The sequence below is a fragment of the Saimiri boliviensis genome, chromosome 16 (genome assembly GCF_048565385.1).
Source record: "Saimiri boliviensis isolate mSaiBol1 chromosome 16, mSaiBol1.pri, whole genome shotgun sequence".
Lineage (NCBI taxonomy): Eukaryota > Metazoa > Chordata > Mammalia > Primates > Cebidae > Saimiri > Saimiri boliviensis.
The window spans coordinates 3,407,373-3,530,000 of record NC_133464.1 but is presented as its reverse complement, the minus strand read 5'-3'; the positions used below and the strand labels follow the sequence as shown (position 1 = coordinate 3,530,000).

The following is a 122,628-nucleotide window of genomic DNA, read 5'->3' as shown; positions in this document are numbered from 1 at the left end:
AACCTCCACCTCCTGGGTTCAAGTGATTCTCTTGCCTCAGCCTCCCAAGTATCTGGGACTACAGGCACGTGCCAACATGCCTGCCTAGTTTTTTTGTATTTTAAATAAAATACAAAAAAAAATGTTTTTTGCATTTTAAGTATTTTAAGTAAAGATGGGGTTTCACCACGTGAGCCAGGATGGTCTCAATCCTGGCTAATTTTAAATTTTTTTGTAGGGACAGGTTGTCACTATTTGCCCAGGCTCATCTAGAACTCCTGGCCTCAGGTGATTCTCCCGCCTCAGCCTCCCAAAATGCTGATTACAGACATGAACCACTGTGCCTGGCCTATAAACTTTCATCAAAAATAAATAGGAGAAAGTCTTCAGGATCTATGTCTAGGCAAAGAGTTCAGAGGTTTTACATCAAAATCATAATCAATACAAAATTATTAAATTGAACTTTATCAGAACTAAAACTTTTTGCTCTGTGAAACACCCTGTTGAACGAAAAGATAAGCTGTATAGTGGGAGAAATATTTACCAACCACATAGCTGGCAACTAACTAGTGTTTAGAATATATGAAGAACTCTCAGAATTCTACAGTTAAAAAAGACGACACAACCAATTAGATGATGGGCAAAAAACCATGACCATATATTTCACCAAAGAGGATATATGGGTGACAAATACGTGAAAGAATATTCAACACCACTAGCCATTAGGGAGATGCAAATTAAACCACATGAGATATTACTACGTATCTACCAACCAGAATTGCTAAAATTAAAAGTGACAGTACCAAACGCTGATGAGGAGTTTGAGAAACTGGATCTCTCATAAATGTTTGGCAGGAATGTAAAATGGTGCAACCACTTTAAAAAACAGTTTGAGGCTGGGTGTGGTGGCTCTTACCTATAATCCTAGCACTTTGGGAAGCCAAAGCAGGTGGATCACTTGAGGTCGGCAGTTTGAGACCAACCGACCAACATGGAGAAACCCCATCTCTACTAAAAATACAAAATCAGCCAGGCATGGTGGCAGGCACTTGTAATCCCAGCTACTTGGGAGCTGAAGCAGGAGAATTGCTTGAACCCAGAAGGTGGAGGTTGCAGTGAACCAAGATTGCACCACACTCCATCTCAAAAAACAAAAAACAAAAAACAAAAAACAAAAACAAAAAAAAACAGCTTGGCAGTTTCTTAAAAATGAAACCAAAAACTGAATATGCAATCAGCACAGGGCCAGCCAGTGCACTCCTGGGCATGATTCTAGAGCACTGAAGACATGTCCACATGATAACCACACACACATGCTCACATTAGCTTTACGCATGCTAGCCCAGCGCCAGAGGTAACACAGATGTTCTTAAAGGACTGAGTGGTTAAACAAACTCTGACCCATCCACACCATGGAATACTGCTCCACAGGGAAAGGAATCAAACTGTTGACACAGGCAGCAACCCAGATGAACTTCCAGAGAATTATACTGAACTGGGGGGGAGATACAGCAATTCCAAAGGTTACATACTGTAGATTCCATTTCTATAACATTCTGGATATGGCATGGCAAAATTATAGCAATGGAAAATAGATCCGTGGTTGCCAGGGGTTTAGGAGGGGTTGGGGTGAAAGGGAAGTGAGTATGGCTATAAAAGGTCAATATCAGGGATCCTTGTAGGGATGGAAAGGTTGTAAATGTGACCTGTAACAATGTCAGCATTCTGGTTGCCATCTGGTAATGTAGTTTGGAAGATGTTATCATTGGGGGAAATTGGGTGAAAAGCATTTAAACTGTTTCTGTATTATTTCTTTTGACTGCGTGTGATTCTACAATAATCTCTAATAGTTTTAGAAAAACAGTCATGGTGAGAAGCAAAGAGAATGATGTATGTAAATTCCTCAGCACAATGCCTGGCAGGTAGGAGGGACTTTCGTGCTGTAACTGGAAAAGTCCTGGGCAAGCCAGGACATCTGGTCACCCCACAGGGCAGGTCCAGAATTCACTCACTCAGTGTCACCAAGGACTCAGGTTTTCCACCTTCTGTCCTTGCCCTCCTTGGAATGCCAGCTCATGTTCAAGTCGGATGCCCTCAGGGTTACGGGGCAGCTTGCTCATTTCCAGGCATCATGTGCACAGTGATTCACATCTCTCTGACCTCTCTCTAAGAGCAAAGAAACCATTCCTGGAGGCTTCCCCTCCTCACAGCTTAGTGGCTACGGTTGCTTCACTCATGCATAAAAAACCTCTCATTCATAAAAATCAGCAAGTGAAATGGGGCCACAACACTGAGGCTGGGTCCGTCTGGATTAACCTCCAGACCTGGGGGCAGAACCAGCCTGCGTCAAGTGGCAGAATTGCATCTATGCCAGCCTGTACGAAGGTTTTGGGTAGCCCCCAGAGCTGTTCTTTCCTCCTTTCTCAGGACTCCACTCCTAACATGTGTGGCTCTGGGCACCTGAGCTGTGTTTCCTGGACTGGCCAGATCTAAGCAGGTCAACGCCAGGAACTCTGCTTGTTCATGGGTTTATCCTCAGCATCTTGCAGGGGCCCTGTGCACGTAAGGCATGGATACATATTTGTTGAAATGAATTCAATAGCCTTCATCATATTGATTCTGCTGCTCAAATGTCTAATTAAATCTGTGCCCATTACCATATCATGATGGTCCCGACTAGAAACTTCGTTAGGCACCAAGTCAGCTACCTAGAGTGTCTCTTATTTCCAGACACAGAGCTGCACATTTTTCTTGCTCTGCTGAGCACTCCTAAATTTGATTTGTTCATTTGGCATTTTGAGGTGAAGATAAGACAGTGTTATTGTTTACTCTTTGTGCTTTACTTTAAAATGTTTCTTTGTTGGCTAGGTGTGGTGGTTCATGCCTGTTATCACAGCACTTTGGGAGGCCAAGGCAGGATTGCTTGAGGCCAGGAGTTCAAGACCAGTCTGGTAACATAATGAGACCCTATCTCTACAAAAAAAATAAAATAGCTAGGCGTGGTGGGGTGCCCTCTGTGGTCCCCTACAGAGGCTGCAGTGAGCCGAGATCACACCACTGTACTCCAACCTGGGTGACACAGTGAGATCCCATTTCCAAAAATAAAATAAAATAAAATAAAAATATTTGTTACCCATCTAAACCTGTCTGAATTTCTGTACTCTTATTTATATTTTGTTTTTATTTTTATTTATTTATTTATTTATTTATTTATTTATTTATTTATTTATTTTTAAAGACCAGGCCTCATTCTATCACCCAGGCTAGAGTGCAATCACTGCAGCTTCCAACTCCTGGGTCCAGGCAATCCTACAATTCCAGCCTCTGGAGTAGCTGGGACTAAGGCACATGCCACCATACTTAGCTAACTTGTAAAAAAAAATTTTAGTGATGGGATCTTGTTATATTGCCCAGGCTGGTCTCTAAATCCTGGCCTCAAGCAATCCTCCTGCCTTGGCCTCCCAAAGTGCTGGGATTATAGGCATGAGCCATCATGTTCGGTTTATTCATGTTTCTAACTGCCCTCCCATCTTCTAGAGGGAAGTTGATACAACTTTGATATTTGAATTTTTACTTAATAATTCATGTGACATACTGCATATGAAAACAATCTTCCTCCCTAAAGTCACTTTTTCTCCCTACGAAAGTTTATGCCAAATACCGTTTTGAATGTAATACTTCCACATCTCTTAAGCAGAACCCAATCTGACTTCTCTCTCTTTCTTTCCTTGCCTCTGAGTCAACTGTGAGAAATGATTCTGACGCACAAAACTGATATATCTATAAACTAAATGGCAGGTCTAGCCTGCCCCCTCGCCCCCGAAGGTGACTCCTGGGGTTTGCACACTTTCTGAATTGGACTTGAATTCCTTGATGTCATCTTCAGAGCCTCCTGTGGCTTTGCCCCACATGTGCTTCAGACCCATGCAAATCGAGTCCTGGATTTCCTGGCTGTTTTTACTCTAACACAGAATATAACTGTGCATGTTAGACATAAGCCCTTAACAGTGCCCAGTGATATTACTTCTGTCAAGAAAAAGAGTAACAAAACAATGGAGAATCAGCCATCCCAGGCCCAGCACGGTGGCTCACGCCAGTAATCCCAGCACTTTGGGAGGTCAAGGCGGGCAGATCACCTAAGGTCAGGAGTTTGAGACCAGGCTGGCCAACATGGCAAAACCCCATCTCTACTAAAAAATTCAAAAATTAGCTGGGCGTGGTGGCACGTGCCTGTAATCTCAGCTACTCCGGAGGCTGAGACAGGGGAATTGCTTGAACCCGGGAGGTGGAAGTTTCAGTGAGCCGAGATTGCGCCACTGCACTCCAGCCTGGGCGACAGAGCGAAATTCCATCTTAAAAAAAATCCCAAAAGGTCTATGTTGCTTTCATCAGTAAGATAGAATTCCATAATTCTTTATTGGTTTAAATTTTATCAGAAGTTCTGCTTGAAGGATCAGACCTAAATCCAAACCACCTGATAATGACAGTTCTGGGCTAAATTGCAGAACCGAACGTCATCTGAAGGAACTTAAGTTGGGGATATTTCTCTACACAGCCATCCTAGAGACAGTAGAGGGCACTACAGGAAAATATTAAACCAAAAAGTAACCGTCCCAGCAGGAAACTTAACTTGGCGTATTGGTAATACAACGCACGGTAAAATTTCTCATGCTCACGGCTATGCGAGTGCTTTCTGTTTAAGTTCTTAAGTGTTCCGGAGCTCTGCTATTCAATATGGCAGACACCAACCGCGTATGGTATTTCAATTTAAATTCAAGAAAATTTAATAAAATTTAAAATTCAGCTTTTCCGTTGTGCCAGCCACATTTCTCATGCTTAATAGATACATGGCTAGTGGCTACCGTGTGGGACAGTGAGGGCATAGAACATTTCCGTCACCAGAGAAAGTTCTAGTAGGCAGCACTGCTGAAGTCTCAGTTTCCATTATATATTACAATGGAAGGGGATTAGAATATACTTCCCCAAGATATGCCACCTTGGCATAAAGATTATTTTGAACTGGAAGGCAACTGAGAAAAAGTAGACACAGGAAAGGCTCTCAGCCTCCCCTCCCTGCCTAAAAGTAGGGCATACATTTCTGTCATGAGGGTGTCCCAATCTCTGTCACATCAGGAAGGGAACAACAGCATTATCACTGACGATGGAGATGGCCCAGGATGTGTCTGTGTAAACTAACTCCACTAAATACGCCTTCCCTGCTCTGAGTTTTCCTCATTTGGTCACCTTTCCACAGTTGACCACCTCTAGAAGCCAAACCCTTTTTCCTTTGTCTTGTCATGTCTCCACAATGTACAGCCCTTTGTTCAAAGGGCAAAGAACCCCAGCACCCATGTGTTTTTTGTTTGTGTGTTTGCTTTTTGTTTTTAGACAGAGTCTTGCTCTGTCACCCAGGCTGGAGTGCAGTGGCACGATCTTGGCTCACTGCAACCTCTACTTCCAGGGTTCAAGCGATTCTCCTGCCTCAGCCTCCCCAGTAGCTGGGATTACAGGTGCGCACCACCACACCTGGCTGATTTTTGTATTTTTAGCAGAGATGGGGTTTCACCATGTTGGCCAGGCTGATCTCGAACTCCTGACCTCAGGTGATCTGCCTGCCTTGGCTTCCTAAAGTGCTGGGATTACAGGCATGAGCCACCACACCCAGTTCCTAGCCCCATGCTTAACTGCTCCTATGGGTCTTCATTTCTTTCCTGTGAAGTCCTCCATGCACACACAAAATTAAAACATGAAAATACTAACACAAAGGCCAGGCGTGGAGTTTGAGAACAGCCTCAGCAACATGGTGAAACCCAGTCTCCACTAAAAGAACAAAAATTAGCCAGGCATGGTGGCTGGGGCCTGTGGTGCTGGGGTTACAGGCATGAGACACTTGGAAGGCTGAGGGGGGAAGATCAGCTGGGCCTGGGAGGTGGAGGTTGCAGTGAGCCATGTTCGAGCCATTGCAGTCTAGCCTGGGTGACAGAGCAAGACCACATCTCAAAAAAAAAAAAAAAAAAAAAAAGCAAGACCTCATCTCAAAAAAAAAAAAAAGCTACAACCAAATAAAGGTTAAATATAAGCAAATAAATTACTATACCAAACATATGTCTCTAGAGCTGAGAGAAGCATTACAGTTTATTTACTCCAAATATTTCACTTTTTGATGATTAAAAAAAAACAACTCTGTGAACCAAAAAGTTTAAGTGACTCTCTTCAATTCTTAAAGCTGAAGAACCGAAACTTTAAATCCAAACTCAACCTGGCACTTCTTCCTTTGGGTTGTGATTCCATTAGTGGTTTTTATTGAAAATGTGGGACTTCTAAATTCTCTGAGATTGGAGCTCTGCAGAAGAGCCTATCACTTCATGTAGTGTGGCTGATAAGTGACATAGAGGTGCATGCACAGACGCTCGCACGTGCACACACAGCGGGGTTTCGCTCCCTCTCAGTCTGACTTCCTAAACTGCACGGGGATCAGAAAGGTGAACTCCATGCTCTCAGATCCTCTGGCTCAGTGTGGCTTGTTCTGGTGAATGCAGGGAGAATGGATGGGGAAAAAACAGATGGAGAAATACGTGTCTCCATCCAAATGTGAATTAGATGTAGGAGAAAATGAATAATACCCCGACAGCACCACATGCACGTGTGAGGAACCTGGGAAGGATTATGGTCGTCTGAGATGCTGAGAACGAGCTTGCTCCCGAGGCACACCACACTCACAGGTAAAGCTGCGGTGGAAGTGAAATCGCAGGGGCAGCTCCGTGCTCCGCCAGGGCCCTGCCTGCGTCTCCCTCACCACCCCTGAGGGTGCTGCTGCTGCTGCAAGGAACAGCTGAGAGAGAAGGCTGAGAAGAGAAGCGTGCCAGCCACGGTCATGCAGATCAGTAACTGCATCAACATTTTCGTTCATCATTTGTGCTTTTGAAAAAGATGCCGAATCATGGTAATCACTTCGGAAATCAATGACTTAATTTTTACAGCTAACAACACGTACCTTTGTGCTTCTGCCTTTCAAAAGAGCTCCAGGGGAACTAAGTCTACCCGAGCCTGACCGGCTTTTCCCTGAGTCTGTCAGATAAACTCTGCCTGATCCTGGAAATAAATTTTATTTTTCCCCCTGGCCGTATCTCTTAACCATATTCCTCTTCATCTTAAAGCTGAAAATAGTGGGTAAGGTGTCAAAACAAAGACCCCATCTCCCAGTTTCCACCAAGAGGAAGAGCAGCACCTCTCAGCAACGTAATCAAATTAATAAGAATGCAATTATTTGCCAGTGTTACGTTAATTCCAGTCCCTTCGCTCTTACTCAATGTTTGGGTTCTTTTTTCAGTGATTCCCCTTAATTCTGAAAAATGACAGTCACGGTTCTAGAGACAGAGAGTGAAATGGCGGGCTCCAGGGACTGGGGGAGGAAGAACCAGGGAGTCAAGGCACAGAGTTTCTGATTAAAATCATGAAAAAGTTCTAGAAGAAGATGGTGGTGGCGGCTGCACAACAGTGTGAATGCACTTACTGCCACTGAAATATACGCTTAAAAATGACTAAAATGCTAACATTTATGTTATATATATTTTACCACAATAATAAAATCATAATCTTTAAAAACCGGGCTGATGCAGTGGCGCCTCCCTGTAATCCTAGCACTTTGGGAAGCCAAGGTAGGAGGATTGCTTGAGGCCAAAAGTTCAAGACCAACCCAGACAACATAGCAAGACCCTGTCTCTAAATTTAAAAAAAAAAAAAAACAAACTGCACTAAAGAGACTGAAAGGCTATTTTGCACAGGAAATGTGCTCAAAAAATGCGTAAGTTTCACCAAAAGAAATTGAGCAGGGTCCGGGTGCCTTCCCCGCCAGGCCCTGAGAACCAGGTGGGGCAGATCTGGTTTGCAGCTCTCCGCCCGGTGGGCAGACACCTACCAGCGTGAGTGCTCCGTGGTTCTGCTGACTCAAGCTGCAGGCACACATTTCTCCAGGTTTGTGCTTGCCTAAAACTATGAGAAATCCGGAGATTATGGGCCTGCAAATATAAACACATAAGAGGTGTCGCACGCGACGGCGGATGGTGGCCTGGCAGAGACGTGGAAAGGGAAAACACAGAGAAATTCTGTACAGAACCAACACTCAGCCCAGGCTTGTCTAGCCCCAGGCTTGCAGGCCACATGTGGCCCAGGAGGGCTTTGAATGGGGCCCAACACAAATTCATAAACTTTCTTAAAACATCATGACTTTTTGAGCTCGTCAGCTATCGTTTGTATTAATGTATTTTATGTGTGGTCCAAGACAATTCATCTTCCAATGGGGACCCCAGAAGTGAAAAGATCGGACACCCCTGGCTTAGACAAAAGGAGCAAAGCAAGGCCAGAAAGAGGTCTGTTCAGGGTCTCCCTTCCTGAGCAGGCTCCTGGCATGCCACGTCTCACCATAAACTCAGTCACAGAGATCAATTTTGGGAACTTGGACTGAAACATTTCTGAGGAGGGCATCTTCCCACAGGCCATGGGAACGTACTGAGAGAAACTGCTGAGCACCACAGGAAATGTGAGCAGGGTCCCCAGAGGGGCCAGGGTGTTAGGGCCAGTGTGTTTAGGAACTTTGAGAAGGTGGCCTTAGGCCAGGTGTACACAGCACAGCTCGGGGAGACTGGGCTGGGATTAGGAGAAGCTTCTGGAGACAAAGCTGGACTTCCATCATGAACCCACGGACCTCACCACCAGCTACCCACTCCCTGCGATCGGAAGATACTAGTTCGTTTAGCTTTTAATTTTGTGCTATGCCTGGTCATGCATGTCCTCTCCTATCTATGATCGAATGGCTAATCTTTAGTCTGTGACCTCTGCTTGGATGTAGCAAGATGTGGGCGCTCTCTGCTTTCTTGTTTGTTTGTTTGAGACACAGTCTCACTCTGTCACCCAGGTTGGAATGCAGCAGCACAATCTCAGCTCACTGCAGCCTCTGCCTCCCAGGCTCAGGCGATTCTCCTGTCTCAGCCTCCTGAGTAGCTGGGACTACAGGGTCCTGCCACGAAGCCTTGCTAATTTTTGTATTTTTAGTAGATACGGGTTTTCACCGTGTTGGCCAGGCTGGTCTCAAACTCCTGACCTCAGGTGATCTGCCCACGTAGACCTCCCGAAGTGCAGGGATTACAGGCGTGGGCCACCACACCCAGCCTTCTGCCTTTTTATTCCTTTCTACCCTTGGTGGCTGTATTGAAGAGGCTTCTCCAGAAAAACAGAACCAATAGTGTGTGTGTGTGCGCACACAGGTGTGTGTGTGTGTGTGTGTGTGTGTGTGTGTGTGTGTGTGTGTGTTTGTAGAGAAAGGTTTATTTTAAGGAATTGGCTCATGCAATCATCAGGCTGGCAAGCACACAGTCTCTGTAGGGCAGGGGCCAGGCTAGGGAGCAGGGAGCCTGAAGCAGTCTACAGTCAGAGCTCCCTGCTTCTCGGGGAAGGTGGTTCTTTCTTCTTAAGACCTTCAGCAGATTGGATGAGGCCCACCCCATTGTGAAGGATAATCTGCTTTACTCAAAGTCAACTGATTTAAATGTTAATCTCATCTTTAAAATGCCTTCACAGCAATTTTCATATGTGTCTGACCAAATATCTGGGTGCTGTGTCCCAGACAAATTGACATATAGGATTAACCATTACAGCAGGTAACCAGCCACCCCAGGGCTTTTACCCTCCTGTGTCCTTCAGCCTAGCAATAGCTGGCTTTGCAAAGGGGAAGAACGCTCCCCCACCCAGGAATCAGTGCACTTTGAGAGAAGAGCAAGATTTTTAAAATACAGCTTCAGAAACAGTGGCTGTGAAATCGCAGTGAGTACAGGTCCCTCCCTGTTGCTTTGTTACTTTGGGTTTGTTTTGTTTTTACTTCAAAATCAAACTTGAAGCTGGGAGTGGTGACTCATGCCTGAAATCCCAGCACTTTGGGAGGCTGAGGCAGGAGGATCCTCTGAGGCCAGGAGTTTGAGACCAGCCTGGGCAACATAGCAAGACCCCTGTCTCTACAAAAAACAGTTAAGTTAAAAATGAACCAGGTATGGTGGTGCAGGCCTGCAGTTCCAGCTACTCCGGAGGCTGAGGCAGAAGGATTGCCTGAGCACAGGAGTTCAAGGCTGCGAGCTAGGATCACACCACTGTACTCGAGCCTAGGAGACAGAGTGAGATCCTATTTCTAAAAAATTTTTTGAAAAAACCAAACTTGCATAAATAGCTACTGTAAAAACTAGCCCCGAGCCAAGCCGCAGTGGGTATCAGCATGCCCAGAATGCCTGCCTCCTCAGGTGTGTTTCCGGAGTTGAGCGAGGTGTGAAATTCCTGGGTTCTCCAGGTCACCAGGCTCATAGAGGTGTCCTGTCTACTCTCCAAATCACCCTCACCAAAGGTTCAGCACCTTCGACAAGAACTCGCCTCTCTGGAAGCAGCCTCTTCACTAGGCAGACTCGCTGGAAGGTGGAAATCCTGAGCCGTTTGTAGATGTTAGCATTTTAGAGATACAACTGTTCCACGATTTTAGAGAAATGTTTTCCAAGACCCATGTCCCTCTCTGCAGCTCTGGCTTAAATGGTAAGAAAGACGTAAAATGTGTTAAGCCTGGAGTCCCAGTCTCTTGTCTGAAGTTTCAGCCTGTTGGCATTCCAGTGGCTGTTTTTGCCCTGCAACAAGAAAATTAAATAGAAAATTCTAAAGCTCTCTATTTCTCTCTCTTCTTCTCTGCCTGCTTTGAATCTGCTCTTGTTAGGCTGCTCATGTTGAGATAAATCTTACCGTCTCAAGGTTACTTGTAGTTTGTTCTGGCTAAAATGTAAACCTTAGAAACTCACTTGAAACTGAAAGGAAAATATCTTGGGCCCCCGGAAGCACTAAGCTAAAGGTAAAAGTCAGGCTGGGAACTGCTTAGATCAAACCTGCCTCCCATTCTCTTCAAAGTTACCCCTCTGCTCAGTGAGATAAATGCTTATCTGATTGCCTCCTTTGGAGAGGCGAACCAGAAACTCAAAAGAATGCGACCACTTGTCTCTTACCTACCTGTGACCTGGAAGATCCTGCCCGATTCAAGTTGCCTTGCCTTTCCAGTCCCAACCAATGTCTCATGAGTCCCCAAAATGTATAAAAGCACACTGCGCTCTGACCACCTTGGGCACATGTCAGGACCTCCTGAGGCTGTGCCATGGGAGCACTTCCTCAACCTTGGCAAAATAAACTTTCTAAATTAACTAAGATCTGTCTCAAATTTGCAGGGTTCACAAAACTGAAGGAAATGGTAAGAAAACTAAAAAAAAACGCTTTTTAAAAACCAAACTTCCATAAAGATTACCCAAAATTTTGGTCCACAGCTCTCCTTGGATTATTGATTGGTTGTCTGGGTCATTTTCAGTTAAAGAAAGTTTAGGATATGAGAAAATATATCTCTAAAATTGTGGAATGGGCTGGACACGGTAGCTCATGCCTGTAATTCCAGCACTTTGGGAAGCTGAGGCACGTGGATCACCTGAGGTCAGGAGTTGGCGACCAGCCTGGCCAATTGGTGAAACCCTCTCTGTACTAAACATACCAAAAAAAAAAAAAAAAAAAATTACCCGAGCATGGTGGTAAGTACCTGAAATAAGGGAAAAAGGAACCAGTAAGTAGGGAAGAGAAAGATGTAATGAAAAGTATGGATATGGGCCAGGCACCGTGGCTCAAGCCTGTAGTCCCAGCGCTTTGGGAGACTGAGGTGAGCAAATCGCCTGAGGAATTTGAGACCAGCCTGAGCAACATGGTGAAACCCCGTCTCTACAAAAAATACCAAAATTAGCAGGGCTTGGTGGTACATGCCTGTAGTCCCAGCTACTTGGGAGGCTAAGGCAGGAGGATTGCACCGCCATTAGGAAGTGGAGGTCATGCTGAGCTGAGATTACACCACTGCACTTCAGCCTGGGCAACAGAGTGAGACTCTGTCTTGAAAAAAAAAAAAGTTATGGTTATGAAGATGGATTTTTGATAAGCAAGATTATAAAGAAAAGAGAATAATTTTGTATGAAAAAGGATCTTGGGCCAGTTGCGATGGCTCACGCCTGTAATCCCTTGTCAGCACTCTGGAATGCCAAGGTGGGAGGATCACTTCAGCTCCAGAGTTTGAGACCAGCCTGACCAACACAGTGAAACCCACTATTTTAGTCTCCACTAAAAATACAAAAATTTGTCAGGTGCGGTGGCAGGCATCTGTAATCCCAGCTACTCAGGACCCTGACTGAGGCAAGAAAATCGCTTTAACCCTGGGGGTGGAGGTTGCAGTGAGCTGAGATGGCACCATTGCGCTCCAGCCTGGGTGACAGAGCAAGACTCCATCTCAAAAAAAAAAAAAAAAGAAAAGAAAGAAAGAAAGGAAATAAAAGAAAAAAAAAAAGGATCTCATATTGGTGCAAAAGTAATTGCAGTTTTGGACTATAAATTTTAAATCATTATAACTAGGCTCAAACACATCTTTATTAATCAAAATAGGAAATGTTACAATCAATACATTTTTGCCAATGAGAAATACTCTGTTTGTTTATTCCTGGAGCATATAAATCCGTGCTTCAGGATTCCACAAACTCTTGGAAAGCATTTTCTGCATCCTGCTAGTTGTGGAAGCATTTTCCCTGCAAAAGGTTGTCGAGATGCTTGAAGTGGTGGTTGGTGAGAGGTCAGGTGAATATGGCGGATGAGGCAAAACTTGGTAGCCCAATTTGTTCCGCGTCTGGAGTGTTGGCTGTGTGACGTGTGGTCGGGTGCTGTCCTGGAGAAGACCTGGGCCCTTCCTGTTGACCAGTGCCGGCTGCAGGCGTTGCAGTTTTCAGTGCATCTCATCGACTTGCTGAGCGTACTTCTCAGGAGTGATGGTTTCTCGGAGATTCAGAAAGCTGTAGCGGGTCAGACCGGCAGCAGACCACCAAACAGCGACCGTGATGTTTTTTTGGTGCAAGTTTGGCTTTGGGAAGTGCTTTGGAGCCTCTTCCTGGTCCCACCACTGAGCTGGTCCAACCACTATAACATTTTGTTGTATAAGATCCACTCTTCATGGCACATCACAGTCAGATCAAGAAGGCGTTCATTGTTATGTAGAATAACAGAAGACGACACTTGAAAATGACAATTTTTAAACAATTTTTGCTCAGCTCATAAGGCACCCACTTGACCTTTTTCCACCTTTTCAGTTTGCTTCAAATGCCGATCGACTGTAGAATGGTCGATGTTGAGTTCTTCAGCAGCCCCTCGTGAAGTTGTGAGAGGATCGGCTTCCATGGTTGCTCTCCGCTGGTCGTCGTCAGCTTCTGATGGCCGGCCACTACGCTCCTTATCCTCCAGGCTCTCGTCTCCTCTGCAGAACTTGTTGACCCACCACTGCATTGCACATTCATTAGCAGTCCCTGGGCCAGTGCGTTGATGATGTTGCAGGTTTTCTCTGATGCTTTACAACCCATTTTGCACTCCAATAAGAAAATCGCTCAAATTGCCTTTTTGTCTAACATTATTTTCATCATCTAAGAACATGCAAAATCAACCAGCAAGTAATAAGTCATTAGCCAAAAAAAGTGAAAAATGTGCATTAAAATGATGTGTAACATGACCACATTTATTTAAGAATATATTCCAATATCAAACAGCAAATTTCAACAATGCAAAAACCACAATTACTTTTGCACCCACCTAATATTTACAAAAGAGGAAAGTTTAGGGCAAGTGAGAAAGTCTAAGCGTTGCCTGAATGCCTTGGCTCACACCCGTAATCCCAGCACTTGGGGAGTCTGAGGCAGGAGGATTGCCTGAGTCATTTTGTAGATAGTCTGTGTAAGTTGTCATAAGGTTTCTGAAGGGGAATTTATGAAAGAAATTTTTTATGTGATTAAGTTGTTTATAATTAAAAGGAAATTGGCCAGGTATGGTGGCTCACACCTGCAATCACAGCACTTTGGGAGGCTGAGGTGGGCAGATCATCTGAAGTCAGGAGTTCAAGACCAGGCTGACCAAAATGGTGAGACCCTGTCTCTACTAAAAATACAAAAATTAGCTTGGTATTGTGGCTCATGCCTATAATCCCAGCTATTTGGGAGGCTGAGGCAGGAGAATCGCTTGAACCTGGGAGGTGGAGGTTGCAGTGAGCCAAGATTGTACCACTGCACTCCAGCTTGGGCAACAGAGCCAGACTCTGTCTTAGAAAAGAAATTTAAAAACTTTTAAAGGAGTTTTAAAAAAAGAAAAATTATTTATAATAGTACTGTATGTTAAAACAAAGCTTCCTTAAAAGTATCGATTTACTCTCAATAAAATTGGCTTAACTTTTGCTTTTCATAATAATTCTATAATCTGTTTTGCCTTTTCTCTCTCGAGAAGGCCTGAGATGGTAACTCCTTCAGCTTTTTTGTCAGATCTTATAACTTTTTTTTCTCTGATTTTAATTTTACTGTTATGGCCTAAGGCTGAAATGTTTCATCTTGAAGATCAAAACAGAAAGTATTGTTTTCCTCCAGTATAACTTCATTCTGTACTCTGGCTTTTTTTTTTTTTCCAATATGTCTAAATTTTCAATGTAATCAAGAAACTTCTCATGCTTTTCCTAAGAGTCATGTATTCTCCCAGTATATTCATAACCTTCAACACGCTCATCCTGCGTCTGATTAAATTCCAGTACTTTTTCATTGAACTTGACTTTCATGTTATCTAAGTGAGCTTCCCATAAAAATAGGTCACTGCAGATTTTTCTTTGCTTTTTTTTTTTGGAAACTGGCTTAAAAGACAAGATTTTATAATTTCAATGCTGTCTTTATTAGGCTTTTTATTACAAAAAAAACTGAAATATAAAAGGGTCAAAGTTTTTACATCCATATTAACTCTGTATTTCCTTTAAAGTCTTTTTATTTTTTTGAGATGAAGTCTCACCCTGTCACCCAGGCTGGAGTGCAATGGCACAACCTTGGCTCACTGCAACCTCCGCCTCCTGGGTTCAAGAGATTCTCCTGCGTCAGTCTTCCGAGTGGCTGGGACTACAGGCACATGACACTACGCCTGGCTAATTTTTGTATTTTTAGTAGAGATGGGGTTTTACCATGTTGGTCAGGCTGGTCTCGAACTCCTGACCTTGTGAGCCAACTGCCTTGGCTTCCCAAAGTGCTGGGACTACAGGTATGAGCCACTGTGCTCAGGCTGTTAACTAATTTTTGTGCTGTTAAGTTGCAGGGTCTTGACTCCTGGGTACACATATCACATCTAAAGAAGGCACTGACTTCTACCAGTAACTGACACCAAACTCAAGTTGACCAAAGCCTCGTCCTAAGACCCAGGCAAAGGTGACACTCAAAGTAAACTGCTTTTATAAAACACAGGGACGGGCCTGTATTCAAAAGCATTAAGGTTCATTTAATAATTCTGCCTTTATTTGAAATAATGTAATTTATTCTATGCCTTGCTACTAAATAATCTAAAGATTTAACTCCTTTTCTGTCATTCTCAAAACTAGGCAGGGCTTATGATCTTTTCGTTTAAAATGTTGTTAATTCCTGTATTTTGTTTTACCTCCAGAATTTGAACTATACAATCCCTCCAGGCCCAGCATGAGATTGTAAGGGCCAAATTTTGAGGAATATAAATTCAGATCTTCCAAATTAAGGATGGGCACAGAGAAGCCTCAGCAGCTTAATAAAATGCTTGTGTTTTATATAGCTAATTGCTATGAACCAGATTACAGTAGCTCAATGCACAGAATTTATAAATAAGTCAATTTTGTAATCTTGGCTTTTGGCTTTTGGCTCTTATGTTGCTTAAAAGAGCTTTTAAGGTTAATGAGTGCCTGCTCACTTTCATTCCATTTGGCCTAGAATATTTAATTGGCTGTAAGTCTTTTGACTCTAAGTCCCTTGGCCACAGGGGACCTACTGAGGGAATCCTGAGGAAGAGCCACTACGCATTCCATGCCTGTTTGATTTGACAACTATCTAAATGGGAAGGGAGCAACCTGAGCCTCCGGCCTACCGTGCGCACAAGCATAACAGTCACTTTTATTTAAAGTGTGAACGGAATATTTAATCCATTCTAACTAGGCATTTGCATCCATATTTCAATGGCTATGGTTTGCCTTAGATCCTCTATTTCTATCAATGAGACTTTGGTTTTGTCATTGTGTCTAAGAGGAGTGACTGATAAAGAGGTGGAAGGAGCAATACAGTACATTTCTAACATTTCTTTAGGATCCTTTCTTGAAATGTCAGCTCCAAACCTTAAGTTTGATAAGAAACATTTACAAAGGCAGGGAATGAGGGCCCACACCTGGAATCCCAGCACTTTGGGAAGCCACAGTGGGTGGATCACCTGAGGTCAGGAGTTTGAGAACAGCCTGGCCAACATGGTGAAACCCCGTCTCTACTAAAAATACAAAAATTAGCCAGTCGTGGTGGCACACACCTGTAGTTCCAGCTACTTGGGAGGCTGATGAGGAGGACTGCTTGAACCTGGGAGGCCAGGGTTGCAGTGACCCGAGATCATGCCACTGCATTCCAGCCTGGGTGACAGAGTGAGACTCCATCTCAAAAAAAAAAAAAAAAGTGGTCCTCTTTGACTGCTCCCCCAAAGGAGATTCAGGGCTCTCTTAGCATCAGTGTGCTGGTATAATTCCCATGGCAGGATCCATCCTAAGCCTTCTGAGGTAGCCACAGAACCGCAGAGAGGACCCACTCACTCTGTCCAGCAGTAGGACTTGTCACCCTTCATACAAACACCACCACATTCACACACACATTTAACCTTTCAGAATTTGACCACCAAGGAAGTACTTTGTCACCCCTTTGTAACGTTTCCTACCTTGGCTCATGCACGAGATTGCCTGGTCGAGGCCCCTGGTCACCACAGTTTGGAATCTCTTTCCCCTGCATTGCTGAGAATCCAGGTTTATTCCTCACACCAGGTAGGTCCCAGCTCTCTACCCTCAAGGCTGCTGCAAAGAGATGCGGGGGGTAGGGGGGCGCCTCCTCACAAGAGAGGACTGGAGACCACTCCAGAGGGGAATGGCAATATCCGACAAGCCCCCAAACTGTTATATGTGAATTTTTGGTGCTGCAAAAGAAGTAGCACTGTAATATAAATTAAATTTTCTCAGCAAGGCAACTTTACTTTCTGCAGAAAGGGTGCTCCCGTTAGCCATCTTGCCATGAGAGGACACTGAACAAAGGAGGCAGGCCATTTATATCTAATGCATCTGCCCTACTGCTCTGTCCTGATTCCATTGGCTGGAACTGGACTTCACAGTCTAGGTTGCCCCCGGTTGGCTAAAAACTTACAACTTTTCTAAAGAGGTAAAGGCAGAGGAGAACAAAGGAAAAGAGGAAATAACTTAAGGAACGCTTAGAGAAGCAGTAACACTTCCAAATAAGAAAGGGAAAAAAGCTATGACCTAAGACTTGCCTGGGCTTGCCCAGGAATGTCAGGACAAATATCTAGATTAAAGCATAAGAACTAAGAACATAGGATACACTTACTTCCTTATTATGACTAACAGCTACTTTCAGATTTTTAGCAAAGGCTTTAAAGTAAAATAACCTTTGAAGAGACTATTATTTATTCATAATGAACTAGGAGGAAAGCTTTGAAGAGGAACTTTTTAATTATTCTTATTTCCTACAGTGAGACTCTGTCTAAAAAAAAAAAAAAAAAAAGAAAAAAGAAAGAAACATTTACAATCTATTTTCTCTGAAGCCTGCTACTTGGCTTCAGAGGCTTTACCTGCACAATCCCTTATCTTAATCCAGACACTTCTATTGATTCCATGTCTTTAAGTAAACTTTCAACCAACTGCCAATCAGAAAATATTCGAATCCACCTGTGTATTACTGGAAGCCCCTCTCTGAGTTGTCCTGCTTTTCTGGACTGAACCAATGTACTTCTTACATGTACTGATTGATGTCTTCTGTATCCCTGCCATGTATAAGACCACGCTGTAGCCCGACCACCTTGGGCACATGTTCTCAGATCTCCTGGGGCTATGTTACAGGCCATGATCACTCATCTTTGGCTTAGAATAAATCTCAAATATTTTAGGGTTTGATTCTTTTCGTTGACATGCAGCAGACTACTGCCATCATACAGGCTACTAAACAGAAAAACCCTAGACACATTTAAATTTTAAATGAGTGTATTCAAACAAAACAAAGCAGATTCCCAAAAGGGGCAACCCTCCAAACCAGAGCAGGTCAGAGAACTCAGCAACATGATCTGACAGCACCTATAGGAAGCAGAAGTGTGTTACAGAGACAGCTGATTTGATTAGAGCTTCATTGCTTAACTGGTTACGTAGTCCCCTGCCATTAACTAAAGCTCAGTACTGGGGTTAAACTCCTTATTGGTTTGGTCCGGTAGGTGTAGTTCAGGGTTTGACTCTGTTATCAGAAAGTGGTTGCAGACCCCAAGAGAGTTATTGGATCTTGTGCAAGAAAGTATTCTGGGCAAGTCCAAAAAGTGAAAGCAAATTTATTAAGAAAGTAAGGGAATAAAAGAGTGGCTACTCCATAGGCAGAGCAGTGGCACTGGCTGACTGAGTATATTTATAGTTATCTCTTGATTACAGGCTAAATAAGGAGAGGATTATTCATGAGTTTTCCAGGAAAGGGGTTGCCAATTCCTGGAATGGAGGGTTCTTCCCCTTTTCAGACCATAGAAAGTAATTTCCTGACATTGCTATGGCATTTGTAAACTGTCAGGGCGCTGGTGGGAGTGTCTTTCAGTATGCTAATACATGGTATTCAGCAAATAATGAGCAGTCAGGACTTTTGTGGCCCTCTTGGTTTTGGTGGGCTTTGGGCCGGTTTCTTTGCTGTGTCGTTTTATCACTGGGGGTTCTGTGACCTGTATCATGTGCCCATTGCCTATCTTATCCTGTAACTAAGAATGCCTAACCTCCTAGGAATGCAGCCCAGTAAGTCTCACCGTCATTTTACCCAGCCCCTATTCAAGATGCAATCGCTCTAGTTCAAAGGCCTCTGACATGTTGAGCCATCCTCCCACCTCAGCCTCCCAAGGAGCCAGGACTACAGGGGCCCACCACCATCCCCTGATAATTTTTCAAACATTTTTTGGTAAAGAAGAGGGGTTCTCCTTATGTTATGTTGCCCAGGCTGGTCTCGAACTCGGGGTCAAATGATCCTCCCATCTTGGACTCCCACAGTGCTGGGATCACGCGCGAGCCACCGCGCCTGGCCCACGAGTTTCCTTTAGCACCATGAGGGTGGCTTCAAACAGGGTGGCAGTGGAGGTGAGAGGCCTCAGCCACAAGAGGAGCGCGGGTGGGAGAGAGCGGCCAGGACGCCTTCCAGGGGGTTGGGCCTCAACGCGGGAGTGAGGGAGCTGCCAGGACCGGAGACGGTGGAAGGCGGCCGGGCCTCGGTGTGCCGGTTTGGGGTTCAGGGCAGAGGTCGCGCCTGGAGCAGAAAGGCACTTGATTGCTACACTGAGGGCACGTAGGGGGCCTCGCCACTCCACCTGCCGGCTGAATCATTTTTTTTTTTTCTTTTTTTTTAAGACGGGGTTTCACCATGTTGGTCAGGCTGGTCTTGAACTCCCGACCTCAGGTGATCCGCCCGCTTTGGCCTCCAAAGTGCTTGAATTACAAGCATGAGCCACCACGCCCGGCCCGGCAAAATCATTTTCTGTGACGACGCATGCCTAAAAAAGGGCCGATAAGCACAAACCAGACCCTAAAGCTGACATCTTCAGCGCTCCAACCTGCCTTCCAGCCGAGCTCTCGTAGGCCAGAGCTGGGGCCAGGCCGGGTTGGGCGTCGCGGTTGTCAATCATCTAGGACGGGGTGTGACTGCGCGAGTTGGGATCCGACTTCCGGCAGCGGCGCGGGAGCGGTCGGGAAACCGGAAGCGGCTTCCCTTGCCGGTGTTTCCGGTGGTGGCGCGGGGGCCGCCGGGAATCCGGAATGAGTTCTCGCTGTGGGGCGTTCCGGACTTGCAGGCGAGGTAAGGTCGACGGCGTCCGGCCCGGGGATGGTCACACGAGCCGAGGCCGGGGCTGCGGCTGCCGGCGCGGCTCTGGCCGCTTTGCTCTCGGCCGCACTCGCGCTGTATGGGCCGCCGCTGGACGCAGGTACCCGACCGCTGACCGCCCCTGCTGGCTCGCCAAGGGAAGGCGGCGCCGAGGGTCAGCCCACGCGCGGGGCTGAGTAGGGAGAAGCCGGGGGCCTCCTGGGAGCCGGCTGGGCGCTGCTCGTGGTGACGGGAGCCCCGCGCGGGGAGACAGGGTGGCGCTGGGGCTGGAGCCACCCGCTGTCGTGGCGACCCGGGGGCGGGCGTGAGCGGCGGAGCCCGGGCGGTGGCCGAGGAGCAGGATGCCGAGGGCCGGTGGGAGGACCCTGGGGCGCCGTGGGGCGGCGATCGAGTCCAACTGCTCTGGCCCCGCTCCCAGTCTGGGAACGATGCTCGCCATCTCCTGGCTTGCTGTGGTCTTGCTATTTCGCCACACGCTATTTGGGAAAACAGTATCTTGTGGCCTGGCTTGTCCATTGCTAACCACGGCTGGAGACGGGGACCTCCTGGGGCCCTGGGAGGCGGCGGACGTGCTGGCGAGCTGACGGGTTAGCGGGCTGCGCGAATACAGGAGGCAGGGCCGCGTCCGCATCCCCAGCTGGAAGCTCCAGTGCCACTAGGCAAGTGACAGACGACCCTGCACGTCCTTGGACAATAGAGGCCGGATACTGCGACGCCTGGACCTCAGAGAAGGACTCGACCAGCCAGGCCTCCTCCTTCGCCCGCCCCGGGCCACGGTGTGTGTGTGTGTGTGTGTGTGTGTGTGCGCGCGCAGGAGGTCCCTTGGGGAGGGCGGCTCACCTGAGCCATCCCCAGAACCCCAGAACCCGGAGCGCTGGCCAGATGCCCCCTAGGGCGCTGCCCTGGTCTTGGCTGCTCCTCGGACTCTGAGACGCCTTTTCAAATAGAACGGATGATGTAGGAAGAATTTAAGCAGGAGCTGAGCTAGTGCTTGGAGCCGCATCTCTTCATAGGGTTTTTCCCTTTCTGTTTGCCTTGTGGATATTGGTGTCTCTGACATCTTTTATACAGGAAGTACTTCTTGTATGGTGACTCCTCATTTCTCATAAGGAGAGATTGCTGCATCCACCTTGTTATAGAAGATAAATAGAAGCTTAGAGAAAGTGACTTAGCCAGGATTCTTCAGCCAGTAAGTGGCTGAAATAGTTAAATGGTATTTGTTGATGTAGTCGTTAGGCACATTTTACCTTGTGTATATGTTGGGTATCCTCAGAGAGTTTCTGGCTTTTTGTTCTCATCACACTGGCTCTGAATCATTGAGTGACTCTGAGAGGGTCCTCCACACTGCCCCTCAGTCACACCAGCAGGGAGTCTTCTTAACACCACTTGATTTACAGATTTATTTGTAGCTGTTTACCTTAAATTCACACACCATGATTAATAGCAAGATTTTTCATTGTACTTGGTTGAGGAATCATTATCAGACTGATTTCCTAAACTTTTACCAAAAGCCAGTTAGAGTTGTATATTACTGACTTCTCACCCAGGCTTTAGGGTATATTTCAGTTAACTTAGGGATTCTTGCTCTAAATCACTTATAATTTACATTAACTTAAAGTACTTTTATTTTTTTAAGTAGAATTTTCCAGTACTAAAGGCACTTTTAGTGCAAAGCAGCAGTGATAGTCTTCCCCAGACAGCTTCTTTAAAACAAAAGCCAGATTTGACCTGTTCTTCCAGACTCAGAATTGTCCTGAGAAAAGTTCCTGAGTAGGATAAAATCTTAAGTCACCTCTTGGCAAGGCCTTTTTGTCCTTCAGAACTTTAATGTTTACCTGTGCATGTTTCTGTGGGTGAGTTCCAATAGTGATGGCAGTAAGCCAGCAGGAACTTGCTTCACTGCCAGATGCTGGCAAGTTTAGTTGACCTCTTTGGCCCTTTTGCCAGCAGAAGCTGTTTACTTAGGTGAATGCTGGTGTGCAGCCTGGATTTTACTTTGTGTTAACACAATTCTAGTTAAGGGAAAATGTGGTACTTCTTATTTTGCCTTATGATGGGAGCATTTTACACCAACTATGTGCCCACAAAAAGAAAAACAAAAACCTGGCAGCACTTTGGTAAAATAGTGTCTTGTGGCCTGGCTTGTCCGTTGCTAACCACAGCATCTGCACGGGTCTCTCTCTGGGCCCCGGTTTCCTTACCTGTAAAAGAAAGAGAAACTGGCTGTTAGTGAGGAGAGTGAATCAAGATGTTTTTACTTCATCAAACATTTATCAAGTGTTGTGTTCTGTGCCAGGCTGTGTTCAAGGTAATCGAGGTGAGTCCCACATGGAAGCAGTCAGTGCTGCAGTGTGTGTCCTGGTGCCACATTTCATGCAGGCAGACAGTAGTAGGGTGGTGATTCACTAGTCCAGGCAGACCTTCTTTTGTCCCGGTCAGTCCCTGCCATGTAGGTTATCTGTGTGTTTGAAAGGTTTCAGAACCCCTGCCCATGATGCTACTCTAAGGGCTGGTCAAAAGTCAAGTCTGTTTGGCTTTTGTTTTAAAGAAGCTGTCTGGGAAAGACTATCACTGCTGCTTTGCGCTGAAAGTGCCTTTAGTACTGGAAAATTCTACTTAAAAAAAATAAAAGTACTTTAAGTTAACATAAATTATAACTGATTTAGAGCAATAATACTTAACTTTTGGTATCACTTTTAATTTTTTAAATTATGTAGCAAAAGCTACTATCAATTATGTTATGATTTAAAAATAATTTTAAGCTAGCTTACATTTGAGAGCCACCTTTGTCATGTGTAAATCTTTAAGTATTCAGTTTCTGGATGATGCTTCTTGTCCTCCAGGGTTCTTAGACCAGCCCTTAGAGTAGCATCATGGTCTGGGAACTGGGACTCTCACGAAGTCTTAAGATGTCACAGCAGAGGCTGGGTGCGGTGACTCACGCCTGTAATCCCAGCACTTTGGGAGGCCGAGGCGGGTGGATCACGAGGTCAAGAGACCGAGACCGTCCTGGTCAACATGGTGAAACCCCGTCTCTACTAAAAATACAAAAAAATTAGCTGGGCATGGTGGCGCGTGCCTGTAATCCCAGCTACTCAGGAGGCTGAGGCAGGAGAATTGCCTGAACCCAGGAGGCGGAGGTTGCAGTGAGCCGAGATCGCGCCATTGCACTCCAGCCTGGGTAACAAGAGCGAAACTCCGTCTCAAAAAAAAAAAAAAAAAACATTGTCACAGCAGAACTGGAGGAGGAGGAGACTTGCTTTGGTGTGTTGATCAAGTTGCTGTGAGGGTAATTTGCACATTTGGGCTCCAAAACACTAACCTCCTATATAAGATAAAAGAATAGCTCAAAATAGGATTTCCCCCATGTTTTCTTTCTAGGCATCATAAAGATCGCTATGTGAATATAGTGTGTTTTTACACAATCAGAATCGATATTTTTGGCTTGTGGTAAATGGGACTTGAATGCTTAATCTACTGTAGATAAATCTGCCTTAGAAAGTGGCCCAAATTTTTATATTGTATTTGACGTTTAAGTCCCCTGATACCTTACCATTTTAATAAAGCTTACCTTGAAGTGGAGGAAAAATTATGTGTGTTCTTGTCGTTATTTGAACAACAACAAAAATCATTATTTGCTGTAAAACCTGTAGGCTTTAAGCGTATCCATTCTTGGACTAGCACATCTCCTCTTTCTCAGCCAAAAAGATCAAAAAGGTGCTATCCCAGTACCCATCTGCCAAAGCAGTGGGAGGATTTCCAGCGAAGTGTGACACAGAAAGGAAATTTTTCAGCTCAGGGACAGATGCAGAGAAAACAAGCACTTGGAAAGCAGAGCCCCCTGGGAGCTGCGGTGCTGCACCTGTGGTCCCTGAGGCTGCCGTGCCCTCCCCTCCTGGGTGTTGGGTGACATTGGTTGCACAGGGACCGAGGTGTTCCCTGCACCTCAAAGATGCTCCACCTCGACTCGTGGGTGCAGCTTAATTTTGTGTCAGATCCTTTCTGATAACATGTGGGTTATTTCAACTGTGAGGCAAAGTGCAAATGGGGAGTTACATGTCAGTTCATGATATTTGCCCTTTTTGATATAAACATTAAATATTTCATACTTTGCCTATTGTACTTTTTTAGACTTAAATCTGAAATTTAAAATATAGATGTTTATAAGCTGTGCATCTTAAATATTGGGAGAAAGCAGCTTTCTGGAAAATGTACAGTATTATCTGGTGGAACCATTTTATTCCTTTTCTTAGTGTGAGAAATACACATTTATCAAGTATTACCATTTAGGAGTTGTTTTCATCAGGCGGGGTACATTGATATAAATGTTAATTTTTAGCATTCATAAGTTGAAGTCTGACTAAATTTTTTCCCTGTGATTTCATAAGTGACAATTTATATGACCTGAAATACGATTTAATTTGAAGTACTGGCATATGTAAAGGTGCTAGAACTACATGCATGCATCTCTACCAGTGGTTCTCAACCCAGGTTCATTTTGCCCCCTCCCCCCGAAAGGACATTTGGGAGTGTCCAGAGATAATTTTAGTTGTCACAAGGAGGTGTGTTTGCATGCACTGCTGACTAGCTAGAGGCCAGGGTTGCTGCTTAGCGTCCTTCTGTGCGTAGAACAGCTCCCAAGGCAAAGACAGCGTCTGATCCATACCGGTAAATGTCTTTTTTTTATTGTTTTTTTGGGGAGTCAGAGCCTCTCTGTGTCACCCAGGCTGGAGAGCAGTGACGTAACCTCAGCTCACTGCAACCTCCACCTCCCAGGTTCAAACACTTCTCCTGCCTCAGCCTACCGAGTACCTGTGATTGCAGGTGTGCACCAGCACACCCAGCTAATTTTTATATTTTTAGTAGAGATGGGGTTTCACCATGTTGGCCAGGCTGATCTTGAACTCCTGACATCAAGTGATCCACTCGCTTCAGCCTCCCAAAGTGCTGGGATTACAGGTGTGAGCCACGACGCCTGGGCCAATAACTGCCTTTTCTAGACAAATGTATTGTTTTAAAAGCATAATTTAGCCCACGTGGGGGGATTTCAAGGATGGGCGCATAATCATTCCATTTTGACACTTGATGATACATATTGCCCCTCATTTTCCTTCCTTTGTGGTCAGACATTATTGCAAGTACTTTTCTTGATAGATTTTTGCTCCTATTGCCCAGGCTGGAGTGCAGTAGTGGTGTGATCTCAGCTAACTGCACCCTCCACCTCCTGGGTTCAAGAGATTCTCCTGCCTCAGCCTTCCAGGTAGCTGGGATTACAGGCGCCCGCCACCACACCTAGCTAATTTTTTGTATTTTTAGTAGAGACAGGGTTTCGCCGTGTTGGTTTTGCTGATCTCAAACTCCTGACCTCAGGTGGCCCACCCACTTCAGCCTCCCTGAGTGCTGGGATTACAGGTGTGAGCCACCATGCCTGTGAGTAGTTCCTAAAGTCATTAGTCACATAACTTGCATAGCAATCCACTGGAGAAATGATAGGTTAAATTTTATTACCTGTGAGTTTTGCAACATTGTCTTGTTTTTTAATTTTTTTAATTAAAAAAAAATTTTTTTTTTTATTTAGAGACGGGGTGTTGATAAGTTGCTCAGGCTGGAGTGCAGTGGCTATTCACAGGCGCGATCCCACTACTGATCAGCACGGGAGTTTTGACCTGCTCCGTTTCTGACCTGGGCCGGTTCACCCCTCCTTAGGTAACCTGGAGGTCTCCCGCTCCCGGGAGGTCACCATATTGATGCCGAACTTAATGCGGACACCCGATCGGCATAGCGCACTACAGCCCAGAACTCCTGGCTCAAGCGATCCTCCCGCCTCAGCCTCCTGAGTAGCTGGGACTGCAGGCACGTGCCACCGCGTCCGGCAACATTGTCTTGTTTTAAAGAAAGAAGTATGTTTGTGAAAATCTTTTATGCTTGTTAAAAGAACAATTTTACATGGAAGAGTTTTTGCTGGTGTGATTTTTTTTTTTTTTTTTTTTTTTTTTTTTTGGTAGTAGGAGCTTTAATAAAGTGCTTCTGCTAATACCCCTAACGTGAGACCTACAGTTTCATCCATCTTGAGTTCCTGTTTAAGGCCAAGAGCTTAAACTATTGCCCACTGAGAAAATAATACCAAGTGGTGATTTGACATATTGACTCTTAATTTCTTTTTTTCTTTTTTGTTTTTTGAGATGGAGTTTCATTCTTGTTGCCCAGACTGGAGTACAATGGTACCATCTTGGCTCACTGCAACCTCTGCCTCCCAAGTTCAAGTGATTCTCCTGCCTCAGCCTCCTGAGTAGCTGGGGTTACAGGCACATGCCACTATGCCTGGCTTATTTTTGTATTTTTAGTAGAGATGGGGTTTCACCATATTGGCCAGGCTGATCTCAAACTCCTTACCTCAGGTGATCCACCGACCTTGGCCTCATTTCTGGTTTTTTTTTTTTTTTTAAATGCCTACTTTTAGACAGAAAAGATAGGGAAATTAAACTGATAGAGGATATTTGTGCCTGTTGGGACATGCACATTCTAAAGCACTTTATGTTTTATTTAGTGACAAACAATAAAAACCATATTTTCTCTAGACTTTTTATGCTGAATGTTTAAGTTCATATCTCAAAGGCTGACTTGGAAGTCCATTCAGTTATAGTACTGATTATAATTAATTCTTAAGTAATATAAGGCATTATCTCAACCACTTCCACTAAGAGTTACTGAAATGCTAGGTTGGAAACAGCTTTTTGAAGCCATCTCTAGCATCTATAACATAAGAAACCAGCTTGGTATTAGGGATTTTTTAAAAATGTGGCTAAGTACTTTGGATAAAGGGATGGTAAGCAGTAAACCCGAAACTTTTTAAGGAACCCACAATGACCCTTATGTGACTGGTAAATTTGGGTTTTATTTTTATAATTTTTAGACTTAAAAAGCAACTGTCTGTTGTTCTCGGGGGGTTCTGATACTGCGTTGGTCAGCGATGTTACCATGTCAGGTTATGTTACAGTTTGAAACAAGTGCATGCCAAGGGCTTTCATAGCTGTGTAGATTGTTAATCAGCATTCACGACACTGTCATTTCATCTAATTGTAGCAGCTCTGATTGCTGACACAAGCTCATCAAAGGGTACTCAGAGGAAGAGCATTTATGGTGTTCCGTAAATGTGCATGGTAGAAAGACTGCAGTCTTGGAATTTAGGGTGCAGGATGGGCATACGGGAAGTTGAGTGACGAGGGGAGGAGAGAGAGCAGAGTGGCTGTGGCAGCCTGTGCCTCTGGGGCCTGGCTCCATATCCAGGTGGAAGTAGGGCTGCCAACTGTGGCTCATGACAGACCCCAGCTGCAGGTAGCGCAGCAAGCCGCGTTGTGTCTCTTCTTGGCCCATAGTTGACAGTGATTCTGTGCCGGGTCTCATCGTGTGTTGGTCTGGAAGAAGGTGAAAAGGTTTGCGATCGACGGGAATTCACAGGCTCTTTTCATCTTGGGGGTCTCAGCGTCTGCTCTATCAGCTAAGTCAGTCTACTCATAAAGAAAATTCCTTCAAAACTTTTGTTGAGTGAAAAGTAAAGCTGTAAGAGTTAAAAGACAAAGCTCTTTTGCCATGAAACGCTCAGTCAGCTTTGGGCTTCAGTCAGTGGCACCTGTGACACATCTAGCTTTTTTCTCTGCTGCAGAGATAATTGGAAGGATAAAAATATTGATTGCCTTGTTTGAAAAAATATTGTTTATATTTGCAGGAGAGTGTATACTTTATTATCCATTGAGCTCTGTAGAACATACTAGCATTTCTCTCATAGCTGAGCTGTTTTAAATATTAAGGTAAAATATACAACGCAGGAAGTTCTTCAAGAAAGGCCAATTATAGTGTAGCTGTTTAGAGATAATTCAAGATGGTGAAATTACTTTAAATGCCACTTAGAACCCAGTTTAAGATGTGTGCCATATTTAGAATGCCGTTTCTAGGTTATTTAAGTAACATCCAGTTGCATGTTGGAATACAGTTGGGAGTAATATGAATCTGTCAGACTTCTGAGCATCCCAGTGGATTACAGGTGGGAGCTTGCTTTCCAGTATGTGAGGATAGAAAAGACCTAATAATCCTAAAGGGAAACTGAAATGAAGTAAGATAGTTTATTAAGTAATAATGCATTTTTTATTTGATAAAACTTTCTGGAAAATTAAATGGTCTTCCAAAATTTCTGATACATTTCAAAAGAAATAACATGCGTTGTACTGGTGGGGCGGCTCATGCCTATAATCCCAGCACTTTGGGAGGCTGAGGTGGGCAGATCACTTGAGGTCAGGAGTTGGAGACCAGCCTGGTCAACATGGTAAAACCCTGTCCTACTAAGAATACAAAGATTAGCAGGGTAGGGTGGTGGGTACCTGTAGTCCCAGCTGCTTGGGAGGCTGGGGCAGGAGAATCACTTGAACCCAGGATGCAGAGGTTGTGGTGAGCAGTGATCATGCCACTGCACCCTGGGTTGGGTGACAGAGCTAGACTCCATCTCAAATAAATAGATCGATAGCATGTGTTACTACATGTGTTAATTACATGTGTTAAGGCCTGGCATGGTGGTTCATGCCTGTAATCTCAGCACTTTGAGAGGCTGAGGCAGGCAGATCACTTGAGGTTAGGAGTTTGAGACCAGCCTGGCTAACATGGTGAAACCCCCGTCTCTACTAAAAATGCAAGAATTAGCTAGGTGTGGTGATGGATGCCTATAATCCCAGCTACTCAGGAGGCTGAGGCAGGAGAATCGCCTGAACCTGGGGGGTGAAGGTTGCAGTGAGCTGAGATCACGCCACTGCCCTCCAGCAAAATGCAGTGGTGACAGAGCCAGACTTCATCTCAAAAAAAAAAAAATTACTTGTGTTACTGTAATTTTGAACATATTTGCTTACATTCATATTAACTTTGGAGGGGGTTTTGGCTAATAGGCTATTTTTAAGTGTTCTTTATGGGTAATAATGATACCTGTTTACCTTTCTGAACTATTCATTTTTCTTGTTTTTCAGTTTTAGAAAGAGCGTTTTCGCTATATAAAGCACATTCGATAAAGGATATGGAAAATACCTTGCAGCTGGTGAGAAATATTATACCTCCTCTGTCTTCCACAAAGCACAAAGGGCAAGATGGACGAATAGGCGTAGTTGGCGGCTGTCAGGAGTAAGTAGCAGATGCGCAGTGTTGGTACTTAACAAGTCAGTTGCTGTCTGCCTGGCTGGCTGCCAGCTTGCCTGCCTGTCATTCATGCTGTCTAGTTTGACCTCGGTAATCATTTCCAAAGGCAGTCTCATAGGACACTGTATTTTTCAGTGATCCGCTTTTTGATTAGGAAGCAATTCCAAGGAGCCCTGACTGAATTGTTCACTGGTGTGTGTCAGTGTTAGGTTTTGCTTATAGTGGGGAATGGAGCCTATTGTTAACTGTTTCTGCTTTTCTGTATTTAACTAGACTTCATCCACGGCATGTTTTTTGTGTTTAGGATAGAAACACTCAGCAACCTCTTGGTTTACTATGTCAAGTTAGAGATGTTACCGAAATTCACTTATGAAATGTGGCAATCCCTAGCTTGCCTCTGTTCTGTTTTGCTGCCGTGTTTGGTACGGAACTGTTTAGAAGTTGTCCTTGGGTGTGAAGGATACCTTCTGTCTCTGATGGAAAGTCTGCCGTGACTCCTGTTTCTGTTTCTGCTTGCTTTCTGTTTGCATGTCTGTGGTCTCTCTCTTTGCCCATCCCTCCATTTTTAGCTGTTGATCGTGTCATCAGGTGTGTTAGAGGTGTTACTGGATTAGGCACGTGTGCATTTTACATACTGGGGATGCTGCTGAATTGTCCCCCATTGCATTAGTGGTGCTGCCTCCCAGGAGCACCTGTTCCCTGCGCCCCTTGGAGGACAACCTTTGCTAGTCAAGTCGACAAACTTTCTTGTTGTTTTAATGCATTTCTCTTATTGATGAGGCTCATTTTCACATGATGTAAGCATGTGTGTATGTATGTTGCCTGTTCTGTCCTTTGTTTTGCCTTTATAACTTTCTGGTGACACCGCTTTGCAGGAGAAGGCCATGTAAGATGGTGATGTATCAGCATTTGACAGGTCTGTTTTTCTTGGTCTAGCAAAACATCTCACTGCTTGGAATGGACATAACGATTGCATTTGCCCATTTCATGCCAGGATAAGGCTCTTCCTTTTTGTACCTGAAGTGCCCTTAGACCTAGAGTGCCAGAGATGCCAGAACAGTGAGATAAAAGCAGCTGGGTGGTGTGTGCCATTTCTTGTGTGTCCCAAGTGGCCCGCATCTGGCCTCTACTGACTGTGACTCTTGGAGGATGAGGTCTTCCTGTTCCCGGACCCTGTCCATGCCTGACTGCTTCGAACATGTGATTGTATCTTTCTTCTCTCCGGGCAGAAGCCTGCAATCAGCTCCTTACCTTGAACATTCGCATTGCAGAGACCACAGGCACTACAGCCGGAGATTCACTCTCCTTAAGTGCATGAAGGTTTTATGTAAAAAAATCGACATTTCTAGTGTAATTGGCTCATGTTCATTGAACATTTACGAGGATCTTGTAGGTGTTGGGTTTGTGAATATGTGCTTCATGTCTCTGTTGTGTATGGATAAATCACATCTGTGATATTTGTCTGTTTTTTATTGTTAACCTATTTCTTGATCAAGGTGTGCTTATCTTATTCTCAGAAGAATATTTAGACTCTATCTTCTTTTTAGGTACACTGGAGCCCCATATTTTGCAGCAATCTCAGCTCTCAAAGTGGTATGTTTACTTAAAAGTTCTTTATGGGGATTTTTCTGGTAAAGATTTTGATAATTTAAATATGATTAAAGCAAATGTTTTCTGATAGAAATCTAAATAACATCTTAGGGTAATCATGGGTCATGGAAACACCTTCAAGTCTATCCTGACATCCTGTGCAGTAATAAGATCACTTCAATGAAGCCCATTTATGGTGATTTGTATTGTACTCACCAGAGTGAACCTGGGATGCCTTTGTAGGTCCCAGCTGAAGCACGGATCCTGCAGTTTCCCACGCATTGAGCTAGTGCTAGCGGCCGGCCTTTTCCTGTGACCCTTCCTCCTGGAGGGTGACCAGGCCGAGCTGGGCTTTGCTGGTGTGTGCGGCTCTGCCCCTGCTTCTGTGGTGGTGGCAGAAGTCTACCTTTCTTTCCTGGCATTGTGTGCCCCGGCCCTTTGCTAAGCCACCTGGCTGGGTATAACTCAGTGACTAGTCCATTTCTTGCACGTCACCAGGCCCGAATAATGAGCACTGGATGCCCGTGTCTGGCAGGTGGGCAGCGATGCTGGGGCCCTCTGGGGCCTGTGGATATCGGGTCCCTGAGCCCTCCTCTTGTGCTCCTTCCGCAGGGCGCGGATTTGTCCCATGTGTTCTGCGCCAGCGCGGCCGCGCCTGTGATTAAGGCGTACAGCCCGGAGCTGATCGTCCACCCCGTTCTGTGAGTTGCTCTGCACCAGCTTCTCCTGAGCTCTCTTTCCCTCCTGCGTCACTTGGGAGTTTTGCTGGCACCGAGAGCGTCTGACGGATATTCCGTCCTCGGAGTTTGTCAGCAGGTGCTGTAGAGGAAGTAGGGAAATGAAGGAGCGCATTCTTCTGTGGTCAGAATAAGACAAACACGGCGGGGTGAGAGGTGGTGGGGGGACTTGGGCCTGTGGGAAATGGCTGGCCCCAGGTCTAGAGGCAGTGGGGCCCTGTGGGCTGTGTGTGACAGGTTTGCAGAAGGCAGAAGCAAGGGGCCTCTGAACAGTAACAAGACCCTTCCCGTACTCAGCAGGTATGTCTGGTGCCAGGTCCTAGTCTTCGTTCTGTGGGTCAGCATCGAACTGGGAGGCAAACACCTGCCCTGTGGGACGCCCCCAGGCAGCCGTGCTGTAGAGCTTGCTGTGTGGACGTGTTCTCTCTGCCATCCACGGCTGTGGCCACTGAGTGCTTGAAATGTAGCTAGGGGCCACACGAGTGGAGCTTCTGCTCTTGTTTAATTTTAATCAGGTGTGTGCGTGCTGGCACCGGCTGGATCGGGCTGTGCCGCTCTGGAGACGGACAAAGGAGAGCAGCACATCAGCTGGTGAAGGAGGCACAGAGAGCAGCAGCAGGGAGGGGGTTGCGTGAGAGCTGCAGCAGGGAGGGGGTTGCGTGAGAGCTGCAGCAGGGAGGGGGCAGTGAGAGGAGCGGTTGGGGCAGCTTGGGTAGAGCCTGGCCTTTCCACACCAGGGAGGAGCGGGCGCAGAGCTCCAGGTGGGGCGCTGTGATGTGTCGGAGTGACCAGGAGGTGCAGGGCTGGGCTGCACAGGGTGTGGGGCTGCTGTTAGGGCTGTGGCTCTGGCACTGGCTGAGCAGGGCAGAGCTGGTGTGGGTCAGAAAGGCTCCTGGGTGGCTGTTGGGCTGAGTCCCTGGGGCCGGGGTGGAACGGTGGTAAGGACTCATGGGAGGGAAGGGTGCAGTCAGATGGTGAGACGGCTGGAGTCTGGGTATGTTTGGAAAGTTTGGGGGCGGGATTTGCTGACATTGGATTGGAAAAGGCAAGGGGCACAGACGCCACCAAGAGTTTTGGTCTGAGCGAGTTGTCACTCCGTGTGGTGGAGAAACTGGTGTGGGATTGGGTGGGATGAAGATGAGGCGTTGGATGTGGGGCGCAGTTTGGCTGCTGGTTAGACATCCAGGGGACGTGGCTAGTAGACATCGACAGTGGGGACATGGACTTGGCTGTGAGTCATGCACATGTGGATGGCGCTTAAAGCTGGAAGATGAGGGAGTAAGAGGCGCTGGGGCTCTGCAGTCAGATGCCGGGAGCCTGGGCTGGGGAGGAGGCAGACAGCAGCAGGGGCTTCCAGGAGTCAGCAAAGCCGCTGTTTCCAGACAGTTCTAGAGGGCCTGTGTGTGCCACTCGGGGTCGTTTGAGATGAGGCCTGAGAACAGATGGTTCATCTCACAGTGTAGGGTCCTTGGTGACCCTGACAAGGGAGCTTGTCGGGGAGGAAAGGGGACAGAAGCCTTAACAGCGGCTCTAGGAGAGGACACAGCGAACAGGAGGGAGGTGCGGGAAAGCAAAGCCCTGTCTCCTCCTGAGTGCGACGCTGCAGCAGCAACAGTGCACCTCCGGGGCCTGCTCTGCCAGGACACGGACTGTGCTTTACAGCCACACACGGGTGGATGGAAACAAACTGGTTAACTTTAGAGGGCAGATGATTTTGAAAATAGCCATAACTTTTCTCCTGACTTGTCCTAAAAGCTGAAAGCTAGGCATCTAAATCCGGGCATTAAAAAATAGATCAAGGAGAGGCAGTGGCCAAATGCAGTGTGGGGCCTGGTTTGGGTCCTGGAACGGGAAAAGGACGTCAAGAGGAAACGGGAGGTTCGAACAAGGCTGCGCTTGAGTGAATAGTATTGACCCAGTGTGAACGTAGTTGCGCTGAGCCAGAATGTGGATGTGTGGGGTGCTGACCTCGCGAGCCTGGGCAGAGGGTACCTGGAACCTTCTGTACTGGTGAAATAACCCAAACGACAGAAATTATTTACCAGTCATGTCATTACTATTTGTAAATTGTTTTTTCAAAATAAAATGTAAACTAATACATGAAAGTAAATAAATGCGAAACGTTAGGTAACCCCCCTGCCCTTCCTTTCCCTGTTTAGCGACAGCCCCGGTGCTGTTCATGAGGTGGAGAAGTGGCTTCCCCGGCTGCATGCCCTTGTCGTGGGACCTGGCTTGGGTAGAGATGATGCACTTCTTGACAGTGTCAAGGTAACGTGTAACTCTCTCACTTCCCTCACGACGGGCTTGGCCCTTAGTATGGTGAGGGTGGAACAGAGGCATTTCTCTGCATTTCGTGGTGTTCTGTGTGCCTCTTCGTGGCGTGAGTGCAATAAGATTTGAGGGCCAGAGGAGAAACTGAGTGCTGAGGTGGTGAGGAACAGTGCTGAAGTCCGCTTCCCTCCACCCGACTGTTTCTCATGGAGCAGCTGCAGGTGTGTGTGGAGTTGCTGAGATGTTTTATGTTTGATGTGAGGAGAGGGCAAGCAGAACTCAAGAGCTGACAGAGGCTTGGGGTCAGGCCTGTGTGTATATCCATGTACCCACTTCTTGCTGGGGGACCCTGGGGTTCCCTCAGCTTCCTAGGCAGCTGTTCCCACACAGCCCCGGCATCATGCTCTGCTGACATCAGGCTGTGTGGTGACACGGGCCTGCCTGTCCACACCCACACGCATGCACATGGACACTCATTCATGCTGGTTTTTCATTCTTAACGTTCATCTTATGCCCACCTGAATCCAAAAAGACGGAAATTGTTTATTCTGATGACTTTGTCTGCTGTAAGTAAGTACCACCTGGGATCATGGGCAGTAAAAAGATGGGGATGGCTGCTAGTTTTGTGTTCTCTGCGTCCTCTGATGCTTGCTGGGCTCCTGTGTGTCCCTGCTGGGGTTGTGCTCCTGGGGCGTTGCATCCCAGGGACTGCCCTCTGAGACCCTTTCTCGAGTTCCTGGGGACCCCTGTCAGAGCTCCTGGGGAAGACACAGTGCCAGACGGCCTGGTGCCACAGTGTGTTCACATGTGCAAGGCGCGGTGACTGCAGGTGGATCAGAGGCTGGACATTAAGTGAGGGACTCTGCTGGAAGCCCTTAGAAGGTGCCTGGCCATACTGTGTTCCCAGACCAGCAGTCACCCTGAAAATGTCAGCCATTTGCATGGCACTCTGTTGAGTGCTTAGTTAACAGAGGTGTTTCTACGGCTGCGGGGGCTTGAAGATGGTGAGCGACGGGGCCAGCAGTGCAGGGTGAGTCACCTGAGGGGCAGGCAGGTGCAGGCCAACACCGTACACACCAGGGCAAGCAGCATGGAGTTAGCATGGGAGCCCATCTTTGAGCTTTAAGGTCTTACCCGCCCACCGAGAAGCAGGAGGTCGCCATGCTTAGGAGCAATAGAACCCTCTGTCATCCCGAGGCTTTCTGGGGGTCCCATCTGCAAGCGCTGGGTCTGCTGGCACATCTGCTGCTTCCTGTCCAGCTCTGCGTCCTAGTCGTGTGGATGAATTAAAGGTGAACAAGCCAGAGTTCTCTGCTCTTTAGGTTCTTGTCTTTGTGAATTTAAGTTCATAAGTTAAAAATTGGTATCTTCAAAAACCACTTTGCAGCGTGGAAATGTGAAAGGTGGGAAGTGAGGGTGTGCCTTGCTGCCCTTGCAGCCCAGACTTGGGACCTCGCATTTTGGTTCCCGTACGCGCTCGCTGTGGTCTTGAGAGTCCTCAGGCCATCGAGCACGGGCTGCCTCCTAGGCAGCTTCCAGCTTGTGCCTGGCGCAGAGCAGAGGCTTCCTGCTTCATTGACATTCCTGAATGAGGTCATCATCCGGTGTAGGCCTGAAAACAACCCGATTAGGTAGATTTCTATTCATATCCTCATTCTTCTGATGACAACTTGAGTCCCGGCAAGGATTCAAGATGCCCAAGGGGTCTCATAGCAAGGAAATGGTAGACGTGGTTTTTTTCTTTTTCGAGACGGAGTTTCGCTCTTGTTACCCAGGCTGGGGTGCAATGGCGTGATCTCGGCTCACCGCAACCTCCACCTCCTGGGTTCAAGCAATTCTCCTGCCTCAACCTCCCGAGTAGCTGGGACTACAGGTATGCGCCACCATGCCCAGCTAATTTTTGTATTTTTAGTAGAGACGGGGTTTCACCATGTTGACCAGGATGGTCTCGATCTCTTGACCTCGTGATCCACCCGCCTCGGCCTCCCAAAGTGCTGGGATTACAGGCGTGAGCCACCACGCCCGGCCTGAGGTGGTTTTTTAAAAACTCTATTTAGATGATATATCTACCATACACTTCACCATTTAAAGTGAACTACTCAGTGGCTTCAGGTATATTCACAGATGTGCAGCCATCACCGTGATCAGCCTTAGAACATGTTTACTGCCTCAAGAAGCCCATCCCGTTAGCATCTGCTCCCTGTCTCCCCAGTCTCCAGTAGCCACTCAGCTAGTATACTCTGTCTCAATGGATTCGCGTGTTCAGGACATTTCACATTAATGGAATTACACTATATGTGCTATTTAGTGACTCGTTTTGTTCATGCTGCTTTTTTTTTTTTTTTCCATGAGGCATTTTATTTGTAAATATATGCATTACACCCCTGGAAAAAGAATCCCAGGATTTTCCCTCCTGTGTGTTTTCGTCTTGCTTCTTCATGGTCCATGATGCCAGCTGAGGTTGTCAATACAATGAAACCAAACTGGCGGGACGGAAGCAGATTATTCTGCCATTTTTCTAGATCTTTGAGTTGCACATCAAATCTGGGGCTGATCACACCACACTTGATTAGCCTGCCTGTGACCTTCACAACAATTTTCCCAGCTCTGTGATCGTCGATGATTTCAAATTCGCCAACGTAACCATGCCTCATCATCACAGTGAGAAACTGGACAATGACTTTGGAGCATGGCCTAATAAGCACCTGGCGTTTGCCTCTCTTTTTGGCATTGTTGATGCTCTTGAGAGCATCAGCCAGGATGCGCACCATTGTGGTGGCACGGAAAGATGGTGGAAAGAGGCTTTTTTTTTTTTTTTTTTTAAGACAGGGTCTTGCTTTGTTGCCAGCCTGGAGTGTAGTGACATGATCTCAACTCACTGTAACCTCCTCCTCAGCCTCTGGAGTAGCTGGGACTACAGGTATGTGCCACCATGCTGGGCTAATTTTTTTTTTTTTTTTTTTTTTTGGCATTTTAGTAGAGATGGGGTTTCACCATGTTGGTCAGAATGGTCTTGAACTCCTGACTTCATGATCTGCCCGCCTCGGCATCCCAGAGTGCTGGGATTACAGGTGTGAGCCACCATGCCTGGCCAACTCTGCCTAATCTTATATTAGTTATTATATGTTGTAGCATGTATCAGCACTTCATTCCTTTTTATATCTAATATTTCCTTGTAGGGATATACCACCTTTGGTTTATCTGTTCCCTAATTTATGGAAAATTGTTTTGTTTCCACTTTTTATGTGGATGTGTTTTCACTCCTCTTGGGTGTCAGTGTTTCAACTTCTGAGGCACTGCCACCGTTTCCCATAGCAGCTGCGCTATTTTTATTACAGGAACCACAATGCGAGGTCCCAAGTCTGAGCTGCATTTCCATGCTGCAGAGTGGTTTTTGAAGATCCCCCCAGCAGTGTGCCAGGTCTCTGATTCTTGACATCATCCCCAGCACTATTGTTACTGTCCTCGTCTACTTAGTAGCCACCCTAGTGGGCGTGGAGTGGCCTCATTGTGGTTTGGTTTGCATTTTCCTGGCAGCTGGTGCTGTTGAGCATCTTTCTTTGCATTTGCTCACGGGCTGTTTGGGTACTTTATTTTTTGAGACAGATTCTCGCTCTCGCTTAGTTGCAGTGGCATGATCACGGCTCACTGCAAACTCCACCTTCTGGGTTCAAGTGATTCCCTTGCCTCAGCCTCCCAAGTAGCTTGGACTACAGGCGCCCACCATCACACCCAGCTAATTTTTGTTATTTTTGGTAGAGTTGGGGTTTCACCAGGTTGGCCAGGCTGGTCTTGAACTCCTGACCTCAGGGGATCACCCGCCTCAACCTCCCAAAGTGCTGGGACTACAGGCGTGAGCCACCATGCCTGGCCTGTTTGGGTACCTTCTTTGGAGGTATCTGTTCATGCCCTTTCCCCATTTTGAAAATCGTTTGCCTCTTTATTACTGACTTTTAGGAGTTCTTCACATACTTTCTTATCAGAGGCATGATTTGCAGCTGTCCTCTCATTCTGTAGATTGTCTTTTTACCTCCTTGATGGTTTTGTTTACAGCACAAATTTTAAATTTTGAAGTCCAAGTTAGCTATTTCTTTTGTTCCTTGTGCTACTGGTTTCTTAACTAAGAAGCTGTTGCCTAACCCAAGTTTACACCTACATTTTCTTTTAAGAGCCGTGCCATTTCCGCTCTTGTGTTTAGCTGTGTGCCCGTGTGAGCTGGTGTGTGTGTGGCGGAAGGCAGGCGTCAGTGTCATTCTTTTGCTTGTGGGGTCCGAATGCAGCACCATGTGCTGGAGAGACGACTCTTTCCTCCTGACTTGTCTTTCATCCTCCTTGAGAATCCATTGACCCTAAACGTGAGGCTTCTTCTGGACTCTTGTTTCTGTTCTGTTATCTGTACAGCTTTCCTTCTGCAACTACCCAGTCCTGATTGCTGTGGCTGGGTAGGAAGCCTTGATGGCGGAAAGCCTAAGTCCTCCAGATTTGTCCTTTTCAAGGTCAGTATGGCTCTCCTGGGTCCCATGCAGTCCAGTTTTGGATCAGCTTGCTGCTGATTTGCAGAATAGGCAGCTGGGATTTTGGTAGGGATGGTGTTAACTGAAAATCAGCTTGGGGGAGTGTCTGACATCATCTGGCTTTGAACCCAAGTTCTCTGAATCGAGAGCGAGAGCGCGGGCTCCTGACCAGTGCACCTGCCTCACTGTGCTCTTCTCACAGCTCATTATCAGTGTGTCCTGGGGACTTTTTCATGCTAGGATATGCAGATAGTCCTCATTGTTTGTAACAGTGACATCAGAATTTACTATGGATATGCTACAGTGTATTTAACTAGTTCATTTACTGTTTCCAGCTTCTTTTGTGTTACATCGGTGCTGTCCTGAATCTGTGTATTTTGTCCACTCTTTTGGGTATTTTCTAAGATAAATTTTTAGAGGTTCCATTGCTGAGTTAGAGAGTAAGGACGTTTAAATTTTTGAGAGATGCCCCCAGATTTCTCCCCTAGCGTCCCACGGTTTGCTTTCCCATGGGTGGGAACACCCTTCTGCGCTGGGGGCTCTGATGCTGCGAATCTTTCTAGGAGACCCGTGTCACACTGCATTTTCCAGGGTTTGAATATTCACGTTTGACTACTGTTTGTAAATACATTAAAAGAAAACACAGAAACAGATGAAATGTCAAATTGTTGCCAAATACTGCAACATGAAATCAGAAACTGATCTATAATCTGAATTAGCAAAAGCCTGACAGTTTTAACAGTAAAATCAAACTCAGGGCAAGCAGGCAAAGAATCTTTTTGGTTAATAAAGGAAATTAGCTTCCGTGACGTCTCAGGTACCTGCTTCCCTGGAAGGGGCTGTGGGACAGACACACTGCTAATGCTTGGACCAGCGTCAGAGTGAAACAGACTTCCCCACAGCTGGGATCCACGTCACCAAACAAGCTGAAATGAGCAGTTTGTTAGGCACACAGCTAATGCTTTGTCAGCTTTCAAATTTCATTTAACTGTTAATATACATGACTTTATTTTCATTCCTTTATTCTTAGCATGTACTTTAATGTTCTCTATTCTTAGCATGTCCTTTAATGTTTTTTAGCAGGTGTCTGTCAAGATCACTTTGCATGCTACTGCAGTATATAATCTTGTCACAATATATCGGATCATAAGAATAAAAATAACCAATGTTGATTACATGTATGTATGTGTATCTCTGTACATGTAGTATTTTCTTTTTTTCTTTTTTTTTTTTTTTTGAGACGAGAGTTTTGCTCTATCGCCCAGGCTGGAGTGTACTGGCACAATCTCAGCTCATTGCAACCTCCACCTCCTGGGTTCAAGCAATTCTCCTGCCTTAGGCCTCCTGAGTAGCTGGGATTATAGGCGTGTGCCACCATGCCTTGCTAATTTTTGTATTTTTAGTAGAGACAGCGTTTCATCATGTTGGCCAGGCTAGTCTCGAACTCCTGACCTCGTGATCCACCCGCCTCAACTTCCCAAAGTGCTGGGATCACAGGCGTGAGCCACCACACCCAGCCACATGTATTTTTTAAATAGAAAACCTTTGAAACGTTCACTGTAATCCTGTCAGGGTAAAATGATTCCCTGTTTATTGTGACTTGTTACTTTAAAATATGTAAGTAAAGTGATATGAAAAATACATAATGAGTAGTGATTTGGGGAACTCGCAAGAATTCTCTGAATGCTGCAGATTAGTATCTGCTGGAGAACTGGAAGCCCTCGGTGGGGCGCTGGGTGTGTCTTCATGGGTTAGCCTAGGAGCCCAGCTTTGTGGATAGCATTTCCACTGGGCTTCACCTTTCAGACTTCCCAGTGTCCTGTCTCACTAAGGGGCTCTGCCAGTTCATTGGGTCTTGCTTCTCTATTTATTCATTTACTTTATTGTTTCCCATTGATTGTTTGATGACTTGATGTTGCATTTTATTAAGAGTCTGCTCAATTTTCTTTCACTGCTCTTGGGAAGAGTGTCTTAGTTTTGTACTGCTCCAGCAGTCCCACAGACTGGGTCATTTATAATGAACAGGCGTTTCCCGCCTCACAGTTCTGGAGGTGGATGACCAGTGTCAACGTGCCGGCATCTGGTGAGGGAGGAAGGGCAGGAAAGTGACCTTTAGTGCCCCTTTTAAAGGTCATTAAACCCACCCGTGAGGGCTCTGCCACATCACCTTTAAAGGCCCCACTTCCCAGTGCCCAGTTAAGTTTCACCGTGAGTTTTGAGAAGACATGCGTCCACACCATAGGCAGAGGCAGCAGGCATGGTGCTCAGCCTAGTTTTCTCTTCTGGCAGGGCATTTTGGAAGCATCAAAGGCCAGGGACATCCCTGTGGTCATCGACGCGGTGAGTTGACCTCTCTCCTTCTGGCTTGGGGTCCTGGAAGGCCTGTCCAGTAAGCCTGGCTTTTTGTTCCATGCAGGATGGCCTGTGGCTGGTTGCTCAGCAGCCAGCGCTGATCCAGGGCTACCGGAAGGCCGTGCTCACTCCCAACCACATGGAGTTCAGCAGACTGTACGACGCTGTGGTGAGTGAGTGGGCCCCCAAAGGGTGGACACGAGCCCCATTTGTCCCAAAGAGGGTGAGGGGCGAGCTCCATGCTTCTGCCCAGCCTGTCCCTGTGGGCACATCTCCGCAGGGACACAGACCTGCAGGTCACCACTGTGCCTCTCACAGCAGATGGCGCGTCTTCCCATTGTGCTCTTTGATTGGATGAACGATGGGGTGGTGGACTTGGGACAGGCAGGGACTTGGGTCAGCCAGCCCTCTCCTGCAGTGCACTCTGGACAGATCATTTCGTCTGTGTCCTGAGAGCCTTGTCTGTAATGTGATGATGGCATCTGCCTCATGGGGCTGTGAGATGAGGAAACCTGTGTAAAGCTGAGTCCCCACATGGTAAGTATCCCATCAATGTTAGCACGCAGTACTGTGGAGTTTGTATTACTCCTGCAGAGCTCTCAGAGCCCAGCCTCCGTGTCCGCCTTCAGCCTGGTCTGACCAGGTAGAGGATGGGCCCTGGCAGGCACTGTGTTGGTGTCTGCTTGGAGGAGCTGCTGCAGGTGACATCCTGGGCTTCCTCCCACCTACGTGGCCTCTAACTGGTGCCCGGGTGATCCTTTTAGATGCAAGACTGCGAGTCTCATGGCAGATGGGACAGGGCTGTCCGTAATGTCACATGTCGTGTGTCTGAGGAAGGCTTTGCTTTTTCTGTGTCTTCCTGCGTTGCCGTAGTTCAGAGGCCCCGTGGACAGTGATGACCGCCATGGATCTGTGCTGAGACTCAGCCAAGCCCTGGGCAACGTGACGGTGGTCCAGAAAGGAGAGCACGACATCCTCTCTGATGGCCAGCAGGGTGAGTGGCGCTGGCCTGTGTGTGTGGGCTGCTGCTGGGTCAGGCAGCGTGACCACACTGAGTGTGAGCCCCAGAAGACCTCTGGTGTGCACACACGTGGTCACACGCATTCCGCACAAAGGAATTCCTGATGAGCTCGACAAACACACCTTCTCCAGAGTCCATGTTTTTGACTTCTGTTTTGCTGGGGAGGTGACAGTGGTGAGAGCAGGCTTTCAAGTTGTGGGCTCTACCCATTGGCTGAATTGCTGTGCCTTAGTTATGAGAAGCAGCCTGGCAGGCAGGTGCCTGGAGCAGCAGGGCAGGCTGCAAATTCCTGGGTTTGTGTCCTCAAGCTGCCACCTTCATCTTTCATTTCACTTGGGGCATCCACGATCCATGTGGTTATTTGGGTATTTTGTTCTATCAAAATGACTGGACAGCGCAGAAAGCCCTGCACACTCTCGCACACATCCACATGCCCTTGCAAACTCATCCACTCACTCACTTATCCACACACCCTTGCACTCATCCAAACGCTCACTCATCCACTCCCTCGCATACACATCCACACCCTCAGTCATCCACACCCCTCGCTCATCCACACGCCCACGCGCATCCACGCGCCCCCACGCGCTCATCCATGCGCCCCCACGCGCTCATCCACGCCCCCTCGCGCTCATCCCCACGCCCCCGCGCTCATCCACACGCCCTCACTCATCAGCACTCACATCCACATGCCCTTGCACACTCACCCACACATAGCTGGGCACAGGGACCACAGAGCTCATGTTCTCAGAGGGGCTCTTGGCACCTTTGAGATGAGGGTTTTTGATCACTGGAAGGCTGCCTTGGGTCTAACACATTCGGAGAATATAACACCTGGTTTTAACATTTTCCAAAGAAAGGGAATCCCCACGTTCACAGGCACACAGAAAGTTAGGAGAGGGCGGAGGCCCCGCTCAGTGTTGTCCCATTCGGCTGGGCTGGGGTTCAAGGTGAACTCTGCAGTGTGGGCGGCAGGCGAGGGCTCATCCTCTGGGAGCTGGTGGGAGGGGCTGGACACCAGTTCCAAGCTGCAGGTGTCTCCACCAACCTGCCGTGCTTGCTGCATAGCGGGGCTTGGGGCAGCCTCATCACTTCGTGCCTCAGTTTCCTCTTCTGTAAAACAGAGGTGCCTCCAACCCTTGGGAGGAACAAACAGGGACGAGCCATAGGGGCAGGATTTCAGTGGAGCCTCAGGCACTCCTGGAGGGTGCAGCCTTCCACACAGGCGGCCACTGTCACATTCACACACATGCCGTGCTGACACCTGCTCTCTGCCCTTTGCAGTGCTTGTGTGTAGCCAGGAAGGCAGCAGCCGCAGGTGTGGAGGGCAAGGAGACCTCCTGTCGGGCTCCTTGGGCGTCCTAGTGCACTGGGCGCTCCTTACTGGACCTGAGAAAACAAATGGGTAAGGCCACATGTCTTCATTTATTCTACTCTGAAACTGATTTGTCTAAGCTATCTCAGTAGCTCATGTGTTGCATTAGTAGCCCTGGAAACACTGAGAATGAACTCTGGGCTTCACTGGAGAGATCCCAGGGCACAGGCGAACGCTCTCGGCAGAAGCTCCCACTCCACACTCGGGCCTGGGGAAGGGGCAGTCTTCAGAGCTTTCCAGCGAGTTCGGGGGTGCACGGCTATTGTGGGGAGTTGAGTGGTTTGCTCTCTGTAACACAGATACTAAGAAAACAGACAGGGTCAAGACTTACTTAGATACTTGTTCTTAAAGATGGGAATTTTCTTTAAGAGACAGCAGAATTCTAGGACCAGGGCTGGTGGCCCAGTTCTGCAGTCAGAACTCTGAGTGCAGGCAGTTCTCATATCTCTTGAGCACTTCCGTTTCTCTTCCGTGAGCCCATCACGGTGACAGCGGCATGTGCTAGGTGTGGTAGACCCAGGCTTCTGCAGGGCAGGCAGGCCTTCATCCAGTGGCCTCACTTGCCCTCATTGTTGGGATGGGGAAATTTGGGGCCATCCCCCAAGCTGTGTGTGTCCACATGAATTGGAAAGCTGAGGAAGTAGGGGCGTGGGCAGGAGTCTTACCGGTAATTCTGCTGGGTTCACTCCAGTTCCCCCACGCCCCTCTCCCAGGAAATGCAGCCTTGGAAGCAGGAATCCACATTCTCATACCTCAGCTGCCCTTCACCCCCGGGCACTGAGAGCAGTTACACAGGGATCCCCAGCATGCCACCTGGCTTTGCCCGGACACCTGCCTGCTGCTTGCCCTGGCCTGTCTCCAAATGCTGGACGTTTCCCGTGTGGCTCCTTTCAGAGACTAGCAGAGGGTTCATGGTGGTTTGCGCTGTGATAAAGCTGCTTTCTCTTCAGAGGCATATCACACTTGAAATTGACAATCTGGGGTCCCAAGATGGAAGTGAGAGTCAAAGTCAGAGCCCAGGGTAGCTGCAGCCCCTGGACTGTGATGCCCACTTCCCGCACCCCCTGCTGTCGCCCCCCACACAGGTCCAGCCCTCTCCTGGTGGCTGCGTTCGGCGCCTGCTCCCTCACCAGGCAGTGTAACCACCAAGCCTTCCAGAAGCACGGTCGCTCCACCACCACCTCCGACATGATTGCTGAGGTGGGGACCGCCTTCAGCAAGCTCTTTGAAACCTGAGCCCACGCAGACCAGAAGGAAACAGGCACCTCAGCTGGGGAGAGTGACAGCAAAATCGGACTCGGTGTGCTGAAGGCGCACGGCGCGTGCCAGGCGTTCCACTCCAGCATAAATTGGTTTAAGAATTTGGAATATTGCAGTTTTTGGCTAAACTGGATGCATGGTCAGAGATGTTATGGTGACACTAACCAAAGCATTCCTGAACTTTCCTTAGCTCCTTGGTAGTAACTGAGAAGACAGAAATGAAGAAAGTGACGCAAATGAGTTTCTCAGCCTGCTCCAAAATCGGCGGTTTCTGCACGTTGTTCTGTCTGCCCACACGCGTCACGTTTCCCCTGCTGCCCTGTCCTAGTGTTTCCTCCAGCAGGGAGCGGGCACTGGTCCCTCCCGAGTCTCCCTGAGGGCTAGCTACCCTGATGTGTTTCCTCTGACTGGGTCCATGTCCATCGGGGACTGCTTCGTTGTCCAGCTCATCCTGGTTTGAAGTGGTGACTAGCGTGGTGCCGTCAGGCTGCTGGTATGTGGTTGGCTTATTGACATACTCCAGGGTAATCAGTGATCACTTTGTTTGGAAATCGTTTTGGAGGCACCATAGGAACTAGAAGGAAACATGAGTGACGGTGACCCTTGAGTAGGTGGGCAGGGAGCTCCTCAGAGGTCCCATGATGCCCACCAGCCACAGCAGGGCAGACCTGACCAGGGGTGGGCACAGTGGAGGGCTGCAGGCTGGGGTCTGCCGTAGCCCCCAGTGCTGTCTCAGGAGAAGCTTCTGAGGACTTGGGGCCTGCCAGGCCTGGTGCAGCGATGACGCTAAGGGGGCCTGGGGAAGAGTGTCCTGTGCTTGGGAGTCAGCACAGTCGTGTGTCCTCAGGGATGTTCACATCCGGCAAAGATGCTGGTAACCGCAGCTTCAGCGAACGCTTCCTGTTGACCTTGGGTGAGCTGCTGCTGTCTGTGTGGTGTTCCTGGAGTGGCCTGACGTTTACTTACTCTCTAGTTCCATGTCTCAGTGGGGCTTGGTATGGTTTCGTGTCTGATGTGCGCATTAGAGAATTCTTTATGCTTTTATTAACACACCTTTCCACAGCAAGGGCCAAACCTCTTGGTTCCCTTCAGTCTTTTCGGCCTGATGATGCCTCCTGGGTGACGCCCTGTGGTGCAGACACGCCCCAGATGGATTCTATTCTACTTTCTTAAAAAAAAAAAAAGATTGTTACTATTAATTTCACACCTAACTTCAGAAGTTCTCTGCCTACATGTGAACCTTTGCAGGAAGAGTGCCATGGACATTTTTCCTTTGGGGAATTACATCTAAATTCTGGCAGCTGTTAAAAGACAGACCTGGTTAATTTAAATCTAGTGTGGTGGTTTTTTTCCTTAAAACAGCTAAAGATCACCTTTCAGCTTTCTTAGGTGAGGATATTGTGAGACACCAGGGATTAAAATACATCAGCCTGTGTGTGACAGTCCCTCACCACGGGCGCCTGCCTCCCACGATGGCTGCAGTAAAGAACCGTGAGGGAGAAGCCCGAGGCGGCCCCCTCTTTCCTTGGGAAATACAATTCAGCAGTCGTAGGAACTCTCTCATGGTTGTGGTTACTAAGTTTTTGTTCTAAGTAAAACACCCCTTGGCTTGAAGGAGCGAATGGGTTTGTTTTTATGATCAGCTCCTTGCCTCCCTGTTCTTTCTCAAGCCCTTCTCTTACACGTTTGCTCCAGACACTCCCTTTCCTGGACCAGGACAGCAGTGGGAAGTGTGTGGGGCTGGTGAGGCAGTGGCCTGGCAGGGCAGTCTGCCCCAGGACTGAGCGGCCCTGTCGAGATGCCTCATTGTGAGGAGGTCTCTGGGGCCTTTTTGTATGTGGGTAGCTTTCCTAGGGTGACTTTCTAGGTGGGTGACTTCTGAACTGGCATTCTTATCTGCAGACAGGAGCCATGCCTCAGGCCCCTGGTTCAGTGATGAGCAGGGCTGGATCCCCAGTCACAGATCCTGCTGCTGCCTGCGCCCATGGGATTCAGAGATGCCCGTGCAGCAGTAAGGGAGAGGCCTGGCCCAGGCTCTGCGAGCAGGAAGAGTGGAGCGGGTCACCCTGCTGGGTCACCAACAGCTGTGGCGCTGGGCTGACTACAGAAAAGTGAGATCAGGAGCAAGGTGGGTGCTTTGGAAGGCCCCGCTCCCGCAGCCCTGGCAGCCCGCGTGCACTGGCTGCCGCTTTCCGCTTGGGAATCCTCTCGTCACGCCTCGCCAGCTGGCTTTCAGCTGACTGCCCTGAGGCCTCTGAACTCACCTCTCCAAGGCCCAGCCGCGACCCCATCACTGCTCTGCTTAGACCAGGGACGCCAAGATGCCCAGCAGCTGTCAGGATGTTAAATGCAGCGGGACTACGGACAGTTCTCTGCTGCATATTTTCTATTATAACCAGAGTTAATATTGTGTTCTTGCTGGGGAGGGAGCGTCCCAGGGTTCACATTGCCTGGAGTCCCCCATGCTTCAGACTCTGCTGCTGCGTGGCCCATCCGCCTCACCCATCCCAGCCCCTCCCTCAGAAGGAAATGCTGCATCCTGCCACCTCCCTGGGTCCCTGCTCTTCTATTCCTGTGTTGTCTGCTCCCTGGGCATGGCCCAGTGCGTCTCACCCATGGGCACACGTGCTGCCTGGCGCTACTCAATGTCTGACGCGACTTCACTGCATCGACGGTGACTCTAGTCACGACACCAGAGCGCAGTGAATGTTTAGGCGCAGTTACTAACCAATGCCAGTGGGACACTGTGGGTTGCCTTACTTTAATGCTGACCTAGCAGCCTCGACAGGGAGCTTTAACGTAAAGCTTTATCTGCAAGGAAGCACAGGTGCGCCGTGTGTCACGAGCAGGCTCATGGCTGTGCTCCATCCTCAGTCCCCAAAGGATTTTTGGTCCTTTGTCCTTTGATCCAGCAGTTCCCATGTGGATGTTGTATGGCTTCTGTCCTGTAGAAGAGAGGCCCAACTCTCAGCAGACGCCATGTCATGTGGCACAGGGGGCTGACAGGCGTGATCAGGTTCAGGGTGCCTGTTCCCTCACTGACCTGCCCTAAAAAGCCTGCAGGGCGCTTAGAAAGGGCCCCACTGCCTCCAGCAGAAGGCCAGGAGCTGTGCAGCACCTGCGGGGGGTGGGGGGGCTGAGCAGGACCCACGGCCCCATGCTAGGCGTCCCCTCCAGCTGACTTGGCCCCCACCCCGCAGCCCTCCCATCTCATTTTTCATTGGGTGGGTTTCTCTACTCAGAAAGAAGCGTGGTTATGGGGGATGTCTGGGCCTCTGGCGGTCCCATGTCTGTGTGACACCTACTGACCTACCCAGCCACTGGGGTGATGTCCCTGGCCTGGGTGTAGCGCTCACCTTGATGTTGATGCCGTGGGCAGTCAGGCCCCGACGCACAGTGTCACATGCCTCCAGCAGGGGCCGCCTCTCCAGGCGCTGCTGCTGCTGGGCCTCCCCAGTAGCCTCAGGCGTGGCCAGAGCAAACTGCCGCACCTGCTGCCGGAACCGCACCAGCTCGTCCACCACGGCCCGAAGGGTGGCCTCGCTGCCATCTCCTGAAACACACTGGACCCGCAGGGCACGGTCACACCCCCTGGAGACCATGGCACCCAGGTGGCTGGGCTCTGGGCCGAGACACACCCAGCCCTGGCCTTCCCAGATTCCCTAAAACTGGGCCTCTTTCTGGGACTGGCAGGGATGGGTGCGGCCCCTAAGTGCTGGGCTCAGGGCAAGTCTCCACTCTCAACTCTGAGCATCTGTCATCCAGGCAAGACTGGGGCTCCCCTGGAGGTCAGAAGGACTGGGCAGTGCACGCCACCCCACCCTGCACACAAGCGCTCCCTGGGTTCCAGACCCCACACAAGTGTGGCCGAGGCATCCGGAGCACCTGAGGCGGCTGGGGGTCAGCGACAGCACAAGCGTCTCAGCAAACGGTCTGAGATTCCCAGCCTCAGGTGCTGAGGGCAGGATTTGGGCAGAAGGCCTCTGCACTGTCCTCCCGCTGAGAACAGCGCCTGGGGCAGTGTGGAAGGGCGCTGTTGTACCGGTTTATTATATTCATGCGTGTAAAATAAACAGACCCACAACCTTTTACTTTGGTGTCAAACTACTTAAACCTCATACACTCCTCAGTTATCGCTTCCATGATAAAACAGTTTTTGTTATCACAAATATATGAGCCCAGACCTTAGCCCTTGTGGCCGGAGGAAGGTGAGTGAGAGGGTTTTGACAAGGGATAGGCAGAGCTTGGCCAGATCCCACTTTTCTTACTCAGTAGACTCTGGAAAGCCTCCCCTGAACATGAACACGTACACTGCAAAACCTTGGTCATCTCACACCAGTGGACTTTCACATGATTGGCAACGGACGCTGGACTGCTGGGAAGGGGAACTGAGTCTCCCAGGTGATCAGCAGGTATGCACAGGAGCCCCACTTGGGACAGACACCATAGTTCTCTGTTGAGAGCCAGCGAGACGTGTCCGGCCTGGAGCCAAGCCTCCACACCTGCTCAGGCCGCAGTCCCAAGCGGCGGGCACCACGGGGTGCTGGGCAGCCGGTGTGGAGTGGCAGCCCCTGTCCAGGCAGCCGCAGCCAAGCCACACTCTGGAGAGCCAGAGCACCTTGTGCTGAGAATTCTACATTCTACAAGGGCGTCCAGAAAACGACAGAGACGTTCTGGGACACAGCGCCAGCTCCAAAGTCCCCACTGTCAGCCATACGCTCCTAACAAGTGACGCTGGGGGACTTCCAGAATAAGGCAGGAAACCTCCAATCCGTATCAATACAGTAAACAGGTTCCATGCCAGCCTTGTGAGGAAGGGGAGATTTCCGTTGGATCCAAGTCTCTGCAAAAATGCTCGTCAGTTCAAGGGAAGAGGAGGAACGTGGAGAAGCCTGGCAGTGTCCACCTTCGTGATGCAGCCAGTGAGGGTGAGCGTCTCCGGGAAGGCACGAGGGCGACTCGTGCCTGTCAGGGAGCCTGTCCTGTCATAGGATCATGCGCCAGGCAAGGGGGCTCAGGCCGGCAACTTGCCCTTAAATGGATCAGGAAAAAATGGTCTCTTACTGTGCACGTGACTTCTGCACGTTCCAAGTTTCAACATAATCAAGCGTGTGCAGAGCTGGCAACACTCTGCTCCCATCTCTGGTTTTGCATACGAGAGAGTCTGCCAACTTCAGAAGCGGACTGTGTAATTCCAGTTAGTAAGTATTGGCTCTGTGTGTGTTTATCTTTCCAGGAAAGCAACATATTTTTAAGCAGGTAAATAAATGAGTTTGATATCATAATGAGCTATTCCACGTTAAAAAGGTAACGGTTATTGTTCCAACATGGAGATAATTCCAGAATTAAGCATTTAAAATAATAGGACCTACCTGTTGATTTGCCAGAGAAATTCCAACAGTTTCAAAAAACTGTTCAAAGTAAGAGATGATGGCACCAAACACAGCAGGACTTCGTGGACCCCCAGGCTCCTGTAAGAAGCCACAGCGTGGAAGCTCCTTAGAAGCAGTCTTGGCCAGTGCTGGCTCACACCTGTAATCCCAGCACTTTGGGAGGCTGAGGTGGGCGGACCGCAAGGCCAGGAGATTGAGACCATCCTAGCTAACACAGTGAAACCCCATCTCTACTAAAAATTAAAAAATTAGCCAGGCATGGTAGTTTGTAGTCCCAGCTACTCGGGAAGCTGAGGCAGCAGAACCGCTTGAACCCAGGAGGCAGGGTTTGCGGTGAGCCAAAATCATGCCACTGTACTCCAGCCTGGGTGACAGAGTGAGATTTTCGGTCTCAAAAAAATAAATAAACAGTCTTGATGGCAGTGGGCAAAGAGAATTCAGTGTCAACAGACAAAGATCACAGCAGCTCCCTTCAGTCTGGCCTTCCTCCTGGCTTCCATGGAGGAAGAACACAGCTCTGGCATCAGCTACCTCACTGCAGATCACCCAACTATAGGCGCATCAGGAATCTCTCGTGCCTCAGTTTACCCATCAGTAATGTGGATGGACAGAGGTACTAGCTCATCAGGCTTTGTGGGTGAACCGTGATCATGGGCCGTGGCTTGCAGCGCGAGGCAGGTAGAGGCTGAGTGGGCACTGGCTGGGCTAGATTTCTCAGAAAACAAGGCAATCCTGGCACGTGGCTCATGTCAGTTGCCAAACAAGACCCTCGTGTGACACAAGCCCTAGTTTGCAGATGCCCCAGAACTGCCAAGGTTGGGAAGGAGAGCGCAGACACCAGCCTCTTATGCTCAGCCCTTTGCCACAAGAGGCCCCTGTTGGCCAAGAGCTGGGCCAGCCTGAGGGTGCTGGTAGCAGCTGCAGTGAAGGCAGGAGGTGGAGGGAAAGCCACACGGGAAGGCTTCGGACGGGCAGAGGAGAAGCTCCTGTGCTGGAGCAGCCTGGCCGCTGGACCTGTCCCAGCCCAGCCTGGCTGCCTTCAGTGCAAGGCAGCCTATCCCTGCACCCAGCTATGATTCAAGTGTCCGCTCCCCTCAGAGGTGAGCCCTATGCCTCTACGGTATTTGGACCAAAGGCACCCAGCACCCAGCACAGGGCACCCTGCCCCACCAGGGTCACAAGGGAAACCCAACACTGTACGCAGCCAGGGACGGAGACCTCCAGAGAGATGCTCAACCAAAAGAGGAAGCGGCCAGGACCCACAGGTGATCCAGAGATGTGAGAGGCACGAACAGCCTTGGCTTCTCGGGTCGTGAAAGGTCACAGGGCTGCTGACGGAGCTCCTTGCAGGGCCTGGCAGGGAGACCCTCAGAAGTGCAGGAACAAAAGCCTGCCACCGCCTCCACAGTCTTTGTCCCACCCCCCAAATGCTTTCAGTGACCCACGGGTCCAGGCTTAGACCCCCAGAGGCTTGGCGTGGTTGTCACTGGGTGCTGACTGCCTAACGGTGCATTGGGGTAAATGGGTCTTTTCTTGAAAAGTTCTCCACAAAAGCTCTCTGGGAAAGAGCCGTGAGTGCAGGAGGGAGATGAGCTGTGTACCCTGAGGATCGAGCACATTGAGAGTATCTTAGCCTCAGGGGCTCCCGAGAGCTTGTTCTCCAGGTGGCCAAGGGCCCGGAGTGTCAAGCCCCAGGCTGGGCCAAGGCGGGCACCGTCCCCATTCTGCCTGTCTGCAGCAGACCCGGGTTCCACCAGTTCTTCCACAGGAGGTGTGGGAGGCGCAATCAGCAGTGAGCCCAGGCATGAGAAAAACCCACCCGAGAACCTGACCCATGCCCCTGGCGGCGGGACTGCGAGCCCGCCTGCTCGCTGAGCTACCTTCAGGGTTGCCCTGAGCTCTCCGTTCCCACAGTGCGCAAGGCCGAGGATGGCATCAACCACCCTGGGTGTGTCAAAGTCATCTGCCAAGGCTGCCCTCACGGCCTTCTTGGTGCTGGAGAGCCTGAGGGAAGAGGAAGAGAGACACAGTCCCAGCAGAAGGGGCTCTGCCCTCCCCAGGAGGCCCCCACCCCAGTCCTTCCCCAGGGAGAGAAGCTGGAGGCTTTAATTTGGGGACTCTCTCTAGGTCACATTCCCAAAGACTTGTGAGACTCCTGGGTAGCAGAAACTTAATTATATAACATCAACTGCAAACCGTCACGTTACCCCAGGGAAAAGTCCCAGAGCGGAGGTGAACTGTGACGCTGTATTTTAACACACAAGATACATGTGGGCATGTTCACGACGGTTTTAAAAAGCAACAGACTTTGTGGGGAGTTAATAGAAAATAGCGCCAGGGAAGGCTCAGTGAGGGAGAGACGGCACAGACGACGGCCTAGGCAAGAGCTCCTGCATCTCGGCCTCCCGTGGCCACTGGCTGCCTCCCTGCTGAAGTGGCAGGGCTGCGGCGTCACCAAGACCACCTGGAAAACTGCATGTGCAGTGCCGCCCCGGACACCCAGGGTGGGGGAGCCGGGGCGAGGCTGTGGGCCCAGGCCTGTGTGTTTTGCAGCCTTTGGCTTCTCACGGCCAGGACTGAGAGGGATGATGAGCGCTCTGCTCCTTGCACAGGGAACGAGAGCCCAAAGCCACTCTGAGCAGGGGGCTCAGCACCCGAGGGCCCAGACGCACCTCCTGCCCAGCTCCCCATCTCCCTGGGACGTCTCAGGAGCCCCTGGCCCCACACCTGCCGCCCAGCACCCTGTCTCCTGAGGCCTCTCCGAGGAACCCCTGACCCCACACCTGGACCTCCTGCCCAGCATCCTGTCTCCTGGGGGCCCCTCCCCTTGAGGACACCAGTGGCAGCGCCCAGCAGGCCGCAGGAGGGGACGCCACACCAGGTGCTAGGTGGGCCTCTTACCTCTCCCATAGCATCACCTCCCTGACAGAGCCACAGGCCAGCTGCCCCTTCATGTAAGCACGTGCATCCTCCAGGAAAGAGCCCAGCCCCAGGAGCAGCTGCTGGGCTTGGAGCATGGCACTGTCGCTGTAGTCGATGGCTGGGGAGGAAGAGATGGTCACTGAGGCGGTGCCCACCATGCTGGGCCCCTGCCCCCGCCCTCAGCAGAATCACAGCATTCTCTCAGCGAACTGCCACCCGGGGGGGGAGCAGGACATGCGGCCCTCACTGCCCTCCGGTGACCGCGGGTCCCCAGGGCCACTGGACACAGACCACAGGATCTGTCCCAGCTCAGGGTCACCCGCCCTGGGGAACAAGGTGGCGGTGGAGAAATGCTGCCAGCCGTGAGGCACATTTCCGCTGGCAGATGGATGGAGCTGCTGATGAATGGCTGGTCTGAAAAGAGGGAGCCCCGCCCTGGTGTCAGGGGCGTCCAGACCACCTCTGGGGAAGGCGCCCATGTGTGATGGGACCGCCCAAAGAGGTAGTGAGGAGCAGTCCCCAGACCTGGCTTTAGAGTCTGGGGGTGCATCTCAGGGCCCCGGGATGAGGAGCCAGCGCTTCTGTTTGCACGTGTTCGGGTAAGACACACCGCAGTGATCACACATCCTTGGATGTCAGCAGCGCTGGCCACACATTTCTAAAACCTTCTTCTCGTGTCTGTGCCTACTCTGTTCCCAGACTGTCTGGGTCCAAGCCCATGCTTTGAGGAGTGCTGCTTCAAACAGCTCTTTGAAAATCACAAGAATAAAAAGAGCCTATCTGGACACACATGCTGAAAATTACATTCCAACACGCTTGAAAGTCCTGATTTCAAAACGCGAATTCCAAAATCAGACATGGCTTCAAGCTGGAAGTAACACAGTGAAAACCGCCGCAGGGTGGTCTCATCTCACTTAATATTTTTCCTTTTTTTCCAAATTCACTTTCAGTTTTTGCTTTGAACAGCTTGACAGAAGAGAAAAACCCAGAAACCCACAATGCAAGCTGACAAAATTTAAAACAAAGATCATATTCAGGGACTGACAGAGCCGATGCATGGGAGGCGGTTAATAAAACGACCATTAATGACACAGCAAGACCAGGCATCCCGATGGACACCCAGCGTGGAGACGCCCTCCGCCTCCAGGTCGGGGACAGCTGCACTTCCCTAACGAGGATTCTGATTCACAGATGGGAGACGCTTCTCCCAAGTGTCAGCACAGCATTGACTGCACGGGAATGCCACCACTGACCCTCCATCTCCCACAGGTGAAGAAGGCATGTCTGGGAAGAGCCTCAACTTCCACACTACTTGTGAACTTCCACACCACTCGTGGACTTCCACGCCACTCATGTGGACTTCCACGCCATGCATGTGGACTTCCACGCCACTCATGTGGACTTCCACGCCATGCATGTGGACTTCCACGCCACTCATGTGGACTTCCACGCCATGCATGTGGACTTCCACGCCACTCATGTGGACTTCCACGCCATGCATGTGGACTTCCACGCCACTCATGTGGACTTCCACGCCATGCATGTGGACTTCATGCCATTCACGGAGGGAAGCTCAGGCAGCAAGCGGCAGCCCAGCACCCTGTGGCCACCTCCAACCTCAGAGGGCACCGTGTGTGCACAACGCGGGGACCTGAGGACCCACGTACTAACACCTCTCAGCTCTTCCGCTCAGGCACAGCTGGGCCGTGTTCGTCACGCATAAGCGCACACCACAGAGATGCTGCCCAAGGCCAGATGAGCATGAGGCTGGCGACACTTCTGTCTCAGGCTCACGCGCCAGTGATGGCAGGTCCCCTGGGCTGATGCACTGCAGTTCCACCCAGGGGAGAGGTTCAGATCCGCGTCTCAGAAAACCCAAATTTGCGGAAGACCAACAACATGGCGTCAGAGCCAGGATGAAGACGTGGTGGCCTTTCGGAGGTCAGAGGCGCAGGTGTCCGCGTGCCCCACTCAAGCTAACAGAGCTGCAGGCCAGGTGAGTTACAGCAGGCACAGCACAGGGAGGGAGATGGATGGGACCAGCGCAGAAACTCACCCAAACCCGCCAACGCTGTGTGTGACATAAAGTGTGCTGGCCAAATACAGCCACTGCACGGGGAAGAGAATCAAGCATGCTTCGGGGCATGCCCCCACCCCTTGTCGTCTTCATTAAAAAGGTGAAATGACCATTTTGGAGCAAGAGAGGTACGTAGGAGGGACAAGAATGGGGAGAGGGAGGTGGCTTGACAGCAGGGACCCGGCAGTGTTAGCGGAGCAGGGGGGCACCGAGGCCAGGACAGCAACCCTCGCTCACCAGCAAGGAACTGCTACGTCTTCAGAGGGCACGGCCCTGCTCCTGCAACACCAGCCAGACGCTGGGGCCGTACTGCCAGCTAGGTGGTCGAGCCAGGCAGGGCGGTGCCACCATCCCCAGCCCTCACTGGCCACCAGGGGTGCAGCTCGGGACAATTTCTTTTTTTTAAGACAGAGTCTTGCCCTGTCACCCAGGCTGGAGTGCAGTGGTGTGATCTCAGCTCACTGCAACCTCTACCTCCTGGGTTCAAGTGATTCTCCTGCCTCAGCCTCCTGAGTAGCTGAGATTACAGGTGCCCACCACCACACCAATTTTTTGTATTTTTTTTTTTCAGATGGAGTCTTGCTCAGTCACCCAGGCTAGACCGCACTGGCATGATCATGGCTCACTGCAGCCTCCGCCTCCCAGGTTCAAGCGATTCTCCTGCCTCAGCCTCCTGAGTAGCTGAGATTATAGATTTTAGTATTTTTAGTAGAGAAGGGGTTTCACCATGTTGGTCAGGCTGGTCTCAAACTCCTGACCTCAAATGATCCACCTGCCTCAGCCTCCCAAAGTGTTAGGATTACAGGCATGAGCCACTGTGCCAGCCTTTTGTATTTTTTGTAGAGATAAGATCTCGCTCTGCTGCCCAGGCTGGTCTCAAACTCCTGGACTCAAAATATCTTCCAACCTTGGCCTCCCAGAGTGCTGGGATCATACGCATGAGCCACCATGCCAGGCCAGTGCTAGACAACTCCTGGCCAAGAGCCCTGCCCGGGGCAGCAGGCGATCGTGCAGCATGGCAGGAACCATCACCACTCGCCCAGGAGACCCTGCTCTGCTACACGCTGCGTGGGGAAGCACTGTCCCTGGGTGGCACTGGCAGGGCCATGTTTGAGGGCTCCCGAGTTCAGCGCCTATGGCAGGCTGAGCCCTTCCGTCCCCCCCGGTTCACAGGAGGCCGAGGTGCTGCGGGTTCACAGCTTGTGAGTGGGGAGGGCTCGAGATTGACAAGGAAGCCCACGTCCACACGGGCTGAGCCTGGCCCAGAGCGGGGATCCTTCGTCCTCTGGGCTCACTCTCTGAAACCGAACCTTAAGGCACACGGCCGCTGCACTCACAATGCTCTGCTTATTCTCTGCATTTTGCCGTTCCCAGTCCTGTCAGAATGACCGCATCTGAGCTGGGGAGGAGTCCACCCCACACATGCCCCTCTCACCTGAGCGGTAGCTGCTCCTCAGACAGAAGAGCCGGAAGATGTCGGGCGAAAAGGTCTTCAGAAAGTCCTGGAAAAGTGACAGACAGGCAGTCACGAGGCTTTGCTTTCACACTTCGCGCCGCTCTGAGAATATGTTATTTATGACAATTACATGAGTTACCTCTACCTATCAAGAAATCGGGAATCTTGATGAAATGAGCCCTCCCAACTCTCACGGTTACCACCTGTTTCCTGGTGATTTCCTCACTGAACTTTCCACGCTCGATCTCAGTATTTGTGGAAAGAGCAAGAGGAGAAAGCCGCTGTTCCCCGAAAATCCCCACCTGTGCAGGCTCCGGAGAGGTGCGTCCTGTGCTCAGCCTGGGCAGTCTTTCTACATGACAGGGATGAGGACAGACAGCATGGAGCGATGCTGTGTTCAGGAAGGGACCAGGCAGGCAGTGGGACGCACACCAGCTCCTTCCTGGCTGCCTGCCCCCAGGAGAAGCTTGCGGTTAAGGTCAGACCCGGATGACCTGCAGCTGGGCCCAGCCGAGGGGCGATGGCCTCACTCACCCTATTTGGCGGCACGGTTCTCATAAACACTGGGTGTAAAGCATGCACTAAGTCTGTCTCTTGAAGAATAAACCACCCTGCCTCTGATTACACGAGTAAAACTAAGAACCCAACCAGTATCCTCCTATAATTTGGAAAATGTCTGTACAGAAAGAGGTGGTCTGCCTTCCACCAGGTAGGAGCTCAGCCCCCACACCATAGCCCAACCCCATTTGCCTGGGCCTGAGGCAGTGAGGGGCATTCTCATGTGGGTGCTGTTAATCAGAAAGCTGCTGGGCCCATCCCCTAACAGAGGGGTGCTCCACCTGGGGTCCACAGACCTCCCAGGGGCCCACAGAGAGAAGGTGGGAGGGTGGGGGAGGTCTGTGAACTGGGTTGGTTAAACAGTTACGTGTTTATTTCCACCAGCCTTGCACTGAAATGGACATTTCCTTCAGTGGTCAGTGCAGGTGCAAACACATCAGGAAGCACAGAGCCTGGTACGGTCACCACAGGTGTCCCCGCAAGTATGACATCACATGCCACAAATCACACGAGGGGACAGCAGCTGTCAGACCCCAGCCACGCTGAGCTAACCCCTGAGTCAAGCAGCCCATGTGCTCCTCTACTTCAGCACCATCGAAGGCCTTTGAGATCTCATGTACTTCCTTTTATGTACTTAAAGCAAATTATAAGGCTGGGTCCACAGACTTCATCAGGCAGCCACAGGGGCCCAGGGTGGGAAGGGGGCCTGGGGTGTGTGTGTGCCTGTGTGTATACGTGCATGTGCGTGTGAAGAGCTCCTGTGCAATCCAACAGTAATTCATCAGTAATCATGCTGGAATTCAATTTCCGTCTGTCCATCTCCTGGGTGCCCCTTCCCAAACTGTGAAAAAGGAGCATCATTCCTTGTCCTTAATTCGCAGCTCCCAGGCCCACTTGAGACTGTCCCTCACCCAAGGTGCTGCGGTTCCAATTCACACACGCAGCCACGTCCTGCTGGTTTCAGTTCAGGTTGTGCCCTATCTCGGTCTCCGTGTTCGGTGTGAAAACACCACTCTACAGGCAGGCTCCATGCTCTCTACTTCATTGCAAAAAGGATTTTATCTGGCTTTCTTTTAAAGGCAGTTTCCTCTCATTCAGAGTTTAAACGCATGCAGAATTAGCCTCATTGTGTTTTCATAAATCTAACAGTTCTCTGAAACCCCAACAACATGAAAGGCTTATCTTCCCCACTCTGCGGTGCGGGAGCTTCTGTAGTGAGCTATATATAGTAGTTCTGATAGAAATCTAGAATCTAATCTTTCTAGAGCATTCAGTTTCCACGGACTGTTTCCTAATAACACAGAAATGGGAAACATAACTTCATTACACAGTATTCTGACAATGATGTAAAATTCTTGAATACTGTGGGTGCTCATGGAATTAATTTTTTAGCGTGTTCTTGCTCTGTGCTGGCTGATGTCAGCAAGTTTCTGTCCTACTCTGGTTCCACCGTGCAACCTGCCACGGCCACCTGAGAGGCGAAACGTGTCAACGGTAGTGTTTAGCGTGTGCTGTTTGACTCTCGGGGAGGTAAGCGATCTCCCCCAGCCCAGGCCAGAGGACTGAATCGGCCTTCAGATGAGGACAATAACAAGCCATGTGAGCCCCAGCGAGCTCACCAGGTCACAGGGTGCACACTCACAGGCAGCCCGCTGGGTACACATGCCAGCTGCCGGGGCACTTCCTATGACGCCACTGCTGCATGCACCCCTGGAGCCCCTGGGCAGGGGTGGGCAACAGAGCCTCTCTACTGGGCCAGGCCGTCACTTGCTTTGAGAGGTACAATAACTAGAAAGCAGGTTTTAAACCATTATGAGCTCCAGGAGTTGAGCTCTTTCTACACGGACTGCAGCCTCCATTACGAAGAAAGCATCAAGTTTTCAGCCAGGCTATTGTATGTCTATCAGTAGTCTCTAAGACAAAGAGGACGAGCAGGAAAGGGCTGTTATGCTAGAAAGCAGGAATGTGGCAAGTATTTTTAAGATGTAGGGCAATAATTTAACATCCTCAAGGAACTACAAAAGAAAAATCACCAGTGAACACATGGAGACAAAGCAACACAGCGAATAGACAGAGACACGGAAATCTAAAACCCCGTTGTCATTCTTCACAAACCAACAAGAAAAATGGGCCACCTTTCATGGGTCACTTTGTTAGGCTAAGGCAGGAGGGTCAATTGAGCCAGGAGTTTGAGACCAGCCTGGGCAACATAGTGAGACTCCGTCTTTACAAAAAATACAAAATTAGCAGGTGCGGTGGTGCACGCCTGCGGTCCCAGCTCCTCGGGGGGCTGAAGTGGAAGGTTTGCCAGAGCCCACGAGCTCCAGGCTGCAGTGAGCTGAGACTGCACCAGGTGCCACTGCCTTCCTGCCTGGGTGACGGCAAGACAAGACCCGCTCTCAAAAAAAAAAAAAAAACGGGCTGTATCCAAAACATTTTGAATGTGCCTGTATCCTCTGATGTGCGATTCTACCTCAAGGCACTTTTCCCAAGTCACTAATCATTAGACGTGCACAGATATTTAGCAGAAGGATATTCATCACAGCACTGTCGCCTAGACTACAGGTCTCACAAACAAGCCCGACATCAGGATATAAAATCATGGCACATCACCGCACGAGCCACTAAGCGGCCGCTGAGAAGAATGCAGACATGGCAACGTCCATGAAAATTTAAAGTGCACACACCCTAGTGGAAAATGTGGCAAGATGTAAATGACCATCAACAGGGGATTCTTTAAATTAATTAAGCTGCACCCACACACTGGACTACTCCGCCATCTGAAAGAAGAAACCAACTCCATACGGTAGAAAACCAACTAAGGCCAAGAGATTTATCAGCGAAGTAAAGCAAGTGCAAACCACCACCACTGTGTGTGGGGGAAAATGAGCAGCACAGCCACAGGAGACGCGTGAACACACACCTGCTCCGAAAAAACTAGCCGCTGCTTGAGGAGAGGAGCCGGCCAACAGGGAGGTGGCTGGGCAGGAGGCCTGCTTTCCATACTCAGGACCTTTGGATTTTTCTACCACGTGCTTCTTTGTCTTGTCTGCAGTTTTCAGACTTTCTGCAGTTAAACCCACCACGTTTACAATCAAATGAAAACCTCACTTAAATTGTTAGGGAAAACGCAGCACACATGACACAGCCTCGTGAATGAGACAGAGAAAGGTCGGTGCGTTTTGGCCTATCGTGTGAAGCCGAACACGGGAAGGTGAATCCAGAAACAGGCACAACTGTCGCTGCTGGGGAGGGAAGGGGTGTAGGTGAGCTCCGGGCCGGCCTTCTCCACGCTCTCTTTAGTGTTAACACTAAAACCTGCAAATGTTCCACAGATAAGACAAATGAAAGTAAACTGGGGCCAGGTGCGGTGGCTCATGCCTGTGACCCCAGCACTTCAGGAGGCTGAGGCCGGTGGACCACCTGAGGTCAGGAGTTCAAGACCGGCCTGGCCAACCTGGTAAAATCTTGTCTCCACTACAAATACAAAAATTAGCTGGGTGTGGTGGCGAGCGCCTGTAATCCCAGCTACTTGACAGGCTGAGGCACGAGAATCGCTTGAAACTGGGAGGCGGAGGTTGCAGTGAGTGGAGATCACGCTAATGCACTATGGCCTGGGTGACAGAGAGATACTCCGTCTCAACAACAACAAAAAAAGGAAATTGGAAATTGGAAAGGGAAAGAGAGACCAACAAAGGAGCCTCTTGTGTCAGTGAAAGGAACTCATTACCCTCTGCGGGTGTCTGTTCAGACCACATAGCTTTAAGGGGATACAGTCTAGGAGAAAAAGAAATACAGGTCCAGCACAGATGAATCACAGAAACAGAAAGCGGATGAGTGGCTGCCAGGGGCCGGGAGGAAGTGGGAGTGAGACGTGACTGCCCATGGGTGTGGGGTTTCTTTTTGGGGTGATGAAACATTCCTAGATAGTGGTGATGGCTTCACAACCGTGAATATCCCACAAACCACTAAGCAGTACAATTTAAAAGGGTGACTTATACAGTATGTGCATTATATCTCAATAAAACTATTAGTTTAAAAAGAAATAAAATAAGCTTTAAGTTTTACTCAACAGTTTTACTTTTTTAAAAAAATTCAGTCTCCTTAGAGACTGTCAAAAATTGCCAATGCCGACTATATTTCCAGTCATCACGGCAGGGTATTGGGAAAAGCTTTCAATTAGCAATAATCACGCCTCAGATAAACCTCATTGGCTACGATACTGCCACTGTGCAAAGCTAATAGTTTTACTTTTAACGGTATTACTGGTGTTAAGTTTTAAAATATATTTTGTGTGTGTCTGAAGATAAAGCAGAGCTCTGCGGCAGCCACTTGCTCCAAGCCAGTCACTCTACCCCCCAGGACTCGGGATAGTGTACTCCCCAACCCTGTCCTTGGGCCTGGCTGTGCTGAAATGGCCCGGGACTGTGCAGTGCCCCACGTGCCAACATGGGAAAGCCTCTTTCTCATTTGCCTTTGCATTCAAGCAAAGAAGATGCTTATGATGGAGTCAGATCTGAAAATACGAGGAATGGATGGGTTAACAGTGAAGTCCATAATGAAGATGGAAGAAACGGAGATCTCCGTTTCCATATGTGGAATTTACAGGAAGAGACGGTGCCACCTGCCCTACTTGTTAGGGAACAGGAAGAATTCCTAGGGGGCAAGACACCAACGGTGGCAGTGATTCCGTATAGTGATCAGCGATGAAGGCCAAGAATGTTGCATGTGACGGCTTCTGTGTCTGTCTGCTCCTTTCCGGACTGGCCATGTTTTTCCTTTGCCCTGGCTCTAGCAATGTGAAATACATTGCTGTAAAATCAGCATGTCAGTTACGACGTTCAGAAGCCTACATGTATTTAAATACCGCAAAACACTAAATATAATGAACAATAACTCTGTCAAAGTTGAAAATATCACTGCCCACGTTAGATTTTCACAAACGGTTATTCGGTAGGCATGCTTAGACAACACAACCAATACTGGTCCACTTGATATGCAGCAAATTGATTACACAGTACCTACTGTTACGGCAGAGGAAACGAGTTATGTGTGTCATTTCCGCACTCTGATATCCATCAAAGTGCACATCACTCAGGATGCAAGTGACAACAACGTACTCTGACCGCTCTGAACAGACATCCCAGGGGAGGAATCAGTATGCCAACTGTGGAAGAAACACATTTACCAGCTGGGACAATCTGAATATTTAAATGTACTTCAGCCGCAACAGTAAAAACTGGAAGAGATGGGTTTAAAGAAGTATCTACGGTATTTCCTATCTCCTCAAAGAAGAGGCACTTCCCAATAAGAGATCTTAAACTGAACTGAACAGTCAACAGCATGTGGAGCTGCAGCTCTCGTAACTCTCCGCTCCGTGTTAATGATGTACTAGGATCTTTCACTTGAATCTCAATGGACTGGTTTATTTCCTTCTCTAGCCTATCCCCTAAAGGGAAAAGCTGAGACTTCGCCTATAGTACAATTAATAAATATTTAAAAGTCATAGCTCCAGTCACTACTGAAAACATAATTTTGGTTATGAACATAATTTGAGAAACTTAATTTGTGAATGTTTTTACAGAAAATTACTGAAAGTCTATTATTCATGGAAGACTTTTAAAGAATAACGTTTTTTTCCTGTTTTATAAAAATTCCCAGTTACATGGTAGTATTTCAGCTACACAGTATTTTAGCTTTTAGCTAAACATTTCATTTTCATTTGTTGAAACTGTAATCATCTGCATGTTTTTGTCACTTACTTCAAGTTAGTGACTGCCTAACATTTATAAGCCAAAATAATCTTTGCAAAATTGCAAAATTCATGCCTAAAACTTTTGAAAGCCCCTAAATAATGTTTTCACATGTCTTTCTATATTATAGTTTTGTGAAATCTTTGTGTGATCTTCAAACATAATCATTTAACGTACAATACCGTAAACAAACTATGCATGGCTTTTATACAGCTTTAGTAAATGTCAAATAAAGTGGTACAGATACGTTAAAACAAGTTTCTCATAAAAACAGTAAACAGGAAAATGAAATTCAGAAACCCATAGAATACGAATAGGTTCCAGTTACATGTTGGATCTGGCATAAAATAAACTTGAAATAAAATATTTTGATACTCCTTTTTTTATGTTGCTTTTCGTACTAAAGAATGGTGAAGACATGTTTTGCAACGTTAGGTTGCAATTTTACATGTTCCCGATGGTGGAGGAAAAAGACTGTTAAATATTTCTTTTAAAAAATTATTTTTATATTACAACAATATATTTATGATGTGTTTAGATCAAAAATTTAATTTCTGTATCCCAGATCTACTTAAAGTGAAATTTTCACTTGTCAGCTGAAATTTCTGACTAGAACTAACATTTATGTATTTTTGCACTTAGAATACAAATTTCAGTGGATTTTTGAAGTCTGTCCTTAAATTGGATAAAATCAAGTGATTAAAATTACTAGAGATAAAAATGGTAATTTCCATTTTAAAAACTAATTTGACCATGTTTACAGTTCTTTGTACAAGTGTTTATCACAGACTCAAAATGGAAAAATACAGTATGATCTGTATTTGACTGTAAAAACGTTCCATAAATTATCAAAGATATGACAAATTTTTCATAACTAAATCTAAAGGTCTTCTAGAAGGAAGCTGTTACCTTGTTTAATTACATTAATTGAAATGTGCTTAAGAGATAGGATTTCAGCTTATTTTGTATATTAAAAAACAAAAAAGGATTAATATTAAGCCAATGACCAAAAGGTAATATTACTGCCATGTAGACTGTTATAGTTCAAATTGTCTCACTTCCCCCAGAATTTTAGAAACTAAAGTCTGGGAGAGACTGTATCAGCTGTACTTGGGTAATTCCAAGTGCTGATAGTACTATTCATCTTTTTTATTACCGTGTCAGATGAAACAAATGCCAAGTTGCAAAAGATGCCGATTTTTATTATATAATTGAGGCATGAATTATCAACAAGCCGTGCCTATTATGTTTTGTGGCATAGTTTTCTTTAGAACTAAACAATAAAAGACTTTGGAAAATGATTTGACGTGCTTGCTCACTTGGTCAGACATTTGAATGATGGTATTACCTAGATTCTAATCCTTGATTCTAATTATACAATAAATAATAATATAGAATGTGAAAATATGTTTGAGGACTTACTGTTGGTTTATATTATACAGTGACCTCCATCATGACACACTTACTACTTTTATGAATTCAGCAGTTCCATAATTGTAATTATTATGGCTCTTCATGTAACAAAACATGCTTATCCTAGTAGCAAACAAATAGAAATACCCCAAAATGCTGTTTTTTAATTCAGTTGTAATTATTACTCTCATCATTGTGTATGACACAATGTGCAAAAAATTTTAGCATGAAAAATAAAATCTGTATCACTCATGTAAAAAGACAAAGCAGTAAGTTGATATGCTTTTATAAGATGTTTAGCAAGAGAGGAAAATAAACAGCTAAAACTAAAAAGCCGTGTGATATTAAATTTTATTTGGATATATTAAAATGAACCCCAATAAGGAATCTATTTTGTATGTACAGGTTTATCTCCCTCTCCCCAGGCTCTGCTCCTGACAAAGCCAAGATGTAATGTCGCTACGGCTGCAATCGACATCACAGTGCCTAAGTCTTGCCTTCAAAATCCCACTTCCCCTCAAAGGCAGGGAGGTTGCTTGGAGAAATGGCAGGTCTGGGTGGGAAAGCAAAAGGCAGGCAGGGACAGGAGGGTCCTACAGAGCCTGACGGGTCTGTCCCTGGGGGCCGGAGCCAGTCAGAAGAGCCCTCCTTGGCCAAATACAGGATGATTTCAACACCGAAAAGATAACGCTGAATTGACAATACACTAAATAAATATAAATCCTTGACTCTATATACTAAAAAAAAAGGGAGAAGGATAAAACCATTTTCTTTCAGAGGAATGCCAACCAATAAATGTTCAAGAGGGAATTAGACAACCATGACTTTGTAATAACCAATGAAATACATGATCAAATGAAGCCTCTAAAACCATAGGGTGGAAGATTATTAGAGAACAAAATACCCCACAGCATGCCACCTCTCAGATGCTTCATATTCATAAGAAGAAAATAAACTCTACAGTAGAGGAATCTGGGGGTCATTCCTTAACCAAATAGTAAAACTCACCATTGTGAATCACAGGACAACCTGACCCTGCAGCCCCCAGGGGAACGCACTGTGAGTTCACAGCATCAACGACCAGGTATTCCTGCCCAAAAGCTTTTTACCTAGGTCAAACCAAGCCTTACCCTAACTTCCAGTAAAAGGAACTACAGGAGATAGAAGACCAAGCTAAATAACACCACAAAGAAACAGACAAATCCAAAATGTGGGCTGTTTAACAGGACAAATGGCCCCATCTCTTCAAAAAGGCAACACCACAGGGAAAATACAAGTAGAAAGACAGATTAGCTTACAAACCTAGAAACAACAATGAGATATAATTCAGCCTAAAGGAAGAAAATTTTGACATGGAATATAACATAGGTGAATCTTGACGACACCATGCTAAGTAAAATAAGCCAGTCACAAAAGGACCATCATGAAAACAGAAAGGAGAAGGGCTATTGCCAAGGCCTGGGGAAAGAGGAAATGGCAAACTGTCCAATGAGTCCACAGTTCTGGTTTTACAAAGATTCTAGAGATTTGTTGCATAACAGTGTGAATATATTAACACTACTGAACTGTATGGTTAAGATAACTTTTATGTATTTTTTTAAACCACATTAAAAAAAAAAAAAACCAAGACACAACATACAAATGCAACACATGAACGCTGATCAGCTCCTGGTTGAAAAATAAAACCATAAAACACATTTTGGGGACAACTGGAGAAAACAGGCCAGGTGCTGTGGCTCACCCACGTGATCCCAGCACTTTCAAAGGCCGAGGCAGGTGGATCACCTGAGTTCGGGAGTTCAAGACCAGCCTGGCCAACATGGTGAAATCCTATCTCTACTAAACAAAACAAAAATCAGCCAGGCCTGGTGGTACACAGCTGTAATCCCAGCTACTCGGGAGACTGAGGCAGGAGAATCACTTGAACCCAGGAGGTGGTGGTTGCAGTGAGCTGAGATCATGCCACTGCACTCCAGCCTGGGTGACAATGAGATAAACGAAAAAACAACAACAAAAAAAGAAAAACAGAATATAGACTAGATAATATGAAGAAATTACTGCTTTTTAGGTGCCTGGATTATGTAGGAAAGCATCCTTATTTTTAGGAGTTGCTTAAAGAACAGAGAAGTATCATAATGTCTTCAATGTATTTTCTAATGGTCGATAACAAGCATGCCTATATGGGTACGCATGTGAACACATGCTCACACAAACACGCGCATGTACACACACGCTTACCACTTCCATAAACACGGATAAAGTCCCTGAAGAGTACCAAGCCTGCCAGCCCTGAATATGCCTCGCTGGCATACAGATTATTTTGAGCTAAATGCCATTGAGAAAAAGCAGATACAGGAAATGCTCTAAAAACAGGGTGGGAGTTTTCCTCCTGCAGGAAGCTCCCAGTTGTAAAAGGTGTGTCCCTCTGCTGTACCAGGGTGAGGACCCCTAACAACTCTCAATGGAGAGGCTCAACCTGCAAAACAAATTTTACTCAACAACCCTTGGTTATCATCCTGTCCCTGGTCACCCTCCCATAACTTGCCTCCCTGCCCCAAGCCCACACTTCCTTCTCTTTTGTTTGGCCTAGCATGTTTCACAGGCAAACCTCAGACATACTGAGGGTTTGGTTCCAGACCACCACAATAAAGCAAATGTCACAATAAAGGCACACATGTTTTGGTTTCCCAGTGCATATAAAAGTTATGTTTACACGATTATACTGCAGTCTATTGAGTATTTAATAGCATTATGTCTAAAAGAACAATGTACATACCTTAATGAAAAAATACTTTATCGCTAAAAAAAAAAATGTGGTATGAACATTCAGCGAGTCATCATCTTTTTGCTGATGGAGGGTTTTCATTCAATATTATGGCTGCTGACTGTTCAAGGTAGTGGTTGCTGAAGGCTGAGTTACTGTGACAATTTCTTAAAACAAGATAATAATGAAGTCTGCGCCACCAATTGACTCTTCTTTGCATGATTTCTCTGTAGCATCCGATGTCTGATGGTGTTTTACCCACGGCAGAATGTCTTTGTAAACTGGAGCCAATCCCCTCAAATCCTGACACTGCTTTACCAACTAAATTTATGCAACAGTCTAAATCCTTTGTTGTCATTGCAACAATGTCCCCAGCATCTTCACCAGGAGTAGATTCCACCTCAAACCGCTTTCTTTGCTCATCCATAAGAAGCAGCTCCTCATGTGTTCAAGTTTTATGAGGTTGCAGTAGTTCAGTCACATCTCCAGGATCCCTTCCAATTCCAATAGTCCTCTTGCTGTTCCCACCACATATGCAGTGACTTCCTCTAATGTCCTGAACCCCTCAAAGTCAACCATGAGGGTTGGACTTAACTTCTTTCAAACTCCTATTAATGTAAATATTTTGATCTACTCCCATCAATCATACATGTTCTTACTGGCATCTAGAATGGTGAATCCTTTCCAGAAGGTTTCCAACTTACTTTGTCCATATCCATCAGAGGAATCACTATCTATGGCAGCTATAGCCTTAGGAAATGTTTTTCTTAAATAATAAGACTTAAAATTGAAATTATTCCTTGATCCATGGGCTGCAGAATGCTGTCTGAGTAGCATAAAAACAATATTACTCTCCGTGTATGACTCCATCAAAGCTCCTGGGTGACCAGATGCACTGTCAATATCTGGAAAGAAATCCTTTTTTCTGAGCAGTAGGTCTCAACAGTGGGCTTGAAATATTCAGTAAACCACGCTGTAAATAAATGTGCTGTCATGTAGGCTTTGATGTTCCACTTATACAGCACAGGGAGAGTCGATTTAGCAAAATTCTTAAGGGCCCTAGGATTTTTTTAATCATCAGCGAGCAGCGGTTTCAACTTAAAGTCACCAGCAGCATTAGCCCTTAACGACAGTTAGTCAGGTTAAAGCTCTGAAGCCAGGTATTGACTTCTTTCTAGGTACAAAAGTCCTAGACAGCATCTTCTTCCAATAGAAGGCTGTTTCATCGATATTCAAAGATCTGCTATTTAGTACGGCCACCTTCATCACTTATTTTAGCTAGGTCTTCTGGATAACTTGCCGCAGCTGCTCCATCAGTACTTGCTGCTTCACCTTGTATCTTATATTATGAACATGGCTTCTTTCCTTCAACCTCACAAACCAACCCCTGCTAGCTTCCAACTTTTCTTCTGCAGCTTTCTCATCTCTCTCAGCCTTCACAGAATTGAAGAGAGTTGGGGCCTTATACTGGATTAGGCTGCGGCTTAAGGGAACATTGTGGCTGGTTTGATCTTCTATACAGACCACTCAAATTTTCTCCATTATCACAATAGGCTGTTTTGCTTGCTAACCATTCAAGTGTTTGCTAGAACAGCACTTCTGATTTCCTTCAAGAACTTTTCCTTTACATTCAAAGCTTTGCTGAATATTTGGTGCAAGAGGCTTAGCTTTCAGCCTGTCTCAGCTTTTGACATAACCTCTTCATGAAGCTTAATGAAGCTCTCCATTGCTAGCTTTTGATTGAAAGAGAGAGATGTGTGACTCTTCCTTTTACTTGGACACTTGGAGGCCACTGTAGGGCTAGTAACTGGCCTGATTTCGATATTGCTGTGTCCCAGGGAACAGGGGAGCCCAAGGAGAGGCAGATCGAAGAGAATGGACGGCTGGTGGAGCGGTCAGAACATGCACAACACATACAAAGTTCTGCCATACGTGGGTGTGGTTCGTGGAGCCCCAAAATGATTACAACAGTAACATCAGAGATCACTGATCACAGATCGTAACAGATTTAATACGAAACTTTGAAATATTGCAAGAATTACTCAAATATGATGCAAAGAAACAAAGTGAGAACATGCTGTTGCCAAAATCGTGCCAACAAACTTGCTCAGTGAAGGGCTGCCACAAACCTTCAATTTGTGAAAACACAGTATCTGCGAAGTGCGGTAAAGTGAAGCTCAATAAAGCAAGGTCCCTGCAGTGGCCGGGCTCCGACCACCCCGCACACCACCACCCCCGGCTCCATCTGTACGTGTGCCGTGCACACGCTAACATATTTGTCTTTGTTTTTCTCTTGTTAATCTCTCTTTGCCAGTCTAATTTACAGGCCCCCCGCGAGAGAATCTAAGCTGGGTAGAGGAAAAAGATCCTACACACCAAATGCAGCAAAATAATTACAACTACTCAATCTGGGTGGTGCCATGGGAAAGTTTCTTTCAACTTTTCTACAGGTTTGACATTTTGCCGAGGATAAAATTGGAAAAATTCTACTTAAGGAAAGCATATGTAAATTATTTTGTGAGGTGCAGTCCCTGTCGGTCTATCCTAAATCTGACGGGAGTAGCTTTCACTGGTTTGCTATTTAGGTGGTGAGATCTGGATACTATTCTTCTCCATTTACTTTGCAATTAAATTAAATTTAAAGACAGGCCAGAAGACAAAGGAGCAGCTCAAACTGTTTCAGCCAGAGCCCTCTGTGAGTGCACATTCTGTGTGTCAGCGCCACAGCACGATGACGTTTTTCAGGTTGGTGAAGAGTCCAGCCAGCTCTGAGCCTACCAAAGGCAAACAGCAAAACCCACACTAGGAGGAGGTGGCGGGTGAGGAAGGGAAGAAGGTTAGCAGATGCGCCTAGAGAAACGACTGTTGTAAAAGGAAAAGGCAAGGCAGCAAGCACCAGCCTCGAAACGAAGAAAGGGAAAGGGAAGCTCCACCAAGAAAGAGACCTCAGAAAACAGCAGACGGTGCCCGGCCAAAGAGCGAGATTCGGCGGAGAGCCATTTAAAACGGGAGGAAGAGGAGGCAGGTCTTGTCATGGGAAAGGGGCCAGAGGACACTGGGAGTTGGATTCTGCGGCTCTCAAATGACAAAGAAGCCTTTAAGATGGGTTCAGCAAGCCATCAGCACCTCGGAGACACAATACAACAATCACATTACCTTAATAGTAACGTAGTTTTTTAATGATTTGGACATTTTTTCTTCTTTGCCTTTCATGTGCAAATGCCCTGAAACAAAAACAAAAGCATTCAGTCTGAGCCGGGTGAGGAGACTCTGCCTCGGGAAACACATGGGAGCCTGCATCTATACACCGCACAGATGGGTGAATTCAGTCCGAGCCGGGTGAGGGGCTCTGCCTCGGGAAACACATGGGAGCCTGCATCTATACACTGCACAGACGGGTGAATTCAGTCCGAGCCGGGTGAGGGGCTCTGCCTCGGGAAACACATGGGAGCCTGCATCTATACACTGCACAGACGGGTGAATTCAGTGCGAGCCGGGTGAGGGGCTCTGCCTCGGGAAACACATGGGAGCCTGCATCTATACACTGCACAGACGGGTGAATTCAGTCCGAGCCGGGTGAGGGGCTCTGCCTCGGGAAACGCATGGGAGCCTGCATCTATACACTGCACAGACGGGTGAATTCAGTCCGAGCCGGGTGAGGGGCTCTGCCTCGGGAAACACATGGGAGCCTGCATCTATACACTGCACAGACAGGTGAATTCAGTCCGAGCCGGGTGAGGGGCTCTGCCTCGGGAAACACATGGGAGCCTGCATCTATACACTGCACAGACAGGTGAATTCAGTCCGAGCTGGGTGAGGGGCTCTGCCTCGGGAAACGCATGGGAGCCTGCATCTATACACCGCACAGACAGGTGAATTCAGTGCGAGCCGGGTGAGGGGCTCTGCCTCGGGAAACGCATGGGAGCCTGCATCTATACACTGCACAGACGGGTGAATGTCGGCACAGGTCAGCCCCCGAATCTTCACCCGTGCTGTGTCTTCCGGGAAGACACACCTGCGTGGTTCCATGGCTTCAGGGACACCCAGCCCCACACTGAGGGCCATGGCATAGGTGCCCCAGCTGACTCAGGAGCTAAACAAGAATGGGCAAGCATGGTGCCGACGGCAGTATTTGATCCATTTTCTCCTTTCCTGTAATCCAGAGATACTGATTTCACTGACGGCATCCGAAGAAACCACAAAGCTCTCATTCAGCAAATCAGGCACCTGGCGGCAAAGCTTGCTGACCGCTGTCCACACATAGTGGAGCCTGCGGGTCTCCAGGTAGGACTGGTTAGAGGTTCTGCTGCAGTGGTTTTCACAGACTCTGAAGACCTTGGAATTACTTCATGTCCTATGGATGTGAAGGACAGAAGGAAACCCACACCCCTAACTCCCAAATCTGAGCCTGAAATTCTCCCTGGCCTATAGCTTTACAAGGCTTATCTCCAAGAGATGGGTGCTGTTTCTAACAGAAGACTTTTCCTCTTTCTCTGACACAACTTCAAATAGGAGTGCTCCAGGCTGACAGTGTGGCTCACCCCTGTAATCTCAGCCCTTTGGGAGGCTGAGGCGGGAGGATCGCTTGAGCCCAGGAGTTTGGAGACCAGTCTGGGCAACATGGCGACACCCTGTCTCTTCAAAAAAAAAAAAAAAAAAAATTAGCTGGGTGTGGTGGAGTGTGCCTGCAGTCCCAACAACTCAGGAGCCTGAGGCGAGAGGATCACCTGAGCCCAGAAGATGGAGCCCACAGTGAGCTATGTTCACACCACTGCACTCCAGCCTGGGCCGCAGAGCAAGACTCTGCCTCAAAAAAAACACAAATAAACCAACTGGTTAGAATGTGGTTTCCAAAAAGTATATGTAACTTTGAATATGTAATTCTATGTAACCCGATTATATCAAGCACAATTCTAATTTTTTTAAATTGATGATATTTGGAAAATGCAACACATTTGCTAAGGTCTGAGTGTTTACGTCCCCCCAAATTCCTGTCAAAATCCTCAGCCCTAAGGTGATGGTAACTGAAGGTGGGGCCTGAGGAGGGTGATGGGTGATGATGTCCTGGGGGCAAGGCCAATGTGAATGGAATCAGGGCTTTTCTAAAACAGACCCCCGACAGAGCCCTCGAGAGCTGACAGCCGTCTATGGACAGGAAGTGGCCCCTTCCAAGCCACTGAATCTGCCAGTGTGCGGTCGCAGGACTTCCGGCCGGCAGAACCGTGAGGATCCATTCCAATTGTTCAGAAGATGCCACTCTTCGTATTTGGCTAGAGCAGCCCTACCAGGCTGGGCCAGCGTCTGCCCACTCAGCTCTTCCATCCACTGGGTGCAGGAGAACAAGTGTCACTTCTCCTGTGTCAGGAGACACTGCTGTTTTGTTTAGGGCCAAACTAGTATGCAAAAGACTCCTAGTGCCTTAATAGGTAGTAAAAGTCACTGAAAAATGGCAGCCAAACTTTCCCACCCGGCGCAGCGGCTCGCACCTACAATCCCAGCACCTTGGGAGGCAGAGGCAGGTGGATCACTTGAGGTTAGGAGTTTGAGACCACCTTGGCCAACATGGTGAAACCCTCCTTCTACTAAAAATGCAAAAATGAGCCAGTTGTGGTGGCACACGCCTGTAGTCCCAGCTACTCAGGAGGGTGAGGCAGGAGAACTGCTTGAACCTGGGAGGCGGAGGTTGCAGTGAGCCGAGATCGCGCCACTGTGCTCCCAGGCCTGGGGAACAGAGGAAGACTGTCTCAACAACTAACGCTTTCCCATTTCCACATCTGAAGGTGAACATGACCTCAATCTCCGTTTCTAGACCCCGGCCCCTCCTCACCACCTGAGAGGGCGAAGCGTCCCCACGGCTGAGGCCGCCCTTCCTGCCCCCAGCTCCACACTGGCTGAAGGGCTCGCTGCAGGTCATGGTGTCAGTTACACACCTTGGCCTACCAAAGAGGAGAAACCTGCAGACAGAAACGCCCTGCGGAGGGAGCAACTCCAGCTCCTCAGACAGTCCGGGGGCGATGAACTGAGCCGAATCTGGGACGAGGGACACAACTGCCTCTGTGCCTGAGACTCAGTGTCTCAGCCCCACCAGACGGCTCTGAGCAGGCTTCCTCTCCAAGAACACGGTTCAGAAGTCCTTGGGCCAAGGGAGAGAGACCTCCTTCCCAGCGGTCAAAAGAGGCGTGCGGGCCCCCCACTGTGGAAATCAGTGCTGGGCTCCTGGAGGGGTGATGCCTTAAATATTCCACCACCCAGCTGTGTGCACCCGCTTCCCACGTGAGCACCAGCTGAAACGAAGTGGGGGTGGCAGGCGTGCATTTTGATTAGGAACTCCATCGGGCAGGGGACATCATCTGCGAAATAAAACGAATTTCAGCTAGCGCTGAGCCCTCCCCAGGGAAAAGGTGTGGGGTGCTGGACAAAACAACTCCTAGGCCCTCAAACAGCCACCCTGCCAGCTTGCTTTCCGCTTCTGTTTTAGACAAAAACTGGGGCCCTCTGAGAGGCAGACACAGTGGGTAACAGTGGGGGCGGAGCCTCCTGCCGGGTGCCCGGGGTGAAGGACCTGCTGCAGGAAGTGGCCTGGGGGCAGTCAGCCTCATCTGTTTACTTTCATGAAGAAACCCAAGTGAACCCTGCTGCAGACCAGAAAGCTGGAGCGTCTCTGCATTTCACGTTACCACACAGTGGCAGCCTAATTTCCTCATTCAAGGACTTAAAAAACAGCACTTGTTAATTTCCTGTATTTTAGATGCTGAAGTCTGCATCTCCAAATCCTACCACTGCCAAACACGCTTTATCTTTCTTTTCTCAAATACCTTCGCTGTCCATCCCCAAAAGGTAATAAGACTGGTTAATTCTGGCCCTGCAAACTTGGAAATATGATCCTTCCAGTATATCCAAGGGAATTCCAAAATCGCTGGGTTCAAGGTGTCGCTTAACTCACAGTGATGCATCCACTTCTGAGAGCAGACAGCTGGGGTTCCTCAGTTAGGGGTCTGATCAGTGGAAGAATGGGCTACCAGAAAACGGCAGGGATGTCTAGTGACAATATTACAGCTTCAGGAAGGAGTGTTCATCACCTCCATTATGCTGTGCTACCTGAAGTTCCTTACTAATTCTACTTGAAAGAAACTTCCATAGAACGGGATTGCCAAACATTTTCCATATTCTAGTCAGTTCTAAAAAGGTATGATCATTGCTGCAATCCAAGGAAGTTCATGTGCAAATGATTAAAACTCAAAAATAATTTAAGAGGCCCATCCATTTCTTGACCTATTAGCTGATCTATGTATTTCCAAATGTGGCTGTTTTGCCAGAGAAGACAGAACTGCCAGAACTGAAACAGAACAAATTAATCTGAAGTTATTACTTACCAGAATGCAGAAAATAATTTCCCCACTGCTCGCACTGATGAAAGACTTCACACTGTGCAATTTCGTTTTCATGATGTGGAAAAGCTAAATCTATCCCACCTGAATGGATATCCAGTTCACTTCCAAATACCATACTGCAAGACACATACGAGACAGTGAATTCATTCAATCAAGCAACCTATTTTCTTCAAACCTCATCTAGTTACTCCTTCCAGCCTTTTTAATGCAATGAATAAACGGATCTCAATTTTAAATCAATCTACATGATAATTTAACTGATTCAAATGAAAACTGAAATCCTGTCATCATAAACCCATTATTCGTGACTCTTCATCCCAGTAAAGAGACTTAATTCTTTTTGCTCTAAGTACTACATATATGTATATATTTTAAACTCAACAAATTACCTTTACTTAATTTCAATAGGTACGGTTTAGTGGTTTTCCAACTTTAACAAAAGGTGGAACTATAAAATCATGACAGTGTTTCACGTGGCTTCTGGAAATGTAACTAACAGCCACATGGGAATAACAAGGTAAGAGAGTTCAAGGCGACACGTGGCAGCTGTTACCCGTTCTCCTGCAGTACAGTGCCATGCAGCCACAAAAACGCGTTTTTGCAAACCCACATGCTAAAACTAATGGCGGTGATGGGGAACATGAGGCTGGGCCAGCCCACTGGAAGCTCCGTCCCTGGACCAGCTGCAGCAGCATGGCGACACCGCAGCCTGGTGGATTTTCTTACAAGGATAGGTGCAGAGTTTCTAAGGTGCCCACGCCTTGCGGAGGTCCTTCCTGCTCCCAGTGGTCTGGCTCCCTGTGCTCGGGGAAGGACTGCACACACAAGCCTCGAGCTTGAGGGATCAGGCACCACAGAAACACACGCTGCAGTGTGATGCTCTAAGATTTGTACATCTTAGCGATGGGTCCTCTCAGGGTGACTCTAACATTCCCTGCAGTTAAATGCTGTGAAGGAGACCATGGGACTAGGAAGGGGGAGGGGACGGGAGGAACCTCATTTGTGTTTAGATGAGCAACTGTCTCTTCTGAAGATCTGAAGCCAACATGACGATGTGAGGTTTCATGTAAGCTGTGGGGTCACAGCCTTCACTACGCTAGTCTCAAGCCTAATCTCTAATGTTACACCTATTTTAAAATAAGAGAAGCCTCAGCAGGAACAATAATGGTCTCTTTTCATTATTTAATCTTTCAACACAAATAAGGTATTCAATAGTAGCATTACGTTTGAAACTCACTAAATGATTTTCTACCTGCTTTAGAGCAATTATTTGAATCTAAAAAATGAATCTGGGCTGGGCGTGATGGCTCATGCTTGTAATCCCAGCACTTTGGGAGGCCAAGGCAGGCGGATCACCTGAGGTCAGGAGTTGAAGACTAGCTGGGCCAACATGGTGAAAACCGGTCTCTATAAAAAATACAAAAAAAATTAGCTGGGTGTGGTGGCGTGCACATGTAATCGCAGCCACTCAGGAGGCTGAGGCAGGAGAATCACTTGAACCAGGGAGGTGGAGGTTGCGGTGAGCTGAGATCGCACCACTGCACTCCAGCCTGGGCAGCAAGAGCAAAACTCCATCTCAAAAAAAGAACCTATAACCCAGCTGATACCCCCATAGGCTGCTATTAAGTATTCTAAGTAGTTAAAGTATGACTGGTGACTGGACATTTCAAATTTTTTTAAATCAAAAGTTAGGCCCATGCTTCCTAGTAACGACAGCGTTTGTTGTCTCAAGAATCACTGAAACATTTCCAGATGAGCCGTAAAACCACAGTGCAAGTGGTGGGGCCTTAGCGGAAAAGGGAGAAACTCTTTCCAGGTCTTAAAGAAGACCACCAAAATTCAGAGGCAGGTTGTGGAGGATAATGCCTTCCCTCCTGGTGGAATGGGCAACCCTACTCAGGGCTGAATACGCGAGCAGTCTGGGAGTCCATGACTGGAGCAGAGTCCTCTTGTGGGAAATAATTATCCCCACCCACACTCCCTCTACACCAGCCAGGAAACACATCCTGAATTCAACGCCCACAGGCTTCGAGGTGGCTGGATTTATCCAGATGAAAATCTTCAATGTAGCTAGTAGCTTAAAGTGTTCACCTCAACCATTCTTTGTGTTTCTAATTTTTAAAACTGTTCATTGCAATAAAGATTTGCTATCAGGTATACTAAAATCCATATGTTTAGTGATTTTTTTAAAAAAAACCCGATTTCTACAAATAGGAAACATACGCAGTTATTCGCTAGGGATAACTGTGACAGCGAAACATGGGAAACAGTCCAAACGCGTGGCCAGGTACCCTGCTGCCTGCAGGAGGTCGGGCCACACAAACCAGCACCACAGTAAGAAGCTAACCGTGGTGAGCCCTGTGGGCAGCCGCGTGGTACAGGGCACGGGAGGTGCTGCTTTTCACACAGCCCACCCAAGGGGCCCCTGGCTGCAGGCAGAGTCTTAGGGTTCAGACACCTGAGGCGCATCCAAAGAGGGGACCAGAGAGAAGGTGGAGAAGGCTCCGGTGAAAGGCAGAAACCGGGACAGACAGGGTGTTTCCAGAGCAGGGGATGCCACAGCGGCCCAGGAGAGCAGTGTCATGGGACTGAGTGGGGGCGGCAGGCAGCCGCGGTCCCAGGCAGACAGTGGGAAGAGCAGCTCTGGGGACAGGGGACCCAAGTGCAGGCGGCTAGAGGGGACTCCAGAAGATCTGGGAGGAGCTCAGATTTCCGCCACGGAGCATCTTGGGTGTCTGAGTGGTCTAGGCTAGAAGAGCTGGAGGGAAGGCGGAGAGGGATTTCGGGGCCAGAGAAGTGCGAGGCGAGGGGGATGTAGGTGGGAGCACTCTCCTCCAGGGCTCCAAGCACCGGCCACGGCAGACAAGGGTGAGGGAACAGAGCGGCTGCAGGTGTGAACCAAAAGGCAGCCTCTCCGCCACACGGAGCAGGTGCCGAGGTCGGGGAGCTGGCTGTGCCCCAGGGCTGGGGAGCTGGCTGTGCCCCGGGGTCGGGGAGCTGGCTGTGCCCCAGTGTCGGGGAGCTGGCTGTGCCCTGGGGTCGGGGAGCTGGCTGTGCCCTGGTGTTGGGGAGCTGGCTGCGTCCTGGGGTTGATGTTGGGGACTGGCTGTGTCCCGGGGTCTGGGAGCTGGCTGTGCCCTGGGGTCCGGGAGCTGGCTGTGCCCTGGTGTTGGGGAGCTGGCTGCGTCCTGGGGTCGGTGTTGGGGAGCTGGCTGTGTCCCGGGGTCTGGGAGCTGGCTGTGCCCCGGGGTCCGGGAGCTGGCTGTGCCCTGGGGTCCGGGAGCTGGCTGTGTCCCGGGGTAGGGGAGCTGGCTGTGTCCTGGGGTCGGGGAACTGGCTGTGCCCCGGGGTCGGGGAGCTGGCTGTGCCCCGGGGTCGGGGAGCTGGCTGTGCCCTGGTGTTGGGGAGCTGGCTGCGTCCTGGGGTCGATGTTGGGGAGCTGGCTGTGTCCCGGGGTCTGGGAGCTGGCTGTGCCCTGGGGTCCGGGAGCTGGCTGTGCCCTGGGGTCCGGGAGCTGGCTGTGCCCTGGGGTCCGGGAGCTGGCTGTGCCCTGGGGTCGGGGAGCTGGCTGTGTCCCAGGGTAGGGGAGCTGGCTGTGTCCCGGGGTCGGGGAGCTGGCTGTGTCCCGGGGTCGGGGAGCTGGCTGTGTCCTGGGGTCGGGGAGCTGGCTGTGTCCTGGGTCTGCTTAGTCCCTTCCATGCCCTGTCACACTCCAGCAAAATCTCTTCCCAAAAAACCACCTGTGGGCACACATGCCAGGCTGCACCTGCTCCTGTCCACATCCTCCACTGCTCTGAGCAGGCACCAGGGGAAACTGAGCCCCACACCCCCATGAAGCAGCAGGCGCCTTACCTAGCGATGGCAGAGCACTCGATGTGCCAGCCCGGCCTCCCGGGTCCCCAGGGAGAGGCCCAGAACACCTCCTGGGGTTTGGCTGCCTTCCACAGGGCGAAGTCACTGGGATAACGCTTGTCAGAGTCTGCTGCAGATGAAAAACAGTGCATCAGAGGGAAGAAGCCCAGTCATCCCAGCATGGAAGCCCAGACAACCACCCCGCCAGGGAAACCCAGACAGCCCCCGCCACACGGAAACCCAGACAGCCCCGCCACATGGAAGCCCGGACAGCCCCCGCCACACAGAAGCCCAGACAGCCACCCCACCAGGGAAACTGAAACAGCCCCTGCCACACAGAGGCCCAGACAGCCACCCCACCAGAGAAACCCAGACAGCCACCCCACCACAGAAGCCCAGACAGCCACCCCACCAGGGAAACCCAGACAGCCACCCTACCACGGAAGCCCAAGCAGCTACCCCACCACGGAAGCCCAGAGAGCCACCCCACCATGGAAGCCCAGACAGCCACCCAACCAGGGAAACCCAGCCACCCCCACCACAGAAGCCCAGACAGTCACTGCCACCTCAGAAGCTCAGCTGGCCACCCTTACCAGGGAAACCCAGCTGGCCACCCCGATGGCAGCCCCTCCAGCTCCTGGTGGGAAGCCCATCCCATGCTGTTTCTCTTCTAAGGAGCCCCACACGTCTCACATACTCCTGTTGCACCCAAGTGAGGGACAGGAGCACTGGCAATGCTGTCATCTCAGATGCACCAGCACACAGGGAGAGCTGGGCGCCCAGGAACCCACAGAGGCTCATTTCTCAGGAATGTACTATGTACTGAGCGGGGTTTCTCCATTTTTCTTTATCCTGTCTTATGAGAAATGCTCTACTTATCAGTAACTGAGTTTCGGGGTTGTTTTTTCCAAAAAGATGCTAATCATACAGAGTGAAAGGAAATCACCAAATTATCAGAGGCCCCATCACATTCATAGGGTAAGACGACGCAGGAGGGGAAGTGAGACCACGTGCTCCAGCGAGGCAGCGAGCCAGCTCTGGATGGAGGGCCTTGGAGAGCGCTCAGAGGGGCTCTTGACCACCTTTAAAGGGTGTCCCTTCCCACCTGAGTAAATCCTATAGACAAGCTCTGTACTGGATTAAATGCTGGATGCCAACAGCCATCTCAGTGCCACGCAGCTGTTCCTGGGGTGGGTGTCCTACCTGGGAGCACACCACAGGGAGCCAGGAACATGCAGGTCAGTGCGGCCTCTCCTTGTCACGCACCCCAGAGACGGGTGCCACACAGAGCCAGGCCCTCCAGGAGCCTGCAGGTGAGTAAGTGACACTCACAGGCACATGGACTCATGGGGAATGACGGAGGGTGTGCGTCACACCCAGGGAGGACTAGGTGCCCGAGGCCCCGCTGTGCAAAGTTGACAAGGTTAGGAGGAATGGATGGGAATTCAGCAGACAAATGGAAAAGGGAGCAGTCGGCCATCGCAGGTGAGGGGCAGCCTGGACAGGGGCCACAGTGGGGTAGGCAGAGAAATGCACCCCAATAAGAGCATGGCCCTAAAATCGCCATTTCCTAAAATACGTCATTTCCCAGATTTCTCCACGCGGAGCATGGCTCCTTGTCTGGGCACTGGTTTAGTGTGTGGACAGGGCAGCATGGCCTCACTGGAGAGCCGTCCGTCCTCTGTGGACACTGTCATTGATGGTCTCAGTGAGGGCTAACCCCCATGAAAAGGAAGATCTACCTTTCATACAAGTTACAGGAAGGAAGAATGCAGGGGTGTGATCAGGTCAGGTAATGCGGCTGGTGGAGCCGAGACTCCGAGCGAGGCGCCTGTCACGGTGCAGCAAGGCTGCCAGTGGTACGTGCTCACCAAAACCCGCTGTCCCCTCCACCCAGGACAGGCGCTGTCCCATCCACCCAGCACAGGCACACCACAGGTGCACGACGCCCCAATGTCACTCTTACCACCCGGGAGCACCGATATAGGCGCCTTTGATGAATTGGAAGACGCTGAACTGTTTTGGTGAAGACACAAACACTTTTTCTGGGTTGGACTGTTTTTTTATTACTAGTCATTTTAGCAAGAATAACGTCCTCTGGGCATCCGAGCAAACAGAACAATTCCTACATAGTGCATGGAAATGAGAGCATCGATAACACCTTCTGCTGAAGGAAAAGACAGGAATGTATTTAAGATACTTAAGGACAGAAAATGTGGCCAACGATTGTATTTCCAGCCAAACTGACTTTGAAGTAGAAGGCAGCACACTGTCAGCCACAGGCACGAATTCAGGGAATACCGTTTCCAAGGAAGGGCTCTTCCTTCAGAAAGTGCTGAGGAATGAGCTTCAAAAACTACAGGGAAAGAACCGACCTGGAGACGGTGGGAGCGGGGAGAGAGGATGGGGCTGCAGAAGGTGGCACAGGCGGAGGCTGGGAGCTCCGACGTGTGGACACGTGAGGGCAGGGAGGAGGCACGTGCATAGGAACCTTCTAACCATGGGAACCTTCTATCCGTGGTCAAGCCTTGGGCAGGGCTGCTAGTCAGGGATGGGCTAAAGCAGGTGGAGGACCACTGGGTATCCTGTCACACACGGTGTCCTTAAGGGCCAGGATTTGCCACAGGGGAAAAGGGAGCTACACATGTGAACAGACCGGGTTAATGAAACTGCGTGGCCCTGAACTGGACTATCAGCATGACCTATGGAGCGGACACATTCATTGCCTCAGTCTGCAGGAACAATGACAGATGGCAGCCGTGAGTATCCGTGGTGCCCTTGCTGTGTTCTCAAAACACCGTTTTTCATTAAAAGAAAAATGGGGCCTCCAGGAAAAACGGCTTATTCCAAGACGAGCCAGGAATATCTTACTGTATCAGCCAGCCAGCCACAGAACATCAACTACAACAGGGCTGAGTGTAAGGGCCTCGAGAGTAGCTCCCATCAGCAAACGAGGGGGCAAACTGAGGCTCAATAAGGTGAGTGCAGCAACGGATTAACAGCACATGCGCTACAGCCCACGAGCTCTCCGCAATGAAAGAACACGACCTGGTCACCGCCAGAGGAAGATATGGAAGCCAACTCCTTATTTTGAAAACTGGTAAATTAAGGGAAAGTTCCTGCTTTTCTTATACAAACTGTGCCACCGAGTAACCAAATGAAAGTCTGCCTGTACAAAAGTATTCCAGCAAATAGGGCGAGCGTGGTGGCTCACACCTGTAACCCCAGTACCTTGGGAGGCCAAGGCAGGTGGATTACCTGAGGTCAAGAGTTTAGAACCAGTCTGGCCAACATGGTGAAATGCCATCTCTACTAAAAATACAAACATTAGTCAGGTGTGGTGGCGCACGCCTATAATCCCAGCTACTCCGGAGTCTAAGGCAGAGGGAATTGCTTGAAACTGGGAGGCAGAGGTTGCAGAGAGCCAAGATCATGCCACTGCACTCTAGCCTGGGCAACAGAGGGAGATTCCCTCTCAAAAAAAAAGAGAGAGAGAGAGGGGTAACAAGATGGCAACTGAGACAGTGGAGCTCCATAAACTGAATCTTGCTGAACTAAGAAAAGGGGTGTCTTGCTTGTGGGTTTGGAGACCAAGGGAATAAAGGAAGATCTTTTTGTTTGTTTTTGCTTTTTTGAGACAGAGTCTCACTCTGTCACCAGGCTGGAGTGCAGTGGTGTGATCTCAGCTCACTGTAACCTCTGCCTCCTGGGTTTAAGCAATTCTTGCGCCTCAGCCTCCAGAGTAGCTGGGACTACAGGAACCTGCCACCAGGCCCAGCTAACTTTTTGTATTTTAGTAGAGACAGGGTTTCACCATGTTGGCCAGGATGGTCTCATCTCCTGACCCGCCCGCCTCAGCCTCCCAAAGTGCTGGGATTACAGGCGCGAGCCGCCGCACCAGGCAGCAAGATGTTACCCACAGACTCCAGACTTATCTTTCAGAACATGCTGAAGAGGAGGCAAATGAAGATGATGTACTGGGAGATGAAACAGCGGAGGAAGAAACAAAGCCCACAGAGCTCCCTGTCAAAGAGGAAGAACCCCCTGAAAAAACTGCTGATGCAGCAGCAGAGAAGAAAGTGGTGAAGGCTACATCTGAGATACACAGACTGAGAGAATGCAGAAGGCGGCGAACAATTCCATGGACCTGTGAGCTTGGAGAGTAAGAGAGCCGCTCAGGCAGCTAGGTTTGGCATCTCTTCAGGTCCAACAGAAGGTCTGTCATCTGATAACACACCTATGGTTAACGTGCATAAGCTGAAGGAAAGAGCTCAAAAGATTTAGCATGAATGTCTCTTCAGTCTCCAGAAGGTCTGAAGATGATGAGAAACTGAAAAAGAGGAGCGACTGGGGATGATCATAAGTTCAGCTGGAACTGAACAGAGGACACGGAGGTGAAGAGGAAAAGAGCAGAGCGCTTCGGGACCGCCTGGTGAGAAGTTCTTGATGCGTTCTGTTCTCCCGGGTGTTCATTTCTGATTCCTCTTGGTCACACATATGCCTAAAGGCACAGTCATGTGCCTACGTCCTGCCTCGCCATGAGGGGGCATGTACCCCAGGTGCACCCGTGAACTGCGGCAGCCGTGTGACTTATTGCTGTTTCAGCTTTAAGGTGGTTGTGTTTGTTTTTGATTATGTTGCTTGTCAATTAAAAAAAGAAAAGAAAAAAAAGGTATTCCACACACGAAGCAGAAATGACGGAATGGGAGTCGCCCACCATGCAACCTTTTTCTGCAGTGAAGGACGGAGGCCCCAAGCGGCCAGGGCTGCTGACAGAGAGAGGCAGAGCCCTGGCGTGTCTCCCGGTGAGGAATACGCCACCTACGAAGTAGCCTTCTCCAGAAACTTAGAACTGGATTAAGCTCCCAGATTCAACTACCAATTTGCAGAAAAACCACACAGGACGGAGGGAAATGTTACAGACACTGCAGAACTCAGAGCCAGCGAAATCCCACTAGGGGATCTGTGAGACGCAGGGCATTTCTCGCTCAAATGAGCAGCAAGGGGGAAAAGCCAGGGGAGGAAGATAGAGACTAAAAACAAGACGACACAAATATAACACAGCTAAGTGCCATGCTAAGGGACCCGCGCCTGGGCAATAAAGCCACTCAGAAAGGTGAGGAGGTGGCTGCTGTCAGAGTTAGGGCAGTGGTCGCCCCCAAGGCGGGCCAGGGAGGCTGGCAGCCAGGGCCGAGGGACCCCGAAGACCCAGGTGCCTTCAGTCCCCTGCCATTGTCGTCTCCTTCCCCTAGGGGGTGACCACAGGGTCTCCACTGAACAGAATTCACAGAACTGGGCATTTTTGTTTGTTTGGTAGAGACAGCAGAGGTCTCCTCACATTGCCCAGGCTGGTCTTGAACTCCTGGCCTCAAGTGATCCTCCCACGTTGGCCTCCTAAAGTGCTGGGATTACAGGTACGAGCCACCATGCCCAGCCGAGCTGGACATTTTTAAACGCTGTTTTCTATTGTTGTATTATTATAACAATTTAAAATTAAAAAGAAAACAACATTGCTTGGAAATTACACTAAGGCATCAAAACTTTTTTTTACCGTATGTAAAAATGGTGGTTTTATTATCTTTGTTTTGCATAATTCTATTTCCTAATGTTAAACCATTATAAATTATATATGCTGCTTTTGCGTAAGAAGACACTTTTTATTTTAAAAAGCCCTGCTGTGAGGATGCCGAAGGACAGGATTCATCGCTAGTGGGGATGCAAAATGGTGCATTACTCTGGAAGCAGTGGGCAGTTTCTTATACAAATAAACCTCTTCCCAGAGGACCCAGCCACTGTGCCTCCTTAGCATTTGCCCAAATGAGCTGAAGACTTGCACATGGATGTTTACAGCAGCTTGATTTGTAATTGCCAAAATGAAAACCGTGTTCAGTAGGGGGCGGATACGCTGCTGTCGATTCAGACGCGGGGTGTGACTCAGTGCTAAAGAGAAACGAGCTCTCAGCCATGAAAAGACACGGAGGAAACTAATGTGCATTCCTAAGTGAGAGAGGCCATTCTGAAAAGCCTGCACAGGGTATGACTCCAACCATATGACATTCTAGGAAAAGCAAATTAGGGCCTGCAGAAAGATCAGTGGTTTCCAGGGCCGGGATAGAGGGAGGAATGAGCGGACAGACCACAGAGGATTGTCAGGGCAGTGCAGGGGTCCTGCATGATGCTATAATGGTGGAAACACGTCACTAAACATTCACCCACACCCAGAGCCCCAGCGCCGAAGAGTGAACCCTGACGTCAGCTCCGGTCTTTGGGCGAAGCTGATGTGTCAATGGTGGGGATCCTCTCAGTGCGGGAGAAGTGTGGGGGCAGAGGGTAGGCAGTATTCTCCGTACCTTACTCTCAAATTTGCTGTGAAGCTAAATGGCTCTAAAAAATAAATCTATTCAAATAAATAATTTAAAAAAAACAAAAACAAAAAAACACAACTTCCTGATGCCAGCACGCACAACTCTCAGAAACTCCTCCACATGTGCAAGCACAGCCCACGGCCTGCTGGTAGCCACGCCTCACACGTGGATAATGTGGGCTTGTGTGTTCCGGCCTGTGTGGGGAGTGGGGCGGGACACCCCGGAGGATGAAGGAACGGACCTCAGGGGTCAGTGCTATGAACGACTAGGATCCAACGGACTGTTTACAGGGCAGAAAGACCTGCCTAGAACAAGAAATGCCTAGAACAATCTTGTGGGTTTATGCCTGTTATTTTTGTTTGGTTCCCTTAAGCAGAATCCTTTTAAAATTATTTTTAACTTAGTTCCATAAACTGCGCTTACTATTTCTTCTCCATAAAAATGGTTTTGACCTAACAACTCCCTGGAACAGAATGGAGCAAGGAAGAGATCCAAATAGATGGGAAGTTTAACAGATGGTAAGACACATATGGGAATTAAATGTACAGTAACAGCAAAACACAGAACAAAGTTAAACTATGATGCACGTGTATGAGGTTTTCACGTGCACTGAAAATCCTGGAAGGAAACAGGAGACCGGTGACCAGCACTGTCTCCAGGGAGTGGAGCCGGGCAGGCTGGCGGTGGGGGTGCACGACACCCCACTTGCCGTTTGAACTTTATGCCTCACTAGCTGGAGCCATCCAGAGAAACTGAATTAAATTTAAAACGCAGCTGTGATCTGGGTACGGCCAGTGTCTGAGCAAGAGGAGGGGTCTGCGCTCCAGATCTCATCTCCCGAGAGCTGAGACCCGAGGCAGGGGCAGGGACCCACAGGGCTGGCCCAGCCAACTCACCTGGCTCTGTAGCCGGACCAGGGGCCACGCTGACCAGTTTACCATACTTGTCTCCTCTCGACTTCAGATCGAAGTAGACGTTGCCTGTTTATAAAGGCAATTAAGAATGCATCACTTCTCAGTCTGAATGTCAGCATATACACAAACTTACCATCTAATAAGTGATCAGAATTTAAATATAGAACACAGCATTTGGCCCTCATATGTATATGTAGTATTTATATGTTTATAGACAGGGTCTTGCTATGTTGCCCAGGCTGGAGTACAGTGGTACAATCACAGCTCACTACAGCCTTGAACTCCTGGGCTCAGGCAGTCTTCCCACCTCGATCTTCCCAGTAGTTGGGATTACAGGCATGACACCATGCCTGGCTTAATATATTTTTTTAACCAAAATTAAAAACAATACTATATGATAAGTGCATGATTTGGACACATCATGAGTACACAGATATGAAAGTGAAAACACAAATGTAAGTTCTCTGTAAATTGTTGAGAAAATTATTTAATTAGAAAAAAGAAAAGTATTATCACTGACCTTCATTTAGATCTTGGGGTTTGTGTTACTTGCCAGCTAGGAAAGACACTCTTTCCTTACTTTATATTACATAGCAGCTAACAAAGACATTCTTTCTTTACCCAGTCATCTTCTGAAGCTACATTTTTCATTAAAAACATCATTTGGAACAGCAGAGTGGCTCAGGCCTGCAATCCCAGCAGTTTGGGAGTCTGAGGCAGGAGGACTGTTTGAGCTGAGGAGTTCTAGACTAGCCTGGGCAACACAGTGAGACCCCATCTCTACCAAAACCCCCAAAACCACATCATCCGCATACAGAAGTGTCTGTGAGGCTGAGTGCCAAGCTCCGCTGTGCAGACTGAGGTCACAGGGTTGTCCTTGCCACTTCCACCACAAAGCCTAAGGAAGCAGAGCCAGGGAGGAGGCGCTCAGAGTGGGAGCTCCATCCGCTCCCTACCAACCCATGCTCTGAGGCTGCCAGGCTGCAGCTGCTGTGCCTTCCAGGCCGTGTGTCTCCCCAGGAAGCAGGCAATGCTAACCCGGGCTGTGACTGTGGCCGTTCTCAGCACCACAGATCCACAGCCACCATGCAGCACCCTCCAACCACACAGCAGTACATGGCTGCCCTCAGGGCCCAGGTGCGGGTGCAACTTGCAGCCTTTAGGAAGTTTGAGTCCTCACATTCTTTGTGACTAATGCAGTTACTAATCTGCATCAGCACTGCCCTTACTGTGGACGCTGGTCTTGGTAAGACCAAGGAAACTTTGCAACTGGCAAACACAAGCTGCAGCCAGGACCTGTCTCACGTCCTCAGCGCACAGGGACAGTACAGGTCCCCTCAGCACAGTGGTCACTGGTGGGAGGAAAGGGCAGGGTGGCTTGGGCAAACAAAGGCGGGTGACGTTTCCATAGAAAACACTGCCCTGTCCCTGCAGCATCCTCCCTGGCACTCAATGCTGGGGATGAACCAGAGGACAGTAGGGGGACATCCAGGCCCTGGTAGCTGCTTTCTATGAAGTCAGAATACAAACAGTCCTTTAAAAGCCCTTCACTGGAGAGAAACCACTCCCTTAAATAGGGGAAACATTCCCCCTTACTTTGGTTTATGTTATCAATTTGCTAAGCAAATTGTTTTTCACCAAGAGTTCAAAGATCAAATCACAGCTGAGTCCTTGTGGAATTGTCACAAAGTCCAAATCATGGGGGTTTGAGTGAATGTAAGCATATTCTGAATTAATATATGGATACGATCATTAAATGTTTGTAATAAAACACAATAATAACACGGCGAACAGCATGCATTCCTAAAGCCTGTGAAGATGAGAAGTCCTGAAGACTCATCAACATTTATCAGTTTATTCCTAAAACGGAAGCACAGGCCTACACATCTTATTTCAAGTTACATGACAGCAAAAAAGTAACTCCTACGTTTTCTGGTGCAAACTCTCATTCAACCACCTAAGTCCTTTAAGAAAGTTTTCTTGGAAACCAAATCTAAATATACTGGATTAGAACAAGTAAAAAGCCACTTCCATAAGCAGAGCCTACCCCGTGGGTCCTTGGGGCCTCACCTGCTCGGCTTACGCTCCTGGAAGCACCCAGGAAGGACAGGCCCGTCCAGGACAGTGCTTTATGCTTTCTCACTCACTGCAACAAACATTCAACACCTGCATATCTTCAGCTGTGGGCCAGACACTCTAAAGGGTCATTCAGTAAAGCAAGAGGTTTTTATGGTCTGAGAATTTACGATCCAGACAGGGACAAAATATGAACACATTAAACAGCAAACTATGGCAGTGCAGAGCTGGCTGCAGAGATATCAAGGCTGAGAAAGCAAGTTCACGTTCAACTGTGCCTGGTGAAGGAGAACTTCATGGAGAGATGAGGCCAGGGTCAAGGTTTGTGGCCAGAATGGGTGGGATTTCGTTTAGATTTATGGCAGAATTCAAGACTTGATCATGGAAGCAGCAAAACAACAGGACACCAGCCTTGCCTGGGGGCCACCAGACAAAGATTAGCATCTGCAAACCAACCCAACAAACCACCAGCAGTGACCAACATGAGAATCTAAACAGACTGCTCCACAGGAAGACTGACCTGTCCGCGTCTTCAAAGAGTACATGTGCTTACCCAGAAAAAATGAAAAAAAAAAAAAAAAAAAAAAAAGAGAGATAAAAGGGTCTACGAGGCGGTGAAAAAGTGAAGAGACTAAACCAACAAACGCACACACACCTTGGTGAGATTACGGTGTGGGGAGGTGGGTGTCAGTCATAAAAGAAACCTGGGGACAAGTGAGTGCATTTACTATGGAGGACACATGATGCTAGCTGGAAATTATTCATTGTCTTAGGTCTGACCATGACATTAGGACTCCTTTTATGCAGAGATGCATGTTGAAGTGTGAGGGCTGAAGCATCAGAACATCTGCAACTCACTTTTTTTTTTTTTTTTTTTTGCGATACGGTCTCGCTCTGTCTCCCAAGGCTGGAGCAGTGGGACAATCATGGTTCACTGTAGTCTCAAACTTCCTGGGCTCCATCGATCCTCGCACCTTAGCCTCCTGAGTAGCTGGGCCACCATGCCTGGCTAATTTCTATACTTTATTTTTGTTGAAAAGGGGCATCTCCATGTGGCCCAGGCTGGTCCTGAACTCCTGGACTCAAGGGAGCCACCTGGCTTCCTTGGGATTACTGGTATTAGCCACCACAACCAGCCTTGCAACTTACTTTTTTATTTTTATTTTTTGAGACAGAGTCTTGCAATGTCACCCAGGCCGGAGTACAGTGGTGCGATCTCAGCTCACTGCAACCTACGCCTCCTGGGTTCAAGCAATTCTCATGCCTCAGCCTATGGAGTAGCTCGGACCACAGGCATGTGCCACCAGACCCAGCTAATTTTCTGTTTTCTTAGTAGAAACAGGGTTTTACCATGTTGCCCAGGCTGGTCTCGAACTCTTGGCCTCAAGTGATCCACCTGTCTCTGCCTCCCAAAGTACTGGGATTACAGGTGTCAGCCACCACCCCTGGCCCTGCAACTCACTTTTAACGACTTGTGAAGAAATGACAGCCAAATAGAAGGGAATGACCCAGGCTGACTTTTAATAAGAAGGAAGCAGGTCTCTGGAGGTACTGTGTTTGTCCCCAACTTTTTGTTAGGAAAGTATCTAAACAAAGATGAAATAATACCACAATGAATACCTGTATACCTACCATCTGGATTCCACAACTGCTACCAAGCCTAGCTGTCCAGATGTACACCTCTCCCTGTGACTGGCAAAGAATTTTACAAACAACTAATTCAACCATTTTGCAAAGAGACACAATATCATAGAAAATCTCACAACAGCTTTGCTTTTGGAATCCTATCAAGACAGACAGTAAATGTTCAGTATGTTCCTGCAAATCATAAACACATCCAGTTTCTCCAAATCCCAGTAACGTTTTAGTTTTAGGAACACAAATCGGCTGGGCGCAGTGGCTCATGCCTGTAATCCCAGCACTCTGGGAGGTGGAGGCAGGCGGATCACGAGGTCAGGAGTTTGAGACCAGCCTGGCCAACATGGTGAAACCTTGTCTCTACTAAAAATACAAAAAAATTTAGCTGGGCGTGGTGGTGCATACCTATAATCCCAACTACTTAGGAGGCTGAGGCAGGAGAATCACTTGAACCAGAGAGGTGGAGATTGCAGTGAATGAGTCAAGATCACGCCACCGCACTTCAGACTGGATGACAGAGCAAGACTCCATTGCCTAAAAGAAAAGAACATAAACCCTACCTTTTGCTGTTGAATACGCGTGCCCACGAGCAATGATTCCTTCAATGAAAGAAACGATCTGAGGAATAGTTTCAGTCACCCTCAGGTACACGGTGGGCGGGAGAACCTGCAAGCAAGTGGAGACATGACCGTATTTCCCTGTGTAGAAGCACAGACTGGCCATACCTGCTGTCGCTGTTCACACCTGCCGCCCATGTGGCATCAACGACCAGCCCCACATTTTACCTTCAGGGCTGCCATGTCTTGCTTGAAGCCCTCCTCATAAAGACTGGCGAGGGAAGCGGGGGAAATATTCATCTGCAGAAGGATTAGATGTGCACGTTCATGAGTCTGGGGCATTCGCAACAGAACCACCCAGACACAAGAAAGCCCATGTTCACAACACATCAGCAAACGTACTCCGGCCACCTCCGGTGAATGGGGTGGCCACGTGGCCCCACTGTGCCTTGGCCTCGGGTTAGCCCTGGCCACTCGCCAAAGTGGACACTCCTTTTAGGTACTGAACCTATCCTAGTAGCTTAGCTAGAGAAAAAGGCTTACTGACCTTGTCTTATGGTTAGAAAAGAAATAAGTCACAATTTCCATTATATAGTAAAAAACCACAGCTGGGTGCAGTGGCTCACACCTGTAATCCCAACACTTTGGGAGGCTAAGACAGGAGGATTGTTTGAGCCTATGAGGTTGAAGCCGCAAAGAGCCATGATCATGCCACTGCAATCCCATCCTTGGTGACAGAGTGAGACCCTCTCTCCAAAACAAAAATAAAATAAAATAAAATAGAAAACAAGCAAAACATACCCAGGATTCTCTACTTTTCTAAGACAAGAGCAAAATCATCCTAGTCTAGTCTATGGAAGAAACTGGGTTCCTATCTTATCCCTTAATTCCCAGGAGAAAAGAAAATAGTCAAATATACAGTAAAGAGGAGGCTGGGCGTCGTGGCTCATGCCTGTAATACCAGCACTTTGGGAGACTAAGGCAGGCAGATGACGTGAGGCTAGGGGTTTGAGACCGGCCTAGCCAACATGGTGAAACTCCATCTCTACTAAAAACAGAAAAAATAGCCAGGCGCAGTGGCTCATACCTGTAATCCCAGTACTTTGGGAGGCCAAAGTGGGCGGATCACTTGAGGCCAGGAGTTCAAGATCAGTCTGGGCAACATGGTGAAACCCTGTCTCTACTAAAAATACAAAAAGCAACCTGGCATGGTGGCATGTGCCTGTAATGCCAGCTACACAGGTGGCTGAGGCAAGAGAATCGCTTGAACCCGGGAGGCAGAGGTTACAGTGAGCTAAGAAGGTACCACTGCACTCCAGCCTGTGTAACAGAGTGAGACTTTGCTTCAAAAAAACAAAAATTCAAAAGGAAACTTCTAAAGGAATATTTTAAAAGTAATTTAACATATCACAACTGAGATTTCATGGAGGACTCACTCCCTCGGGTCCCATGGCTGGGTTTCTGGAGATGGTCTGACCACCAAAGCAGTGCGATCAATTCCAAATGTGGGTGCCTTGGCGCACGTCTGCAGCCCCTGCCACATGACCCGAGGAGGCCGGGATACAAGACTAGGTTCACTCATGTTATTTCATAACTTCAATGAAAAACCTCTACATAAACAGATGCGCAACACACTGTGAAGCTCTGGAATGAGCCGGGCATCAAAACTGCTGGTCCTGCTCAAGAAGCCCTTGGGCCTCCCAAGGCCAGCACGTGCCACCTGCTAGAGTCTCTCTGAGCTAGCTGCTCCACGCAGCCTTGGGAACAAGTCTCCCGATTTCACAGGTGAAGGAATTACGACTCTGGAGTACTGAGCAACTTTCTCAAGCACAACGCCACATTTGGGGCTACGTCCACACGTCACCCTGAGGCCCAGGCTCTCCAGGCCCAAGGCTCTGAATGGCACAGTCAACCCAGAAAGCCCCACCAATGAAACTCACTGAAGAAGGCAAGCTGGTGAACTGTACGTTGCTGCCCAGTTGTTATTTAGCCTTTGGGGTCTTAGGCAAATCAATCATCAAACCTCTTGGCCTTCAGTTTCTTTACAGCATGGAGATATTCTACCTAATAATCCCTTAGACTGATGGAACAGTAAGTGTGTATACGGGCAGGACAGCTTTGTAAAAGAAAACATTACATAAATATCACATTAAAGAGAGAAAAGACACGGCACCCGGCACACAGCTGGTACTCCAAACACTTCAGCCCCCTCCTGTGGTACAGCCTGGTGGCAAAGCAGACCTTTACAACAATACATCAAATAACTTATGTCTATCCAGGGGACAAAAGACCAAAGGAAACAGCCCCAAAATACTATGTTTTCTTGTTGCTTCAGAAGTCTCAAATTTCAAGCAATTTTGAGCCTAAAGATCAGCAGGTGGGCTGGGCACGGTGGCTCATGCCTGTAATCCCAGCACTTTGGGAGGCCAAGGAAGGCAGATCATGAGGTCAGCAGACCGAGACCATCCTGGCTGACATGATGAAACCCCATCTCTACCAAAAAACTTCAAAAAATTAACCGGGTGTGGTGGCACCCACCTGTAATCCCAGCTACGTGGGAGGCTGAGGCAGAAGAATCACTTGAACATAGGAGGCAGAGGTTACAGTGAGCTGAGATTGCGCCACTGCACTCCAGCCTGGGCAACAGAGTGAGACTCCATCTCAAAAGAAATAAAAATAAAAAATACAGATCAGCGGGTTGCTTAATCTTTATTTTTCTGCAGACGTTAAGTTATTGCTAGGAGAAGTCAAATGGCATAAAGGGGTGCAGGACTTGGCCTCCCTCCCAGAGGGAAACACTGTGACCAGTTTTCTCAAAAACATGAACGTGGTTATAGATACACTGGTTCTTTTTCTTGGAAGCCCCATATGCAGCCCATGCCACCCTGCTCTGCACTGCTGGCTTCTCCCTCACAGCACACAGCAGCCCGGAGGGTTCCATTGTGCTGGACACACTGAGCTGCCTCGCTCCTTCCAAGGCAGCCTCTACTCTCCCTTCCAGATGCGCTTACCCGCTCCTGTCCCCATGCACATCCCATCCTCACCGTTACAAACATGACTGTGCACACATCACTTTGCAGCAGGCCAAGTGTGTTTCTGAGCTACGCTTCTAGGCAGGAGACAGAGGGCACAGGCTCACGGACTCGACCGCTCTTGCAAGCTGCCTTCCAGGAAAGCTGTGCCAGCTACACCCGACCAGCAGCACTTGGAGGTGTCTGTCTTCCTCTGCCCCCACCCGCAGGGGCAGCCAACTTTCAGATGGTGTCAATGTGACAGCTGGCAAGTGCTTTGCTCTTTAAACTTTTACCTCTTCTATTTTGAGTTAATCTGAACATCTCACATGTTTAGGAACTATCTGTATTAAATGACCTGTTGTTACCCATGCCTGTTTTTATATTGAATGGTAGGTCTTTTTCTTATTATTACAAAAAAAAAAAATTTTTTTTTTGAGACCGAGTTTTGTTCTTATTGTCCAGAATGGAGTGCAATGGCGGAATCTTGGTTCACCACAAACCTCCGCCTGCTGGGCTCAAGTGATTCTCCTGCCTCAGCCTCCCAAGTAGCTGGGACTTACAGGCACACGCCACCACGCCCAGTTAATGTTTGTATTTTTAGTAGAGACGGGGTTTCACCAGGTTGGCCAGGTTGGTCTTGAACTCCTGATCTCAGGTGATCCACCTGCCTTGGCCTCCCAAAGTGCTGGGATTACAGGTGTAAGCCACTGCATCAGGCCAGAAGTATTTTTATATTAAAGAAATTAACATTTTATCATTGATATAACTTCCATTTTTCCAGTTTCTCAACTTTATGATTATTTCATGACGTGTAGAAACTGTCATTTTTATACTTATCAATCTTTCATATCTCTGAATCTTTTCTCATAAATGGCTTCTGGGTTTGGAAACAAACTTACAAAGCCTCCCCCAATACAAGGCTACCAAATTTGCCTTGGGGTTTCTTTTACATTTAAATCTCCGTCCTGCCTTGAACATGGTTGTGAGGCTTCTGTCCACCTCTGGCTTGTGTTTTCCCCAGATGGCCCCCAACTGCCAACACTCTATGGAATAATCCACCTCCCTCCCCCACTGATTTGAAATGCCATCTTTTATCATAAAACAAACTCTCAGGCCGGGCGCGGTGGCTCAAGCCTGTAATCCCAGCACTTTGGGAGGCCGAGGCGGGTGGATCACGAGGTCAAGAGATCGAGACCATCCTGGTCAACATGGTGAAACCCCGTCTCTACTAACAAAAATACAAAAAATTAGCTGGGCATGGCGGCGCGTGCCTGTAATCCCAGCTACACAGGAGGCTGAGGCAGGAGAACTGCCTGAGCCCAGGAGGCGGAGGTTGCGGTGGTGAGCCGAGATCGCGCCATTACACTCCAGCCTGGGTAATAAGAGCGAAACTCCGTCAAAAAAAAAAAAAAAAAAAAAACTCTCATTAATTATCGGAGCTGCTTCTGGACTTTCTGTTTCTGGTGTGCTCCATCATCAGTGTATGCATGCTTTGTACAGGTGTTTAATTTCTGCAGGCTTTAGAGCCACAGAGAACAGATCAGTGGATGCTTGGGCCCCAGGAGATTAGGGGGTGCAGGGAGGAATCACGGGGTGATGGATGTGTCCAAAGGGGCACCCCTGGGCCAACATTTGGCAAACTGTGCCTTTCTGAATAATACATGCAAGCTCAAGATGCAATCACCTCAACCTCCCAACTCTTCTGTAAGACAGAGACACATCCAGTGAACCTGAGTGGAGGCCCATCAACAAAATCAAAGTCCTATAATCTTTGACACCATCGAGGACATGAGACGGGGAACCATTGAAGACTGAAGGAGATGGAGGAGACACAGGACTCCGGAAGGGGTTCTGGACCAGAAAAGAAAGAGGCACTGGAGGACAGGGCTGGCGTCCACATCGCCCATGCCAGCGCACCACAGCCATGCTCAGTTTTTGACGGGGAAGGCTAGGAGGGAGGTTCAGGCCTTGAGAGCTAGTGATCTTGCCCTGAAGGCCACCATGGCGTGTGCAGAGAGGACAGGGCGGCCTGGGGGACAAAGTCTAGAACAGAGAGATGATGGCCCAACGCGGCACAATGGTGGCACCAGGAAACCCAGGGCAGCTGCACGTCTCTGTACTGTTCTTGCCATTTTTCTGTAGATCTCAAATCGCCAAATTTCCCTTGAAGGCTGAAGGGCCAGGGCAGGGAGTAAGATTCGGGCCAGGAGACGACCCCAGGAGGTCATGACATAAGGCCACAGAAAAGGCTTCAGCGATCACAATACGATAGATGTCAACTTCCTTTACTAGAACATCAAAGATCACCCTGATAATCCGCCACTGTTTCACATCTCAGATCACACTCACTGGACACACATGGACAGTAAGATGTGAGAACTACATGTACAATGCAAACAAGAACTACTTGCTTCTTTTTTGAGACAGAGTCTCCTCCGTCACCCAAGCTGGAGTGCAGTGGTGCAATCAGGCTCACTGCAACCTCCGCTCACTGCAACCTCCACCTCCCAGGGCCCAGCGATTCTCCTGCCTCAGCCTCCTGAGTAACTGAGATTACAAGTGCCTGCCACCACACCCGACAAATTTTTGTGTTTTTAGTAGAGATGGGTTTTCACCATGTTGGCCAGGCTGGTCTCAAACTCTTGACCTCAGGTGATCCGCCCGTCTCAGCCCCCAAAAGTGTTGGGATTACAGGTGTGAGCCACCGTGGCCAAGAACCACTTCCAGGGAGGCCTCAGAATACTAATCAATGGCGTTATCAACAGATGTAATTCTTCTCCACTTACCTCATTGGCTCTTTTGATGATTTTATCATCCACATCTGTAATACCCATCACCATGACTATGTTGCATCCAAACACCTTGGTTAGAATCCTTCTAATAATATCAAATCTAACATACGAGCTGAAAGAAAAAAGTGTCAGGATGTCTTTAGTACACAAAGGCATCATAGTTATCCTGTTTAAAAAAAAAATCTGCTACATTTTAACATGCTGTTCCCTGACTTCCACTGTGTAACACAATGGTCAGCTTAAGGAAACGCCTTTTCACTGATGACACCAGGCCCTGGGCCACAAGGGTTCACAGGCGAAACTGACAAAGGGATTACATCAATTTCAGGACATATTAGCATTTTTAGTTTCAGAGTTGTTGCTTAAGTGAGTCAAAGTCTATTTAATTGTATAAAATTCAGTCATAATACAATCTCCCAGTTAAAATAGTGTTTTCACCATTATTGTTCATGTTCTAGAGTAATTCTAGTTTTTCACCATGACAAAACAGACAGAAGCAAATAACAAATCAAAATAAGTACAATCCCACTGAAGCCATATACGATTACTCCTAAGAACGCATACACTAGTACAGAGTATTTTTAAATGCCAGCTTATTTATATACTACTCTATGGTAACTCAGACTTTTGAAACTAGAAAAGTTTAAAATCCCCCACTTAGCACCTCAAGAATCTGTTTTCCATAAAACCTTAAAACTCAAGGTTATCTAATGTCACCCTCACCTCTGCTATCCATGTGGCCTCTCTACATTTTAGTTCACAAAACTGTTATTCTCTTAGGGTGAGGTGGGGGAATCCTAGCCATGTTACTGTATCACTTTAACCTCCCACACAGCCCTCACCCCACTACAAACACAGCTGAGACCAAATCTTAGTTCCAGGGACAAAATTATCTCCAAAATTCCTCAACAAGAGAATTAAACTTTTCTGGCCTCAGTCTGCTCACTTACAAACTGGGCAAAATTCCACCACTCCACAGGACTGCTGTGCAGTCCTAGTGCCTGCACTAATTCTAGAAACACAGAAAGGAGCGGTGGCTGACACCTGTAATCTCAGCACTTTGGGAGGCTGAGGCAGGTGGATCACCTGAGGTAGGGAGTTTGAAACCAGCCTAACATGGAGAAACCCTGTCTCTACTAAAAATACAATATTAGCCAGGCATGGTAGTGCATGCCTGTAATCCCAGCTACCGGGGAGGCTAAGGTAGGAGAATCGCTTGAACCCGGGAGATGAAGGTTGTGGTGAACCGAGATCACGCCACTGCACTCCAGCCTGGGCAACAAGAGTGAAACTTATCTCAAAAAAATAAATAAATAAAAATAAATAATAAAGCTATTATTACCATCATCATCACCATGCTCTTCATGCACCTCAAGTTGGGAAAGACTCTACAAGACGTGAGATTTACAAGAAAAAAATTACATGAACCTAAAGCAAAGGCAAACAACAGTCAAGTCCCTTGCTTGGCCCAGAGGAGCCCAGGCTGAGTCCCAGAACTGCCCTTGGAGACAGCGGGGGCTGCACAGCTTGGCAGAACCAGCAGAATGCAGGGCCTTGAGCACCTTGAGACCCTGAGATGCTGTAGGCAGGCTGTGACCACAGGGGCCACTCTACACACAAACGTGCACACACCCCTGCAGGTGCTGGGCAGCCGCATCGAAAGAACATGGCATCAGGATACCTTGGCTTGCTTCTCCGACTCCACCAGGAACCACGCGACCGTCAGCCTGGCTCTTTCTGCCCCGTTTTCTCCGTCCATTGGGTGAGCATGCTCATGTGGGCGACGATTCATTTGCTGAGCTGATTCATTTGCTGAGTCTTCCCTCAAAACGCTCCAGTGTGACTGGAGGCCAGACCACACAGCACCCTCCCCAGCCTGGCTGCAACTGACTCCCCATCCCTTCCCCTGCTCCTCCCCTCTGACACCCAACTGATCTATTTGTCTACCCCAAACAGGATGTGCGTCCCTCTGACAACCTCCTCTGGAAATGGGGGAGGCCATTTTGCAGGGTGTCTCTTTCCAGTGAACTGCACCCTACTCATTGCTCAAATTCTGCCCTTCTGCTGCAGACACTGTGCAGATCCCTGCCCTGCTGGAGCTGAAATAATTAGATCATGCTAATGACATCAGATGACTACGTCCACAACCACTGAAGTAGTACAATGCTAGGAGAGCTGAGGTGGGGAGGGGGAGGGGGGGCAAGGGAGCCTCTTCAGGTCAATGACAGTGCAGGCCAGCTCAGATCAGTGAGGGCCTGGAGGGGCTGGCCAAGCTGACAGGAAAGTGGTCAAGGGGAGAGTTCCAGCTCCCATCTCCAACCCCCGCCCCAAAGGCCCTGTGTGGACACAGCTTATAATAGGCATTCAGCTATGCACTCAAGAGATGTGTTATTTTCTGTATTCATAAAGGTAAATACTATACAAATTAAAACTGCAAGATTTGATTCTCCTAGTTGGAAATGAGAAGAAATTCATTCCCCAACAAGTTTCAGGATTTCTTTTTTTTTTATTTATTTATTTTTTTTTCCTGAGACGGAGTTTCGCTCTTGTTACCCGGGCTGGAGTGCAATGGCGCGATCTCGGCTCACCGCAACCTCCGCCTCCTGGGTTCAGGCAATTCTCCTGCCTCAGCCTCCTGAGTAGCTGGGATTACAGGCACACGCCACCATGCCCAGCTAATTTTTTGTATTTTTAGTAGAGACGGGGTTTCACCATGTTGACCAGGATGGTCTCGATCTCTTGACCTCGTGATCCGCCCGCCTCGGCCTCCCAAAGTGCTGGGATTACAGGCTTGAGCCACCACGCCCGGCAAGTTTCAGGATTTCTTAATCAGTCCTCTTCAAATGCATGTCAATCTTTTAAGTGGCTAAATAAACCTCTTGGCACTCTTACAACTCAAGAAAATTTCAAGTGGGGTGTGGTGGCTCACCCCTGTAATCCCAGCACTTTGGGAGGCCAAGGCAGGTGGATCACCAGGTCAGGAGATAGAGACTATTCTGGCCAACATGGTGAAACCCTGTCTCTACTAAATATTCAAAAAAAGTTAGCTGGGCATGGTGGTGCAAGCCTATAATCCTAGCTACTCAGGAGACTGAAGCAGGAGAACCGCTTGAACCAGGGAGTTAGAGGTTACAATGAGCCAAGATTGCGTCACTGCACTCCAGTCTGGCAACAGAGAGAGACTCTATCTAAAAAAAAAAAAAAAAAAGAAAAGAAAGAAAAGAAAATTTCAAAACGTGGGACTCACCTTTCTTTCCCTTCTACCTTTGTGGTGAGGTTTTCCAAATTGGGTTTTTTTGTTTGTTTGTTTGTTTTTTTAATATTTCCCCAAGGAAAATAAAGCCCCATTTCCCAGTGTACTGGGAGAAGATGGGCCTAACTTGTCATCTGACTCCACACTGTAACTCACCCAAAGCAATGGGTCACACTATGGTCTGAGTGTTTGTCTTCCCTCCAAATTCATGGTTGAATCCCTGACTCCCAAGGTGATGGCTTTAGGAGGTGGAACCTCTGGGAGTGATGAGGTCATGGGGGCAGAAAGCTCACGACCGGGTTAATACCCTCATAAAAGACCTCAGGGAATTCACTCTATCTTCTACCACGTGAGGACACAGCAGGCAGACCCTCACCAGACACCAAATTTGCTGGTGCCTTCATCCTGGACTTCCCAGGCCCAGAAAGAAAGAAATTTCTGTTGTTTGTAAGTCATCCGTTTGAGGATATTTTGTTACAGCAGGCTCACAGACTGAGACAGGCTGTGTCCCCAAAGCTCTATAGAAGGATGAGATTTCTTTCTGTCTCTGCAGTTATTTTAGCTCATTCCCTTCTGGTTTAAGGTTTGTTCAATAACAGAACTGTTTTCTTTCTCTTCTACCTTTGTCAGAGGTTTTCCAGGTTGGGTTTTTTGTTTTTTTTTTTTAAATATTTCCCCACGTTTTGTAACTCAAGAAAGAAGTTAAAATGTTTTTGATAATTAATAGTATGTTAGCCCAAAGTGAAGGGGAAAAAAGGACTCCTAGGTGATTTTATTTTTGTTGTAAGAAAACACAAAAAAGGTTCCAATCTTGCTTGGTGATAGTTTTTTTTTTTTTTTTTTTTTTTTAGTATACAGAGTAAATGTGACTTTTTACTTTTAGTCTAGGTCTGAACAATATCAAGTTTTTAAAAATGTACAATATGTCATTTTTGTACATTATGTTTTAATTGTGTCAAATGTAGAAGGCAGTACATCTCATGGTTAAGAGGTCAAGAGAGCAACCACCTGGCAGTCAGATGAACCAAGCCTTGCCCAGTTCAACACCTTCGCAACTCGTAAGCTTGGGAAAGTTACTTGTCCTCAATCACTGTGAGCCCTGTGACATGTCACATATCCAGTACTGTGTTATGCAGGATTTTATGGGCATTATTTCCTAAAATTGTTATAAGATCCAAATTATCATTGTCATCTCAAAGATGAAGAAACCAGGACTCAAAGCAATAAAGCAACCTGCCCAGTGCTGTGAAGCTAAGAAGCAGTGAGGCCCAGGAAGGATACCAAGTACTAGCTCGGCCAGGAGACGCCCACCCAGGTGGCGCTGAAGGAAATGAGAGGCAGATACCTAGACAGAAGAGCAAAGTGGGTCTATCCTGGGGACCAGCAGCCTACCGAGCTGAGAGCCTCAGGGGCTGACAGCATTCCAGGCTGAAGGCCCCAAGCAGATTCTGATCCACGTATTTTTTTTCCCTCTTAACAGGTGATTATTAACAAACAGGTGTTCTGTATTTTCTCATCAAAAAAATACCAAGTAGGCAGCTGTTACCCGCTTACCACTGATTACAGACGAACTAAAAGGTATTCTCCAGGAGAAGTCATGGGAGCAGGGTAAGATATCCCAAGGCATTGTTTTAACTGGTTTATCTTTACACATTGTCCTGCCACTTTGAAATGCCCCAAATGGTTTTCCACTGTGGAAGGTGGGGGGTGGTCGGCTAGGTTTTCCTTGCCATCGTACTTCCTAGCAAACAATATATTCTATCATACACTCAGCATTCATCAATATTCATAAACTTAATATTTCTCAACAGAATGACTCTGCCCAGCTGGACCCCAGGACCCTGCAAAGGCCTCTTGATGTCACCAAACCCAAAAAGAAACATCGAGTTCAAAAACTGGTCATTTTTCAGTACTCTACACTGCTTCCCTGGGTTTCCTCACCTGTAAAATGGGTGTAAGCGCTAAGAAACGCTACAAGAACCAAATGAGGTCGTAACAATTCCCACAAGTAGGAATTATTTTGCATCCGTACGTTGTCACTTAACAGATAAATCAGCAAAGGCTTTAAAAAACAAATGGTTCTTTGAAGTATGAAAATTCAAACACAGGAAACTCACCAAGCATGGCCGAGGTGCGCATGATCATAAACAGTTGGTCCGCAGCTATACCTGGAAACAAAGTTGAAATCCATCGTGTGGAACATATTTGCAAGAAAAGACATTCGATTCTCAGTCCTAATGATCATATAATACTTTTTTTTTTTTTTTTTTTTTTTTTTAAACGGAGTCTCGCTCTGTCGCCCAGGGTGGAGTGCAGTGACACAATCTGGACTCATTGCAACCTCTGCCTCCCGGGTTCAAGCGATTCTCCTGCCTCAGCCTCCCAGGTACCAGGGACTACAGGTGCACGCCACCATCCCCAACTAATTTTTCTACTTTCAGTAGAGATGGGGTTTCACCATATTGGCCCGGATGGTCTCGACCTCTTGACCTCCCAAATTGCTGGGATCACGAGCGTGAGCCACCGCGCCCCGCCAGTATAATACTTGTTTAAAGTATCTACTTCTAGGGGATGCATAGCCGTGGTTTTATTACCATACTTGCTCAATGCATACCCAAACCTGCAAACGCACTGCGCGTCCGCAGCGTCTAGAACGGCGCCCGCCCCGCCACTTCCCGAACACCCGCCCGAAGCCCCGCCCCGCTCGGCACCCCCCCGTTCCCTAGTCCCGCGCGGCCCACCAGGAAGCGGCTTCGGCGTGCGCCACGATGAGGGGTTCTTTCCTCCCGGTGAGGCTGTTGTACACCTGCACGCCCGTGTCCCGGCCCGTGGGCTGCAGCCAGGCCTTCCCGCGTCCCCCGCTCGCCGCCCGGCCCGCGAGCCCGCGCCACCCTGCCCGCCCGAGGCCCAGCGCGGCAAGGAGCAGCGGAGCTCCCAGGCCACGGCCCGGCGTCCTCAGCATGTCAGCGGCGGGCGCCAGCAGCTGGGCGGAGACTGGAGCCAGTCGGGGGACGCGGCCCGGCGCGCAGCGGCAGCAGGAGCGCGCCCCGCCCCCGCGCCGGGAGGTCCGGCCCACGCCCCTGGGCCACGCCCACTCCCGGAGTTGGCCTCGGGCAGCGCCTCCTTCCGGCCTGGCTCCAGTCGCCGGCCGCAGGGGTAGAGAACCAGAGCCTGAAGTGGGGGAGCGGGGAAGGCTCGGGGTGGCCGGAGGAGGGCGGCGCGGCGCCGGAAGACCGCAGGAAGAGGCGGGACGGCGCCAATCTCCTCTCCTTATTAGCCCAGGTCCTGGGAGGCGTTCGTGTGCGCGCGCTACCAGCCAGCACTTGTGTCCGCAGCGCGGGGGAAGGGTTTACTGTGCTAGCTTCTGCCGCCGGGTCCTGGCCTGCTAGCGAAGCATGTGTGCACCCCAGCACACCCCCGGTCAGCACCCCAATACACAGTGTCCGCCCCAGAACACACCATGTCAGCACCTCAATACAGTTTGCATCCCAATACAGTGCACCCCAGCACACAGAGCACCCCCATACAGTGTGGACCCTGATACACAGTGTGCACCGCAGCACACACCTCGCCTGCACCCTAGTGCAGTGTGCACCCCAACACGCAGTATGCACTCCAGCACACACCACGCCTGCACCCCAATACAGTGTGAGCCCCAATACAGTATGCACCCCAGCACGCACCACGCCTGCACCCCAATAAAGTGTGCCCCAATAAACAATATGCACCCCAGTAGACACCACGCCTGCACCCCAATATAGTATGCACCCAATACAGTGTGCACTCCAATACAGTATGCACCCCAGCAAACACCACGCCTGTACCCCAATACAGTGTGTGCCCCAATACACAGTATGCACCCCAGCATACAGCATGCCTGCACCCCAATACAGTGTGTGCCCAATACAGTATGCACCCCAATGCAATATGCACCCAATACACAGTATGCACCCCAGCACACACCGCAATATAGTGTGTGCCCCAATATGTAGCATGCGCCCCAGCACACACCACGCCTGCACCCCAATACAGTGTGCACCCCAATACACAGTATGCGCCTCAGCATACACCACACCTGCACCCAATACAGTGTGTACAAGTGTGTACCCCAATACACAGTATGCACCCCAGCACACACCAGCCTGTACCCCAATAGTGTGTACCCCAATACAGTGTGCACCCCAGCACACACCATGCCTGCACCCAATAGTGTGTACCCCAATACAGTGTGCACCCCAGCACAAACCACGCCTGCATCCAATACAGTGTGCGCCCCAATACACAGTATGCACCCCAGCACACACGTCTGTACCCAATAGTGTGTACCCCAGCACACACCACGCCTGTACCCAATAGTTTGTACCCCAATACAGTGTACACCCCAGCACACACCACATCTCCACCTAGTACTGTGTGCACCCCAATATACAGTGCACCCTAACACCCACCATGCCTGCACCCAGTACAATGAGCACCCCAACACACACAGCACAAGTGCATCCCAGCAAACACCACGTCTGAATCCCAATTTAATGTGCACCTCAATATAGTGTGTGCCCCACACATCTACACCCCAATACAATGTGCACCCCAGCACACACTACGTCTGCACTCCAATGCACAGCGTGCATTCCCCACACACACAGCATGTCTGCACTCCAACAATCTCCTGGGGACTCTGGGTGAAATGACCAAAGCTAGGACATTACATTCATCAGGTATGTGTAGCAGAAATGTCTGCTTGTGATTCATCTTAAGGTTAAAAGTTCTATGATCCCATATCTTGAAAACAAAAGCATTCTGAAAGCCTTATCTTGACAAATGTGCCTCTATTGGGCCAGGCGCTGTGGCTCATGCCTATAATCCCAGCACTCTGGGAGGTAGAGGCGGGCAGATCACCTGAGGTCAGGAGTTTGAGACCACCCTGACAAATATGGTAAAACCCTGTCTCTACTAAAAATACAAAAATTAGCCAGGCATGGTCTCGTGCACTGGTAGTCCCAGCTACCGGGGAGGCTGAGACAGGAGAACTGCCTGAACCTGGGAGGCGGAGGTTGCAGTGGGCTGAGATTGTGCCACTGCACTCCAGCGGGGATAACAGAGTAAGAGTCCGTCTCAAAAAAAAAGTGCCTCTATTGATGTCTTGCAATACAACATCTAAAAAAACAAATTTTTTTAAAGTCCTCTTTGCTTTTCCAGTTCTCAAAACAGAAAAGATTCCTCTGGTCTTTTTTTAGTTTGCTTTGGTGTTTTATTAAAAAACAAATGTTTAAGTAGAGGCAAACAGGTGTGTATCTAGAGTAGTTTCTCAGTGTCCTGGAGTCTAACTCTGCAATTCTGTTTCAAGCTTACTGTAGTCTAATGTAATCTATGGTCTAATTTAATAAGGGTAAAATGTTAGAATTAGGAGACCATGTAGCCTACATCAATCCTAACCATTCATGCTACCTAATTACTCCTGGAATATTATGACTTCTTTACTGGCTTGTCTTATGTTATTTTTTAACTTTCTAGTGCAATGTGTATATATTTATCTCCCTGGGTATTTTAAATTGTACATTATTTTGAACTTCTCACTGTACCCTGCACTAAATTCAGAAAAGACTTGGGTTTTGTTTGATTGGTTGTTTTGCTGTGGCTGGAGAAAAAAAAATTTAAAAAGCAAGAAAAGGGCTTGTGGAACGTTGATGAATTAATCCCTTATAAGGGTTTAATTGTGCAGGTGGGAAAAAATCTGGGTAGTAAAATATCTGATAAAGCTGATTCAGTTATTAGATCGCCAATAAATAAGGCAAATTAACGGAAGGCTCAGCTGCAATTTGTGGGAACATATGAATTCAAGGAAAGAACTAGAGCAGAGATTCTGAAAGCAGCTTAGTAACGCTGAAGATCAAACTGCACGTGAATCTGGACATCGACGTATTTGAATTGTCCATAGAACATCATGACTTTAAATTAACAATAGTATCTTCTGTCTTTAGAAAATTCATGTAATGTTTTTAGCCCCTCACTGGCTATGATTCTATTATATGTTTTCTTTTTTCTTTCTTTCTTCGTTTTTTGAGATCAGAGTCTTGCTGTGTCACCCAGGCTGGAGTGCAGTGGCCTGATCTTGGCTCACTGCAACCTCTGCCTCCCATTTCAAGAGATCCTCCTGCTTTAGTCTCCATGGTAGCCAAGATTACAAGTGTGCACCACCACACCCAGCTAATTTTTGTATTTTCATTTTTATTTTATGTATTTATTTATTTTTAAGATGGAGTCTCGCTCTGTCACCCAGGCTGGAGTGCAGGGGCACAATCTTGGCTCACTGCAAACTCTGCCTCCCAGGCTCAAGCGTGGTGGCTAATTTTTGTACTTTTAGTAAAGATAGAATTTCATCTTGTTGGCCAGGCAGGTCTGGAACTACTGTCCTCAAAGGATCCACCCACTCTGGCCTCACAAGAGTGGTGGGATTACCGGCCTAAGCAACCATGCCCGGCCAATTCTGTTTTCTTGAGGCTTTTGGAGATCATCAAAATGACAAACATAACTCACAACCTAATGATAGTTATAAATGTGATCCTTGTCCAGCCATGGTGGCTCACACCTATAATTCCAGCACTTCGGGAGGCCAAGGTGGAAGGATCACCTGAGGTCGGGAGTTCGAAACCAGCCTGACCAATATGAAGATACCCTGTCTCTACTAAAAATACAAAAAATTAGCCGGGCATGGTGGCACATGCCTGTAATCCCAGCGACTTGGGAGGCTGAGGCAGGAGAATCACTTGAACCTGGGAGGCGGAGGTTACAGTGTGCAGAGATTGCGCCATTGCACTCCAGCCTGGGCCACAAGAGTGAAACTTTTTCTCAAAAAAAAAAAAAAAGAAATGTGATTCTTTTGCATTTTGAATATTTGGAGGGTGAATGTTAAGGTAAAGTAAAATAGACCGCTAGTGGTCTTCCCTGCCGTACCTCCCAGCCTACATCCTACATCTTTCTCCTGTGCTGGGTGCTTCCTGCCCTCAAACATCGGACTCCAGGGTCTTGTTTTGGGACTCAGATTGGCTCTCCTTGCTCCTTGGCTTGCAGACAGCCTATTGTGGGATCTTGTAACCCTGTAAGTTTGTACTTAATAAACTCCCATATATAAATATATATATATCCTATTAGTTCTGGCCCTCTAGAGAACTCTAATACACCATATATACCAAAAACAGAATTTGTTTAATTTGAAGTCACCTCCCTCTCCAATCTAGGTCAGAACAAGGAATTGTGTTAAAATTAATGATTCCCAAATATCACTAATGACCATAACAAAATCAAGTTCTTAGTATTACATTTTCTTTCAAGGCAAAATCTTGTAAATCTGAAGCAGAGTTTATTATGGTTGCGTATTGTTTAGGGGTTTTCAAGTTCAAGTTGAGTTAGCATTTATTTTTTAAACACTTCAAAACATAAAGAATTGTATGTTTGGCTGGGCATGGTTGCTCATGCCTATAACCCCAGCACTTTGGGAGACCCTGAGGCCAAGAGTTCCAGACCAGCCTGGCCAACATGGCGAAAACCTGCCTCTACTAAAAATACAAAAAGTAGCTGGGTGTGGTGGCAGGCGCCTGTAATCCCAGTGACTCAGGAGGCTGAGGTAGGAGAATCTCTTGAACCCAGGAGATGGAGGCTGCAGTGAGCTGAGATCGTGCTACTGCACTTGCTCTCCAGCCTGCGAGACAAGAGCAAGACTCTGTCTCAGAAACAAAAAAAAAAGGAAGTGTATGTTCATCTCTTATTTGACTCTCAGAAGTTTGAGCACTTTCAGTTAGACTGGAAATATAACTTAAAAAAAAGTAACTTTTTAATGTTTCTTATTTTTTTGTAATCCATTTGAAATTTATTTTCTGTTCTATAGAAAAAAGTTTTAACATCCATTTTTGCAATACACCACAGGAAACAAAACTGAAACAGACAAGATTTTTCAACATATTTTCAAAATTAAGCACCTTTCTTTAGTGACATATTTAAAATTTGTCACTGTTATGTTTTATTGCTTGATCTTTTAAGTTTGTTCCAAAAAAGATAAAATATTTTTTGACTTTTTTTTTTTTTAAGTTCATGGCTTTTATTAACTCATACAGTTACTTGCCTTTTGGTTTGTTGAAGCAGTAAGTCACACAACATTTGCCACAATAATGTCTGTCAAAGTGGCTTGCCATAAACATTCCAGCACTACATTCCTCAGAAGGGCACTCTCGAGGAAGGCGACTCATTTTGCCATTCTCATTTACCTCGTAATAGTTCAGGACAGCCAGCTTACCCTTCTCTCTTGTGCTTATTCTTCCTTTTCTTAGCACCACCACAATGTCTCAACACAAGATGAAGAGTGGACTCCTTTTGAATGTCGTAGTCAAAGTACATCCATTTTCCAGTTGCTTGCCAGCAAGATCTGTCTTCGTTCATCAGGAGGAATTCCTTCCTTATCCTGGATCTTGGCCTTTACATTTTCTATCTTATCTGAGGGTTCAACCTTGAGGGTGATGGTCTTCCCATTAAGGGTTTTCACAAAATCTGCATTTTGTTGGCGGCTCCACCGCACACGGCATGGTGAATTGAAAAGAACCTTTTTTGACTTTTTATCCCAAGGGGTGGGCTAAAAAGTTTTACGGAACTTTTCACTACTCCATCCCCAGCGCATGAACCAGTAGTTGGCACCTGGTAGGCAGTCGTCAATATTCCTTGTTGAATGAGTAAGATGCCTTTTTGGTTTATGTGTATGTGAAGTGCATACATAACAAGTGAGGAACAAAATCATTATTCAGATTGTACTGTACTGTGATTTTTTTTTTAAAGATATAACCCAGGTCAAACTCCATCTTATTTTTTTGTAAGGAATAAATTACTTCCAACTTTATTCTTGAGTTCTGGTAAACACCATTCATTCGAGAGCCAATGAATGCAGAGTCTCACGCTGTCGCCCAGGCTACAGTGCAGTGGCGTGATCTCAGTTTACTGTAACCTCTGCCTCCTGGGTTCAAGTGATTCTCCTGTCTCAGCCTCACGAGTAGCTGGGACTACAGGCATGTGCCACCATGCCTGGCTAATTTTTTCTATTTTTAGTATAGACAGGATTTTGCCATGTTGCCCAGGCTGGTGAACTCCTGAGCTCAGGCAATCCGCCCGCCTTGGCCTCCCAAACTGGTAGGATTACAGGCGTGAGCCGCCGTGCCTGGCCAAGTGTTACAGTCTTTTGTGCAGACTAGGAGTGGCCAATAAATCTTGTAGAAAGGAAAGTACTCATTTGCTTATAACTGGGCCGAGACTAGAATGGTGTGATCTGTAAGTAAAATAACAGCCATTTCCCCAAATGTCAAAGCAGAAGCTATACTGACGCGTAGGTGAGATGAAGGGGCTTAAAAGCGAAGATTAAATCCACTTCAAAGTGCAAGGAGTACCCGTCCATTTATCACTGCAGCAACGTTTCAACGTGAACAATCCGATTCCAAACACAAAACAGCTCAATTCAGTCTCATTTGCCATACTGACATCCATAGCACAAAATATCCTGCAGGGTGCTGGAATGAGCACCACTGCGGTTAATCTACTTTAAAATACTGGATTACACAGAATACTCCTTTAAAAAATCCAAATAGTTTTAGATGTCACAACAGGGTTGCATCAAATACCAGATGTTTCCAAATCTTACCACCAGAATGTGTACCCATTTCAACTGCAATTATTTTGTGTCTAAAGCAGTGCATTCTGCTTTGCAACAGGATAAACCCGGTGGATGAAAGCTGAAACGCGACCCTGTCCAGATTGAGAAGGCTAAGAAAAATGGAGAACCGCGCTGGCGTGCAGCTGACACAGAAACACTGCACGGGCTGGGGACAGGGCTTAGTTCCTGGAAACACATGTAGCACCACCCACCCGGCTCTCCTGGAAAGAGAAAGTCCGGTGAGAAAGGTGAAAACCGACAAGGCACCGCTCTTCGACTCGGTGTAAAGAAAGACAATACAAATAGAGCAGGGCCCACAGCGGAGGAAAACTGGCGAAACACAGTCAGCCTGGCGTAGCGAGCACAGTTCTTGGGGCCAGCCCAGAGGGGAGCCGCGGAGTCCGAAGCCGGGCGGAGGCCGAGGCCGCGCAGAACGGCGTCGCCCGGCAGGCACTGCACAAAAGCGCGAGGCCACGCCCAGGAGGGGGCGTGTCCTTGGCCGGAAAAGGGCGGGGCGGCGCGCGGGGCCGGTCGCCTAGGCAACGGGTTCGCACGGCGCCCGGGCTTCTCAGAAAACCCCAAATCCAGGAGCTTCGGGAGGGCAGAGGGGCGATGGGGGAGGGAGTCAGGGGAGCCGAACGGCCCCAGGACGTCGGCCGACCGGATGCCTGCCTGCTGTTGGCGGCCTTCCCAAGTGTGAGGAACGGCCTCCGAGAGCGGCGTCAATGGCACAGGGCGGGAAAGAGATAAGGCCTAGAGAAGGCTCCCCTCGGGCCTATGCACCACTTCTGGGGCTCGACACTAGTAAGCAGCTTCCCTCTCGAACCCCTTTGTCTCCAAGCCGTTCCAAACTGGGCTCAGGGAGGCGACACAAAGGGCGGGCGGTGACAGACGGCGCAGGCGCGGGAGCCGCCGAGGCTGCTGGGAGTGGTGGTCCGGCCGCAGAATCGATAGGTCTCCCGCGCACTCCGCGGCGGCAGTTCGGAGGACGCCGAAGCGGGCCATGGCGCATGCGTCGCCACTTCCGCCCATGTCCTGCTCGCCCCTTCCTTCCGCCTCCCGGTGGACTTGGGTTTCTAGTAGTAAGACTCGGGGGAGGCGTTACCTGTGGTTCTCCCCGCCTCTTCTTCGTCCTAATTGGGCTGTCAAATGAGGGTCGCAAGTGGATTGGCTACTGCGGTTGCCAGTTCTGTTTCACGCCGTACTTACATAGCGCTGCGGGGCGGAGACGAAGAGTCAGGGGCTGAGAAACGGAGGTCTTCCTCGCTGCGTGCCAAGGTCCTGGAGGCGGCCGTCCCGCGGCCCGTTCGACCCTGGTCGGGTTTTCAGCGAAGCAGGCCGCTCCCCTGCGTTTCCCGGCGGGCATCCGCGCCTCTCAACAGGCTCTGCCTCCAAGTGCCAAAAACTCCTAGTAAAGTTTGCTCCTCGTCTGCGGTCCCCGCCCCGGCGGACCTGTCGCTGTCCCCTCCGCGACCCTCGCCCCTGGCCAAAATGACAGGCAAGGCCACGCCCCCGCGCAGGCCGGCCTCGGGCCCCGCAGCCCCCAGGGCCCGGGACCGTGAGGGGCGTGAATGCGGCGGGGGGCGGGGCCGCCGCCGGGGGAGGGGGCTGGGGCGCATGCGCGCTGCGCAGCGGGGCTGAATGTTTCCCAAGTGTTTGAAACTGGTATTTGGGTTTTCCACGTTGGACAAGTGCGGCTCGTCGCCCAGCGGAGCGCGCCCCTTCCCGCTGCCCTCTCCTCTCTTCCCTCCTCCCCAGCCCGGTGGGCGGGTGGGCGGCGGCGGCCGCGGCGCTGGGCCCTCTCCCACCGGTGTGTGCGCGCTCGTACGCGCGGCCCCCCGTGCCAGCCCCGCCGCCTGAGAGGGGGCCTGCACTGCCGGCCGGGCCGTGCGCCCGGGAACCACCAGCACCGCGGCCCGCGCTCCCAGGCGCTGGGGTCCCCGCGGACCCGTAGGCTGCGGACGGGCTCGGCAGATGTAGCCGCCGGGCCGGGCTGGAGCCGGCGGGGGGGGCGCCGGGAGAGCGAGGGCTTTGCATTTTGCAGTGCTATTTTGTAAGGGGGGCGGGAGGTGGAGGAAGCGGAAAGCCGCGCCGAGTCGCCGGGGACCTCCGGGGTGAACCATGTTGAGTCCTGCCAACGGGGAGCAGCTCCACCTGGTGAACTATGTGGAGGACTACCTGGACTCCATCGAGTCTCTGCCTTTCGACTTGCAGAGAAACGTCTCGCTGATGCGGGAGATCGACGCGAAATACCAAGGTACGGCGGGGCGATGGATGGGTGGGGGCGGCCGTCTCCATCCCGGCGGGTCCGGGCGCGCCGTGCGGCCGGGCCGGTCCTGCTGTGGACCCGAGGAAGCGGCGGGCTCCGCAGCGGCGGCCCTCGGCAGGGGCAGGAACAAAAGGTCTGGAGCGCCTTTGATTCGCCAAGGTCCTTGTGTGCAAAGCCCGGGACACGGAGGAGGAAGGAGGCGCGAGAGGTCTCGCTGGAAGGCTGCGCGACCAAAGCGCTCTTTGTAGTGAAGTGATGAGGCGGGTGCTGCGGGGGAGGGGGCGGCGGGTCCTCTAGGAGGGGGTGCAGATTACGGCGCGAGATGGAGGGATGTGCCGGCACCTGGGGCTGTAGGGCGCAGAGACGAGGCTGCAGGAGGAGGGCAGCTGAGCCGGGGTTTCCGCGGACCTGGTGCCTTGGTTCGGAGCAACGGCGCTCCCCCAGCCCTTCGTCGCCCCCCACCCAGTCCCGAATCTGAGTGTTACATAAAGTACCGGGCAGTACTCCGCTCGGGTAGCTCGGCCGCCCCCGCGCAGTCCCCTCCGGCCCCCACTTGGCGCTGGACGCCGAGTAGGGGCCGACTGCGAGGGGCGACGCCGGCGGTTGTAGTTTGCGGAGGACGAGGGCTTTTCTCTGTGTACGGTGGGGAAGGGAAGGGGAGGAGCGGAGGCGGGGAAGGCGCCCATCTGCGCTGCGCTGCACTGAGCTCATGGGGCGCCGGCAGATCGCTGGCTTGGAGAGATCGTGGCAGATGAGAGAGAGAACCTGTGGGTCGTTCTCTGCAGACCTGGCCGCCCAGGTAGCGGGCTCGTGTCCGCCGGGTATTGTTGGCTGTTGGGGAAACTTTCCTGCGAGGTCATTCAATGCTTTGGGGATTCTGTTTTGAATATGGCTCACTGCTGGGAGTTTGCTCATGTTTACAAAGCTACGCAGTAGGGAAACGGAAGAATTGGGCGGGGGGAAAAAAATCGACGGCTGTCACTGAAAGCACCGAATACCCCCGCAGGGAAGGCGCCTCTGCGCGCCCTATCGGAGACGTAGCTTCGCAGCAACTTTTATAGGAAGCTCATTAGCATACTGCGGAACGTCCCGCCTCAGCCTTCCAATGTTCGGCTGTGACGTCCCTCGTGGAATGTCCTTATCAGTCCCCTGCGGAACGATTGGTCGCTAAGGCGGATGAAGGCGGGCCTTGCGCAGTAACTGGCATGGGTCTGTGTTTCCGCTGTCTTCTTTTTTCTTTTTCGGGGAGGAGCGGGGTGGAGGGAGGAGGTCGAGTTGATTTGAATGTCTTCGAGCTGCTCGGCCTCCGACCTCGGATTGGTCCTTGTCGCTGCTGGGGCGGGCCGCGCTCTTCCGTCCTGAGCTGTGATTGGCTCTCTTCCTGGCCTCCGCCCTCCATATCGTCGATTCCCATAGGTGGCGACTCTCGGGGGGCGCGGCGAATCTCCCGCTGGCCTCCTCCCCATTGGCCTCTCCGGCCCTCCCCAGCCCCGCCACTTCCGGCCGTGGAGCGACGGTCGTAGCTGGGAGCCCGCGGCTGGGGGCTGGGGTTTAGGGGCCGAGGCTGCTGTTCGGGTCGCCTCCCGCGCCCCGGTGACCCGCGAGATCGCCCCACAGACAATCCCAGGCCACATCTCTGCTGACCTGAGGATGGGGCCGCGCGTGGCCGGGGAAGCGTGAGTGACCGAAGCTGCCTTCACGCGCGGCGCACTCGGAAGGTGCTGTCCTCGGGCCAGGCGGGCCCAGTGCGGTGACCCTGGGGCTCCGGAGTGAAGGGAGACGGGAGCCGAGACCATTCTATCGCGGGGCATGGTGGAGGGTCCCAGTGGTCAAGACAGCAAAGTTCACAAAGTTGGCCTCGTCCTCCTGTGGTTGCTGGGGAGAGCCTGGCTTGCCGCTTGCTTCAGGTTCACCTGGGATGATGAGCTTTTTGGCTTCAGGAAAGATCGCAGTTCCGCCCTCCCGGGAGTTGTGGAGCCGCACAGCTGGGAGTACCGGGAAGCATGCGCATCTGTCACGAGGTGTCACAGCTCCTTGGACTTAGCTGTAAATGCTGAGCTGTGCCGCGTAGTTCTGAAAGACGAAGCTTGTTTTCACAGACCTGCTCTGTAGCAAGTAAAACGTCTTTTGCTTAGTACACATCAGTTGTGTGTTAATCCATAATCATGGATTAGTTTATCAATTTAAAATGGTGTTTGAGGTTACTGGAATTGTTTTTCAAGCATTATTAGAAAAATACCCACCCACTCCCTGGGAAGTCCGCTTCATAAAGAACTTCAGTGCAACGCTTACGTAAAATTGAACTGCATTTAAAATAATTGGACAGACCAAGTTAAATGTTGCTACAATCTCATTTAATCTGTAAATTCCACGTGCTGTTGCTTTCCATGGTAATGGTGTGGAATATGTTTGGAAAAAAGGCAGCAGGGTGTCTGAAGCTGAGTTGCTGGCATTGGAGAAGCAGAGTGTCTGGAAGGATAGCTTCCTATTTAGCAGTAGTGTTTTTCCTATTTATAAATATTTGTACTTATTGGCTTTGTTGATAAGAGTACTTTGCTTGGGATATCAAAGAAATATTAGGTAACAGAAATAGTTCTTGGTAATTTTGCCGTTGGGTATTTCCCTTCCTGCACATTAGGCTTCACCTGGATGGAAGCATGCTTGGGATGTAAAATAACCTCTGTGTTACTAACTTTTAAATTTATGTGATGCAGTTCTTTTTTCTATGAAATGACAATATTGTCTTTAGAGATTTGATTACTGATGAAAAGGAGTGATACCGTTGCATAACCCTCAATCTATTTAAAAATAAATGGTACACACCCGTGTTTTAACATCTATGATAAATAAGTTGGAGAAATTGGTAGTACTTGAATAAGTTGGACACAGCGATTTATTTGTATAATTAACCACTATGTGAGACGAGTGCATTCCTCCTTTCTGGTGGCAGGCAGCCTGCATTGTTCCTCTAGAAATGTCTTCAGAGCTCCCCTTAGTTTGAGAATATACTCTGGAAAATAATATCACTTAGAGAAGCTGCAGTGTTGGCCTGTCATGTTTACTCTAGTGTTAGGTGTATGTCTTGTAACTATTTGGAGGTGAGATCTGGAAAGGGATGGGGGTAACATTTTAGACAGTCCTTCCCACTCTCAGCCCCTCCCCAAGTACTTCCTAGTTTAAAAGCAGTAATGTTGCCTTGTTTTAAGAGACTGCCAAAAGGTTTTAGGAGAATAATCTAGTACTGTTTAATGTAATGGTTACTGTTTGAGGAAAAAGAACTCTGGGAATTTCTGTGTATTTAAGTAGCCTTTTGGCAAGATTGTTTACTTTCTTTATGTCAACTAGATTCTTTAACAGCTTTTGTTTCTTGAGAAATTGCCTAATTACACTTTAAAATCATATACACTGTCCTCTAACAGGCCCAAGAAGGTTGGTTTACATTTAAATACTGAAGAGATTTTCTTTTGTTTTTGATAACATTTTAAAGTCCATTGACTTTAATAAATGTGAGGATGTCTTTGCTTAAGCAGTAGATGCAAAGGTAAAAATCTACCTTCGTTTTAAAGCAAGGCTAGTGTATTCACTGTAGTTAAAAAATAATAATGGCCCATAACAGTGATGGATTTATAGTCCCAGCTACTCAAGCGGAGGTGAGAGGATCAGTTGAGCCTGGGAGGTCAAGGCTACAGTGAGCCAAGATCACACGACTACACTACAGCCTGGGCACCAGAGGCAGACCTTTTCCCTAAAATAATAACAGCAGTGCTTTATTTTAATAAAAATAAAGCTAGGTTTTCTGGATTATTGTGGCCAAACTGTTCTTGCTTTCACTAACAGAGAGGAATAACATGGTGAAATAAATGTGGGGGGCTGAAACAGGGCCTCAGTCACAGAGTAGTCTGGACCTTTGCTGTTAACCCAGTTCTTTAACTCAGAGAGAGCTGTTATAGAAATGTATACACATTGTCTAACTTAACAGAGTATTCTATATGTTGGCATGTTAAAGAAAATAAAGATCTTTTTTTATTTGAAATGTTCAAATTTATAATAAGAATATTTTTATTAATGACTGCATAAATGTAATATGTTTATAGTATGTCATATATATATTAATAATTGTATTCAAGTAGAAACATTTGAGGAAAAATGATGGCAGTATAGGACATAACCATTAATAGAAAGTATTAATATAAGTTGGGTCCCAAGCGCTGCACCTCATTTGAACGGTTCGTCTTTAAGGCATTGTCACCCGGGCGTGGGAACCGTTCTTGGGGTCCCTGGGGTGGCTGGAGCGACTCCTTGCCCTGTGGGAGTTGTGCTGGCATTTGTGTTTAGTTCCAGGGCACAGGAACAGAAAGGCCCAGGAGGGCCTATGTCTGGTGGACTTTGTACTGGGCAGCCGTGCGCTGACCCCCAGACCCCCTGCCAGCCCTCTCTGTGGACCCGGGTCTGGACCCACGTGGGTTGTCCTGGTGTCCTGCTCCTGAGTGACGCCTGCCTTTCTCTCCCCCAGAGATCCTGAAGGAGCTGGATGAGTGCTACGAGCGCTTCAGCCGCGAGACGGACGGCGCGCAGAAGCGGCGGATGCTGCACTGTGTGCAGCGCGCGCTGATCCGCAGCCAGGAGCTGGGCGACGAGAAGATCCAGATCGTGAGCCAGATGGTGGAGCTGGTGGAGAACCGCACGCGGCAGGTGGATAGCCACGTGGAGCTGTTCGAGGCGCAGCAGGAGCTGGGCGACGCGGCGGGCAACAGCGGCAAGGCTGGCGCGGACAGGCCCAAGGGCGAGGCGGCGGCGCAGGCCGAGAAGCCCAACAGCAAGCGCTCGCGGCGGCAGCGCAACAACGAGAACCGCGAGAACGCGTCCAGCAACCACGACCACGACGACGGCGCTTCGGGCACGCCCAAGGAGAAGAAGGCCAAGACCTCCAAGAAGAAGAAGCGCTCCAAGGCCAAGGCGGAGCGGGAGGCGTCCCCCGCCGACCTCCCCATCGACCCCAACGAGCCCACGTACTGCCTGTGCAACCAGGTCTCCTACGGGGAGATGATCGGCTGCGACAACGATGAGTGCCCCATCGAGTGGTTCCACTTCTCGTGCGTGGGGCTCAACCATAAACCCAAGGGCAAATGGTACTGTCCCAAGTGCCGGGGGGAGAACGAGAAGACCATGGACAAAGCCCTGGAGAAATCCAAAAAAGAGAGGGCTTACAACAGGTAGTTTGTGGACAGTGCCTGGAGTGAGGACAAAATAAACTGTATTTATTACGTTGCCGCCTTTGTTGAGGTGCAAGGAGTGTAAAATGTATATTTTTAAAGAATGTTAGAAAAGGAACCATTCCTTTCATAGGGATGGCAGTGATCTGTTTGCCTTTCGTTTTCATTGGTACATGTGTGACAAGAAAGTGGTCTGTGGATCAGTATTAGAAACCACAAATATAGGTTTGATTAAACATTTAAGTCTCAGACTTATTTCTTGCGGGCGGAGGAAGACTAAACTCAACCTAACACATGAAATGTGGAAGGAAAATATTTCATTTAGCTTTTTTATTTTAAGAAAAGTAATATTATTACTTTATGAACAATTTTTTTTTAATTGGCCAGGTTGCCAAAAATACAACCTATAGTAAATGTGTTTCTTGCTGCCATGATGTATTTCCATACGACAACTCAGAAACAATGGTTTAAAGTTTGAAGATTATTTTTTAATAAGGTAAATGGTTAAATTTTACATGACGGATATTTTATATATTGGCCTTTTCCCGAAATGGCCATTTTAAAATGCTTGGGTACACCTCTCTAAACAAGTGGTCTAGTTGAGGAACCTCAAGTCATGCTTTTGCTATCACAGATTATAGTGTAGCCATCTTTGATTGGTACCAGGTGTATAAATGTACATTTCCAAGTGAACTTGATCTTGCTCTATTATAGTTGGAGGTGCGGTCAGCAGATGCTGTTGTGAAGCTGATGTCACAGTTATGTGCAAAGGTGTGCTTCCTGCTGTTTGTGAGCTGTAAAAATGTTATGTGAAGAAATAAATGAAACTTGGCCAGTTTTCTCCTCTAGTAGTATATTTAATTTTGACATAAGTAACTTTTAAAATTTGTCTTAAAAATTTAAACACCAGCAGTTTAGACAAAGCCTTAAAGCAAATTTTTTGTATTATTGTTCTCACTTATTATTGATAATGAAGTAGAAGTTACCTAATTGCCAGCAAATAAATATGTGTCAAAAAAGAATCTGTATTCAGACGCTGGGTCAGGAAATCACTGCCCGCTTCTCAAATCCAGCCCACCACCTGTTTGACCATTATATGAAGTTTAAATTCCAGTGTCCGTAAATAAAGTTTCAGTGGAACATAGCCGTGCTTATGTGCGTATGTATTGTCTGTGGCTGCTTTTGCAAACGGCAGAGTTCAATAGTGGCAACTGAGACGATTTGACCTGACAAGCCAAAACTATTTTCTGGCCCTCTGCAGAAAGAGTTTGCTGACCTCTGATTTAGACTAGCATCTAACATTGATCTGTGTCCTTAACTGCCCACATATTGAAAGGATCAATGGAGTTTTCATTTCTATTTTTTTTTTTTTTTGTTTTTGAGATGGAGTTTCACTCTTGTTGCCCAGGCTGGAGTGTAATGGCACGATCTCAGCTCACTGCAACCTCCGCCTCCTGGGTTCAAGTGATTCTCCTGCCTCAGCCTCCTGGGTAGCTGAGATTGTAGGCATGTGCCACCATGCCTAGCTCATTTTTTATTTTTAGTAGAGATGGGTTTCTCCATGTTGATCAGGCTGGTCTCGAACACTCCCCACCTCAGGTGATCCACCTGCGTTGGTCTCCCAGAGTGCTGGGATTCCAGGTGTGAGGCACCTCCCAGAGTGCTGGGATTCCAGGCATGAGCCGCCATGCCCAGCTGGAGTTTTCATTTCTAAGTGATACATGGTTCACTGTAATTTTACACATGGTAAAATCAGTTTCTCTCCATGATCTGTTTCGCAGTCTCTGTGAAGCTATCACAAAGAAGAACTGAGGGATGCCATTATAAAATCTAAGTATATGCCATGTATTTATTGTAAGTAAAACATTAAGTTTTCTGATTGTTTACTTGTGATAAACAATTATCGTGAACTTTATTTGTGCCAGATGTCAATCTCTGACTGTTTTACAGTGAATTTCCATTATAGACAGTTACTTGGTAGAGAAATGCAAATTGTAGTTGGTCATACATTAAAATTTGAACTGTTTACGCTATACCTACAAATAGGTGTTTACATTCCTGCAAAACTCCAGAACATTTAAGGATCTTGGGTGTTTAAATCTGATGAGATTTACCCAAATAGTGAACAAAAAGTTTATGAAAATAAGTTATAGAGTTAAAATACTTAATAAAAGTCCAGTGATGATAAAAATAGCTTGAGTCTTTGCTTACGTAAAATTTCATGTGAATTTTTCACTTCTATTTTAGTTAGAGCTAATAATAAAAATTAAGTTATAGAAATGAAGAGTCAATGAAATGCAGTTGCTAATACTGGGTTTCTTCATATTTATTCAGTTTTGGTGTAGACAGCTGGTGAAGAGACGGCGCAGAGGCCAAGCCTTGCAGTCTAGGAACCCAGCCCTGTCCTTGGGAGCTTCATCTTGAATACAACTGCTTAACACTTGGTCTATAGTTCTACAGTTTTCAGATATGTTTCACAGAGGGTGGTTCCGAGAAATAAGTGACGTTAAATGGGTAAGGCACTGGCGTATTCAAATGTTGAATGTTTTTTCCCTAGCTTTCATCAAGTTTCTCATAAAGACAGGTGGGTAGCCATTTATTCTTTTAAAAAATTAGATACAATACAGAATATATTTTGTTGGATTGGCAGTCTTAAATCACTCTTGTTATTTCCAGTGGACATTTAAAAAAAAAATCACGGGTAAGTATGAAAACACCCAAGATTTGGGATTTAGATCATAATTAAATACAGTAGAAAGATCCTGGAAACCCAACATGAGGACCAAAAATGGTACTGAATTCTTTTTGAAAAATAGATAAGTGAAAAGCGATCTAATGCAGAGCAGTTGCTTTTACTTAGACGTTCAATGCATATTTCTTGTATAATAACCAAGTTTTTACAGTTCAGATAAAGGATCCAAAGTGTTTTCATTATGATATAATACTTTGTATTGTAAACTGGACTAAGGGAAACATTGTATGTTCAAGGAAGTGTTGAGCAGCCACAGTGTTCTGGGGACAGGGTCCCCAGACGCTTAGAGGCGCTGCAGGAGTCACAGACCTGTAGGCACTTACCTGCTCGTGGCTGAGTCCTTGGCTGGTGGTTCTCTTTTGGTCTCATATAGGGCTCTGTGCGTTGTCTCAGTACTTGAGATTATTGATGGTTGCCAATGCTGAAGTCATAAAGGATTTGTCAACATAAAAGCCATTTTATATTATTATGTACTATTTTAGAAAGAGTACACATTTAGTTGAGATATCCTTTTGTAGTTCAATTAATGTAGTGTTCTAGGTAAAATAAGTTACCTGGAACTTACCTGAATACTTCAATATTTCATTAATATATTAAATCTTTTTATTAGGCAAAATGATTAAGAGCTTCATTTGTGCACTTCTAAAGACATGATGTGCTCTTGAGGATATCTAGCTTTTTTCCTTCTATCTAAAGTCATTTATGACTCTAGAATCGTTGGCATCTATGGAGCAAGGTTTTGTGGTTACTCTCTGCCTTCCTCTCTGTTTCAGCATGTGTCATGTACCTCTTTCATCACAGGGTCCGGGCAGTTCTCAGCAGTTTGGGGGCTAGATTTCTGAGTTTTTTAAACCTGGAAAAATTGCTGGTTCATGACTGCATTTCTTAAGACACTCGTGTTTTCTGCACAGGCTCCCATTCTGAACCTAACGTGGAGGGCTTAGGAAGACACAGCTAACAGGAAGGAGGTGGGAGAGCAAATGTGTGTCGTGTTGCTAAATCAAAATTGCCTCCTGAGGTTTGTACGAGGGGCTTTGTTTCAGAGTACCTATGTTAACTATTCCATTTTTGTTTTTTAAGCAGCTCATCAATGAGAATCCAACTATTGCATTTTTTTCTCACAAACCAAGCATTAGTAAGGTGTGCCCCTGTGCCACCAAAAGAATGAGAGGAATTCTGTAACTGGAATGAAGAAGATCATTAGGTCAGTTCTCTCTCCTTACCTCAAATGCTCTGTATTACCTGATTTTGTTCATAACGATGGGGTTGGTATTTTTCCCAATTAAAAACCCCAATTTGAAAATAAGTCACTACAAACTGAATAACAGATTAATTTTTTTTTTTTTTCTGAAATGGAATCTTGCTCTGTCGCCCAGGCTGGAGTGTAGTGGCCTGCTTTAGGCTCACTGCAACCTCTGCCTCCTGGGTTCAGCGATTGTCCTGCCTCAGCCTCCTGAGTAGCTGGGATTACAGGCGTGCACCACTATGCCCAGCTAATTTTTTTGTGTTTTTGGTAGAGACAGGGTTTCACCATGTTGTCCAGGCTGGTCTCGAACTCCTGACCTCATGATCCTCCCACCTTGGCCTTCCAAAGTGCTGGCATTACAGGCATGAACCACCTTGCCCAGCCCATGTTAAATCTTGACTGGTGCCAGTCAATGCTCCATTAAAGTAGAATTCTTTTCTTTTTTCTTTTTGTTTTTTTACTTTTTGTAGAGAATGGGGTCTTGCTATTTTGCCCAGGCAGGTCTCAAACTCCTGGGCTCAAGCTATCCTCCCGCCTCTGCCTCCCTAAGAGCTGGGATTACAGGCGTGAGCCACGGCGCCCAGCCTTCTTTTTTTTGAGACAGATTCTTGCTCTTGTTGCTTGCCCAGACTGGAATGCAATGGCATGATCTCAGCTCACTGTAACTTTCGCCTCCTGGGCTCAAGCAATTTTCCTACCTCAGCCTCCCGAGTAGCTGGGATTACAGGCATACACCACCACACCTGGCTAATTTTGTATTTTTAGCAGAGACAGGGGTTTTGTCATGTTGGCCAGCCTGGTCTCGAACTCCTGACCTCTGGTGATCCACCTGCTTCGGCCTCCTGAGGTGCTGGGACTATAGGTGTGAGCCAACGCGCCTGGATAAAGTAAAATTTTCTTTTTCTTTTTCTTTTTTTTAAAGTGGTTAGAAAAGTTTATTTTGTGCTTAGAATATTTTTCTAGGGCATCACAAATTACAGATCTAAATTCTTCAATGGTATAGTATTTTATATTAAAGTAGAATTTCCTATGAAACAAGAAAATGCTTGTTTCAGCAAGCATCTTTAAATAAAGGTACTCAGCATCATGGTGTATATCCATGTAGCCACCATTTATTGCATGTAGGACCATGCTAGACATTGCTAGCACTGTATACTTTATGACAACCCTGCCAAAAAATGGCTGCTTTTCCTGATGAAGGTGCTGAGACTCAGGCCAGGGACCTGACTTGCTCAAGGCCAATGCCCTGCATCTGGCTCCGAAACCAGCATCCTCAATCACCCCCCGGCACCCGGAGGCCTCATGGTCAGGACCTGGCCCTGCTGCTGGTGTTTACTGAATGCCTGACATGCCAGGAGTGTGCTGTCTTCCCAGCTCTGCCGGGGTCTTACGACTGAGAAAACTGTAGAAGGTGAAAGAAATGCTCGTGGTCTCACGGGAGTAGACAGCGAAAGCATTAATTGCTGGGCTTCTTTGCGTGAATGAAAGGGTCTCCGGGAGCCACAGATACTTGCACTACCGAATTCTGCTCCTGCTTCTGATTTTTTTCCAGGAAAACTAGGATGCTTCCCTCAAGTTTCTTGTTTTGCCCTACAGTGAATTTTAGGATTGTAATCCATCTGCAAGGTTTTAAGCAATTCATCAGGAGCCACGCAAGGTGCTAGAATCAGCATGAGATTCGAAATCAGGTTGGAATCAGGACTAGTTTATCACAGGCTCACCTCAAGGAAGTCACTCTTCTCAGCCCAATGTCCTCAGAAGCAAAATAAGAACAGTGATAATGCCCGTCCCATGAGTGGAGGCTCAGACTTGCTAATGTCTGAAAATACTTTGTAAATGCTAAAGCGCCATACAAATAACCATTTGAGTAATCTTTTTGGACAAATGTTACTATTCTAGTTTAACACGTGTATTCTTAAAATACGGACTTGCGATTCCTTACAGCTAAAGACAATCAAGTCCACCCTTAGCGTGTAGTGGTCACTGCCAGCTTCCTGCTAAATAGAGAGGAAGTCCTCCATGGCTGCTTTTCTATAAACAATTCCATTTCTCTTTGTAGAACACAGAAGTAAATAAATCAAATTTTTACTTTAGCAACAATCAGAGCCTATTAAACTTCCCTTTGACTCACCTCTTGAATTCAGAGCAAGCAGAAGATCTAATTCAATCTCTTCACTAGTGAGTGAGGAAACTGAGGCCCAAGGGTGACGAAACCACTTCCTCCAAGGCACTCAGTGGGTTGCTGGTGGGCTGCCAGCAGGATGAAGGGCTGTTACCCCAGGCCAATGCCCCCCATTAGCCATGCTGCTTTATGGGTGGGCCTGCTCTCATTTATGCAGATGTTAGGCAAGGTGGGTCTCCTGCGGTGAGCCAGAGCCTTTTAATAAAGATGTGTGCAGTAAAGATTGAATCCAAGAATTGACCTTTAAACATGGGACATTTTCTTTTCTAACTTCCCACCCCAGTTCTAAACACACACCTAAAAGGGAATTTCAGTTTGATTTGTGTGAAGGGAATATTTTTGGGTAAATATATAGGTCATTGGGAATGCAATATTTCTAAATGATCAATATTTGAGTCATTAATGTGGTTAGGTTTTAATTACCCAATTAATATCTTTTATTATAAAATTTTATAAAAACAAATGTAAATAATCATTCACAGTTTGTTAACAATGTATCCATTTGCAAAGATGCCTGGAAACTGTTTGTTGTCTCCCATAGTGTTTGTTTAACATGAGAAATTGTTTGATAAATACTTGTTTTCTGTGTTATTTGAGCATCTTTTGGTTGCAGGTAATAATAGTTGACTGACTAGGTCTCAAGAAAAGACAGGAAAGATAAGAGAAGTGTCAGAAAATTCAGGAACCAGAAGAACAATGAGGACAGCCCAGCGAGGACTGTCCCTGCAGCACAGATGTGTTCAGACACCGCGCAGACCAAGTGGAGGCCAATCCACAGGGCATGCCGTGGCCACGTGGCAGATGGTATAATGCACAC

The 122,628-nt window shown here is 48.2% G+C and overlaps 4 protein-coding genes, 1 non-coding gene and 4 pseudogenes across 15 annotated transcripts; 5 read left to right on the top strand and 4 right to left on the bottom strand.

Moving 5' to 3' along the window:
* Window positions 1–12,452: 12,452 nt before the first annotated feature.
* On the bottom strand, window positions 12,453–13,484 carry LOC141581522 (histone-lysine N-methyltransferase SETMAR-like; annotated as a pseudogene).
* Window positions 13,485–19,847: 6,363 nt separating this feature from the next.
* Window positions 19,848–45,605, top strand: NAXD (NAD(P)HX dehydratase). Of its 5 annotated transcripts, none has more exons than XM_010338836.3 (11): window positions 19,889–19,952; window positions 20,590–20,755; window positions 28,988–29,138; window positions 30,701–30,746; window positions 31,356–31,444; window positions 33,640–33,748; window positions 40,555–40,605; window positions 40,682–40,786; window positions 41,491–41,611; window positions 42,923–43,043; window positions 44,099–45,605. In XM_010338836.3, the coding sequence occupies exons 3-11, from the start codon at window positions 29,035–29,037 to the stop codon at window positions 44,247–44,249; spliced, it is 897 nt and encodes a 298-aa protein (XP_010337138.1). In that variant the 5' UTR covers window positions 19,889–19,952; window positions 20,590–20,755; window positions 28,988–29,034; the 3' UTR covers window positions 44,250–45,605. The 5 variants fall into 5 exon arrangements, with proteins under 5 accessions (XP_039329337.1, XP_010337138.1, XP_003928300.3 ...); XM_010338837.3 differs by lacking the exon at window positions 19,889–19,952 and adding an exon at window positions 20,065–20,079; XM_039473403.2 differs by lacking the exon at window positions 20,590–20,755 and having other exon boundaries at window positions 19,848–19,952.
* LOC101045678 (small ribosomal subunit protein uS8-like) lies at window positions 34,275–36,547 on the bottom strand. The gene has a single exon (XM_039473404.2). The coding sequence runs from the start codon at window positions 36,520–36,522 to the stop codon at window positions 36,109–36,111; it is 414 nt and encodes a 137-aa protein (XP_039329338.1). The 5' UTR covers window positions 36,523–36,547; the 3' UTR covers window positions 34,275–36,108.
* Window positions 39,451–101,513, bottom strand: CARS2 (cysteinyl-tRNA synthetase 2, mitochondrial). Of its 5 annotated transcripts, none has more exons than XR_012514272.1 (15): window positions 101,203–101,512; window positions 100,579–100,629; window positions 95,203–95,320; window positions 89,631–89,702; window positions 89,406–89,511; window positions 85,114–85,197; window positions 77,853–77,982; window positions 73,983–74,116; window positions 69,766–69,833; window positions 56,101–56,167; window positions 52,568–52,706; window positions 51,547–51,670; window positions 49,646–49,744; window positions 47,034–47,836; window positions 39,451–45,441 (listed from the first exon to the last, which is right to left on the bottom strand). XR_012514272.1 is itself a non-coding variant. In XM_039473399.2 (15 exons), exons 1-15 carry the CDS (start codon window positions 101,421–101,423, stop codon window positions 47,144–47,146), a joined length of 1,695 nt encoding a protein of 564 aa, XP_039329333.1. In that variant the 5' UTR covers window positions 101,424–101,510; the 3' UTR covers window positions 45,439–47,143. The 5 variants fall into 5 exon arrangements, 3 of the variants coding, with proteins under 3 accessions (XP_039329333.1, XP_039329332.1, XP_039329331.1); XR_012514273.1 differs by having other exon boundaries at window positions 47,046–47,836; XM_039473399.2 differs by having other exon boundaries at window positions 45,439–47,218; window positions 47,630–47,836; window positions 101,203–101,510.
* LOC141581583 (transmembrane protein 106B pseudogene) lies at window positions 56,163–64,149 on the top strand (annotated as a pseudogene).
* LOC120365879 (U4 spliceosomal RNA) lies at window positions 60,779–60,919 on the bottom strand. The gene has a single exon (XR_005580712.1). It is a non-coding gene; the product is annotated as a U4 spliceosomal RNA (small nuclear RNA).
* LOC104651439 (SAP domain-containing ribonucleoprotein pseudogene) lies at window positions 81,794–82,288 on the top strand (annotated as a pseudogene).
* Window positions 101,514–109,767: 8,254 nt separating the features above from the next.
* On the top strand, window positions 109,768–116,773 carry LOC101044840 (inhibitor of growth protein 1). Of its 3 annotated transcripts, none has more exons than XM_003928249.4 (2): window positions 109,768–110,406; window positions 114,932–116,773. In XM_003928249.4, exons 1-2 carry the CDS (start codon window positions 110,271–110,273, stop codon window positions 115,633–115,635), a joined length of 840 nt encoding a protein of 279 aa, XP_003928298.1. In that variant the 5' UTR covers window positions 109,768–110,270; the 3' UTR covers window positions 115,636–116,773. The 3 variants fall into 3 exon arrangements, with proteins under 3 accessions (XP_003928298.1, XP_010337140.1, XP_010337141.1); XM_010338838.3 differs by lacking the exon at window positions 109,768–110,406 and adding an exon at window positions 112,046–112,136; XM_010338839.3 differs by lacking the exon at window positions 109,768–110,406 and adding an exon at window positions 112,143–112,533.
* Window positions 111,128–112,133, top strand: LOC141581560 (inhibitor of growth protein 1 pseudogene; annotated as a pseudogene).
* Window positions 116,774–122,628: the final 5,855 nt, after the last annotated feature.

Coding starts and splice junctions, on each gene's coding strand:
- NAXD (XM_003928251.4), top strand. CDS start 19,980: ATGGTCACACGAGCCGAGGCCGGGGCTGCGGCTGCCGGCGCGGCTCTG. Junction 30,747..31,355: donor CAATCTCAGCTCTCAAAGTG/GTATGTTTACTT, acceptor CTCCTTCCGCAG/GGCGCGGATTTGTCCCATGT. Junction 41,612..42,922: donor CCTCTCTGATGGCCAGCAGG/GTGAGTGGCGCT, acceptor TGCCCTTTGCAG/TGCTTGTGTGTAGCCAGGAA.
- LOC101045678 (XM_039473404.2), bottom strand. CDS start 36,522: ATGGTGCGCATCCTGGCTGATGCTCTCAAGAGCATCAACAATGCCAAA.
- CARS2 (XM_039473397.2), bottom strand. CDS start 101,423: ATGCTGAGGACGCCGGGCCGTGGCCTGGGAGCTCCGCTGCTCCTTGCC. Junction 56,168..69,765: donor AAAACTACGTTACTATTAAG/GTAATGTGATTG, acceptor TCACTTTTCCAG/GACTTTCTGAAGACCTTTTC. Junction 49,745..51,546: donor AGCTCAGGGCAACCCTGAAG/GTAGCTCAGCGA, acceptor GGCTTCTTACAG/GAGCCTGGGGGTCCACGAAG.
- LOC101044840 (XM_003928249.4), top strand. CDS start 110,271: ATGTTGAGTCCTGCCAACGGGGAGCAGCTCCACCTGGTGAACTATGTG. Junction 110,407..114,931: donor GATCGACGCGAAATACCAAG/GTACGGCGGGGC, acceptor TCTCTCCCCCAG/AGATCCTGAAGGAGCTGGAT.